General features: G+C 37.6%; 7 protein-coding genes across 19 annotated transcripts; 6 read left to right on the top strand and 1 right to left on the bottom strand.

The window, feature by feature from the left end:
- Positions 1-3,311: 3,311 nt before the first annotated feature.
- LOC129267291 (hemicentin-2-like) lies at positions 3,312-16,722 on the bottom strand. The gene is made up of 7 exons (XM_064103513.1): positions 16,605-16,722; positions 16,297-16,311; positions 11,292-11,440; positions 10,222-10,333; positions 9,409-9,690; positions 8,491-8,793; positions 3,312-4,293 (listed from the first exon to the last, which is right to left on the bottom strand). The coding sequence occupies exons 1-7, from the start codon at positions 16,651-16,653 to the stop codon at positions 4,208-4,210; spliced, it is 996 nt and encodes a 331-aa protein (XP_063959583.1). The 5' UTR covers positions 16,654-16,722; the 3' UTR covers positions 3,312-4,207.
- Positions 16,723-22,186: 5,464 nt separating this feature from the next.
- On the top strand, positions 22,187-31,285 carry LOC129266840 (homeobox protein Hmx-like). The gene is made up of 3 exons (XM_054904627.2): positions 22,187-23,843; positions 27,993-28,189; positions 29,435-31,285. Exons 1-3 carry the CDS (start codon positions 23,153-23,155, stop codon positions 29,630-29,632), a joined length of 1,086 nt encoding a protein of 361 aa, XP_054760602.2. The 5' UTR covers positions 22,187-23,152; the 3' UTR covers positions 29,633-31,285.
- A 21,956-nt stretch (positions 31,286-53,241) lies between these two features.
- On the top strand, positions 53,242-70,219 carry LOC129266365 (histone-lysine N-methyltransferase PRDM9-like). Of its 3 annotated transcripts, none has more exons than XM_064103509.1 (6): positions 53,242-54,181; positions 59,679-59,930; positions 60,959-61,117; positions 62,375-62,628; positions 63,712-63,952; positions 64,509-70,219. In XM_064103509.1, exons 2-6 carry the CDS (start codon positions 59,711-59,713, stop codon positions 65,762-65,764), a joined length of 2,130 nt encoding a protein of 709 aa, XP_063959579.1. In that variant the 5' UTR covers positions 53,242-54,181; positions 59,679-59,710; the 3' UTR covers positions 65,765-70,219. The 3 variants fall into 3 exon arrangements, with proteins under 3 accessions (XP_063959579.1, XP_063959578.1, XP_063959577.1); XM_064103508.1 differs by lacking the exon at positions 53,242-54,181 and adding an exon at positions 58,209-58,368; XM_064103507.1 differs by lacking the exon at positions 53,242-54,181 and having other exon boundaries at positions 58,743-59,930.
- A 1,515-nt stretch (positions 70,220-71,734) lies between these two features.
- On the top strand, positions 71,735-96,753 carry LOC129266361 (oocyte zinc finger protein XlCOF6-like). 9 transcript variants are annotated; one of them, XM_064103502.1, is made up of 7 exons: positions 79,539-79,593; positions 81,093-81,152; positions 84,322-84,553; positions 85,776-85,928; positions 89,700-89,953; positions 90,435-90,675; positions 92,086-96,753. In XM_064103502.1, exons 3-7 carry the CDS (start codon positions 84,334-84,336, stop codon positions 93,336-93,338), a joined length of 2,121 nt encoding a protein of 706 aa, XP_063959572.1. In that variant the 5' UTR covers positions 79,539-79,593; positions 81,093-81,152; positions 84,322-84,333; the 3' UTR covers positions 93,339-96,753. The 9 variants fall into 9 exon arrangements, with proteins under 9 accessions (XP_063959571.1, XP_063959570.1, XP_063959569.1 ...); XM_064103503.1 differs by lacking the exon at positions 79,539-79,593 and adding an exon at positions 79,921-79,974; XM_064103498.1 differs by lacking the exon at positions 79,539-79,593 and adding an exon at positions 79,947-79,974 and having other exon boundaries at positions 89,697-89,953.
- A 970-nt stretch (positions 96,754-97,723) lies between these two features.
- LOC129266362 (zinc finger protein ZFP2-like) lies at positions 97,724-116,591 on the top strand. Of its 3 annotated transcripts, none has more exons than XM_064103496.1 (6): positions 97,724-98,032; positions 106,300-106,530; positions 108,549-108,707; positions 108,964-109,310; positions 112,322-112,562; positions 112,972-116,591. In XM_064103496.1, the coding sequence occupies exons 2-6, from the start codon at positions 106,311-106,313 to the stop codon at positions 114,231-114,233; spliced, it is 2,229 nt and encodes a 742-aa protein (XP_063959566.1). In that variant the 5' UTR covers positions 97,724-98,032; positions 106,300-106,310; the 3' UTR covers positions 114,234-116,591. The 3 variants fall into 3 exon arrangements, with proteins under 3 accessions (XP_063959566.1, XP_054760183.2, XP_063959567.1); XM_054904208.2 differs by having other exon boundaries at positions 97,950-98,045; XM_064103497.1 differs by having other exon boundaries at positions 97,952-98,041.
- Positions 116,592-118,514: 1,923 nt separating this feature from the next.
- LOC135155045 (zinc finger protein 676-like) lies at positions 118,515-128,681 on the top strand. The gene is made up of 6 exons (XM_064103495.1): positions 118,515-118,597; positions 122,478-122,723; positions 123,255-123,464; positions 124,576-124,913; positions 125,567-125,807; positions 126,244-128,681. Exons 2-6 carry the CDS (start codon positions 122,486-122,488, stop codon positions 127,530-127,532), a joined length of 2,316 nt encoding a protein of 771 aa, XP_063959565.1. The 5' UTR covers positions 118,515-118,597; positions 122,478-122,485; the 3' UTR covers positions 127,533-128,681.
- Positions 128,682-132,898: 4,217 nt separating this feature from the next.
- LOC129266369 (zinc finger protein 93-like) lies at positions 132,899-142,166 on the top strand. Its single transcript, XM_064103494.1, has 6 exons — positions 132,899-133,130; positions 135,357-135,628; positions 136,265-136,537; positions 137,624-137,928; positions 138,959-139,199; positions 139,557-142,166. Exons 2-6 carry the CDS (start codon positions 135,388-135,390, stop codon positions 140,849-140,851), a joined length of 2,355 nt encoding a protein of 784 aa, XP_063959564.1. The 5' UTR covers positions 132,899-133,130; positions 135,357-135,387; the 3' UTR covers positions 140,852-142,166.
- Positions 142,167-144,179: the final 2,013 nt, after the last annotated feature.

The following is a 144,179-nucleotide window of genomic DNA, read 5'->3' as shown; positions in this document are numbered from 1 at the left end:
TCATCCAAAGGGATCGCTTTTTCTTCACTTTGTTTCTTTCTTCAGGAGTTTTGTAAATTAATTACAGCATGCTACAAGATCTCCCAGTAACACAAATTGTCAAAGAAAATGTTCATTATTAATATTCACTTCAAACATGGACAATTCTACCATCCAAAAGCAGTTGTTCCTAAAACGCTAGTGATCAGCGTTATGAATCTTTTTGGGGTGTATTTTCACCTTAAATTTGTAACTCATTTAATGGGTAGTCCAGGCAGAAAATAATATCTGAATATCTAAATGTTCTATGAGCAAACTGCTAGAAAAAATGAAATATATATATATGTATATATATATTTATATATAATTCAGTTTTTTACTTTAAAGTAAGGCAAAATTTCATGAAAACAGTTACTAGCATGATGCCGTGAATGTACAGTAGGTGATGATAACATGTCCTCACTGTCTTTGCATGATATCATAATTATTCGATATCATATAAATATTTTCATAAATATTTTGACAAAAAATGTCTACTACATACAGTATATGTTACTTCCAAACTCTCCAATAATTATCTGTCATAGCAAGGAGATTCTATGACTGGAGTTCCAACAGTCTACAAATTTATTCAAGCAGCTGTTCATTTCTAAAGAAGCACAAAAGAAAGAACGGCAATAAGGACCCTTTTGATGTCCAGCTTCGAAGCCGCCAGTTTCATTGAAGAAATCCGAGGGGTAAAATTTTACGAATATTAATTTGTATCCATTTTCCATCTTTTATATTAATAACCAAACTGAAATTTGAATGCATGACAAAACATCAATAACCAAGCACTATTACGACGAGATATTTGCCCAGATTATATAAATTAACCTTTAATTAGTGAAAAAAGAAAGAATTTGACCTTTACTGAAAACAGATTTTAACACTTTTCCGATCGTTTGCAGCGAATTAAAATTTCAAATGTGGTCGGTGGAATATTGTTGTTCATTACTGTATATGCCAGATGAGTGCCCGCACATGCCCAGTCGAGCAAATTTGAGTCATATTTCAGGACATATTGCATAGTTTATTTCCGCATGCTTTCAAATTATGTACTACACATATAACCAGACCAAGATGCGGCGAAAAAGTAATTATCATCACAAAAGCATATGTCCCTTTCTGTATGACCTATAGCTGCAGAGTCATGCGGGAATCATTTGTCTACACAATTGCAAGAGATGTTGAGCAAAGTGCATGCCTGACATACTTTCTGCTGGCGGCTTCGAAGCTTGTTCAAAAGGATTTTGTTTGCTGTTGCTCCATCTCATTTAAACCTCCTTGGTCATAGTAAATCAGTAACCAGTCCTCTTTTTTATTGTTCAAGGGAAGAACTTAATAAATGTATATAAAATACAAAATAATAATTGAGGAGATGACATCATCAACTTGCTCATTGCATGTTCATGAGGACATGCTTAGAACTGATTCACTGAGATATTGCAAAACTGTCATAAGAATGTCATAACTCTGTTATTCCTCATCGAATTTTGATGAAATTTTCAGTGCATCATTTGACTTATGTTACTAGATCTCTTCAAATCACATTTTTCATAGCCTGGATAACCCTGTTTTTCTATTTTATTAAGAATTGGGAAAAGTGAATATGTTATAAAATTTCAGTGTAGAAATCTATGAAGAAATTGAATATTTGTTTGACGAATCTATACTTCTCAGGAGATCTGAATTTAATCAATTTTTCTCCCGAGTGATTTAATAATATATGATAATTCAATTCTCATTGAAATGATACTTCACTTGTTATGACCATAGAGCTATTATAGCTTGACCCGAGAAAGCTAGGACTTTATTGGATGTTGATAATTGATATTAATAGTTATGGTATTTTGGTACAATCGTGATACTTACATTGTTTGTAAAGCTGGCATGGATCCACCCCCCCCCCCCCCGCACACACACACACATTTAAGTTTTGTTGTTGTGTGACTTTCAGATTGCGATAGAGGTGCATCATTGCTTCTTCTTATTTATTGAAGACGAAACGTAATTGATTTCTCTTGTTTTTATTCAGTTTTTATTTCTTTTTATTTTATTTTTGGGGGGAGGAGGTGGTTAAAGGGTCAATATTTTTCAGAAATTCAGAAGAAATCCATTACCACCTCACTCATGTGATGTGTGTTCCAATGATACACAGAAATACTTACAGGCATTTGACATTTATAAAATGTTTGAATGAATTCTATTACGCCTATGGAAAATATTGACATAAAGTGAAGGAAATTCAATCGATAGAACCAGGATTATGTATAATTAATTTGTATATTGTTATAGAGATGAAAAGTGATGTTTGAATTATAAGCCTGTACAGTTCGGGAAATAAATACCAGACCACCTTGACACCTTCCTTCTAAGCTCTCATACGGTATGGTCTAATAATTATTTCCCAAGCTGTATATTAATTGAACAGTGACGAGGGGATAGAGAGTAGAGGGGCTGAGGAAAGGGGGAAATAGAGAGGGGTAGAAGGGGGAGATCAGAGAGGGAAAGGGCAGGGACAGAGAGAAGGGGAGCAAGGGAAAAAGAGACTAACAGAGATTGGGAGAGACAGAAACATATTGATTGGGTATGGGGGAGGTAGAGACAGGTATAGATGGGGAAGAGAGAGAGAGGAATTACAAAGAGACGGAGTGTGAGAGAAGAGAGTGATGAAGGAAGCAAGAAGATGGGTAAATAAGGGAAGTAATTATCGGCTTGCTGGTGAAATGAGAGTGTGTGAGATAAAAATGGATGCAAAATGAAAAATGGTCAAAATCAGAGTTACAATTGGAAAGTGAACGATGAAGCATATATGTCTTTAGTTCTCTCCCTTTTGTCTGTCTATCTCGCTTCCTCTCCCCCTTTTGCAGGGGCCTCGGCACCCCCACTGTTTTCAACAAACTTGTACAATAACGTATACGTATTTAAAAAAAGGACCCATCAATTATATTCATGTTCAGCTCCCCTTCCCCCCAAGTCTCAAAATCTTTCAGCTGCTCTTCTTTTATTCATCTCTCCTCCATCATCCCTCACCTTCCTTTCTTTGATATATATTATATCTTCTCGACATCTCTTCCCCATAATGAATCCTTTTCCATCCCTTTTCGAACTCTGAATAGCGCCCTCTATTTTTTCTTCCCGATATTTTTTCTTCATCTTTTGTAAATTTTTGGAAACAACGAAAGGGGAGGAGGTCTGGATGAAAGCGACAAAACGGGACGCCAATGATATGAAATGTTGGACAAAATAGAGTGTGACGTCAATAAATGAATTAGGCCAATAATAACATTTTACAACAAATACTCGCTATTTTATTGATACCTTCATGTAGGCCCATATTCATGGTTAAAAATGGTTACAAATATTTTGGCTGTTCATATAATGCGAACGAAATCTCTAACAATTCAGTTGGGAGCACAACTATACTGTATTCAAACTTAATCATGAAGTGGAATAAAGCGCTAAAAGCGAAAAATATGCATAAAGATCAATGTGACAAAAAAAAAATAAGTCTAGCTAAAATTAATAACTAAGATCATGATATGGGACATTGTGGGAGGGGCGCTATGTTTATATTGTTAAGTTAAAATGTATTTGATGTGTGTCATTCAATTCCAATTTCCACTTTGGGCAGACCACTCCCGCGACCCGCACATACATGCACATAAAGCCATAACATCCATGCTCTTGTCGAAAATAATGTATCTGTAAAATTTGTTTTAAAAGGTTTTTCTGCACCCTTGCAAAATTATAATTATATGCCTTTATTTCAAAACTTGAATATCACTTCAACAATTCTTTATTTTTTTCAACGTATTTTTTTTCACAGATTTTCAGTGATTTTTGTCCATAATTTTTTCACATTTTTTTTTCAGGAATTCATACTGTTCATGATTTTTCCTCCAGGAATGCATACTGTTATCAAACATCCAGTTTGCTTAAAAGATATTTAATAAATATTTTCAATGAATTAAAAATCTTGATTTTTTCAAGCAAATGTTACAATGGATCATTCTTCTAATATCCTAAAAAAGCAACAAATAAACAAACAAAATACTAAAACAATACAGCAATATCATTTTGTCAAAATGTCACAACGGGAAAAAAAAAATTCTTATCCTCCGACGATTCTAACAAAGCTCTTGACCCACCCATCCCTTCCCCAAGTGAATTTAATTTTCTTCCTTTAAAGGGCTGATGCATTCCGGATGATAGTGAAGACTGTTAGCACGATGATTAGCCAAATATTAGCGACGGTCGAGAGAGGGGCACCTGCAAAGGATAAAAGAGGGGAAGCGTTGATATAGCCACAATAACACGTTTAAAGAGAGCTGCATTTAATCATCCTACAATTATCTAATTGCTCGAGCTTCACTTACAGTTTCTTGCATTTTGTTTTATTGTTTTATTCCATGATTATATTCTCTCCATACACCCCCCCCCCCGGAAAAGGAAAAAAGAGTTATGAACATTTCTATAATTTTGTTAAATTTTATATCAAAATCTGTCACAATTTTAGATTTTATTGTAAAAATGCCAATATTTTCACTAGATCGCCACTTAGAAATTTTCCCACAGAGCCTACGTCTTATGCTAATGTGCCCTTCAAACATTTTGGCTCGTTACACCCCGCCCCCCCCCCCCCGAAAAAAAATGCTATAAAGATATCAAATTAAATTTGTATACCTAGATATTGGAAGAGATAAGGCTTTTAATAGTATCCCGTAATTAGTAACCAACTGGAATAAAATTATTGGAAATGGTTTTTTGACTGATTTGAGTAGGTATGGGTGTCAACATTTACCAAAAAAAAGTTAGGAGGAATACGGGTTGGGGAAAGTTTTTTTTTTTCAAGGTCAAAGGTCAATGACCTTTTCGTACATACTGTATAATGGTATCTCCCAGATAAAATATTACAGGTTGGTGATCATGGTGTTATAATGCACAGATTCTTACAAGAAGATCAACTAAAATCAAATTAATTACCCAGAATGCACATTAAACAATAAAATTCAAGGTCAAAGCCTTTCAAAGCTCAATGACCTTTTTTTACATTGTATTCCATATACGGTATAATGGTATCTCTCAGATGAAAAGGTGCAGGTTGGTGATCTTGGTGTCAAAATGCAGAGGTTCTTACAGGAAGATCAAATAAAATAGAATTAAGTACCCAGAATGCACATTAAAATATAAAATTCAAGGTAAATGCCTTTCAAAGGTCAATGACCTTTTTTACATTATGTATCATACTATATAATAGTATCTCTGAGATGAAACGGAACAGGTTGGTGATCGTTGTATCAAAATTCCCAGACTCTTACAGGAAGGTCAAATAAGATAAAGTTAATCACCTAGAATGCATACTAATCCATAACGTTCAAGGTCAAAGGTCAGTGACCTTTTTACATAGGCTATATATCGTATAAAGGTATCTCTAAGATAAAACGCTGCATGTTGGTGATTTTGATGTCAAAAAGCAATTTTTGCAAGAAGATAAAAAAGACTCAAAATAATCATACAGAATAATCCAATATCCAAAGTCAAAGGTCAAAAGTTGATAAATATTTATATGTCCATGCATGATTCCCCCCAAAAAGAAATTAATCCATTATATTCACATTTTATTTGTGAATAATAGAAAGAAAGATAACTATTTGTAATGAAAACTTGGAAGTCTAATAATTTCACTCTGAAATAAGGATGAAAAATGGCCATGGAAAATATATTTAGGAGTTAAAGGTCAATCAACTATGTCAATAACGTCAGGGAATTTAAGTAAATAGGTCGATATAACGTGATTGTGGCATGTAGGTATAGTGGTTCTGATGGGAAAAAGACTGACCTGCGTGGAAAAAGAACACAAATTTAATAGTTGAATCCTTGACCAATAATGATGTCAAAATACAAGTTCGAGGTAAAATTGAATCAAGATTCATCAAATAGCACTTTTTCTTATAATATACTGTAATGCATTGACAAAAGTGTAAAAAAAAATCACGTGTGATATAATTTGAAATGGTGACAGTGGTGAAGTTACCTAAAGTAGCAGCATTGAGATATGCATTTTATAAATCTAAATCAAGGTACTATTTTCTCTGTAGCAATAGGTCACTAACCTCAAATGCTACAATCAATACTATAACACTATAACTTAATCTGTAAATGGAAAGGATAGGCCTAACTCTTATGGCAAGCATCATCCGCAAACATTTGTATATAGCCAGGGACAATGACGAAGAATTAAAATAAGGCAATCATTAGATCATTAGAGCTGCAGCTTTTGTCATAGATGAAGTTAAGTGTCTCAACTTCAGCAAAGAGTAATTGAACTCTTGAAAACCTGACATTTTCAAGACTTTGATCTGGCCCATTCAATGAAAGCCTTACGTTCTGTCAAGGGATATCAGACCAGGATCTATATTATTACTGATAATTGCACAGCTTGATTCTCAAGAACTGGAAGTGGTGCTGTAGTTTTGTTAGGTCGATGGTGTGTACTTGTAAGCTATTATCTCCTTTTGAATTTCATTGTTATATGCCTAATTTGTGCATGATAACAATCAGTTGTTCTGGACCAAAAACATGATCCTTGTACAAACTGATACCTAGTAGAAATAGCATCATGGGTGACGTACGACAGAGAGCAGATATGAAGTTTTGTCTTGCAGCATTAGCATCACAAGAGATTCTGACAGCTCACAATGAACTGATGAAAGGTAATTAATAATAATACGGGAATTCACTTTTGTTGAAGTTGATATATATGTAATTTACTACATGTATGACAGAAGCTGCAGCTCTAATGATGGCCTTCATTTAATCATAATCATCATCATCCCTCTGCTGTTTGGAAATGCTCTCAGATGATGCTAGCTGTGACATGAGAGTTAGACCTGTCCTATCCATTTTCAGAAGATTAAGCTTATAGTTTATAATATTTATTATAACATTGAGGTGAGTGGCCTATCGCTGGAGAGAAAAGACACGACAACCTTGATTTAGATATAATGATGCATTAAATGCTGCTACTTAAGATAAAAATCATTTCAAATTATATACTTGATTTCATTTATTTTTTCAGTGCTTTTGGCAATGCATCGCAGTATATGAAAAAGTGTTATTTGGTTATCAACTTTTTTTACTTAATTTCCACTGATATTTTGGAAAGGGCTCATTGACCTCTGACCCCCTAAATACATTCTCCATGGCCTTCATTATTTCAGACCGAAATTATGAAACCTCCATGTTTTCACTACAAATTAGCCATGGTTATTTACATTATTCAGATATAAAATATGAACACAAAAGATATTGTTTTTGGTTATTTTTATGTCATATAGATTATATATTTCCTCTGATCTAGGATTTAAAGGGTGAAAGTTTATTCTTTATACTTATTTTAGTGTTGTTTAATCTTCTTGTACAAGTCTTTGGATTTTGGCACCAAGATCACCAACCTGCGGTGTTTTATCTCAAAGATACCATTATTATTATCTAATGTTAAAATGGACATTGACCTTTGTCCTTGAATTTTATGGGTGAATGTGCATTCTCGATGCTTAATTTTATTCTATCTTCCTGTAAGAATATGCGTGTTTTGACACCAAGAACACCAACCTGCACCGTTTTCTCTTAGAGATACAATTATATAATATGGTATATATAGTATAAAAGGTCATTGACCTTTGGCCTTAAATTTTATGCGTGAATGTGCATTCTAGGTACTTAATTTTATTATATTTGATCTTCTGGTAAGAATCTGTGCATTTTGACACCATGATCACCACCTGTGCTTTTTCATCTCAGGGATACCATTATACAGTATGGTATATAATGCAAATAGGTCATTGACCTTTGAAAAGCTTTGACCTTGAATTTTATTGGTGAATGTGCATTCTAGGTACTTAAGTTTATTTTATTTGATCTTCTTGTAAGAATCTGTACATTTTGACACCATGATCACCAGCATGTACCTTATCATCTCAGAGATACCATTATACGGTATGGTATATAATGTAAAAAGGTCATTGACCTTTTGAAAGGCTTTGACCTTGAATTTTATAGGTGAATGTGCATTCTAGGTCATTAATTTTATTCTATTTGATATTCTAGTAAGAATTTGTGCATTTCGACACCAGTATCACCAACCTGCGCCTTTCCATCTCAGAGATACCATTATACAGTATGTACGAAAAGGTCATTGACCTTTGACCTTGAAAAAAAAAGCACTTTCCCCAACCCGTATTCCTCCTAACTTTTTTTTGGTAAATGTTGACACCCATACCTACTCAAATCAGTCAAAAAACCATTTCCAATAATTTTATTCCAGATAGGCTTTTTTGGGGTCTAATTTAGGGATACTATATAAGTGAGAAATTTAGATCAGTTTCATTTGAGTGTGATTTCAAGAAGCCCTCTCTGATGAGCCGGGCTGTTATTTCTTTGGCATATAAAAAGTGAATCATATACCTCCAACATCAATTGGCTTCATTTTCCTTGTGCCATCGGACAGAAGAGCGGTGCAGTAGTACCACCCCGCATCTTCCGGGGTGTAATCCCTGATCAGGAGGGTGCTGTTCTCCAATACTTGGACATGCGAATCCTCGTCACCCGACGGCATCAAGTCCGGCATGTCGTCATCACCATCCTCACCATAAGACCACGTGACTTGGTGAATGGGCGTGGCAGGGGCGCCTTCCACGATGCACGTGACGAAGAAATTGTAGTTATCGTCCTGGTACGTCGTGAAAGTTATGATGTCACGTTTTGCAGCTGTTGCACACAAAATAAAACCATTACAAACATAGAAACAAAATATTATTTATAGACCTACTTGCGCATAATGAAAAATCGAAAGTTATCTCTTCAATAAAGGTATGTTGTAAATTCTTGCGGCTACGAATGTGATATTAAATTGAAATCAGTATGCATACAGGGGTTTGAATCTAATGACTTTTCTCGTGCTGATGAAGTTAAAACTAACTTAATATGCAGGCATGCAGCTGCATACAATGAGCCTGGACAAAATGATTAAATTTGACATTTATAAAACCAGTAACGTGGCATTATTTACAAATCACTTTACTAAATCACATGATTGAATATTGTAACATTTGGTACATAATAAATTTGTCATTGATCTACAGCAATGCATAAACCCAAAAATTTCTTTAGAAGAACATAGTAACGTCTAACCATGGACCTACTACTCAGAGTAGTAGGTCCATGGTTAGACAAATCACATAAATGGGGCTGTGGTTATTAACAAGGAAAGGCGACTAAGCAACCATGGCAAGAATAAATGACAAATACGTCTGCACGTGAAAAGGTTCCAAAAAGGGCATATGATAAAGTTTTCCTATTTTATGCCTAAATCCGTGAACTAACCTAAACTGACCCGAGCCGTCTTATTCCTGACAAGCCCATCGTGTCTTGCAGTACAGGTATAATGGCCAACGTCCTCATCCTCAAAGTCCCGTACGATCAGGGAATTGTTCGATAACACCTGGACGTGGTCATCGTCGTCCCCGCCGACGAGATTGCTCGAGGTCGTCTCCCCTGATCGTCGGAACGACCACGTCACTGGGACGGTTGTTGATTGATTGACGAGGCACGTCAGGAGAAGGTGGCCGTTGCCGAGGGGGATTCGAGAGATCCGGAGAGCTGGAGCTGAAAGATTGATTGGTGGAAATCATATTGAAAGACATCCATATTGATGGAACGATAGATCGTAATAATCAAAGAAATTATAGATGACAATTAAACCAATTAATATTTTAAAGTTTGTTCATCGTTTTATGTAGGCCTATAATATAGGCAATGTCATTAAGAATTTGTTCGAATCTGTCGAATGACTTCTATGATTATGTAGTTTGATTTACAAAATAAAATATTAAAGTCATTTGTATAATTCGTCGATGAATTGAGGGGTTTATTATACTAATTCATGAATTCTGAATATTTTCAAGTTGAATGTCCAATTGTGGTAATTGGTTACTTGATTGATTGATTGATTGATTGATTGATGATTGATGATTGATGATTGATGGATTGATGGATTGATGGATTGATTGATTGATTGATTGATTGATTGATTGATTGATTGATTGATTGATTGATTGATTTATTGATTGATTGATTGATTGATTGATTGATTGACTAGGTCTTGTAGAGATTGCATAATTATTTCTTTCTCTTCACCTTGTTTTAGTCTCGCAGTATAGTTGCGACCAGACGCTGGGTGTGTACAGAAATAAAAGCCGTAGTACGGGCCTTCGCTTGTCCGAATGATAAGCGTCCTATTTGGCAAAACCTTTGATGCAAAATGGAAAAAGAAGGAAAGTCGGATGATTTTAGTTTTATGAGCTTCGACTATTCTCTGGACCGACACCACCATGGTCAACTACTTGGTTGCTTAATGCAGGGTCGTCACATTCTTACTGACTCTGTCTGACTGTCTCGTTGGATCTCAATATTGTTTTCTAACCCTTGTCCCACAATCGGGTCTTCCTCTTCTTCAATGCTCTTGACGGTGACACGACATTTGCACTTGCGACAAATTATTGCTCTAATTAAGGTGTATAGGGTTGGGGCTGGTGTGCAATAGGGTTTTGTGTTAGGTTTCGGTTTGGGGTATAGGGAATAGTGTTAAACCATGGACCTATACTACATGGTTAAACCCAGGGTTGAAGTTGGTCCATTCTTAAAAACCAAGGTTTTTCAAATTTGAGTAGTGACAGTATTAAAAGCTTGCTGGGCGATTCCGGGGAGATAGGGTGAGGGCCCCATCGAATATTGTAAAGAAGCCTGTATGAGAGAGGTTTGTCCCGCCCCCCCCCCCCCCCCCAAAAAAAAAAAAAAAAAAAAAAAAAAAAATGTAAATGAATAAATAAATTTACAACATTATTCAGTAATCATAGATATCACTAACAAAATGTTCAATAAACAATCCCTTTGAAGAATCATGTTATAGCCCGGAACAACTATATGGGGGTTATAAGGGGGCACTGGGGGTCCAATCACCCGCAAATATACATTCCGGCACATTTGATTAGGACAATTTATCTGTCCTTTTAGGATATAATTCGATGAATCCCTATGAACTTGTATTTTCTTCCCTCTTGGCCTGCTGGGGGGGGGGGGTATCTTGTCTGAGTGCATGTTCAGTAGAAAACGCAACCCATTTTAGTAAAGTATTTCTATTGTAGTTGCCTGCCCCTTATTTTATGATATCTCGGAAACACCCCATGATATAATTGTGGCCCCTATACCTCCAAGTGACTAAAATCATCTCCACCAGTGATATTCATCAGACTCCCTGTCCTGTTTGTTGACCATTGGACCAGAGCCTCGAAAGCGCCATCTACCGAGCAAGTCAGGACAATGTCACCCTCAGAGGTTGCCGATACATCGATGACAACTGAAAAGTTATAAAATATCAACATCATTATCAATTATTGATTTTATATTACCTTTAGAAAATACGATTGCATGAGTACCGCACTTTCTTGTGCGAATGCCTCCTGTAGAAATCGAGAAAAAAAAAGAAATTACAAACGAATTTATTGGGGGGAAGTTTTATTCAGACAAACTCAAATACAAAACAAGGAAATTCAACGTTATTTCTAAATTGAAGATCATTTTGGTCCAGCATTCACGAAATGACAAAAATTTGAAGGGGCGGAAGTCTGGTATTTTGGATAAAACATATTTTTATGATCTCTAACAATTGACAAGAGATGAGAGCAATATAAACCAACAAACCAGAATTTCATCATATGACTTGTAAACAGATGTGTGATTTTATATTACGGAGTAAGCGGAAATAGACATAAAGGTAAGTCGCTTTAGAAAACGTGAATATTACATTCCAAAGGTTTACTAAATTGATATGTAGAACACTAGCGGATCCAGGGGGCACAGCTGGCCCGTGCCCCCCCCCCCCCCCTTGAGAGGCACAATCAAAATTTGTAACGTACACGAGTGTGCGCCCCCCCCCTCCCCTTTGAAAGCGAGGACGTTTTTTATTTGCTTGTCATTTTTTTTTCGTGAACGGAATAACCTTGAATTTTGGGTGAAATTTTTTTTCTTGGCTTGTGAAATTTTCCTTGGGAAAATATACCCCCTCCCCTGGAAAATCCTAGATCCGTCCTGATCATTCCGGCAGCATGAGTGGCACAAGTGTTCTTGCTTTTTCTCACTCCCGAATATGCGAATAGGCGCCGCGGCGCAACGCCACCGCGTAAACAATAAGTTCACAAAAAAATGGTGAAAAGTCAAATTGTGTATCATACACAAGAGTACAAACGATGTGTATAACAGAGGTGTGTAAAAGAATAGACGGTACACAGAACAAGGATTATAAACCAAGAACGAAACTATGGCAACATGGAAAATAAAGAATAGCAGTTTTTTCTGTGTAAACATAAAGCTCAATGCTATTTTCTTTAAATTGCCACAACCGCATTATTCGAATCGAAATCATTCTCTCGACGTGGGAAGGTTTTACTTTAAACTTTATAGTACTATTTATTTTATTCATTTATTTATTTATATCTGATATTTTGACAGGGTAGCCCATTCACCAATAAGTAGTGGTCTTCCATGGGGCCCTGAATAACAATAAAACATATTTACAAAATGCATAACGTAGAATGTTACGGCATTAAAATTCACATTAGGATTTGAATGTAAAACGAAACATTAACAAACTTAGCAGCAAACAAAACGCAGACGGACACTCGTTTGACGTATAATCAAATATCAATAAATCAAATTAACTAAGAACGACATCTTGAAAATACTGATGATATACACCAAATCATCAAGGTCATGCTAACACAAAATACGCACAACAGTGGATGTTCCGCAAGTTATTTATAAATTACAAGTTCTTTTAAAAATTCTCTTACATGAAATGACAGAAGGAGCTGTTCTAATTGAATTATCAAGCTTATTCCATTCAAATATTGAAGAAACAATTGGACTACACTTCTAACAATCAGTGCGAAACTTGGGCACGCGTAAATATCCACTGTCTCTCTGTCTGGTATGATGTTCATGTACATCAATTAGATTGGCTAAGTTTACCTGAAGGTAAGAAGGTGCTAAATTATGAACACATTTATATATCATCAAAACGCGACTGAGTTCAAATCGTTTGTCTAGTGTCATCCATTTAAGTCTTGCGAACAAATCAGCCGACGGTGCATGTGTCGTATGTCTTGTTCAATATTATTCTTGCAGCCCTCTTCTGAATTTTTTGCAGCTTAATTGTATGGGATTGAAATCTATTCGACCATACAGCAGAATAGTAATCAAATCTTGGCAACACTAAACTGTTATAAAGCCACTTTAAGGACTGCGCAGGCAAAGAACTTTTCGCTCTCTTTATTATGCCAATACTTTTCTGAGTAAGTTTACATACATTTTCAATTTGTTTTGACCATTTCAGTTCTTCATCTATCAAAACTCCTAAGCATTTGGTGAATTGAACTCTATTTATCAAATCACCGTTTAACGAAATCGTGAAAGAATCTATTTTCCTGAGATTAGCACGAGAACCTATTATCATGACACAAGTTTTTTTCAGTGTTGAGGACGAGCTGATTATCTTTAATCCATGCCATGACCTTGTTTAATGCAACAGTTAATTTTTCTTCCAAAACTGTCGCATCATTCGCACGGACGGTAAGTGTCGTGTCGTCAGCGTACATATCTATGATACCTTCATGAAAACATTCAGTTAAACTATTAACATATATGGAAAATAAAAGGGGACCTAGAATTGACCCTTGTGGCACGCCTAATTTGACGATTGAAGGGTGCGATTTGGCTCCTTTGACTTGTGTCACTTGTTGTCGATCAAATAAATATGATTTGAACCAAGTGATAGTCCTATTACTACAACCAATGCAAGCTAATTTCTTTAAAAGCAGCTCATGGTCCACGGTATCAAAGGCCTTCCGAAGATCTATGAACGCAACTCCAGAAATTAAATTGTTATCAATGTTTAACGACTACTGATTTACAAGTTTTGCAAGGGCAGTAGTTGTTGAATGCATAGGCCGAAAACCAGATTGATTTGGGTGTAATAAATCATTCACGTCCAAGAATTCACTGAGCTGTTGGTGAACAGCCCTTTCTAAAATTTTACTCACGATTGGTAATATATATAGAAATGGGGCAGTAGTTATTCAACGAAGACATATCAGCAGATTTAAATATTGGTACTACCCGAGCCTTTTTCCATTCACGAGGAACAACTCCAGTAGAAAGGGATTTGTTAATAATATCACAAAGGGACTCTGCGATAACATTTTTTGTCATTTTTAAAAGTTTGCAGCTGACATGATCTTCCCCAGTTGATTATCTATACAGATTATCAATCTGTTTCAAAACAAAATCTCTAGTAATCAACTTTAGCTCAAATTGAGAGTGAATTGAACCATGGACATTTGTATCATCTTCTACTTGAACTCTCTGTTGAGACGTATTCCTTTGCAGGTCCTTAGAAATATTAGTAGCATTTGAAATGAAAAATTCATAAAATGCTTCAGCAATATTTGCATTGCCCGATACATCTGTTCCATTTACGTTTATGATGTTGGGAGAATAGGTAATGACTTGGGCACAAGTTCTCTCAAACATCTCCACATTTTCTTACTATTGTTATGATTTTGTGAAAATCTGGTTTGCATTATATTCTTTTTTACTTTTTCTCATGAGATGAATAACTTTATTTTTCAGGAATTTGTATGTGTCCCAAATATCATTATTTTTGTTAGCTTTACCTCTTTTTAGAACCTTATCACGTTCCTTCATTAGCTTGACGAGTGACGACTATCTTAATAATGTTATCTTTTATATCATTTATTTTTCGTTTCTGACTATCGTTTATTGTTATTTTAAATGAAAACTGTTGATTAGCGGGTATTACATTAAACAGTTTTACCAGATACATTAATCTCTACATCATTTCATCATTGTGGCAGCGTCGCGAATCTTTTATTTTATGGGGAAATCGCGTATGACTTTGGTGAAGAAAAAAAAACACAGAAAAAACTAAAGATTAAAAATCATACACTTTTCAATTGTCATTTTCAACGATATTTTCAAATTGCAGGATGTCATAAACGGTAAATATACACTGTGGTGTTAAAACTGACACAATGCAGTTGGTGTTAATAGAGGACCACACCCTGAGGTGTTAAAATTACACCCTAGAGATTGGACATAACACCAAAGAGTGTAAATATAACAACCATGGTGTTATAATAACACCTAAAGGCGTTAAACTAACACTGTCAATTTAACACCGGTGTAAAATAGCTGGTGTGGTCCTCTATGTACACCGGTTAACACCACAGTTTTTGCTCTGTATATGTATATACGAACAATTTATGTAAATGATGGACCTGATGATTTCAACAGTTTAAAGAGATTTATGACTTATACAAAATGACTAAATACTGCTATTCCAAACTAATTTAAGGATATGTTAAGATTTATCACAAGCAAAACAGTGTAAAAATGGTCAGATGATTTAAATGTAGATCTAAGTATTTTGACATAGTGGCAAAATAGATTTTTTTTCTATATTAATTGGGTTATTTTGGATTTAAAAATGTTTTTCGGAATAACAATATTCTTCGTCGCATATCAACAAATTAATATTTGTAACACTGAACCACAAACTTTTATTTATTACGTGTATGTCCTATAAATCGTTTCTGAGTTTGGGATAGATATAAGCAATTGTTTAAATTTTCTTAATACACTCTTAAAATAGTTGGGCAAAAAATGCCCAACTTTTAAGCAACCCTGGGCAACATACTGTTCACACAACTATTGGTTAAAATATGCCTAAATTTGGGTAATAAAAATAATTGGGTAATAAATTTTCTCAATTGGATAATAATTGCCCAAAATATATATATTTTTTTAAACCAACATACATTACCCAACACAGTGGATAGTATATGTTGCCTAGAATTTTAAGTGTGCATAATTAAGTTGTCCTGAATTATCAAATATTAGTATGCTTTTGTTTTCCAAGTTCTAACATCTATCAAATACAATTATTTTATTTCCGAAGTACTTCATTTTCGAACTTTATTCATAAATACATGTATAGTTGAAAGTTGTTGAAAATTTCAAAAGGTTTATTGCATTCAAAATGGCAAGAAGATGTCACATTATAAGGGCCGGAACAAATTGAAACCATGGACCTATTACGAAATAGGTCCATGTTGAAACCAAACGAAACTTACTCACCTTGAGCTGTGCAAACTGAAACAGGATCACGTGAGAAAAAGGGGAAAGAAAAAAAAAGAATGAATATGATAAAGATTATCAAAACAAATCCTTTCAATTATGGGGTAATTGGCCCAGAGATAATTCTTAATTGATACAGTATAATTCACCAGATAGCGTGATAAACAATTTCTCGAAGTTTGAGTTAAAAAGATCTAATAGGCCTATTTTTCTAATGTCTCTACCCCCACCCCCTTGAAAATGATGTAAACTTTTTTTAATTTCTAAAGAAATTTTGTAATATTTCAACAAATGAAAAATAGACTTACCATGCACACAGAAAGCAATAAGAAACATTCGAATAATACCACAATCCATCTTGAAAATCAAAATGACACGATCATACAGTTTTCAATTAAACATTCACTTCGCTTTCAGTTTGTGAAATGTCACACCTAACAATACATAAAGTCAAAACCAATTCCAGTACAGCACTGCAACTCGGAGTAAAGAATTCTTGGCTGAGGACGGGCGAATTCGAGACATCAATAACCGGTGGACACAACCAGGGGCGTAACGAGCCAACAGATTTTGAGGGGACTAGATATGGTGAATGGGGCAAAATTTCTACAAAGTTTCGAGAGAGCGAATTGTGCAAGCAAAAATTTTGACATTTTTATTTCAAAAATCAAATTTTGTGATAGATTTTGACATAATATTCAGAAAATAATACCATATTTTACAGTTCTCCCTTTCCTTTTCTTTTCTCTTTCTTTTTTTTCTTGGTCGTTAATCTTTTTTTCTTGGGAGGGGGAGCAAGCGCCCCCAATGCCCCACCCAATCTGTACGCCACTGGGACACAATCTATTAAAGTTTCGTCGGAAATCTCTTTTAAGGGTTACTGACACCATCAGCGTACCTGAAAAGGGGGCAGAGGGCAAAGGATCCCAAAACAACCTTTTTATTCATTTTTTTTAGTTGTCAAAAAAACTTTGGTTAGGAAAGCGCTGCCTGAAATGACGGCGACCTTTGATATATTATTATTGTTGAGGGGGGGGGGGGCTTGTCAGATACTCCACTGGTTAACACTCTTGGGGTGGATACCAGGAAAATCAGTAGAAATGTCATACTCCTTTTTAAAACGGGGGTACATGCCCCGTATACCCCGTCTGGTTCCCCTCGTGGAGAAGTGTCTAAGAGTGAACAAAGATGTTGTTTTTTAACACCCCATTTGATGTCATGGATGTGGGAGGAAAATAATAGACCACTCAATTGCATTTTATTTCGCTATTCCAGACCAGTAATAGTAGAGAAGAAAATATGTATCTTATCAAAACAAAAGCGATCACACCAATGAAGGTCATGGAAACTATATAACGGGAAGAAAAATACAAAGAACTGCATTCAAAAGAAATATATTGTACAAATATAATTTATGAATCTTTTAGCAATGGTGATCATCCCCCCCCCTAACTTCTGTTACTCGCTATTATTTTGGTGTCATTTTCTCAAATGTGAGGATAATGGCTTGATAATAATTATTTTAACAAAAACTCGTTTTTTCATTATCTTTCTTCTTCTTCTCCTTCTTTTTTCTCTTCTTCTTCTTCATCGTTCTTTTCTTCATCTTCTTCTTCTTCATCATCATCTTTTTCTTCATCTTCTTTTACTTCTCATTCTTTTTCTCTTCTTCTTCTTCTTCTTGACGATGTCGAGAATCTGAGGCCGATATGCAAACCGTCACACCAATGAAATCGACTCAACCAACCGATAGTAATGTCATCGGAAATAACGGAATAGAATTCGCAGATCTGAGGCCAGTTTTGATGGGTGTGACTGTCCACCCTGGAGATATGAAAACACACACCCCGAGGGTGAGGGTGCATTGTGCCGTTTATTGTTCAAAGTACATGGTAATTGATTCTCATTCTATTGTTCATTGGAGCGAGGATGACAGTTTGATTGTGTTATCAAAGGGGCGTGGTCATACAATGACGACCAGCATCCCATTGCATTATCACAAACCACCATGGTTCGTGGGGTGGGATCTCAGCGCGAAAGGACGAGCGAAGCGAGCTATTTCAGACACAGTAGACCTAGTCTGCTATGCAGACTCCTTGAATCAAGCGTGAAACACACACTGCAGATGTGGGTCTACATTTGTAGACTAGTCATTAAGTTGCCCACTTTTCTAATTTGTGAACTACAAACAAACCTTTTCAAATTCAATTTTATTTCCAGCAGAAAAAAATGATACAAAATCATTACATACATGTATAAGTAAAAATTAATATACTAGTATACGTAATAAAGAAAAGTACAAAAATATCTATTTGTCAGGGAGACAATTTAGAAGACATAATTGCCTGTTGATTACTGCGTATTGAAGGAAGGGGGGGGGGGGGTCTCAGTCCTAAGACTATTCACCAAATTATTTTGTATTTTTATATATATTATTATTAGAATAATGGCGATTTTACCTACCGAGTCCCTTAAAAGAGTAGACAGAGTGTCGAACGTACGTAATTATTGATTGAAGACTTTTTAGATATTGCGCATTGCATCAAAATTTGTTGCCGGCATGGGCGGAAATCTCTCCTTGAAGATAGGGGGGACACAATTGAGTTTTCCGTTTTTATGTTCTACAGAGTTACTAACACAAACACACACACACCATCACACACACACATATATATATTTATATATATATATATATATATATATATATATATATATATAGGCCTATAAATACATATTTCGAAGAGGGGAGGTATTCCTGACTAAAGATGAAAGGCCTCAATAAATAATGCGAGCGCGAAGCACGAGCCCACATATGTTGTTATTTCCTAAATTGTGACCTGGACATTGAACAGTCTAAACGTGTTTTTGTAATCATGAACTAGATTCGAACCTACCTAAACCATTAATGCGAGCGCGAAGCGCGAGCCGAAAGTTTTTGATTTTCCAACCTAAAAACTGGACATTCGTAACACTTTTTCAAATTATAAACAGGATAGGAAGTACCTAAAACATGAACATTCGTAACACTTTTTCAAATCATGAACAGAATAGGAATTTAACTAAATAATAGATGCGAGCAGAAAGTTTTTGATTTTCCAACCTAAATACTGGACATTCATAGCACTTTAAAAAGAATATGAACAAGATAGGAATCTAAACAATTAATGCGAGCGTGAAGCGCGAGCTAAAAGTTTTTGATTTTCCAACCTAAAAACTGGAAAGTCTTAGCACTTAATAATGAACGGAATAGGAATCTAAACAATGAATGCGAGCGCGAAGCGCGAGCTGAAAGTTTTTTATTTTCCAACCTAACAACTGGACATTCATAGCGCCTTAAAAAAAATATGAACAGGATAGGAATCTAATCAATTAATGCGAGCGCGAAGCGCGAGCTGAAAGTTTTTTATTTTCCATCCTAAATACTAGACATTCTTAGTACTTTAAATAAAGAATTATGAACAGGAAACAATTAATGCGAGCGCGAAGCAAGAGGTGAAAGTTTTTGATTTTCCAACCTAAATTGGACATTCTTAGTACTTTAAAAAAATTGTGAACAGGATAGGAATCTAAACAATTAATGCGAAAACTGGATCTTTCAAGCACTTTTGGAATAAAGAACAAGCAGTTTATTTTAATAAACAATACGAGCGCAAAGCGCGAGCTAATTTTTTTAAAGATTTAAACCTACAAATTATGATAAAGATCGATATCTTCCTAAATAAATGATTTGATTTTATATATTTCGATCTAAAAAGTGAAAGAAAAAATTTAAGCACGTTTTGAAATAAAGAGATGGCTGTGTATTAATGCAAAGTGCGAGCGAATTTTTTTATTTTTATACAATGACCTGAAAGTTTTCTCTTTTGATTATTCCCCTCCTCTTCCATCATTTAATTTTCTTCCTCGTCCTATCTTCTTCTTATTTTTCTCCTCACCTTCCTATTTTGCGCCGCCAATAGGAGGCTGGCCGCCGCTTCGCCCCTTTGATCTGATGACCCCTTCCACGTACGGCAGGATTTTTGTGTAAAAATGGAATATAAAAGTCTCGTTAATAGAGTATTTAAATACAAAAAAAAAACATAGTTAAATTCACTGCGAAGGATTAATCATAACTCATGAAAACTATTCTTTTTACTGAGTACGCGAACAATGAAAATATTCTTATATATATTCCAAGTAAATTTGGAATAAAGGGAAAATGAATTGGTTGAACAAAGGTATGTTTTACAGGGTATGGAACATTCTCGTCTACCATCTATACACTACATTTACTTATAAGTATCCAGGGGCGATTTTCTTTTTTCGTCATTTTTATTAGTTATGAAATTGACAATGGGCATCGATGCCAATGTCATCACTCTTTGGCTGGCATATAGGGCTAGATGCGAGTTCGAGAATAGTCGGGCCGGTATGCCTTTTCTTTTCCTATCCAAGTTCTTAACAAAAACTATCTGTTTATATTTATTTCGAAATTCGAGGATACATGTGTATAATTTCAATTTGGACTTATGTATTTTTTTCCATAATAAAAGACCACAAATAGTAGGGGGACATTTGATATTATGTCCCCCCCTTTCCAAAATGGTATAGGGGGACGCGTCCCCCCTTGGATTTCCGCCCATGGTTGCCGGTATTGTTGTTGTGGGGGGGGGGGCATTATGCACCAGCTGCTCTCGAGGTATGTTGGTAATAGGACCATGAAAGGACGCGGGAGAAGGGACGGAGTGGCGGGGGGCGGGCTCGTGGGATTTTAGCTGCACAAACAACTTGGAAATGAACAGAAAAACAGACCTTTTCAAAACCAGTTCGCCCTGGCCAAAACGTTATTTTGAATAAATATAATTAAATAAATAGAATCGATATGTCATAACTTATTTTGCCGGGACTGTGCCTTAGTAAGGTATGGTACCCGGGTGGGGGGAGGGGGGGGGGGCTGATGAGATTTCGCATCACAAACAACTTGGAAATGAAAATAAAACCAGTCCCCCTTTAAAAATTAGGTCCATCCCGGCAATACGTCATAGCTTTCTTATTTTACATCCAATTTTGAAACTGCGCAGTGAGTATTCGAAAATTCAATCGTCCTCGCGATGAGCGGCATTTTTCGTTTGATTTGGTCGTTATGTCAAATCGATACTGGCCAATCGCTTTTCCAAAATGATACAACAGTTATTGTCTTGTTAACTATTGTTCATATGAGATAACGAGCTCGTCGCCTGAGTCTCTATTCTCTTTCCATTTTTCAATCCGCAGCAAGTCAACCATTTGCGACACATTTCGATCGACAAAAAGGACCTGCTATTATGGGTCCACAGATAATGATAGCATGGGACCATTGTGTTTAGGTCCACGGCCCGGTCTAATGATAGTGCAGTGAACTCAAGGTCCAGGCCTATTCTTGAAAGTTCGTGGACCGGAAAAAAATCGGAGTGGGGTGCTTTAATTAGTTGAGCCCCCGTAATGAGAAGAGAATGCGTGACGTTCCAATAGTTCGATTTTTATTTTGCATTTTCGTCAACAAAATAATGACGTGGTTCGCCACTTGTGTATTTTCATTGGGATTTTAGGGGTGTTTGTTTGGTCAAAATATATGCGGTCGTTAACTTGATCATAGCAAGGAGCTTCTTGTTTGAAGCTCCTTGGCGGGCTCCTTGGTCATCGATATAAGCCCAATTATGAACTTTATATTGTTTCATATTTCTGGAAATGTGACTAACACAATACCTTAATGTTTTGTATCAGTGAATTGTGTACAATTGATCTTTTTATTTCAGGGCCCCTATGAAAATAAAACTAAAATAAAAGAAATAACAATAAAACAATAGATTACCCAACACCCATCACATCCTCCTCTCTTTGCTCTAGCTCTTTTCGTGATCTCGTCATTTTCAGAAGAAGGGGACAGAGTGACGAAGATGGCAGAAACATTATTATTGTCCATTTCAAATTGTATTTCAATATATTTCAGTGAATCTTAGACCGAGAGATCGAGATGGAGAGAGAGAGAGAGAGAGAGAGTGGGTGGGATGGAGTGTGGGAGAGAGTGGGAGAAAACGTGATGGGAGCAGGAAAAAAACGAGAAAGGAAGAGGAGTCAGATGAGAGAGCGTGATAATATTTTGGGAAATCCCTCTGATTAGATCACCATCATCTTCATCCTGACCATTCACCATCACTCTCCCCCCATCCCCTCGTCAGATTGAACAGATTTACGGGATAACGACCCTAACGACCTGACCAAATCCACATTTCGGGATAACGTTACGTAATCACCGTTACTCGGGGATTAGGCAGAGACCGCCTTGCTGACCATGCGTGCAATACTCGCACTTTCTCCCCGGAACTTGACAGATTTCGTTTCTGGTGTAAAAAGACGGCATCACTCCCAACCCATCACTAGTTTTGGAAGAACTATATAACTTTGTAATACCGTGAAGGGTTATATCCCAACTTGTGTTATTTCTCTATCATCTATATGCCAGTATATCGTTTGTTGTCGGGATTCGATATTTACTTACTGACCAAGTAAGAGTACTGGATGAATCATCTCAGATGTCATCATATTTCAACTCGAGACTTCGAAGTTTCAGAGATGGTAACCACAGTTCAGTAAATTCGTTATACTAGTAGACAACACAAAGAACTTGTGGTTCTATAATTAACTCATTTTACTTTTCTTACTTTGTCATGCCAATAAAGTGTGATATTTAATCTGGTATTTATTGGTATTCATCGTATTGGTATTTATCAACATCATTTTTTGCTCACTGTATTCAACAGTAGATGCCAAACAGGCAATATACAGAATAATTAGTACGAAATTCATTCATTGGGATTTGGTTATATTGGTAATCATAATGCCGGGCCAGACAGACTGTGTGAAAAATATCGAGAACCTACGAAATGAGAGAACTCCAGGATTTATAGCACAAAACTCCGAGTTGGTAAGCCCGGGTGTAACCGCGTCACACAAAAGGCGAAAGACAGAGGGTGATGCCGAACTGACCAGCGGAATGATGGGCCGCAACATGACGAAGATTAGTCAACCTTTGGAGAAACCACCTGGTAACCATGGCAACGGGAAGGCATCTTCCAATGCCGCATTCTCTATAGAGAAGATACTGTCACCGGCTTGCCATTCCACTGATGCAGTTCATGTCTCTGCTGGGCCGACGGAACCGGCCGAAATAACCACACCGACCGGTCGACCATCTCTTACTCCTCGAGCTCAAGCTCCGGGAGGGAATAAACGAATGAGGAACAATTCAGATAACACAGACGGAGCCGATGAGTCGAGTGCCGATCTTATGCCCGCTGATAAGTGGTACGACACTTTACTCTGGCAACAACACCAACAACTTTACCAGCAACGTCTTGCAGCGGCTTCTTCGTTATATCATCCGCAACACTTTCCGACCCATCATCCAGTACCAGAGAACGGCATCCACCCATCCTTCGGCCCGGCGATGCCCGGGAGGATGCACCCCTTCAACTGCCTATGTGCAGGACAGATGATGAATGATCAACCATATTTCTTGTTAACGCCCGGTAAGTCACTTTTATATATTGTTGGAATTCTGGATGATGATGTACTTGATATATTATTTGTTACAATTGCATAATCAGGTGCCTGGAAACAATTTTCAAAGAGGGATGATAGTTTGTCATGAAAAGAGCAAAAAACAAACAAAGTTTTCATTCCCAAATATGGAGGTGAATTTTCTCCAAATAAAATTGACAAGCCAAAAAAAGAAAGAAAGACAGAACGAAAAATGTAAATTTTGTCAAACCCATCCCCAAAAGTGAAATGTGACTCTGCTGTGTATACCAAACGAATTTCCAGTAAGGGGGTTCTGCGCCCCCCCCCCCCCCCCCGACCTTTATTTTATTTTTTGTCTTTTGGGGGGCTTCAGTATCCTCAATTTTTAAGACCATTAACATAATATTGCCCAAGACAAACAGATTGAGTTAATACATAAACAAATATCCATCAACATTTCGTCTATGAATCTAAGTACTCTAACAACCATTTGGTCCAACATTGGTCCAATCATCACTTTGTCTAATTACCAGTTTGTCTAGATAACCATTTCGAGTCTCGTAACCAGTTGGTATAATGCCCACATTACATTCATTCATTTCGCCCAATTAACACTTAGTCCATTAGACCAAATGGTATATGAACTAAATGGCAATTGGTCTAACTAAAATTAATTTTCAATTGCCGTTACTTTTTAGTTTCTTTGATTAATCACCTGTTTATCTACCAATTTATTCACTAATGTATTTTTCTCATTTATTCATCAAGTAGTTTCGTCCGTAGTTAGATCATAATATTTTTCTTTTTTATCATCTTTCATTGATCCATTTTCCGGAGCTTTTTAATGCTCTAAGTTGAAATTAAACTTAGAATGTTGCCCTGTCTCGTTTCATTTAATGTCATATACAGCGTTTAACCAAGGAGATATCTCCTTGGTTTAACGTACGAATTATATAGGTCCTAAATACAAATAGGCAAGCAACATTCTAAATCAGTAATATCGAAAAAAATGATAAATTGAAGAAATGAAATGTATTAAAATAGTTGAAAGCCAACTGAAAAAAAAAGATAGATTAGCAAAGAATTTTTTTAAGGGCTGCATATATGGCTACTGGTCGGCCTATAATTTGAAATGTTCGCTGGGTCCTGAGGAATAATAAGCTGAGAAGCAAAACTTTAGAATGCATTATAATCATAATTAAAGAGAAATTCCAGTATTTGCAGTAAACACTGATTTCATGAGAAAATCTGTAAAACAAGGCTTAATTGTCAGTATATCATCGAGGATCTAGATCTGGTACAGTTACATTAACCGAACTTTGTGAAATCTTGAAATCTACGCTGAAAAATGTTCACGCTGAAGATCACCAACACAGATAAGCGCATGTGGGGCAGTGTATTATTATTGCTTTGAGCGTCGGGCACGACGCCCTACCCGAATCCTGTGCTTATTTGCTGATTTCTCAGCAATTACACAATTTCTTCCAGAATCCTTTGGCACATATGTTTTATTTATACAAACAGACACTTTGGTGGTCATTTTATTGGATTCTGTACGAACTCATTTTGATATCGTTACCAAAACTGGCATTTACCTTTAAGTTCCGATTTCGATTATAATTTCAATTTATGGAGTTTAAAGGGAAATGAAACATTTGGAACATGTAGGCTTGTGTCGAAACAGAAAAATCAAAGAATAAGAACAAAGGAAGTTTGAGAAAAATCGGACAAATAATGAGAAAGTTATGAGCATTTGAATATTGCAATCACTAATGCCATGGAGATCCTCCTATTGGCAATGCAACAAGGATGTGTGATGTCACGTCTGAACAACTTTCCATTTGATGGACTATAAAATACCCCCAAAATGTCTCTTTATGCTTTTTCTTATGGTGATACAAACTCTTTATCCATGATGTATTATACTATTATTTGAAAATCTGTATTGCATGCCCTCCTATTGGAAGAACACATGATCTATTGATAAATGTGATAAAAGAGACAGTTTAAGTGAAATATATACTAAAGTAATGGGGAGAGTTGTTCACAAGTGACATAACAGTAACACATCTTTATCGCATTGCCAATATAAGGATTTTCATAGCATTAGTGATCGCAATATTCAAGTGCTCATAACCTTCTCATTATTTGTCAGATTTTTCTCAAACTTTCGTTGATCTGTTTCTTTTATTTATCTGTTTTCACACAAGCTATCTTGTTCCAAATGTTTCATTCTTCATTAAATTTCAGTTATTACACAGAAAGCAATGTGATCTTATTCTATGAAGTACAGCATACACCCTCCACAATATTCAAATTAATGAATTCCCAGTACAGGGGGTGACGCCCCCGCCCCTCCTTTTTATAACCGTTGAACTATGACTCTCATTTTCTTTACTTCCGGGTGCTGTTTTATCGTCATCAATAATTGACAGTTTTCCATTTCCCCTCTTTTTCTTCGCGCTTCTTCGTCCGACCCTGGATCTCTTGTAATTCCTTGACATTGAATCAATATTCCCTAAACGTCAAATTGGATTATCCGCCGATAATCCCTTAATCTGTCATTGTTAACTAGTTAAAACTTTCTGGTCGAGCAAGCATAACGGTCTCACCGTCCTGCGCCCGCTGTATGCCCCCAAGACGGGGGCCCTTATCCCGTAATCGGGTGCCCTTTACAAAGAATTCATTGATTATCAACAATGCTGGGGTTGCCAAAGCGATTAACAGTCTTATGAGAATATCAAGAGTGTTTGGAGAAAACGACAGCTCGCATGCACTTCAATAAAATTCACTCGACTCATCAATTATCTTTATTTTATTCGGGTGAAGGAGGTGGATGTGAAATCGATTGTATTTATTTATAACAGTATATCCTAATCTTGTTAGTTTTATTTGTTTGAAGCCATTGACCTTTTGGCTCTGCAGTTATTTCTTCCGATCATTTGTCCCGATTTTTGGTATTGGAGAGGTTTTATTTTATTTCTACAACTCAATGGTTTTACCTTCGGATGGGTAAGGGAGTGTAAGTGAGAGAGAGGGGAGAGAGAGAGAGAGAGAGAGAGAGGGGGGGGGGGAGAGAGTGAGAGGAGGGAAGGGAGTGAGGGGAGAGAGAATATGGTATTAGCCCCTTCATTTACATCGTGTCTTTCTTTTTTATTTCTTTTTTTTTTTTGTTCAAGTGACTGTGGGGGGGGGGGGAGTGCCTGGGTAGATAAGATAAATTAAAGAGAGAAAGAAAAATAACAAGGAAAAAATATTGAAAGATACAAGGATTGATAGAAAGGAAGAAACATGGTGAAAATATAAGTATAGCTTTCATTGATAAAGGGTTCTATACATAAAAAAAAATTGGTTCGCGCCCATCCGCCACCGTCTTCACAAAATTGTTTTCTTTTTCATATTTTATTTTTTTCAGCTTTATGAACTATTAATATATGCACAGTTTATACCCGATTTTTGGTATTGGAGAGGTTTTATTTTATATCTACAACTCAATGGTTTTACCTTCGGATGGGAAGGGAGTGTAAGTGAGAGAGAGGGAGAGAGAGAGAGTGAGAGAGGAGGGAGGGGAGTGAGGGGGGAGAATAGGGTATTAGCCCCTTCATTTACATCGTGTCTTTCTTTTTTATTTCTTTTTTATTTCTTTTTTTTTTTGTTCAAGTGACTGTGGGGGGGGGGGTGCCTGGGTAGATAAGATAAATTAAAGAGAGAAAGAAAAAAAACAAGGAAAAAATATTGAAAGATACAAGGATTGATAGAAAGGAAGAAACATGGTGAAAATATAAGTATAGCTTTCATTGATAAAGGGACCTATACATTAAACAAAATTGGTTCGCGCCCATCCGTCACCGTCTTCACAAAATTGTTTTCTTTTTCATATTTTATTTTTTTCAGCTTTATGAACTATTAATATATGCACACTTTATACTTCTATATTATTCGATTAAAATAGCATACTCGCTTGGTTCTTTATTCATGATTCATTTCTGATTTAAGTCAATTTGCCAAACGCCAATCGGGTTGTGTGTTTGTCACGAATCAAATTATTAATAATTTTTACAAAATATGGGCAGTAAGTATAAGATGAATAATAATGTTTCTAAATATACCAATAACTATTTAATTTAAATCATTTCCCCCCCTCTGACCTCTTCCAGCGGGCTACAGCATACCCTCCCCATTCGAGCCCGACCACCACTACTCGTCGTTGCGCTATTGTCGACGTCGTAAGGCCCGCACCGTGTTCACTGATTACCAGATTCGGGGCCTGGAAGAGCGCTTCGTCCACCAACAATATCTATCTACCCATGAGCGAGTTGAACTGGCCAATGTTCTATTTCTTACAGAGGCACAGGTAACTTTTTTTCTTAAATCTCACACTCAGACGCCGTCACGCCCCCCTAGCTCGCTTTCCGGGGATGGGGGCACCCCAACAGCGATTATGCTCAAGCACATGCAAGAGGTGAGGGCGTGCATGCCGCCCCCTTGTCAAATGGTATCGTATGTGCCCCGCCCCCATTATGTTATTTGTTTCCTTTTGGGGGTTATTTTTTTTGTGTGTGTTTTAACTGAATATACATTCCCATGGAAAGATGATTTTCGCATAAAACAGCCTTTTTAAAAAAATGAGGATTGTAATGTCGGATAATATACCAGACAATTTGTCAGCAAATTCCCTATTGCTGACTGAAATAACGAATGTCCTTTCTGCGGTTTTTGGCGTGTACATGGAGGGATAATCAAAGGGTAAATTATATTTTCGTCTATTGCCAACTCGTCTTTAATTTAATGCCATGATCCGTTCATCAATATTTCGTCTAACAACCATTTGGTCTACTCATCACTTCGTCCAATCACTAGTTCGTCTATGACCATTTCGTCTAATCATGCACCATTTGGTCTCATACCCATTTCCCTTTCATTCATTTCGCCCAATTATTCACTAAATCCAATTAGACCAAATGTTATGTGGACGAAAATGGCTATTGGACCAACTGTTATTAGACGAAATGGTGAGTGGACGACATGGCAATTAGACCATCTGGATAGTGGACGGACACATGATAGACCATATGATTTGAGACGAGTTGGTAATGAGACGAAATAAACCCATCAAATTTTGCCACCATGTTGAAAAGATCACCTTGGTGACGTATCCAATTATCCTGAGAACTCTTTTATCATTTAATGCCCCTCTTGATCACATAATGCGACCAACACATGGGCGAAGATTAGATAACCGTTACCTGCTCGTTCATCTTTTTATGTCGCCACCTGTTTCTGTACACACCTTATTCTTTATGCCATTCTATATCCTCAAATTGCGAGTGAAAAAAAAAGAAATCGCTGATTGGCGTCTATAGGCCCATCAGGGAACTTGCTTTCTAAAAAAGAAGAAATAGCGGAAATTATTTTTACAGATGTGGAAGCATGAAAAGATGTCCATCATGCAGATAAGTGTTGCACAAAGCGCTACATGTCGTACCGTAGAAATAACCAGCACCCCCTCCCGCATATAGTCAGCAGGTACAGACACTTGGATTGGATTTCGCGATTCGCATGGTGCATAATGCAGTGTCTGAATTATCTATCTATCTAGGTGAAGACTTGGTTCCAGAACAGGAGGATGAAGGAGAAGAAGCTAACCCGAGACTCCCTGCATGACGGCGATGCAGACGACGATCAATGTGATGATGACGAGGACGCCAAACTTGCATTTGAAGAGGGCGATGATGTCAGTGACGATTCAGACAACGATGGCGATCCGTCCAAGAGTGGGGATACCACTAACAAATGATAGAGGACTTTGATTTGGGGAGGGAAGACAATGGATGAGTTTCAGGGGTAGTTTGAGGGTAGAGAGGGGGAGCAATCATGAGACGAATAGTCTGTGATTTTTCACTAACTTTCGTTATAAGCTACGGAAATCCTTGCATCTGATTGGTTCAGAGTAAGATAACCGACAATGGATTACATTCTAAGTGTAAAACAAAAATCTGAGTATTTTTGTACAGGTATAGGCCTTATGACTTGGGCCCCATCTTGCATAGATTTGCGATTGATCCGATCAACTGCAACTATGGAAAGCCTGCAACATCAACATCTAAAGTGCATGTTTGTTCAAAATATTTTCTAGAAACTTATGTGTGCTTCTCCTTGTTCGCAAACTAAATTGTGCGAATTTCCTGTAGAAAAAATTATGACATTGATGGATTTCCATATATAGTTCAGGTTGACTGGATCAATCTTATCCAGGTGCGGATCTAGAGTTGAAATTTTTGGGGTGCTACAGGATCCAAGATTTAAAAAAAGGGGTGGCATATTTTACCCGTTGGAAATTTGACAAGCAAAAAAAAAATAAAAATAAAAAGTTGTATATTTAAGGTCTATTCGTCTCTCTCTCTTTTGTTTAAATCATACAGGGGGCTAGCGCACCTTCAGCCCCCTCTGCCCCCTCCCCCCGGATCCGCGCCTGTTATCTCTTCGTAAGACTGGACCCTGGTGACTTATTCCTCCCTGTTCCCTATTCATGTATAGTAAAGAAAACACCCCCACTTACTCCCTTACTCTCCATTCAATTATTCCCCTTTTCTAGTTGTTGTCTACTTTCTCCCCCGCTTTCTCCTCACTTGCATCACTTGGAAGATTATAGGTGGTGGGGCTCCATGCAGTTACGCCGCGCGGTACGGTAAACGTGTAAATAAAAAAAACTAAGTTTTCAAACGTTTAGATCGATCAGTATGATGTGCGTCATTCCAGCCTTCTATAAAACATGACCAAACTACCTCTTGGTATATATTCATCCATCCTATCGAGACATAAAATACGAGTAAGAAGTTTGCAAATGCCTTGCCATGTTTCTATAATCCTGTTGTATCAGTGCGACGCGGCACTAGTCGATAACTTCGATATTAAAGCTATAATCATTAATTACTAATTAGTAACGAAACCTTCAAACTACTACAACAGAATAGGGATTGCAAATAGCAGTGTTTTTCACTTTCTTCATTCGATTTGAAAATCAAAATCAATCTGCTTTTGTTCAAATTCTAGTACTACTATTGCCTCAAAAGCTCTTCCGCTCTCAGGCAATAATGCATCGCTTTGGAAAATAAGCTGATAAGCTAGGATCAGTGGGATCAGGGCAAACTTTTCAATGGCAATAAGGACATGTTTCAAATATATATTAAGTTTTTATAGAACTTTGCCATGTACAAGAATCTTCACTCATGTTTGAATCACAGTGCAAAGGGCAAACTTTAGTCGTAATTAAATTGAATAAAAACACGAAGTTGGAAATATCATGGGTGTAAACTTGAAACGATCATAGAGTTTCGACTTCTTTGACAAAGAATTTTTGTGAGTTTCTTGTTTCTCAGTTTGACCTATTGCATTATCATGTTCAAGAACGTGTTCAAAGTGAAAATGATAAATAAATTTTGAAAAATGTACTCGTCTTCTTATTTACTCTGTACGGGAGATGTGGGAGTGGGTGGTACTGAATCAGTCCCCCCACTTTTTTTTTGCAAACTTGTACAAAAACGTGAAAATTACAAATTGTTCACCCCTTCACTTTAAAAATCGTTCCGCGGTCCGTGTTGTGTTTCTTGAACAAGCTGTTAATATTGCTTCACAATTGATCCCTTGATGATCCAGAAATTTTGATTGTTTAGAAGAGAAAGGAGCGCTGAAGATCGAAGATCGAGAGGATTCAGATTTGGGGAAGATATGAAAGTGAGAGGAGGGGGGCGAGAGGGAGGGAGGAGAGAATCAGGGGAAAGAGAGAGGGGAGATGAAAGTGGAGCGGGAGAAAAGAGAAAAGGAAAGAAAGAAGGAAAGAGAGAGAGAGAGAAAGAAGGAAGGAAGGGAACGAGTTTTTTCCTCTTTGTGCAAAATAACCCCCTAAACAAGTTTTCGCGGGCTTTATTTACACAATTTGGCCCCCTATACAAGTTGTCGCCATATGACATCGGGGAAAACTAAGCTTGTGGAAAAAAAATTCCCTATACACGTTTGACTAGTCTTTAAAATAAGCTGTGGAAAAAACATACCCTAAATACGTTTGACCCCGCGATTAACCATTGACCATATTCTTTCAAAACCACCCTTTTTCTTGAAAATCTGTGTTTTTTATACCATGAAAACTAATACAAACCTTTAAACGCGTTTTTTTTTTTTTTTTTTTTTTTTTTTTGGGGGGGGGGTCACGCATGTGTACAGCAATATATTTGACTGTCCTCCCCCGGGCATCCCCCACCCCTAGTACTCATTTGGAAGAGGTAGACCAATTATTTAAGGATTCTTTCGTATTTTAGCTAGACCTAACATTTTCAGGTATATCACCTTTTCTATATAATGGACCTATATTTATAGAAAATGTAATTTTATTTCTCTATTTATTGTCAAATTAAACTTTGTACTACTCATATTTTGTTATATTGATTGATTACAGCCCGGGGGGGGGCACTCAGTATATAATGCATAGTGGGTATGTGCCGCGGAGGGGACCCCCATTTTTACACTCAAATTTCCGTTCCAAAGCATAGCATTTTTGTCTTATTGAGAAAAAGAACAAAGAAATCCGCTCCAATTAAAGCATAGCATTTTCTTCTTATCGAGAAAAAAGAAGAAAGAAATCCGCTCCAGAGCTTCGCATATATTTCGTTACGCCGTTCCGGTCGCATTGATACGCTACAAGGAGCTGCAATTTTGGTAAAAAGCGGCCGCAGAGCTCTGTCCGACCATCGCCTCTGCGCGAGCGCACCCGGCGAAGGCCGCGCTAGCTGCATCACGCACTGTACATGCCCGTTCCATAGGGATGCATACGCACTCACACGCTGGCGACCGTTCCAAGGACCCCCGTTTTCACAAACATTTGTAGCTCCAAAGCCCGTTCCGAGGACCCTCCTTTTTAGTTTTTACAATAAGCCCGCTCCAAGGCCCCCGTTTTTTGTCTCGCCCGCGGCACACCCCTACCACTTTTTGGGTCGAGTACCCCCCCCCCCCCGGGATTACAGCATTGGAGGTATGTCTCCCTCCATGGTTACAGATGTCAATGACATCATATTCACTGGAAGAAATTAAACAGTTGAACGTGTTTAAAATTGATAAGAGTGATTGCCGTTCAGATAACAATGACCATGAGCCCATGGCCGTACACAGCAGGGGGGCAGGGGGCAATAGCACCAGCCCCCAGTAATTTTGAAAAAAACTTCATTTTATTACTTAAAAATTTTCACAAAGTTCATCAAAAGTATGCACCAAATCCTTCAATTTCACTTGACTAAATGCGAATACGCCCAATGACAAGCTGGGTCGCTTTGCTCCCTCGCTTTCGATTTTTTTTCCGGAAAAGTTTGTGCATGCGATGCCCCCCCCCCCCTGCGAAAAAAAAATCTGCGTACGGTCATACATAAGCCAATAGAGATGGCGCTATTTAAGATCTTCGACACTCCGCAATTCAGTCTCATGCAGAGATGGGAGTTGGTCTGTGCTTGCTATTTAAAGTTTAATTATTTTACAATAGCTCCAGTAGAATCTTTGTACACAATATGCCTGACTCAAGTATTTATATATGCACATAAGGAGGTCTACTGTATATATAGTTGAGTTTTGTTTGTAGTGTCTATACAGCGCCATATTTGTGTGACACTTTTATACTATTATAACTGGGTGAAACTTAAAGGGATGGTCCGGGCTGAAAATATATATATCTTAATACATAGAGTAGACTTCAATGAGCAAAATGCCGAAAATTTCATCAAAATCGGATAACAAGTAATAAAGTTATTGAAGTTTAAAGTTTAGCAATATTTTGTGAAAACAGTCGTCATGAATATTCATTAGGTGGGCTGATGATGTCACATCTCCACTTTCCGTTTTCTTATGTTATTACATAAAATCATATTTTTTTCATTATTTCATACTTGTGTAAATAATATGTCTCCCTTATAATGAAATAAGTTGCAACAATAAATTCTAATGCACTAAATCAGTTATCAAACCATTTTTTTCTAGTTTTTGGAGGAAAAATTTGAATAAACCTGATATCAATAAAATACAAAAGAACAAGTGGGGATGTGATATCATCAGCCCACCTAATGAATATTCATGACGACTGTTTTCACAAAATATTGCTAAACTTTAAAAGTCAATAACTTTGTTATTTGTTATCCGATTTTGATGAAATTTTCGGCATTTTGCTCAGTGAATTCTACTCTATTTATTAAGTTATAAATACTTTCAGCCCGGACCATTCCTTTAAAGACGCATTTTATCATAATCACAAACAAACGAATATAACACCATGTAGATCACAGCCCCCTCCCATCCTTCCTAAAATGGTCCAAAATCTTAATGGCGCTATCATTTTACATCAAAATCATATTATGAACATCTAAATGTATTTATATCTGCACATAAGGAGGCCTACTGTACACTGCAAAAACTCCGGTGTTGATTCAACCACCGGGAGTTAATAGCTCTATGATTCAACTCTAGCCCGGAATCTATATATGGCCACACCAGAGAAGTATTGAAACATCAAAACCAGTTTGGAATCAAACCGATGCTGTTTTAATACTAATTGGTGTTGTATAAAATCTTTCTGGTGTTAGACCAAAACAAAACTGGTGTTGTTTAACACTTCTCTGGTGTGGACATATATAGATTCCGGGCTGGTGTTAAATCAACACCAGAGTTTTTGCAGTGTATATTTGTTTGTAGTGTGCATACAGCGCCATATTTGTGCTGCGTTGTTTCTTTGTGACACCTTTACACTATTAACTGAGTGAAACCTAAAGACGCATTTTATCATAATCATAACAAACGAATAGAACACCGCGATGAAACCCCTCCCTCTCCCTCCCTCCCTGAAGGCGCTATCATTTTGCATCAATATCATATCAACATCTAATCTAAACGTATTACAGTCGCTAGCACGCCGATCGACAGGATATAGCCCTATGTCTGTATATTATACTCGGCCTCTACTGTATTGACCTAGCTGTGATCGAAAATATATTTCAGGGGACACGGAAAGAGAAGGAGAGCTTCAACCCCTTCCCCACTTAAAAAAAAAAGGGGAAGAAAAACTTATTACCAGCAGGGGAGCGTTTCATGAAAGGACACGTCGGCAGTTTTATCCGAACATAAATATGTCCAAATTCTGTTTTAACTGTGCTTTTCAGTATAATCAATGAAAGTTGTCGGCTATACTGAGTGAGACAGTTGGTAAATTTAATGTTTAATCTCCACTTTCCGTTTTCTTATGTTATTACATAAAATCATATTTTTTTCATTATTTCATACTTGTGTAAATAATATGTCTCCCTTATAATGAAATAAGTTGCAACAATAAATTCTAATGCACTAAATCAGTTATCAAACCATTTTTTTCTAGTTTTTGGAGGAAAAATTTGAATAAACCTGATATCAATAAAATACAAAAGAACAAGTGGGGATGTGATATCATCAGCCCACCTAATGAATATTCATGACGACTGTTTTCACAAAATATTGCTAAACTTTAAAAGTCAATAACTTTGTTATTTGTTATCCGATTTTGATGAAATTTTCGGCATTTTGCTCAGTGAATTCTACTCTATTTATTAAGTTATAAATACTTTCAGCCCGGACCATTCCTTTAAAGACGCATTTTATCATAATCACAAACAAACGAATATAACACCATGTAGATCACAGCCCCCTCCCATCCTTCCTAAAATGGTCCAAAATCTTAATGGCGCTATCATTTTACATCAAAATCATATTATGAACATCTAAATGTATTTATATCTGCACATAAGGAGGCCTACTGTACACTGCAAAAACTCCGGTGTTGATTCAACCACCGGGAGTTAATAGCTCTATGATTCAACTCTAGCCCGGAATCTATATATGGCCACACCAGAGAAGTATTGAAACATCAAAACCAGTTTGGAATCAAACCGATGCTGTTTTAATACTAATTGGTGTTGTATAAAATCTTTCTGGTGTTAGACCAAAACAAAACTGGTGTTGTTTAACACTTCTCTGGTGTGGACATATATAGATTCCGGGCTGGTGTTAAATCAACACCAGAGTTTTTGCAGTGTATATTTGTTTGTAGTGTGCATACAGCGCCATATTTGTGCTGCGTTGTTTCTTTGTGACACCTTTACACTATTAACTGAGTGAAACCTAAAGACGCATTTTATCATAATCATAACAAACGAATAGAACACCGCGATGAAACCCCTCCCTCTCCCTCCCTCCCTGAAGGCGCTATCATTTTGCATCAATATCATATCAACATCTAATCTAAACGTATTACAGTCGCTAGCACGCCGATCGACAGGATATAGCCCTATGTCTGTATATTATACTCGGCCTCTACTGTATTGACCTAGCTGTGATCGAAAATATATTTCAGGGGACACGGAAAGAGAAGGAGAGCTTCAACCCCTTACCCACTTAAAAAAAAAAGGGGAAGAAAAACTTATTACCAGCAGGGGAGCGTTTCATGAAAGGACACGTCGGCAGTTTTATCCGGACATAAATATGTCAAAATTCTGTTTTAACTGTGCTTTTCAGTATAATCAATGAAAGTTGTCGGCTATACTGAGTGAGACAGTTGGTAAATTTAATGTTGATGAAACGCAGCATGATTTTATTTTTATTTTATTTTTTTGCATGGCGCCCCGCCCCCTCTTTCAAAACTGTCCTGGGGCTATAGCGGACTTTTATTATGTTAAGATATCTATCATGCTATTATTGCTATATCATTTGCACAGCCTACATGATTGTGGGCACTAATGAAGGATTCTGGGCTGTTCTCGTACCCCCCTAAAAATTTACAGAAGTTGGATTTTTTTTTTTTTTTTTTTTTTACGGCGGCACTATTGAGTTACATGCACGTGAAAGAGGAGCTTTGGGCAGAATGTTTAAGAAAGGTGGAAGAAAAAAGAAAGGGCGAAATAATCCTAATAAGAGGTCTTATATAGTTAATCAGGAAGGCCTAACAATTTATTGTAATCACTGGAAGGATATGATTTTGTGTACGACTTTGAGTAATGGATATTCTGTCTTGCCACATACAACTATATAATTGAAACTGATAGTGTGGAGCATACGGGTTTTCCCCTTGGACCGATGAACAGACATAGCCCTACAAGCATCGTTGGATTAAAGTAAAGTCAAAGGACAAGTCCACCCCAACAAAAAGTTGATTTGAATATTAATAAAGAATTAAAAACCAAACAAGCATAAATCTGAAAATTTCATCAAAATCGGATGTTAAATAAAAATTAAAGTTTCGCTTAATTTCACAAAACAGTTATATATCCACATCCAGGTCAGTATGCAAATGAGGAGACTGATGACGTCATCCACTCACAATTTCTTTTTTATTTTATCATAGGAAATATGAATTTTTCTTATTTTCTCCTCTTTGTCAAGTAAAACAACGATTAATTCCTTCCTGAACATGTAGAATTAGCATTGTTTAATACTATCTGCATGGTTCAGTCAAGTTGGTCCTTATTGTCAAATCTGTAAGCAAAAGAAAAACTCTATAGGCCTAATTCAAACAATAAACAGCAAAATAAGTAGTGAGTGGGGACATCATCGACTGTCTAATGTGTATAATTATGTCACTTATAGTTGCATATCCATGATATCACTGTTCTGTGAAAAATAAGCGAAACTTTAAAATGTCATAGCTTTCTTATTTTACACCCAATTTTTATGAAATTTTCAGTGTTATGCTAGTTTAATTTTTCTGTATTTATTCATTCTAAAGTTTTTCTGGGGTAGATTTGACCTTCAAGTAAAGTAGAGTATAACCCGAAACTTATTAGGCCCCCCCCCCCCTAACTAAGAAAATGACCTTATACCTGACTTTACGCAGGCCAAATGACCTTATACCTGCCTTTACGCAGGCCGTCGATCGCGCCACCTTATACAAATAACATGATGGGCCCGGGAGCTATTTTAAAACAGGATTTGATGGTTTGTTATTACAAGCAAACCAAAAAAGAACTAAGTTTCCACTCCAAAGTGAATGGGATTTGGGATTTTTCATTTTTGATGACAATGGCAAGCAAAAAAAAAGATGATATATAAAAACTTAATTTGAAGAAACATTTTGTGCGAAAAACAAACAAAGTCAAAGCAAAAACGCTTCACCCCCAGAGAAGTTGGGGGAGCGTGCTTCGGCACCCCTGCTTCCAAAGACCATGGGCACCGCCAATTTTTTTTTTTTTAATGAAATCATTTTATTTTCCAGTACTAGATCCGTATTATATATCGAATTTAGATGTTACTCCAACCCCACGGCCACATTTGCATCAATTTTCGTCTCGGCGGAGATACCATATAAATCACGACCTTTAGAGCTTCACCGGATCTGGATATTTTTTCGGAAGAGAATAATCAATAAGGTATTGATTTTCATGTTTTGTACTGAATAAAAAGAAAATTACTATATATGTGTATACCTAAGTAAACTATAACAAAATTAGAATGTGTGTTTGCCATGATGAATGTATCGCACGAGCGGCAAAACCCGTCCCAGAGTCCCAGGATTTAATACCTCGGCTCGGACCGTTACCGTACCGACTACCGGTACCGTGTCTTTCGGGGACTCCATTCTCGGCTCAGCCGCCTCAGGCTCAGCTCAGCTCTGGCCCTAACCCAGGTCCTGACCTGGCTGCCAGGGAGCTCCGGGCCGGAGCCCAGGCCATGGGCCTGTTTCATGACGAGAAGAGCGATACCTAGGAACTTCCTAGGACCATTCTTCCGAGATAAAAAGATTGGTGACAAATCAGCGCTTTCCGTTTCACGAAGGCAATTTTGTCTTCCATGCTATAGTGCCAAGTCCCAAGTCCGCGACATGACATTCAATCTATTGACTATTGTCATTGTCATTGTCATTGATAGTATCAGAAAAATATTTAGTGTTCATCGTTACCTGAATTCCTTTTAATTCGGAATGACGACTTTTCATAAAATCATATAAGCTAGCTCAAATAATATTTTATTTATTACTGATTGTAGAATTGATGTATGGAGATAATGGAGCTTACTTTATGTCATAACCTTGTTCATTGAATGAGTGACTTTATGAGGTAAATTAGAAAATAAAGATTCACAAACAAACTGGATAAAATCGAAATTTTCATTTTTCCCTGTCCTTTAGACAGTTTTAGAGACACCTTTCATTGATATTTCAACGAAAGAGACCCTGGCTTGACTTATATTTGGGCTTGACCTTGTCCGACATAAGAATCTAATTATCTAAGTAATTTCGACATTGTATTACTACTACTTCAATATTCTGAATTATAGAATACTTTATTTATAATGATAATTTTGCAAATTATGCATTAAATGTTATATGTTGAGGTAAAAATAGGATTTGAATGGAGTAAATAAATTCAATGTGTCTGATTGTATGAGTCTAATAATAGTCCAGGAAAAATAAGGTTTGACCGCAAACAAATTGCAATATAATTTTTTTCAACGCAATGCATTTCCATGAAGTCCCCAAAATGACATACTAAAAGTCCAGAAAAATCCATTTAGTGGAAAGATGTCTAATTTGCATAAATCCAAAATGGCGGCTACCGTAAGAATATTTGATGATTATTGATAGTAATACAAACATTGTTCTGATCATAGCACTTTCAAAAATTATGATAAAAGCATGAAACTTTCACCAGTGTTATATATTATATTAGGCTTCATTCTAAAATCAGAATGCAAGTCAAATTTGACCTCCGCTGACCTCTAGAGGTCAATGAACTTAAGGTCAATGACCTCTAAATATCAGAAAATTAATGTTTTGCATCATTAGTACATAAAAAATATGGTTATAATGAAAACAAAATGATTCAAGATTGACTTTCAAGGTATCTTGATATCTTAGGAAGAATTTGGTGGGTTATAAGTCTTGACCTTTGACCCTGGAGAGCTGGAAAAGGTCAATGACCTTAACATTTTAGAATGTTGACACATATCATCTCTAATTTATGAAAAGGTGTCTAGTGTAAAAATTGCAATACAATTAATTTGAGCACGATGCATTTCCATGAACACTGATGAAGTCACCAAAATGACATACTAAAAGTCCAGAAAAATCCATGTAGTGGAAAGACGTCTAATTTGCATAAATCCAAAATGGCGACCATCATGAAAACTTTTCATGATTATTAGTACAATCACTGGTCTGATCAAAGCACTTATAAAAAATATTATTGAAGCATTGAACTTTCATCATTGTTATATCTTACCATAATATTATGCTTCATTTCAAAATTAGGATGCAAGTCCGATTAGACCTCCGCTGATCTATAGAGGTCAAATACATTAAGGTCAATGACCTCAAAATATAAAAAAAAATGATGTTTTGCATCATTAGCTAATGATAAAAATAGTAATAATAAAAACAAAATTATTTGATATTGACTTCCGAGGTGTCCTGATATTTTAGAAAGAATTTGGTGGGTTATAAACTTTGACCTTTGAACACTGGAGAGCTAGAAAGTGTCAATGACCTTAACATTTTGGAATATTGATGCTAAGCATCACTGTTTTATGATAAACAGGCCTCAGGGTGTAAAAATTGTAATACTATTTATTTCAACACAGGGCATCTCCATGAAGTCTCTAAGTTGACATACCAAAAGTCCAGAAAAATCCAAGTGGTGGAAAAGCGTCTAATTTGCATCAAAAGTGATCCAAAATGATTAATCGTAGTAGTACAAACACTGGTCTGATCATAACACCAAGAATATGATTAGAGCATTAAACTTTCATCACTGTTATATTCTATCATAGGTTTCATTTTAAAAATCGGATGCAATTCAGATTTGACCTGTGCTGAACTCTAGAGACAATGACCTGAACGATTATTGACGTCGGAATATCATAAAAAATTATGTTTTGCATTATGATAATTCGTTTTACACATTGTTAGATTGTGAGAATAGTTACTAGTAATTTTAACTTGTCAGGTCCCTTGATACATGAGGAAATTGGCGAGTATTAAAAGTTGTGACCTTTAACCCTAAAACTTTCAAACGTCATTGTACTTAGAATAATAAACATAACTAGTTTACTATCCAGCGTCTGCTGAATAGAACAACCCAGTACAAGCTACACCAAAGTGGATATCTTCCATGGGACCAGTCCAATGGAGACTTCACCTGGATCAGGGCTCGACACTAGCGCCGGTCCGACGGTCCCAGACCGGTAAAAATCACTGTCGGACCAGTAGATTTTCAGAAATAGCAAGATTTACTGGTCCGACATGACCAGTAAAAAATATCATTGTCGGGCCAGTAATTTTTCCAAAAATAGCAAGATTTATGGGTCCGACATAAACAGTAATAAAAACTATTGTTGGGCCAGTAACTTTTTTCAGAAATGGTCAAATTCGCTAGTCCAACATAAACATGAAAAATATTCCATGACTCAAATTGCGAACCATTTTCCTCCCGTTAAATTCTGGCATTCACACACAGAACACACACAGAATGAATCGCATGCAATTTTTGATAGGGTAACATACAGTGTACACGTGGCTAGCCAGCCACACAGCCCACATGGTAAATTTCCTACTGGCTGCACGAACGAAGCTTGGCTAACCTCTGGCAGAAATCTCTCACAGAACTGTCAAAATTCACATTTCACACTAATGAAAAGCTCTTATAATGTCCATATTTCCTAAAAATTTGCCAAAATTGGGGTAACTCTGTCATTTGTAAGCAGTAAAAGGAGAAATTTTCACTTCTGTTTTAGTTCAAAGAGATCGGGTTTCGAGTGATATCGTCTGAATACATGATAGCCCCACATATGCATTTGTGTGTGTGTTGATACACTTGGTTTCTTTCGTAGCTAGTACTAGTATTTTTTAATTGAGCCAAAAAGAAACTGATAATTTATTTATGATGATAGTTTTAGCTTTCTTCCTTTGTTTTCTTTCAATCTTTCTTTCCTTCTTTCTTTTCAATCTTTCTTTGTTTCTTCCCTCTCTTCTTTTACTGTCTTTCTTTTTTAATTTTCCCTTTTTCTTTGTCTTTTGTTCTTTCATTCTTTCTGTCCTGTTAATATTTTTCTCTATTTCTAATGCTCTTTCTTTTTCTTTCTTTTTTGATTTCCTTCTTTCTTTAATTCTTGAGTCCATCCATCCTATATTTATCTCTTCTTTCTTTCTTCATTTCCTTCCTTCTTTTCCCCTTTCTTTCCTTCATTCTTTCTTACTTTCTTTCTTTCCTCATTCCATCCATCCTTTCTTTACTCTTTCTTGTTTTTATTCCTTCTTTCAGCCCTTTCTCTCTTTCATTCCTTCCTTTCTTCTTTGTCTTTTGTTCTTTCTTTTTCCCATTTGTTCAATCTATCCTTTTACCTTTTCTTTCTTCCTTTTATTTACTGCTTGCTTCCTTTCCTTTCTTTCTTTGAAGTTTGGTCTTTCTTTTTTGTTCTTCCTTTCATTTATTCTTTTACATTTTTTTTTTTTTTTATATTGCTTGCTTGTTTCCTTCCTTCTTTATTCCTTCCCAACATTCCTTTTATCTTCTATCATTTTCCCTTTTCTTGATTTCTTCCTTCTTTCAATCCTTTTTTTCTGTTTTCCTTCTTTCCATCTCTCCTTTTACCCTTTCTTTCTTTTTTTATTCCTTCTTTCCTTCTTTCTTTCATTACTTTGTCTTTTGTTCTTTCTTTCTATATTGCTTGCTTCATTTCTTTCCTTCTTTCGTTCATTCTTATTTTCTTTTGTTCTTTCTTTCCTTCCTTTCCTTCTTTCGTTTTTTTTTTCCTTCCTTCACATTTTTTCTTTACTTTTTTCTTCCTTCGTTTCTTTTATTCTTTCTTTTTTCCTTCTTTCCATCTCTCCTTTTACCCTTTCTTTCTTGTTTTATTGCTTCTTTCCTTCTTTCTTTTTCTTTTTTCATTACTTTCTGTCTTTTGTTTTTTCTTTCTTTATTGCTTGCATCATTTCTTTCCTTCTTTTTTTTTCTTTCTTTCTTTCTTTCTTCCTTTTTTTCTTTCGTTCTTTCTTTCTTATTTTTGTTCTTTCCTTCCTTTCCTTCTTTCTTTCTTTAGTTCTTTCTTTTTTTCCTTCCTTCACATCTATCCTTTCTTTACCTTTGCTTTTTTCTTCCTTCCTTCCTTTCTTTTATTCTTTCTTCCTTTCTTTCTTTTTGTCTTTCATTCATTCATTCCTTCATTTTTTTTTTTTTTGGGGGGGGGGGTAACAAGAAAGGACAGCAAAATAAACTCACGCCTTTTTTTAATGTTTTCTTTATTTTTTGGGACCAGTAGATTTTAGGTTCGGACCAGTAAAAAATTGAAAAACTGGGTATCTACTGGTCCGACATGAATAGGTTGGACCAGTAGAAAAAAAGGGTTAGTGTGGAGCCCTGCCTGGATATTGAAATTGAAGGAACAAAGAAGGAAAAGACAGCACGCTTCGGTGACACCCCTCTGAGTAAATGAAACATTTTGATCTGCCGCCCAGATGTTCATTTCATCATCTCGTCATGTCTACATCTCTTATGAAAAAGGATAAGATGACAATATCTTAGATCTCGTCATGTCTACATCCTGTGTGAGAGATGATCAGATGGCAAGACCTTGGATCTCGCCATTTTTTACTTTGTGTGGGAGAGATGATCAGATCTTAGAAATTGTCATCTTATCCTTTTTCCTCAGAGATGTAGACATGACGAGATCCCAGATCTTGCCATCTGATCATCTCTCTTACAAGATGTAGACATGACGAGATCTGAGATTTTGCCATCTGATCATCTCTTCTAAAAGATCTACACATGACGAGATCAGAGATCTTGTCATCTGATCATCTCTCCTACAGGATGTAGACAAGACGAGATCCAAGATCTTGTCGTCTGATCATCTCTCCCACAGGATGTAGACATAACGAGATCCGAGATTTCGTCATCTTATCTTTTTTCCTTAAGATATGTAGACAGGACGAGATGATTGTATGAACACATTAAGCTTCCAAACTTAAGAATGGCTTGTCAGCCTGTTTAACAATGTGCTACACAGTCCCATCTCCCAGAAATTTTGAGGAAGGCTAAAGTAATTCCTCAAACCTGGGAAAGATCCAAATGTGCCTAAAAACTACAGGCCAATCGCCCTGTTCTGACATCTCTACAAGCTACTTGAGCATCTCATTATTCTCATCCTAAACAAAAAGATGTTCCCATTATAGAACAACATATCATATTCATAACCAGGCTGGTTTTTAACTTTGGAAATAATATACAGGCTAGGTTATCAACCAGACTCAGTTCACTGAGGACTTCCGACTTAATACGGTAACTAACTAACGGGTGAAGAAAATTTTGTTGAATTAGCAGCTGCATCTGATACTGTGGTCTACTCGTACAACTATACAAATCATTGATGATATTCATTTGACCAAACTCATCAAACTTGTACTAGAAAACAGACATCTCTTTATGGATCTCAACAGGAAGACCAGTAGGTAAAGAATTCAAAAGAATTGACTCTCTCAGGGTCGTGTTCTTGCTTGAGTCCAGTCTTCAAACCCAAAGACCAAGGTTAGCTTGTTTCATCCCCATAATCATCAGGCTTTGAGGAAACTCAAAACAACCTATGGTTTGAATTCCATTCCAGCACTGCAACCATGCAATATATCTTGGTGTCACCCTTGATCAGTTACATTAAGAGTGAAGGGGGAAAGTGAGGATCCATAATAATAACCTTCTCCGGAACTGACAAACCCCCTCCACCAATACTCTGCTACAAGAATATGCATGTGCTGTCTTGGACACGTCTACCTCTAAAGACAACACTAACCTTGTGGGACTATCACAAACTATCTGAAGCCCGAAAATGTGAAGAGTCTGTATGTCCTGTCAGGTATTGCCCATCTGATATATGCAAATCAGTAGCTATATACCACAGAGCTCTCAGCGAAGATATAGCGTTTATCAAATCTATGATTCCAAACTAGTTGAAAAAGGCTAAAATCTAGGAAACATTTTAAATTCTGTCCAACCTCTGACAGTCACCATTATGACTAAGTGCAAGTTATGGGAAGAGAAGTGCAGTACCAACCAGCATCGTGGTAAGCTGCATCTCCCTTCTAAAGAGCAAATACACCAGGTTACAATCTAGCCAAAAAGGAAAACTTGCAAGTCTCTCGGGACGTATACATAAATGATAATTGCAAAAAATTAATTGAGGCATTTCACATATCATTTCAAAACCTTCCAATGCTCTAACCTCAGTCAGGAATGTACTAGCCAAAAAAGACCTGGGGCCCATTTCATAAAGAGTTACAACTGTTGTAACGTTGCCATTATGACAACTACCATGGTATCCTTGATTTTGATTGGCTGCTGAACCCTAATGCCATGGTAGTTGCCATAATGGCAAAGTTACTCTTTATGAAACGTGCCCCTAGAGTTACAACTATACAGATGATATAGTTTTGTTATTTTTAACAGATCATTTGGGTAAAGATTGCAGATCTCAACATTTGACTGCTGAGAAAAGTGACAGGTCAATTACCTTAAAACATCAATTTATCATATCAACCAGTGATACCGAGTACCAATACTTTTACATTTTAAGGTCAAATTTGTTTAGAGATCCTCAAATTTCAAACATAATTTGATATAACATAATTAGGCTAATCAAGAACTCTGGATGCAAAATATCAAAATTTTTAAGTCATTGGCCTTAAGGTTATTGTCCTCAAGAGGTCAGGAGAGGTCAAATCTAAATTGCATTGGAATTTTTAAATGAAGCCTACGGTAAGATATAACACTTGTGAAAGTTAAATGCTTTTATCGTTATTTTTTAAAGTGCTATGATCAGACCAGTGTTTTTACTTTTATTTGTAAAAATGAAAAATTCTCACGATGGCCTCCATTTTTTATTTATGCAAACTTGATATCTTTCCACTACATGGATTTTTCTGGACTTTTAGTATGTCATTTTGGAATCTTCATGGAAATGCATTGTGCTGAAATAAATTGTATTGCATTTTTTTCACGAGAGGCCTGTTTATCATAAGTATGCTAAATATCAATATTGTGATATGTTAAGTTTACTGACCTTTGCCAGTGATCCAGGGTCAAAGGTCAACATTTATGATACACAAAATTCTTTCTAGAATATCAGGTTACCTTGAAAGTCAATATTTAATAATAATTTTGTTTGCGTTATTACTATATTTATCATGAGCTAATGATGCAAAACATCAATTTTCTGATATTTGAGGTCGTTGACCTTAAGGTCATTGACCTCTAGAGGTCAGCAGAGGCCAAATCTGACTTGCATACTAATTTTGATACGAAGCCTATGGTAAGATATAACACTGGTGAAAGGTAAATGCTTTAAAAATATTTTTAAGTGCGATGATCAGACAAGTGTTTGTACTACTCTAAGTAATCATTACTGAAAATTCTTACGATGGCCGCCATTTGGGATTTATGCAAATAGGACGTCTTTCCACTACATGGATTTTAGAAACACTTTTAGTATGAAATTTTGGGGACTTTAAGGAAATGCATTGTGGTAAAAAAAATTGTTTTAATTTGTTTGTGGTTGACCCCCTAAATAAGTAATTTTCCTGGACTATAAAGCCAACAAATTTTTCACAAATTGGAAATGAAATGTGGTTGCGTTAATTTTGATACACACATGATATAGCCAGAGGGCGTGACTTTGACAGCCCCCTGAGAGGGGTAGGTGCCACTGATAGAGAAAAGCCTAATCTTAACTAGGTGTTTAAAAAGCGTAGATAAATGCATACAATTTTAACTACTGTACGGTATACACTAGATACGTTATACATATTAGTCTACGAACATGCATACAAAACGCGACATTTGTGAAATTTGAGTAGTCAACTTTGATACCTTATAAATTTGTTAAAAAGAATGACACAAATTTGAAATTGCATCCATATAATAATAATATATCAATAAAGTTTCCTAGAACATTTCAAGGTAATTGCTCTATTTTTCTTAGATTTATGTAAAATCATGTATTTTCAAAATTTTCAATTTTTGGGAAAAAATGACAAAAATGCAGTTTTCTACTAAAAAATCTCAGCCAAATTATCTATTTATCCCCTATAAATAGTACCAAATTATAGAAAATTTATTTCTCTTTCATATGACACTAATTTTGTGGCAATTAGATGTTCATATCAAATTCTATGTACGAAAATTCAAATTTTCTGAAAATTTGGCGGCCATTTTGGATTTATGCAAATTAGACGTCTTTCCACTACTGGGATTTTTCTGGACTTTTAGTATGTTATTTTGGGGACTTCAGGGAAATGCATTGTGGTAAAAAAAATTCTATTGCAATTTGTTTGCGGTTGACCCCCAAAATCAGTTATTTTTCCTGGACTATAAGGAAAGTATGAGAAGCTGTGTGTGAAGAATCTAATTTATTCATTTTATTTTTCAGATAAATGCAAGATTAATTTGAGTGTTTATAGTATAAACATACCTTTGCATGACGAGTAACCGAAGACAAGCAAAACTTAAAAATTGCTGCAAACATGTCCAAGTGGGTAAAGAAGTGCTTTGCAATAATAAAACATAGAAAAATGTGTGAAATCAATCCGCACTGGAAAAAAATACTATTTACAGAAACAATGCTAACAGTAACAATGACAACAATCATAAACGTTGGTCATATTTAAAGTTAATAACTTTATGGAAATTTATATAAGAATGTAAACAAAATATATGTTCAACATTTCAAAGTTAAAGGAGAATGAAACCCTTGGCCTTGAAACCAGCTGAATCCATATCAAAGAGAAAAATCAAAGAAACATATTGTTGAAAGTTTGAGGAAGATTGAATGAATAATAAGAAAGTTATGAGCATTTGAATATTGAGATCACTAATGCCATGTAGATCTTCCCATTGGCAATGCGACCAAGATCTGTGATGTCACACACGTACAACTCCCTCATTACTTTAGTACTTATTTCACTTATATTCTCACTTTTATAGAGTCTATCACAAGGTGAGGTGTTCTCTTTATAATTATGAGAGGACAAGTACAGAGGTTTCACAACATTATATCATTGATGAATCGATTGTCATATGATTAGAATGAGCAAAAAGAGTTGTTTTGGGGTATGTTTTCAGTGTCCAAAAGGGGAGAGTTGTTCATCTGTGACATCATAGATCTTGGTCGCATTGCCAATGGGAGGATCTCCATAGCATTAGTGATCTCGACATTCAAATGCTCATAACTGTTCTATTGCTAGTCCTATTTACTCAAACTTTTGTTGATCTTATTCTTTGATTTTTCTGCTTTCACAAAAGCTAACTTGCTCCAAGAGTTTCATTTTCCTTTAAGGAGTCGCCGAGACTACATTATTGCTTTAGCATGACATAGGGGCCGACTTTCCATTATCTTCTATTGGTACAATGAACTCATCTTCATTTGTAATGATTGTGATGGATTCGTAAGCTATAGGCCTAATCTATATCTTATCAATTAGCTATTTTGTTACTGCAGATTTTTTTTTTCTTCATTCATGATCTCAAGCCTTTTAGCACAAATCTAGTGCTTAATTTTCATTGATTAAAATAAATCTCAGCCCCCCCCCCCAAAAAAAAGAAAATAATTGTAATGAAAATGAAATAAAAATAAATAAATGATTTAGCATGTAACATCGTATTTTTGTATCATGGTTTTTTTTTTTGGGGGGGGGGCTGAACGTTATAAACATGTTTTTTACCATACATAATTTTTTTTAAAAATTTGTTTTGATGTTGTTTATCTAATGAGGGGTCAGAGAGATTGCCACCCATATCGATATTTCAAGTTTAATTGAAAAAAAACTGGAAAAGGGGTGGGGAAAAGACAGGAAGGTACAGAATAAAAGAAAACATATTTAAAAAATTTGTTTGGGCCTATATTACTCCAGAGAATTAAAATGACATCCGTTTTGGGTCGTCTTGCCGTGCAAGACGACCTGATAAAATTGATGACAACTAGCCCCCATATAAGAAATAACTTGGCACCATCCCCGGGCGCCATCCCAGATAAAATGCATCAGAGTGCACTCGAATGACCCCCCCCCCAAAAAAAAAAAAAAAAAAATGAAGGTCTATGGTGACACAGAATCCTGACATCGAGGCACAAACTGGACCCTCAAAAAAACGAAAAAGTTAGACCTCCATGTCGCATTCGTTCTCATTATCGATCAGCCATTTTGTTTCAATTTTGAGAGATGGAGAACGGGCGAGACAAAACTTTTCCTTTATTTGAGGGTCCAGTTTGTGCCTCGTCAGGATTTTTATTGAAAATTTATGGACCTAGTTCATGAATCATAGACATGAGGGCAATTAAGCATGAATGATAGCATTGCACATGTCTTACGTCACATGATCATCGCCATAAGTCATGGTATTTAATAAAAACTGAAGAAATTGAAGAATCCTGGAGGCGCTGAAAGACTTGTGAAAGTTTTCACACATTTTGTGGAAAGCCTTCGATCTCATTTGTGCGTGTTCTTATATCTGCCCCTAGACATCCCCCTCTAGTGATATGATGACTTAGACGGCTATTTATTATAAGCCAACCACTTACGTACCCCTTCCCCTACTACTTGTATGTCGCATCGATCTAGCGGAGAGCAGTTTATTATCATGTTTGAATGTTTCGTTTTGTGTATAATTATTGAAAAGCTATTCTCAAAGCCATCACTGCTGCTATATCAAAGCACGTAAAAGAGGCAAGACTGCCAGAGGCATTCCACTTGTCAAATGTTGGTAGGCCTGATCAGATGCAGTGAGAAGAAGCATAGGCAGGGAAAAGTGCATTGCCCATGCAGAAAGCCTTGTAGGGCTGCAAATTTATGATGTTTCATTGTCAATGTTTTTAAGTAGGGGAAAGAGGGTATAAGTATGGAGGAGGCAGACGAGGATTACTTTTGGAATTTTTTAGAGGTTTTATCGTTAATGCCAGCACTTTCTTTTTTTTTCCTTGCCAGTTTTAATAAGGCTGTGCATTTTTCCGCAATATCGAAGACTGTTTCAACCTGTCCAGGAGCTATTTCATATTCTGTGTCTTACTGGGGCCCGTTTCTCAACACATGGACAAGTTAGTCATATCTTTATCCACCAACCACGGAGTTAGTTCCAATCTTACTAAACCTGTTTCTCGAAAGGCTTCCTAACTAGAATACCTTGATATCGATACTATCGGTAGAATCGGTAAAATAGCATAATTTTCAAAAAGAAAAATTATGACAAAATTGCAAATATTGTGATGAATTGGGAAATAAATCTTTTCAAAATAATAGCACAGGTGAATTATGCATCATACATACTTAGACCATGAAGACTGGAGCATTCAATTACAGAGAAAATTAAATTATGAATCATTAATTTCATGACTAAAAAATCACTTGTGGACGTTGAGATGGGTATCCCCGGGATATCCAATTTTGATAGTTTACGAAAGTAAACCATAACGGTTTTCTTTGTAAAATGATGATAATTATACGGTCTTTTACGATTCCAAACGTCATCAAAATGTAGTTCAATGAAACATTTTTAATCATTGATACCGAAACATACGATATTTGACAAATTGTATGCATGAATTAGAGATAGAATTTATCCAACTGTCTGAAAGGGGTCTGAAAACAACAAATATGAGTTCAGTTATGGATGGCCTGACGTGGTAGAATCTTTATCGATTAAATCATTTTACTATTTCAAAATGAATGGTTTTGTGGCGTCTTACCAACAGTTTTTATAGTTTCATTGTATTACAATTATCATTGAATGCATTAACCCACTTGTTTTGTGATGTAATTTCAACCTCTATGATTGATTACGTAAGATTGCAAAATTTCTAGGCACTTTTGCATGTCACAGTCTACCCACGTGATGCCACTACGTCATTAAGAAAGAAGTTATGACAGGTTCGGAGGTGTCATAAATATTTAGTGAGGTTGTTGTACCCGATCTTGGTAAAGAGGGCTTCGTGAAACGGTTAGCGGACAAGTAGCTCACTATCTCTGATTTAGTCAAGAAGTTAGACTTATGACGGTGTTGAGAAACGGGCCCCTGGTGTCATGGACGTTTTTCTGTTCATCTACTTGAGTGCATTACATCGACAATATATGCAATCTTTATCTTCGTTGTGTATGGTCCTCGAGTTGAATATGATTGGAAAGGTATTCTTAGAATCTCATTGATGTTTTGTTATCTATTTCCTTTTTAGAATCAAAATCATGGCACAGAAGGATTGTTCAAACTCACAATCAAGGAAAAGCTACCCCAAAGAAAATGAAGGGGGTCACGCTGTTAGAAAGGTTTGGGAAGCAAAGGATTCAGACACCTTATTACACCAAAGCTAGTTTTGTTCGATGGACATGGAAGTATTCAAGGATGGAATTTGAATGTCAATCTTCTGGCAAGACGCAGAAGCGTCAAAGCATGCCAATACAGGGGCTGTCGGTAGGTGAGCTGGATTATCATTCCAGGCCACCTGCGGCATCGGCTTCACCAGGAGGGGAGCTGGGTAATTGTTCTTGCCCCTGACTGTACCTGGAGAATGCCAGGATCAGGGGCTAGAGAAGACCGGGAAGAAGTCTCGAAAAAGGGAGTATCCTGGCAGTATGGTCATCTCCAGGGAATCGCAAGTGGAGGAAATGCCCTACATGTAGGTGGGCTTTTTTCCAGCGCTGAAGATGTCCCAGTCATGGATGGTAAAAGGGTAGTAAGCGGAGTTGCTTGATTCCAGGCTGTGGGCAAGCAGTGGGGAAGCTAAAGTGGCATGTTTATTTGCACTTGCCACAGTGCTTCCAAGAGTTCCCAACTGATGAGTACCCTCGTCCTTTCCTCAGTGATGTGCAGGTTGAATGTCTGGAGGAAATAGCAAAGTGCTTGACTGGCACTAGGTCTCTGGACACTCTCTGCCAATATGTGGATCAGGAGCGAACGAGACTGACCGGAGAAGTCACTCCAAGGGGGCAGGTGGATATTGTCGCCTTAGCTAGAAATAGGGGTTGGGGGTGTCTGATACCTATAAGCCTACGGCCACTGAGTTCCGGAGCAGCGGAGCCCTCATTCAGTGGAGGATACTTGGCTTCCTCTTTGGAAGACTCAGTCCCAGGGACCAAGCACGTGTGCTAGAGTTGGGTCACGAACCTGGGGCACAAGAGCTCCCTGCAGTAGCCAGTAAACCAGAGGAGGAACCAGAGGCTATGGAGGAGCCTATCACTAGGGTTTGCATTCACTTGGTTTAAGAGTAGACTTCTGAAGTTATCAATGACACAATGGTCTTAACTCTTTTGGTCTATCAATTACCAGTTTGATATTCATTTCACAAAAGTGGATAATACAGTTGGTTCCTAATACTCGTATTGTTCTGGAGAATGGTCTCGAAGGATGGGTCTGCCCATGAGTCTTGGATCTGGTGTATTGGAACACAGATCAGGGATCCCTGCATCCAGCATATCTTTGGAGAACAAAACATCAATTATTTCTAAGAATACCTCTAAACAGAAGCTATGAATTATGTCCAAATGGTGTTGGATGTATGCACACCAAGACTAATACCCACTTTTTAAGCCTATTTATCCTTTAGTGTAATTCCCAAATTATCTGATCGTCTGATTTGTGTATTTTCGGTTCGAATGTCGGCGTGTCAGAGAAGAGAGTGAAATTACAGAGGAGGCAGATGAAGATTACTTTTGTCTGAGATTTGTTTGAGGTTTTAACATTAACATCTTCACCATCTTTTGTTCTGTCAGGCTGTGCATTGAACACTCTCTCTATATTCCAGGAGCTGTTTCATATTTCTGTCTTCTGACTGGTGCGATGGTTGTGTTTCTGTGAATCTACATAAGTGCATTTCATCTCCATTATGCAATCTTTTTCTTGGATGGTCCTCAAGTTCAGTTCAATTCATTTATTTCCAATTAAAAATCTTATTATGATAATTCATAAGAATACATAACAATCTAGCAAATGTAAGCCTCATTTAATTTCTTTCTTTTTAAATCTTTTACATAAATATACATAAATAATGAGTTTACCTTTAAACAAGGAAATAGGGAAGTTATAAAAACCCCAATGTTGAGTTTATAAAGATATTTCCCCTTTAAAAGTAATTTGACGAAAATTTAATTGACATAGTAAGAATTTAGAGACTTATTTGGCCACAATTATCACCAAACAAGAAAGTAAAAAAACAAAAAACAAGATGAAACAAAAAAAGGGGGAAGCAAACAAAAGAAATTGAATACAATCAATTGACGTTTAATACCATCAGAGAGGTATTCCTATACTAGGCCTGTATTCTGAAGTCAGGTTTAACTTAACCATGGTCTAACTCTGTGCTAAGATTATGGGAAGCCAAATGTTTCAAAATTTGTTTACAGTAAATGCTTCTCATGTTTACTGTGCTCTTTACTAATTCTTTAATGGTGAAAGCAATTGTCATACTTATCCTTCCCAGGCAGTTAGTAATGTTTTGGGAGTCAAGTGAGCTGATACATTGAACCTTTACTTGTTAGAGATTTATGTAACAACTGGCCTTCCATAGTTAAACCACAACTTAAATTAAATCCGACTTCAGAATACTGGCCCTAGAATCTAATCAATGTTTTGGTCTTTGTTTCCTTTTCAGATCGAAATCATGGCACTAAGATATCGTCAGTCAGAATCAGTAAGGGGCCTTGTACATAATGATTTTATTTACCCAGCTCATGGAAGAGTCATCTAATCAATGTTTTGGTCTTTGTTTCCTTTTCAGATCGAAATCATGGCACTAAGATATCGTCAGTCAGAATCAGTAAGGGGCCTTGTACATAATGATTTTATTTACCCAGCTCATGGAAGAGTCATCTAATCAATGTTTTGGTCTTTGTTTCCTTTTCAGATCGAAATCATGGCACTAAGATATCGTCAGTCAGAATCAGTAAGGGGCCTTGTACATAATGATTTTATTTACCCAGCTCATGGAAGAGTCATAGAAGCCACATATTTAGGCAACCTAGTACACCCCTACTACTTGGTTACGACTGATTACGAAGTTTCGAGGAGTGAGTTTGAAGTTATTGTCGAAGGGCAGTATGAAATCGCATTCGAGCAGAGTGATTGGAGGTGGATTACGTGCCTTCAATATTATATCCTCCGTTCGACGTTTCTTAAACATGAGTGGATAATGGAGCACATTCCAAATGTCGACAGAACTCGTAATGTGCCGGAGTACGGTGCGCAGAGATGGCACCGCCCAATAGTCAGGGATCTGCAGCATTGGCACCCTGATGATGAGATACCTGCACCTAGGAGATCCAAATACAAGACCAAGAGTAGGCAGAATTAAGATTCCCATCAGCCCAAGAATTTTTACGGTGCAGAGGCCATCTTCCCTCCCCCCCCCCCCACCAGCCCAAGAAGTCATGTGGTGCAGAGGTCATCCATCCCCCCCCCCAAAAAAAAAAAAAAAAAAAAATCTCCCACTGTATTCTCGAGGATACTAGGATTAGGGTCCCTCCCCACAGATCATAAGAGTGTTAACATCTGTAAGTGGTCTTCAGGGATTCTTTGCTAGATCATCAGATGGAAACTCCCATGGACTTGGAGAATGGGGTACCTATCTCACACCAAACAACTAGGGGAAGCACAGGGGAGTTGGCAACCATCCATGGCTGTACGCAGCAATCTTGTTTTTTTATTTAACTGAAAATTTTATCAAAGTCCACCCTGCACGATTTCACTTAAGAAAATGCAAAAGCCCCCCCCCCATGATAAGCTCAGTCACTTCTCTCCCTCGCTTTCGAGTTTCTTTTAAAATTTTGACCATTTTGGTACCCCCCTTGAAAATGTTTTGCCTTCGACCATATATCTACAGGGTCTTGGCCTAGTAATATGGAGCTTTGTGATTGATCATATGGCTATTATCTCTAATTGATCATACATAATAATCATTGCAGTCAATCATAGAAATCAACCTCCAAGATCAATTACTGAGCATTACGTTACTGGGATCAGTTAATAGTCCTATAGGAAATCGATGGAAAGCACTTAGATAAGGAGCATTGGACCTCGCTGGCAGGGTAAATGGTTGGGTAACTGTTATCGCCGATTAACCTCATCAGAAGATGAAGCCATCGCCAGAGGAAATGGATGGAAGGCACTTCGTGACCAAGCGTTTGACCTCTTTGGTAGGGTGAATGGCTGGTAACTGTTCTTGCCTATTAACCTCATCAGCAGAGGAACCCAATGCAAGAAGAAATGGATGAAAGGCACTTGGTGAGCAAGCATTGTTGGACCTCCTTGATAGGGTGAATGGCTGGGTAACTGTTCTCGCCTATTAACCTCATCAGTAGAGGAGCCCTACGCCAGAAGAAATGGATGAAAGGCACTTGGTGAGCAAGCGTTGTTGGACCTCCTTGATAGGGTGAATGGCCGGGTAACTGTTCTCGCCTATTAACCTCATCAGTAGAGGAGCCCAACGCCAGAAGAAATGGATGAAAAGCACTCGTGAGCAAGCGTTGTTGGACCTCCTTGATAGGGTGAATGGCCGGGCAACTGTTCTCGCCAATTAACCTCATCAGTAGAGGAACCCAACGCCAGAGGAAATGGATGAAAAGCACTTGGTGAGCAAACGTTGTTGGACCTCCTTGATAGGGTGAATGGCCGGGTAATTATTCTCGCCTATTAACCTCATCAATAGAGGAACCCAACGCCAGAAGAAATGGATGAAAGGCACTTGGTGAGCAAGCGTTGTTGGACCTCCTTGATAGGGTGAATGGCCGGGTAACTGTTCTCGCCTATTAACCTCATCAGTAGAGGAACCCAACGCCAGAAGAAATGGATGAAAAGCACTTGGTGAGCAAACGTTGTTGGACCTCCTTGATGGGGTGAATGGCCGGGTAACTATTCTTGCCTATTAACCTCATCAATAGAGGAACCCAACGCCAGAAAAAATGGATGAAAGGCACTTGGTGAGCAAGCGTTGTTGGACCTCCTTGATAGGGTGAATGGCCGGGTAACTGTTCTCGCCTATTAACCTCATCAGTAGAGGAACCCAACGCCAGAAGAAATGGATGAAAGGCACTTGGTGAGCAAGCGTTGTTGGACCTCCTTGATAGGGTGAATGGCCGGGTAACTGTTCTCGCCTATTAACCTCATCAGTAGAGGAACCCAACGCCAGAAGAAATGGATGAAAGGCACTTGGTGGGCAAGCGTTGGACCTCTTTGGTATGGTGATAGGGCAGAGTAACCTTTCTCGCCCATCATCCTCTGCAGGGGAACACCCCGGACCTTGTGACGACAGGCCAGTTCAGTTAGAAGTGGGGCAGGGTGAGAGTTTCCCGCCTGTCTTCTGGCAAGATGCAGAATCGTCAAAGCCTTACAGTACCAGGGTTGTTAGGAGATGGAGCTGGGTGATAGTTCCTGTTCCCCTGCTGTATCAGGAGGATGCCATTACCAGGGTCTCTTCCCATAGATTACATTTGTCGGTGGTCTTGAGGGATTCTGACCAAGATCATTAGGCAGAAAACTTCCATTGAGGTGTATGTAGAAGAGGGAGTACCTACCTCGGACCCAACTTCTGGGGAAGCACTGGGGAGTTGACAATCAACCCCTTGACCAAACTTCCCTTAAGCAGGGTTCTAGAGATAATTCTTGGGCCTTTGCCCTGTAAATGAAACTTTAGCTATTGATCCTGAGGTTAATTTCTGTGATTAATCATACACAATAATCAATACAAGCTATTATAGAAATCATCCCCAGGATCAACTCATAAGCTTCATGCTTTCTTTTTACGGTCCCTTTCCCCACGGATTGTAAGACCTTTTACATCTGTGTGGGATGTTGGGCAATTTTTCAGCCTAGGGCGGTGTCGTCACACCGCGTTTGGCCAAGCCTGGAAGATGGGTTCCTAACCTTTGTAACCTTGACACCAGTGCTGGAACAAAAATGAATTTCAATACTGGATATAATTCAGGTCTGATAGCGACACATGTGTTCCTTTTATGGTCCCTTTCCCCACGGATTGTTTGAGCTTTTACATCTGTGTGGGATGTTGGGCAATTTTTCAGCCTAGGGCGGTGTCATCACACCGCCTTTGGCCAAACCTGTCAGATGGGTTCCTAACATGTGGAACCTTGACACCAGTGCTGGATCTAAAAATGAATTTCGATACTGGTTATCATTCAGGTCAGATAGCGACACATGTGTTCCTTTTATGGTCCCTTTCCCCACGGATTGTAAGACCTTTTACATCTGTGTGGGATGTTGGGCAATTTTTCAGCCTAGGGCGGTGTCGTCACACCGCGTTTGGCCAAGCCTGGAAGATGGGTTCCTAACCTTTGTAACCTTGACACCAGTGCTGGAACAAAAATGAATTTCAATACTGGATATAATTCAGGTCAGATAGCGACACATGTGTTCCTTTTATGGTCCCTTTCCCCACGGATTGTTTGAGCTTTTACATCTGTGTGGGATGTTGGGCAATTTTTCAGCCGAGCGCGGTGTCATCACACCGCCTTTGGCCAAACCTGTCAGATGGGTTCCTAACATGTGGAACCTTGACACCAGTGCTGGATCTAAAAATGAATTTCGATACTGGTTATCATTCAGGTCAGATGGCGACACATGTGTCCCCTTTTTTTGGTAAATTTCCCCACGGATTGTTTGACCTTTTACATCTGTGTTGGATGTTGGGCAATTTAATTTTTCCTTAGAGTATTAAAGGGTCTTTTAAGAATATCAAGGAACTATGACCAACTTTAAATTTGTTTCTGGCACAATATCTAAAATTTGTGTTTTGAGTTTGGTATCCACAGGGTGCCCAATTTTTATTTCCAATTTATTGATATTTTCATTGATTCGTTTTGAAATTGGACAGACTCTCTTGGTCTTTTGAGTCTTTTTTAATTTACTGACAGGCTTTTAGTTTGTTGGTGATGGATTTTACAAAATAATTTTGTTAAGGCTGTTTTCAGGTTTCTTTCATACATAAAAAAAGAGAAATGAGCAACCATTTTGGGTTCTATTCGTCTCACATTTCCTGAAATAAGCGCTGCTTGTCTATTGATTAACTTTAGAAGGGTAAGGAATGATCTTCAGATTGGGAATGGTCTTAGGATTTAGATTGAAGGGACATTATTTCATGCACCTGATTTTTGGTCCCTATATAGTATATGTCCAATTATGGTTATTGCAGATTTTTTTTCAGGGGATCTTTGGAACCTTTTTTTTTCCAAGAACTTTCTGTTCCTGGGTAGTTTCGTTCTTAATTGGTGCATCTGTGGGCTGGTTTTCCTAGTAAGAGTGCCTGTTGTTTTTTTTTTTTGGGGGGGGAGGGGGGGGGGAGGGGTATGCTCAGAGGTCCCCCCGGTCTAAAAGAATAGAGTGGAGGCAGTGTAGTGGGGTAGTATAATCCCAGCTACAAGTTAATGCCATCATCCACCGTCCTATGCTCCCCACAACATTATGGAAAGGACCATGGTCGTATCAGGGGAGCCGTATTCCTGCAGTAGCTCTACTGGTGAGTTGTCCTTTAAAACTCGTATATGAAATGCTTACATCATTTGTAAGAATCGCCTTGTCCCTTTATTCAACAATATACAAATAATGCACGTAAGTGCGTGCATGCAGGGCCAAATAATGAATGATGTGAGATTAGAGCCAATGGATATACCGCACCAATATCCAATTGGCGAGTCGAGAACAGAGTTCATTATTTAGGTCCTCTATGCTCAAGAATGCGTGCATTGTTTGTTTTTATACAACCCCCTCCCCATGTTAATGAGTTGCCCGGAATGCTATATTTGATCTAAATTCTAGTTAGTTCCAGACCTCGCACTATCCTGCACTCTGACGTCAGAGTGCAGGACAGTGCATTTGGTATGACGTCAGAGTGCAGGATAGTGCATTTTGGATGCCATAGTGCAATTCGCAAAATATCATGTGATCCGATTCGGATCAATCAGATAATAGAACATTCTTGGAGGTTGTATAAAACTTGCTTTTCATTCACTAGGAAGTCTTCCTGAAACAACAAGACAAGTTTTCTCCAACCAAAGTTTTCTCACCAAGGTCAGAATCACACTTGTATTGTGTGTGGATGGATAATATGAAAACAAACATAGTGGAAAGGGGTCATTTTTCTTAAGGAATCTCTTGCGCAAGGGGCGGAGCTAGCTGAGAGCGGCTATATGGCTGGCCATATGTCACCAGTAACGATTTCGCAAAAGGAACAACGATGTTACGTTGACACTTCAGGCAATAACTGTTCTCAGATGGTGCACAGGGACCTGTTTCCAACTTGACTCATCATCAGTTCTATTAAAGGGTTCCATGACATTTGCTCTTGCGACAGTTGCTCTGCTGCAAATTTCACACATTAAGAGAATGACCAACTTCAACCCTGGATTTACATGTAACACTAAACTCTATCCTAACCCTAAGCCCATAAACATAAAACCCTTTTGCAATCTTAAACAAAATAAAGCCTGGAGCAATTTTTTCAAGAGCAAATGTCGTGTCACCCTATTATGAGCCACCATTTACACATGAACAATGATGTTTTTTAGGATTAGCTCATGGCGATATATAATAAACCTTTCAACACCATGAACACATTCAAACATGATTGTCATGCCATTCATGGTGCAAATAAGTTATCTTTATAAAAAAAAGTTCAGGCCACTCATTGATGTATTTTTTAGTTTTGTTCTTGGGTTAAGATTTATTTCCACTGTCTGAATGAAATCACACAATATCTTGTGCTTTTGGTTATGACTTACATAAAGTGTTTCAATTAAATCACTTATTTTCTTGTTCTTTTGTTATCAGCGTCATCCAATGACAATAGAGCTCCATGAACCATGGACGGTAATTACCCAACCGGTTTCTACTGCCCAGAAAGAAACCAACAAGAAAGACATTCTCAGCAACATCAGCAACATGTTGCTCCCTACCCCATGGATCTACCATACCACCCAACCTCACAACATCAACCTGAGTTTGCAGTGGATCAACCTCTCCGAGCATTCCCTGCTCCACACACTGGCCCTGGACTTTCAATGTTGAGCTCAATATATCATGGTAACAAGTACTTCATTTAGTTTTTCTTTGTAACTTTATGACTTTTTTTTTTTTAATACTGAAATTGCTCCCTTATTAAAAAGCAATCCTCATGACACTTTTATTTATTCTCCACACATATAGCAGAAATAGTGTTTTGCTAATAAATAGTGGTTCTTTGAATTGCTTGTTTTTATGAAGTAAATTTATGAAGAAAACTACTAAATTTATCTTCTGCCCATCATTATAAGTGCATTCTGCATGGAAATTGATTTTCATAATTATAAAATATCAGAGAGAGAATGCTATCAATTTTGAGGTTGGCGCCATACAATGATTCTAATGATTCTTAACTTAAAGGACAAGTCCACCCCAACAAAAAGTTTGTTTGAATAAAAAGAGAAAAATCCAACAAGCACATCACTGAAAATTTCATCAGAATCGATGTAAAATAAAAAGTTATGACTTTTAAAGTTTTGCTTAATTTCACAAAACAGTTATATGCACATCCTGGTCGGTATGCAAATGAGGAGACTATGACATCATCCACTCACTATTTCTTTTGTTTTTTATTACATGAAATATAAAATACTCTAATTTTCTCCTCATTGTCAAGTGATACAACGATTAATTCCTCCCTGAACACGTGGAATTAGCATTGTTTAATACCATACAGTTCAGTTAAGTTGATCCTTATTGTCAAATCTATAAAAAATGAAATATTGTATAATTCAAACAATAAAATACAAAAGAAATAGTGAGTGATGGACATCATCGACTGACTCCCTAGTTGTACATATCACTGTTTTGTGAAAAATAAGCGAAACTTTTAAATGTCATAACTTTCTTATTTTACATCCGATTTTGATGAATTTTTCTGCACTATGCTAATTTGATTTTTCTCTATTTATTCAAATCAACATTTTACTGGGGTGGACTTGACCTTTAACTTATAAACGAAAAGTGTGTCTGATATCTCATCAAATGAATCTAAACAATATATTTTTTTTATTAGTATTTGCATATTTGATAATTCTCTCTTTGAACAGATTCAACTGCAGTGCCCCCAAATGCAGGTACTGGTGCTATTCACGAAGTTAATAATCAGCTGCCACCCAGAGGTCAAAAGGTCAAATCAACAACTCAATCAGCAACTTATGCCCCACTTCTTACATCTCCTAGATCTCTTGTGGAAAACACAACACAAGGTAAAGACTTTTAAGGGTAACTTTGTCAAGGAAGTAGAAATAAAGGAATAATAAAAACGTACCAGCTACCATTGCAATCATAGTTAGATGGGCATAACATTTAGGTCAGACGCAAATAACCAGAGCTTTATAGATTAATGGTTGTTCATGTTTGACTACCCACATTTTAAAAAATCCATGGGTGGTATTCTGAAAATTGTCTTAACTTTTCTCTTAACTTTTCTTGTAAGTCAGCAAGATAACAGCGCGCTAAAATTCTCTTAAATTAGTATTCTGAAAATTGTCTTATCTCTGTAAGGGCGTCCCCTATTTTATCTCTGACACGCCCAATATTCTGTCATCAACCAATTATTAAGCTTGTTATATGCTTAGGTCAACCAATAGAAGCGTCTCTTCTGAAAAATAATGAAGCGCATTGTTGTTATGAGGCGTAATTTCCTTGCGCCTCCGACGCTTATGCTTGTGCGCTTCTGTGCTAAAAATACACGTGGCTCTTTTCAAAGATTATTTTCTCTCGAAAGATTCATCGTCTCGAACACCAATTTTTAATTTCTGAAAAGTCTACCAATCCGTCGTTATAATTTCTTTGGAATGTCTCCTTTTGTAAAATATGATGTTCTTGCGGGATGCAGCAAGAAATAATTTTTGCGGACGGTCAAATATCGCATGCAACAATAAGTTACAATAGCCCCCCACCTCTTGTAAATTTCATTGTATTTTCCAAGGAAGTTAAGAGAACGCAAAGATAAGAGAATTTTCAGAATACCTTGTAACTCGAGATTTTATCTTGCGCACAGACATAATGTGCGCTGATTATATATTTACGCATCATTATATCTCTGACATCATACGCGCTCAGTGAAAGTTACAAGAAAAGTTAAGACAATTTTCGGAATACGGATTTTATTGTAACTCTTAAGATACAAGAATATTTCTCTTAAGACAATTTTCAGAATACGGCCCCATGTCTCTAGAATGTACCTCATGATAAGAATTTTATTGGCAGGCACAGTCTTTGTCATCACAAGCACTATCTCTAAGGCTTGTGATTGTGTGTAATGGCACCAAATTGACGTCTAAGTTGTCAATCAGGAACCGGGATACGCAGGAAACCAAAAGAAAGCTGTTAAACTGCTCGATGTTTCAGAGACAAGATATTTCATCAGATAACATAAGTTTGTTGGCAATTGGATGTTGACTTCTGACATATTTGAGAAGCTTTGGAAAGCCTTCAATTTTCATATCTTTTCTAAACAGATGAAACACCCAATCCACCAACTGCTGCTTCCAAACAAGTCCAGTCAAAGAAGCAGAGAAAGGCAGATGGGCCAAGAATTGTATCGTTGTCAACCCCAGAACTACCGCAGAGTCTTGCTTTTAAATGTTCACCTGAAGGTGTGGTTGAGGGCGTCCTTGCCAAGGGGAGGATAGAGAAGGGTTCTGAGTTTGGACCGTACACAGGATCGTTGATGAGTGAGGAGCAAGGTTTGATGAAGGAATCAACATGGGAGGTGAGTAAGAAGAGCTTTGGTTCATGAAGAGCTATGTAATGTGCTCTTTCGTGGAGAAGAAGAGTGTTTGCAAAGTTTTTCCGACTCTTGTCTGGTACAAACCATTTTGAACCTGTTAGAACTTGTTTAAACCAGCTTTGCACCATTTCTCAGCCGTTTTACAGGATTTAACATGATATCAGAGCATTGTGTCTTTTGGCAAGGTATGAATCCACTCACTACCCAGGTCCTCCAAGCAAAAACAGATGCCAAAAGTCCTCACCACAAAAGTAGTTTCCAAAAAGACAATAACAAGCAAAAATAATTGAGTAGAGGGAGTGGGGGGGGGGGGAGGCAAGTCCCCATTTCCCCTCCCCCTGGATCTGCCCCTTTGATGATAAAAAAATAATATAGGTTTTGTATTACACATGTGTATCCACCTTATTAGGTGCTCAAGGCACTCCCATATTATCCCGGCTAAGCTAGTCTACCAATTCGGGTAGCTTTTCACACATTTTTTAGGAATTACTTCCTGCCAGTACCAATTTACCTCACCTGGGTTGAGTGCAGCACAATGTGGGTAAATTTCTTACTGAAGGAAAAAAACGCCATGGCTGGGAATCGAACACACATCCCTCAGATTGAAAGATGAGAGTTTAACCTCTAGATCACAAATATCAAATACATAGTGTATTTATACGTAACATTTTGGTTTTCAGAACATTTGGTGGATGAGTACCCATTGGTTGCAAAAGTGTATGGCATATATTCCCCAAGAAACCTGACATCAGTCTTACCCTGAAGCCTCTTTTAATATCTGGCTGGCCTGAAATGATATTTATTAACACTTACCAACTTTATCTTCTGGTTGAGCATGACTGTCCTGATAAGGAGCACAAGTGTTTAAGGAGTTTTGTCTTGCCAAGTACCGGTACTCATTTACTATACTGGGGTAAAAAGTTGCAAATTTACCCGAAACCAACTAGAAGCAGTTTGAGCCCGCACTCAATTTGGAATTGCCATGCAGCCAGATGAACTACAAAGTAAGAAATCCACCAATAAAAGGTTATGTTTTTTATTGTTTCTTTCATTTTGATTTACTAGGTTTGCGTTTCTGGTCAAGTATTCTTCTACCTCGATGGACGCAAAACATGGATGTCTCACGCAAGATGTGCACAGAGTGAAGAAGAACAGAACATGGAAGCCTATCAATTCTATGGTGAAATCTACTTTAGAAACACTAAGGTCATTGAACCAGGAAGTGAACTCAAGGTCTTCTACAACGCAGAATACGCCAAGCGTGTTGGAATCCATACTAAATTGAATGAACTCCGGTTCAACAAGGGTACGTTGAAATACATAAATTCTTTAAAACCTGTTCTGACTTTAAATATATGTGGGTATGCCGCTGTTTCATGTTTTAATAACAAATGCACCATTTCTATAACAACATTACTATCAGCCAAACTGAATGATTTCAGTAGATTTAAACAGTTATTGCAGATTTGTTGGTACAACAGGTTTTATGAAACAGGCACCAGATAACTTCCTTGATTCCTCAGTGAATCGCAAATCTGTTTTTATTTTCTATGAATTTTATGTTCAATTAATGCGCTCGTGCAAAAGGAGTAATGCCAACAAGCTAAGTTGATGAAGCCATTGAGCGATCTCATCACAAAAAAAAATAACAATGGACCAAATTTTGAGCCTTGAGGAACTTTTTTTTATTGATTGTACATTGTAGTCAATGCAATCAATCATAGAAAAATGTTCTAAGATCATTGCTAAGCTTTGTTTAATGGGCCTCAGAACAATTAAGAATAGGAAGCATTAAATAGGAGCATGTTTGTTAAGATATGTCAAGATTCCTTTAAAATTCATACCTTTTATTCTTGTTTCAGATGCACAGAAATTTGAATGCAGCTTATGCAAAGATCTGTTCACATCTGCTAAACTAGTCCTTAGACACACACGATATGAACACTCCAGGGTACCAAGGGAAGAACTGTTTCCCATAGTGATTTGGAAAAGGAGAAAGCAGAAACGGTCTGAACCTCAGACATGCACATCTCAAAAAGATTCAACGATAAATAATGTTAGCAAAGCGGGAGATGCTGAATTCAGTTGTGGAACGTGTGAGAAGTATTTTTCAAATGTTGGCAAGCTCAGGGAGCACGAGTCATTTCATAAATTCAACGAGGGTCACGTGTGTACCATTTGTGACAAGAAGGAAACCAATTTCTGGACGCTTGCGAAACACATGAAGACGCACGAACCAGAGGGGATGAAGTTTAAGTGCAAGGAATGTAATCAAATCTACAACAGGAAGTCTGCACTGCGACAGCACCTGAGTGAGTTCCATGGTCATCGGTGTCGCATCTGTTTGGCCAAGCTGACGCCTTGTGAGAAACATAAGAAAACACAGCAAGCTTCAACCAAGAATGGACCACATGCAGGAAAGACATTGGTGGTGTCTTCAGCCCCTGAAGAACCCAAGGATATGCTTGGCAAAACCACCAATTACTACGAACGTCCTTTTAAGTGTCGATATTGTTCAAATCGGTACAGTACCCGTAATAGTGTGAAGGCGCACGAGAGAGAGCAGCACACAGGCGATCTCTTCTTCAAGTGCCCTCATTGTGAAAAGGTCTTTGGTCGAGAGTACCGGCTTATAGATCATCTGCGAACCCATGAGGAGAATCGTATGTATCGCTGCACTCTCTGTCCTAGAACCTTCGCATCGGAGAGCGCCCTCAACAACCACCAAGGTGAACATAATGGATTGAAACCTTTCAAATGTGAAATCTGTGGCCGTGGATTCCGGCTGAAGAGTGTATATCATGCTCATAAGCGGCGTATGCATCAGGAGAACCCTCTGCGTTTCTTCTGCTCTGTCTGCAACAAAGGATTTACAAACAAGGGGAATTTCACGATACATGAACGTCGTCATAAAGGCATCCGACCATTTGTCTGCTTAGAATGTGGGAAAAGTTTCACAGCAAAGCATTGTCTGAACACTCACATGAAGGCAATGCATACAGAGGAGAAAGCCTTTTCTTGTAACATCTGTGGAAAGACTTTCTCGTTAAATCAGAACTATACGTATCACATGTTCAAACATAAAGAACAGGGAGATGTAAGCAGTACGAAAACATAGATACATAAAAGCATCAAATATTAAAGAAATAGATATATTAAAGCAGCTATGATTTTAGGGCATTTTGCTAAATTTTCTTAAAAACAATTTGACAACTGAACATTGTACCATTCATATCAGTCTAGCAAATAAGTTAGGCAGATCAGGTGGGTGTTTCATAAAGCTGTTCGTAAGATACGAATGACTTTACGCACGACTGGTGATCCTTTCTTGTGATAAATGATATCCCTGTATAATTGATATATGACCCAATAACATGTTCCAGTCGTGCGTAAAGTTGTGCGTAACTTTACAAACAGCTTTATGAAACACCCCCCTGGTATTGATCACTTGTATATATGCAGCAGTATAGTGAAATCTTTGCCTCAACCATTGCCAAATCTGAATGTATCATGCATATTTTAACTCTGAAATTTTCAAATGATTGGGAATGCAATTGTTTCGTAACTCTTGAATAGATTTTATTGCACAGTATGATAAAGGCCATGTCTGTTATTTGTATCTAGAGTAAAGAAAAGCAGTGCAGTGGAAGATCTGTAAATGAAGTCAAGTGAAATTATAATCAATAATGAATGGGATAGTTCATATTTTTAGAGCACCTTTTCCACAAGATACAAAGTAATTTGAGATGGCATCCCAGGAGGGTGTTTCACAAAGATTTAAGTATGACTTAAATCGCACTTAAATGCCGACACATATCTGAAAGGCAACACGTTTATTGATCAATATTAAGAAGTAGTGCGCATCCTCTTTTGCATGAACTGACCAATGCGGTTATGCTTTTTATAATGCACGCAACTAGGCATTTAAGGGCGACTATTACTTAAATCTTTGTGAAACATCCCCCTGGTCAGCATAGGAGATAGACTATACAAATTACCAGGCGGTGATATGGGGTGATAGGATATTAGAAAAGGTACGTCTTTAAAAGATTTGTTTGAATTAATCCAATATTGGTGATGATTCAAGAAGAGGATGGAGCTTATTCCACAGCCTGGTGGGTGTTTCATAAAGCTGGTCGTAAGTTAAGAGCGACTTTAAGAACAACTGGTGATCCTTTCTTACGCGCTTAACCATCGCCAATGATAATACCATTTACCACTAGAAAGGATCACCAGTCGTTCTTAAAATTGCTCTTAACTTACGAACAGCTTTATGAAACACCCACCTGGGGCCTGTATTACAAAGAGTTGCGATTGATCTGATCAATCGCAACTATGGAAAGTCAACATATAAAATGTATGTTTGTTCAACAAAAAATCTAGATATGAATGTATATACATAATTCATTGATTTCTTGACAATTTGGTGTGTTCTTCTTTGTTAAACATAGGACATTTTGCAAATTTCCTGTAGAAAAAATTATGACACTGATGGATTTCCATAGAGTTACAATTGATCGGATCAATCGTAACTCATTGTAAGATGGGGGCCCAGGATGCAGTAGAGTAGAAAGCTGAATGATTATCAATTGCAAATAGAACAAGCATGGCTGCACCCATACCTAATGGTACAATATCAATAATGTTACGGGCCAATAAATTCAAGTAAGAATTTTCAAGATCTTTAAGGTGACACGACATTTGCTCCTGTGTCAATTTCTCTGGGAATAATTTTGTCTAAGATTAGGGATAGGGTTACCATCTAGGTTTTATGTTAGGTGTAGGGTAGGGTATAGTGTTAAACCCAGAGCCAAAGTTGGTTATTCGATTATTTTGTGGGATTTAGAGCAATTGTCGCCAGAGCAAATGTGGAACCGTCTTTAATAAACCTGAATTTTGTAAGCGTTTCTTAGTATATAATGTGCATTGGTATTAATTTTACCATGTTATGGTAGATCAAGTTTCGGTTTATTTACACAAAGTATAATAACCAGTTGGTCCAATAGCCATTTAGTCCATATACCATTTCGTCTAATTAAACTTAAGTGTTAATTGTGCAAAATGAATGAAAAGAAAATGGGTATTGGACCAACTGGTTATTAGACGTAATGTTAATAGACGAACTGGTGATTAGACAAAGTGATGATTGGACCAAATGGTTGTTAGACAAAATGTTGATGGACGGAATGGCATTAGATCAAATGAAGGTAGACCATGTGATGAGTGGACGAATTGGCAATTTACCACAGAGTTAAGCAAGCTTAGGGTCATTTTATATTATTATTGCTTGGAAAAAGAACGGACGTCTGGCTGGAATTGATTTTTCAGAAATAACACTTTTTTCTACCAGAATCACTTGGCTTATTTTTTTTTTCATACATAAAAACACTTTCGATGTCATTTCATTGGGGCAATTCCATAGGTTGATGGACATGAGCTTAAAAATTCAAATTCAATATATAGCCCATCTGAACTGTACATTTTAATTGTGTTTGCCTTACTTATAATTATTGCTGGTTCTTTAATTGATGTTGAGGGCTTGAGGCAAGAAATGGAATGCATTTGTTTTACATTTTTTGATTTACACAGCCCAAGCCAGATCTCGTACAGTTTAGTGAATACATTACCAATATACTGACCAATAAGTAAAAGAGAGGAGGAAACTTATTCAGAATGTTACCTTTAAACATAAATTGGTGTCTGAAATCCTACTCGTATTATTACAGAAACAGAAACATGAATCTTACACACATTGAATTTTTAGTGACATTTATGTTGTTGACCATACATGGACAAATTGTAACGTGAGTAACCGTAATGTGAGTAACCACTTTATCTGCACCCCTAGTAAAAACCATGTGTTTTTTTTTTTTTATTATATACAAAGTTTGTCTCCCTAATATACTTCTTTGAAATGGATATAATCAACTTTCATAAAAGCCTTTTCACTTATGTCGACTTTTCATTTTATGCATGTCCAAATCATGTAACATGAGCAACCGACACATTTCAAAGATTTGCCAGGAGCATAATTAAATTGCTTAAGTTTTGTTTTTATACAAACGATAGTCAGACTGCATACTTTGTCGTGATAAAGAGATGTTTAGTTCCTATCAATAATAATGGAGTTACAGCTCCAAGTATGAGTCAAGGTGTCTCCAAATGTAACGTGGGTAACCGTGGTATAGCCCATTAGATGTTCAAGCTCATTATCAGATAAGTACCACAATTGACATTTTTGTTGATCTTTTCCTGTTTTGTACCTTACCTGCCTTCTTGCCTTATACCTCGGTCACATTTGCTCTACGGCGAGTCGAAAACAGCCGTTTTATTCAAAGCACCTATATGTAGCTGGTACAAAAAATGTTAAAACGGCTGTTTTCGACTCGCCGTGCGGCCGCCGTAGAGCAAATGTGACCGAAGTATTACTTCCCCATATAAACCAAAGTTTGAGTGCAAAGGTTATGATAGCTGCTCATCCCTTGATTAAAATGTCATTTCATTGTATTATCCATTTCTGCATCTTGAATTGCCATCTCATGCCATGTTATTTTATATTCACTATTGAATTGTACAGTGATCATCCTGTGATGTATATCAGTGGCACATTTGCTCTTGCGACAATTACTCCAGGCTTAATTTTGTCTGAGATGCAGGGTTAGGGTTTTATGTTAGGTTTAGGGTATGGTAGGGTATAGTGTTAAACCTAGGGTTTAAGTTTTAAGTTGGCCATTCCATATTAGTGCGTGGAATTTAGAGAGGAGCAATTGTCGCAGGAGCAAATTACATGGAATCTACATAATCTATTTAAAATCATGTTTCATAGTATAGGACAAGAAAAAAAATCTTATGCCTAAATGTGCGTATTACTAGTAATTGTTGCAAAGGCATGCTTGTAAAACTTAAGCCATGTTCAGACTGATTTTTGTATACAAGTAACATGTTATGATTGTGCCCCTCCCCTCTGCAACCAGGACCAGTATCAATTGAATGTTTGATGTGTCATAAACATTCTTCTTGTGATGTCAACATTTACAGGTTTATTTGGTGTTGTGTTTACACTACAAGGTATATATGGTGTGGTCTTATCTGCCAGAGCACTGCCTGGGGAGCATTTCATCAACATTATTGTCGGACAAGTTGTTAGATTTGACATCTTTCTTTGATTTTGATTGGCTGAGAAGCACTGTTACTATGGTATCTGTAGGATAAAACAGGACTTGTCGGATAAAACGTCTGACATGTCCTTTCATGAAACGCTCCCCTGGTGTTGCGTTTAACACCTAAGGTTTTACAGTGTATCAGTCATTTTGATCAGAAGCATAATTTTCTACTTCTGACAAAGTAAATTAATTTTTCACTGGAAATGTCAGTTACCACAGACGCCTCAAATGCAAACTATTTATTAAAAGTCATTTGTTGTGTCAACACCCAAGAGCATCAAAATTTGATTACTTGAAGGGGAAGAACATTTCTATGGACATCTTTGATCTTTCAGGCTTGTTGTTGTGAATGATCATAAAAGCGTACAAATTTGATCGGTGTACTATATAATAAACCAATACAAACAGGATATCCCTCTCTTGTTATTTTCACTTTTCAGATTGCTTTTATTTACTTGTATGTATTGCTTGTGAATGATAGATTTGATTCACCCTGTAACTTAATGATTGTATTCAGGGTTTGAATTTGATAACAGTTACGTGGAGTGAAATAGTTATGAAATGCCTCTTCTGTTTGAATAATAGCCTAAATCTAATCATTATTTCAGACCAGAGTATCTAAGACAGATTTCTGTGGCCTAAAGATATTTGATTTGGGCAGGGTCACATGAACGAGTTGTAGGTGATGATGATAACAGTAAGAATAATGATATGGTAATGATGATGATGGTTGTGGTGGTGACGAAAATAACTAGAATAATTAGAATTTGAAGAAAAAAATATACATATTTATTGAACAGCTCGTATATGGACACCTTCCTCCTTTTTCGGGCCTACATGAGTTCTGATGGATCATGACCCTGGCAAAAGTTTCACCATTAACCAGTGATACACAGGAAAAGTGCTGCACGTTTGAAATTTTATACAAAGCTATTTACTATATGAACCTCAGGGGTTTAACAGTTTAAACAAGTATGCTTGATTTATTGAGAATCAAATATTAAAAATTAAACTTTGTTGTTTGAGATTTTAAACATTCAACTGTTTAACCAACTATTAATCATATAGTAAACAATGTAAAAAAAATAAAATAAAAGTGTTTTTACTGTATATATCAAAAGAAATAAAAATGGCACCTTTCTACCTATTTATTCGATTTTCGAGATCAGGACCCTTATCATTAAGAATATGACATGCATTATAACAATTACACTTTTCCATCGATCAGCTTTTTTCATTAAACCATATTAGAGGAGTGTTTGCCCGGAGTGTTTGTTAAATTACCCTTCTGTGTGTGTATAATCTTGATTAACCCTTTCCCCAGTGGCGAAACGAGCAAAAAGTTTTGAGGGGGCAGATATGGCACATTGGACAAACATTTTTAAAAGTTGCAAGTGATTGAGCAAAAATTGTGACATCTTTTATTACAAAAATCAAATTTTGTAATAGATTTTGGATTAATTTTCAGAAAATAATATCATAGTTTACTCTTCTCTCTTTACATCTTTTTGGTTTTCTTGGTCGAGAAATGGGGGGAGGAACCGCCCCCTACCAGCTAGGGGTGGATGCATGTTAACATTTTTGTCAAGCCCCCCCTCCCCCCCCCAAAAAAAAAAAAAGAGTCCGAAGCTTTTGGTCTAACGTTAGTTTGGGCCTTGTGCCGGCCGTCTAGATTATTTCATTTTTTGTTTGAACTATCACAATGACAGTATAATGAATGGGATCGGACTTAGGCTAGCCAACTCTCCTTGATTGAACTTTAAGTTAATTTTTCAGGGTTTACTGTCGAAAGAACACCATTCTAATCGGTATGATACACTAAATATCTAGCTTTATTAATTGCCATGTATTTTTAAACAGTTAGGGCGTACTTTTCATGTTGTTTTGTGGTTTTATGATGTGCGTTTTGATTTTGTTCGTGTGCTTGAATGACTGCGGCCTGCGGGACCCACTCGCACAACATGCGAGGCATATCTGGCTGAGACTGACTGACTGCACTGTGATTGCGATTGTCAGTGTGTGTGTGACGCGCCTGAGGTCAAGGCTGAGCTGAGCAGAGCTAAGTGAGTGTGACTGCACTGTGAAGCTCGAAAGTGGCCTGGAACGCGAACGAATCGAATCGCAGGCTATAAAGTGGAACCAAGTTGGGAGTGGAACTAAAACTTAAAAGCAGTCAAGTAGTGCCACCGCGCCGCTCCATCGCTATCTGGCGGCAGAGCCAGAGTTCGGAGCTCATCATTCATCAATTTAATTTTGGACCCGACGGCCGACCTATTTCGGGGAAGTTTCTTTTTAATACCCCAGCCACACCACGGCCGGGCCAGGCCAGGGGCCCGTTGCATTTCCAAACAACGCTGTCAATCTTGACTAAATCGGAGATAGTGAGCTACAGCCTGCATGTTATAACAGTTACTTGTAATTGTCCGCTAACCATTTCACGAAGCCCTTTGCCTAGATTAACAACAACCTGACTAAATATTATGTGTATGACACCTCCAAACCTGTCATAACATCCTTTCTTAATGACATACATAGTGCCTATAGTACATGTAGTGGCATTACGGGGTAAGAAGTAATGTCTAATGACATGCAAATGTGCCTCGAAATTTGAAAATTATGATTTTACGTAATTAGTCAATAGAACTGAAGTTGAAATTACATTGCAAAACAATGGGATAGATCATTCAATACTAATTGTAATGGACAGAAATTATAAAACCTGTTTGGTAAAATGCCACAAAGCTTAACCCTTTCTAGACCGGTGTATTTTGGGAGATCATATGGCCAGGTTGATATCTCGGCCGTTGATCACGCCGAAAGTTGGCACTCAGCTGCAGGTTGTCTTGGACATAATCTACAAAATTGTATTGTACTTTATTTCATACAAATCACTAATAAGTGATTATGCTAATTTATGCATATTAGTATCCAAAATCATACTTTTTCCTCTAACTCCCTAACCTAAATAAAGCTCCGAATGTTCAAATTTTTGGTATATAAACTCTGTGGTGTTGTAGACTAATTTCTGTGAAAAAAATCGCAATATCGGATCAATTTCTTATGTATTATATTGTTTTTTGCAATTTCTATTTCTTTTTTTTTTTTTTACCTTTTGTTTTCATTGTTTTTTATGAACTTTGTTGGGGACTCTTGAGATCATAAACAGCATTTAGACCACCAAAACTAAAAATAATACATTTGTGAATTTTGGCTGAAGACACAATTTGCATTGACTTTGTACACGAAATCACATTTTTGAGCAATTTTTGGTCTAGCGTGCACTTACAAAATGTTGCCTAGGTTCAGAACTTTATACCCGGGCGTCGCAAAATTGGTCTCAAAAGTTGCGCGAAATTTGAAAGTAAAAAGTCAGCGAGCGGCGCGGTTAAAAAATTTCTCGAGGCGAAAATATTGCGCAAATCGTTTAGGGGGGGGGGGGCTTCTGAAGCCCCACAGGCCTAGATAGGGTCAAGGCATTCATTTTGAAATAGAAAAATAATTGAATTGATAAAGATTCTGCCACGTCAGGTCATCCATAACTAGACTCGTATTCGTTGTTTTCAGATTCTCTCTTATTTATGCATAGAATTTGTCAAATTGTATGATTTGGTGTCTAAAGATGTAAACAATTTATGTTACATAAATCGGAGACTATCTTACATGTGGGAGATCAGAGATTATTCCTGTTGTAATGTGAAAATGGCTACCCCCATTGGGTTGCATCAGGCTATTTAAATTTGCTGTAGTTTGGTGAACAATGGCTATTGTTCAAAGTGTATTCAGGTATGCATTTAAGCATCCCTGGATATACTTGGCTGGGTTGATCTCTTGACCAATCAAGAGTCAGTTGGGGGTAGCAATAATGTACCCCCCAATAGCTGTAGGAGGTTTTCTTTTGAAGCTAGCTAGAGCACAAATTGGCGGGAAGAGGGCAGAAGAGATTGAGCTTTTGAAGAAGAAGGTTGTCTTCCCGTGTTAGTTTCAGTCAAAGTACAACTCAACATAACAATACTGTAATTACCAGAGTGCATTAAACCAGAGATACTGAGAGGTGTGGGCGCGAGGCTGTCTTTCATGGATTAAAATACCTTTACCACTGCAAACCAGTCTGAAATTGGCTTTCTTTCATTGGTGTCAGAAGTGGGATTGATGCTTTGTCCACCAAGTTCATCAAAGGATCTACGCAATACCAAGACTGTTGCGATGGGGTATTAAGATCAGGAGCTAATGTGGAATCAACGGATAAAAACTTTAGGACTTTGTGTAGCGAAAGTGAAGAGACAGCCTCGGTTCACTGGAAACTAACGGCGGGTTTGAACTTTGAGTATTCTGAATTATATAACTCTGTTGTGACAATTAAGCTAATCTTTCAGTTGTATCAATACCTATTACTTTCAAACTGTGCCTTTAATTTGTATTAGTGCCTTACTTTCACTATGAATGCTACGTCAGGACAAACCCTTGACACAGATATGATGACTCAATTCTTTCGTCGATCAATGGGACTGCAAGGAATCTCGCAGAGCCACCTATCAAAGTTTAAGGGGCATCCTGAACGTGTGGGTGAGCTTTCACTTCCAGAATGGCTTGAAGAGTTTGAGGAAGTCACAGCTCAATTCAATTTGTCAAACATCGAGAAGGCCAGATTACTTCTTGATCATCTCGAAGGCTCAGCACGAGAGGAAGTTATGTGCTTACAGGATGAAAAACGACATGATTTCGACGAAGTTGTGACTGCCCTTAAACTGTGTTTTGGATATCAAGAGACAACCCAAACTCTTAGCAGTGAATTTCACAATCGCAAGCAATACGATGGAGAATCTCTTTGCGACTTTAGTAGATCACTTTTGCGAACCTATTGCAGGATGGTGAAATCTGCAGAAAAGGAAGATCGAGCTGCCCTTACACAGTTGAAGGATCATGCGTTGTGTGACCAATTTGTTAATGGAGCACGCGATGCCTCTGTTAGGCGTGAACTTCGACGTATCCAGCTTGACCATGGAAAATCTGGTTTCAGTGCAGTGCGTAGTGAAGCTCTACGGTTGTTTCAAGAAGCACCAATGTCCTTTGTAAAACCTAGAGCTAGAGAGGTGGAGTCAGAGTTTGTCCATACAGCAACAACCACAGCAAAGTCTGAACAAAGCACCCTTAAGGAGATACTAGAACAACAGAAGGCAATTTTGTCTGAAGTTGAAAGACTAAAGACAGATGTGACATCACTAAATGAAACAGTGCGCAGATTAAAAACTGGTAAGAAGAGATCATTGAACAATGACGCATGTTACAAGTGCCATAAAATGGGACATTACATAAGGAATTGTCCGCAAATGTCTGCTGGGACAACAGTCATTGAAGATTCGGGAAACTAACTAGCTCCATTGTTGAGGGCGAAACGGTGGGGTTCAGGAACCAAAAGCCCATGGCCAGTGACCACTTCATGTGTGCCAACACAGGGACTGAAAGCCCGGGAAAAGGGACAGATGGAAAGGCTAAGGAGAAGGGCACCAATTTGAATATCAAGGACCTTTTGGTGTCATCCAGCCCCACAGTAATAGCCAATGTTGCTGGTGTTAATGTTGGATGCATCTTAGACACTGGGTCAGAAGTGTCAATCATCCCTTCTGATGTGTTCCATTCTCAGTTCACAACAGCAATTGGGTGCCCTGAAAAGCTAGAAACCTTAGTAAAAATCACTGGAATCTCGGGAACTGAAGTGCCAGTTGAAGGGTATGTACGTGCCCGAGTGTGCATCGATGATCATGAAGCTGTGGTTGGATTTCTGATTGGACAGAAGATGTCAACTTATGGCAAACGACAAGAGTTTCCAATACTTATTGGCAGCAATGGATTAAGACCACTTTTAGGTGAGGAAATGGATGACCTTGAGTTAACGAAGGCTTGTCTAAATCTTGCGAGTGAGACGAAACAGATAAGGACACAGCATGTTGTGAGTGGGTCACAACAGGTGGTGATTGCACCAAGGACAGTCCGACATATGCAGTGTCATTTGGATCGTTCCCAGGTCGAGAACAAGGGAGACAAGTCAGATGATGTGTGGCTTGTGAAACAAGCTAACTCGGAAGCATCAATACCTTTCCTTGAAGTGATAGAAGGTTGCATCTCTGGGGATCACACAGTGGATATTCTTGTTGCTAATGTTGGAGAAGTTGAAGTAACCATACCACCTCACTCGAATTTGGCATCTGCGTCTTTGATGGAATCACGCAAAGAAGTATGTGTAAAGTTGGTAGAGAGCTCAATCGAAGTGGACATTCATGAGATTATAACCTCTACTGCTAATGATAACGTGGCTTGTGACGCCGTTGAGCATGAAGAGGTGATACGGGAACAGATATCAACTAACCAGTACAGATGAGTATCTGAATTCAGATTCAAAGATGGAGGCGTAGCAAGATTGCCAGCTGGCATAAGCTTGGAAGGAATGCCATATGAGGAAGCCAGCCAAATAGCAGTACTCCTTTCACAGAACATTGGTGCCTTCTCAAACGGGGAATTTGATCTAGGGTACTGTGATCTCATCCCTCATGAGATCAAAACGATTGCTGACAAATCCATACGCATGCCTTATAGGAGGATTTCTCCTGGGGAAACCGAAGAAGTTCGAAAGTTGCTGCAAGACATGCTAGATAGAAAAATCATCAAACGCTCATCAAGTCCCTATGCCAGTCCTGTAGTACTGGTGAGAAAGAAGTCGGGGGCCATTCGTCTTTGCATAGACTATCGCCAGCTTAATGCAATAACTGTAAAGGATTCCTTTCCCTTGCCTCGGATAGATGAGTCCTTGGAAGCAATGGAAGGTGCAAAGTACTTCACATCACTTGATCTCTCTCATGGTTATTATCAAGTGGCCATGCATCCTGATTCAATCCCCCTAACTGCTTTTCGGGTGCCCTGGGGGCTTTTCGAATTTGGAAGGATGCCTCAAGGCCTCTGTAACAGTCCCTGCACCTTTCAACGCATAATGGAACTGATATTTGGAGACCTGAACTTTAGACAGCTTATCTTGTATCTTGACGACATTCTTGTCTTCTCGAAAACACTTGAGGAGCACTTGGCAACATTGGAGGAAGTGTTCGACAGACTCAATAAACATGGCCTCAAATTGAGGGGAGAGAAATGCCAGTTCTTTCAGAAAGAATTAACACACCTGGGACACATCGTCAGTGACAAGGGAGTAATGGTGGATCCAAGGAAGGTAGAACGTGTCGCAAATTGGCCAACTCCCAAGACTTCATCTGAACTCCGATCGTTCTTAGGACTTGCGTCTTATTATCGGAGATTTGTTCCCGAGTTTGCTAAAATTGCTGCCCCTCTCCATTCTCTGATTGGAGCCAAGACATCCTCAAAAGCGGGAAAGAGACACTCGAGCAGCAAATGTCAAGATGATATGAAGTTTGAGTGGACTGAGGAGGCTGATGATTCATTTCAAGTGATGAAGGACAAACTAACGACAACCCCTATCCTTGCTTATCCACGATTTGGTCAAGAATTCACCTTAGAGGTGGATGCTTCTTCAAAGGGCCTCGGAGCCTGCCTATCGCAGACTGGAGAGGATGGTCAACGGCATCCAATAGCATTTGCTAGTCGTAGTCTACGGGGAGCAGAAGTGAGGTATCCAGATTTTTCTAGCTTCAAAATTGAACTCTTGGCCCTTAAGTGGGCAGTAGCTGAAAAATTCAAAGGTTATCTGATGGGATCCAGATGCATTGTGCTCACCGATAACAACCCCCTTGCTCACCTACAGACAGCACAACTTGGCGCTACGGAGCAGAGATGGGCTGCGCAGCTTGCCCCCTTCAACCTCGAGATCAGGTACAGACCAGGGAGACTAAATCGCTGTGCAGATGCACTGAGTAGGTATCCTGGAAAGAATGAGGAAGAGGTCAAGGGTATCATTGGTGAGGTAACTGTTAGCACTATCCTCCCGGAAGAAGTAGTTGACAAAGATGGGGAACAGGACTTATCTCCCAAACCAGTCCCATGTGTGTTTCCTTCGTACTCACCGCAGCAGTTAGCATCTATGCAACAAGAAGATGACACACTATCTGTTCTTTGCAAGAGTTGGCAATCAGGATGGAAACCTGGAGACATTCTGAACACAGAAAATTCAGAAGTGAAATCCTGGTTCAAGGAATATACTCACATAGTGGAGGAGAATGGTATACTGTATCGTCGATCCCCACAGGCTAATGAGACATCAACCAAGCAATTTCTCACTCCAAAGAAGTTGAGGAAACGGATGCTGGAGATGGCTCATGACGAATGGGGTCACCAAGGAGTAGATAGGACTATCGGAGTGTTACGCAACCGATGCTTCTGGCCTGGACTATATCAAGATGTGAAAGAACATGTACGAAAGTGCTTTGCGTGTATCAAATCGAAAGCACCAACTCCTACAATCCGCACCCCAAGACGTCATCTTCTCGCATTCAAACCAATGGAGCTTGTGGCCATTGATTTCTTGAAACTTGACAAAGGGAAGGGTGGCTATGAAGATGTATTGATAGTCACAGACGCATTTACGAAGTATGCACAGGCTATACCATGTAAGGATCAGACAGCAATTACTGTTGCCAAGGCTCTTCAGACCCACTGGTTTGCACACTATGGTGTTCCCCTGAGGATCCATTCCGATCAGGGGAGAAACTTTGAGAGTGCTATCATACGTGAATTGTGCCAGTTGTATGGAATCACTAAATCAAGAACGACCCCGTATCACCCTCAAGGGAACGGTCAGACTGAGAGGTTCAATCGAACTCTCTGTGCAATGATCCGATCCCTTCCCTCATCAGAGCGACGACAGTGGCCAGATGTTATAGGCCATCTAGTGTCACTTAACAACTACACTCCACATAAAGTGACACGTTTTTCACCCTTTCATCTGTTGTATGGCAGAGAGCCATACACACCTCTTGATCAACTACTAGGAAATATGCATGGAGACTGGAATGAAGAGTATGTCAAGGAGCAATCCATATCTCTTCAACAGGCGCATGAGGCTGCTAAGAGTAATATTTCTTCAACACTCCAGACTGAGAAGCTAAGACATGATGCACTGCCAATGAGTGACCCCTTGAAAGTTGGCACTAGAGTCCTCCTAAAAAAGTGTGCATTCACCGGAAGGCATAAACTGGCCGATAAATTTGACAACAACCCCTATGTCATTACCAAGGTAAACATGTCAGATGACGTGTATGAAATCCGCCCATTGTTGGGTGGTCGCATGATGAGAGTGAATCGAAAACTCCTCGTCAAGGACCCCAGGGATGATGGAATGCCTTGCGGATTTGAGGACTCTTCCCTTCAGCATGAAAAGTGCGAAGACCCAATAACGGTCCAAGCCAAAGATGCTGGTAATGAGGAACAACTCCCATTGATCTTTGTTTGGGATTCAACACACCCAGGTGACCAGTCAGTCGTACAGTCACCAGATGCACATGCATGTGATGGTCCTCGGCGTTCGAGCCGAATAAATAAAGGGATCCATAGTAACCTGAATCATCTCCCTCGTTCTGTGCTAAAGTCGTAAGAGGAAGTCGTCTCCCCCATAAGGGGGGAACAACAAGAAGCTCATTTTTTTTTTTTTTGACCGGTTATCGTCAAAAGTTATTATTTTGGTTGACAACAAACAAATGTTTCTATTTATTTTGATATTTGTGATTCGCTACATGTATTTTGATTTTTCTATTGCCTTATCTACCAGGTTACTACCAGTTATTGTCATAATTACCATAATTGACTGCAAACAGATGTTATCATACATGTATGTATATTTTTTAATATTTTGTCATTTTGTGATTGGCGGTTTGAATTATTTATTGCTTAATTAATGTATTGCCAGGCAATTTCATTAATTGGGGGGAAATTTGTTGTAATGTGAAAATGGCTACCCCCATTGGGTTGCATCAGGCTATTTAAATTTGCTGTAGTTTGGTGAACAATGGCTATTGTTCAAAGTGTATTCAGGTATGCATTTAAGCATCCCTGGATATACTTGGCTGGGTTGATCTCTTGACCAATCAAGAGTCAGTTGGGGGTAGCAATAATGTACCCCCCAATAGCTGTAGGAGGTTTTCTTTTGAAGCTAGCTAGAGCACAAATTGGCGGGAAGAGGGCAGAAGAGATTGAGCTTTTGAAGAAGAAGGTTGTCTTCCCGTGTTAGTTTCAGTCAAAGTACAACTCAACATAACAATACTGTAATTACCAGAGTGCATTAAACCAGAGATACTGAGAGGTGTGGGCGCGAGGCTGTCTTTCATGGATTAAAATACCTTTACCACTGCAAACCAGTCTGAAATTGGCTTTCTTTCATTCCCAATATCACAGAATTTTGTAAAGAATTTTGGTATTAAAAAAGGAAAGCTCTAGACAGTCTCCAGTTTGGGAGACTAGTTTTCTTTGTTTTAATACATTTATTACAAAAGGATTAATTTGGCGGAAAATGGGAATGTGAAAAGCAGATTCCTCATGAAAAAATTATCCCTTTTCACCATCTATTTTAAAGACACCTATTTTCATTTACATATTAAAGGACAAGTCCAACCCAAAGAAAAGTTGATTTGAATTAAAAGAGAAAAATCCAATGACCACAGCACTGAAAATTTCATCAATATTGGATGTAAAATAAGAAAGTTGTGACATTTTAAAGTTTTGCTTAACTTCACAAAGCAGTTGTTATGCACACCCTGGTCGGTATGCAAATGAGGTGATTGATGACGTCATCCACTCAATATTTTTTTTGTATTTTATTATATAAATATTCTAATTTTGTCCTCATTGTCAGGTGAAACAAAGATAAATTCCTCACTGAACGTGTGGAATTAGCATTACTTTAGGTACTATATGGTTCAGCCTATTTAACCCTTGTTGTCAAATCTGTAAAAAATGAAATATTGCATAATTCAAATAATAAAAAACAAAAGAATTAGTGAGTGAGGGACATCATCTCGACTGTCTCATTTGCATGTCATTGAGTTGTGCATATAACTATTTTGTAAAAAAATAAGCGAAACTTTGAAATGTCATAACTTTCTTATTTTACATCCGATTTTGATGAAATTTTCAACATCATGGTAGTTTGATTTTTCTCTATTTATTCAAATCAACATTTTTCTGGGATGGACCTGACCTTTATTAAAGGATTTTTTGTTGTCGTCCATACACAAAACAATGGGCTGACTTCAGTGAGACAAAATTTTTGGGGGGAATGTTATATATTTGTTGATGTTGTTTCATTTATCCTCTTGCAAATATGCACATCAGGTCTCCAGTTGTAACTCGAGGTTGCTCTTACAAGTCAGAGTCCATTTAAAGTCTAGACAGGTATAATCATTATAAAGAGTTTTGTTGTGACATTCTTTTCCATTTCTGCAATGCAAGACAGCAGTTCCATCTTTTTTTCATCTTACAGATGGTCATTTTCAAACGTGAGTGACACGACAATCGGAGAGGGTTAAGGGCTCATATCTTTAAACTTAAAGGTTATGAATCCATCATGACTACTATATTATATACAATGTAGGACTGGCATGGGCCACTTCCAGTTTGATTTGAATTCTACAATTTGTTTAGAAGATATGATTGAAAAATGATGCGTGAGTGACACGACAAATTTTGGACATGGGTTTCTGACCATTATCACTTATGATTGGATTCGTGCCCAAGTAGCTGTCCAGGAGTACTGTGAGTACCCATACATGTATGTAAATAGTGTACCTATCTAGTACATATAGTCAGAATCAATCAAACCTTCTCTATGGAAAATGGTGCCCTCCTATATACCGTGAGTGACACGACATCCAAAACGTGAGTGACACGACAAGTGCAAAAATACAACATTTATCTCAACAACGAAAGTATTTTTGGCATGATGTACAAGAGTGAAATCCCATCAACCAAAAACAAGCTTAATTACATAACAACTGCCTTCTTCAAAGTTGATAATGTGTCATCCTAATGATTTATTCTTGGATTATGGTCATATTTGCCCATCAACTCACATTCCCTATACCATACCGCATTATTGTCACACTCGGGCTTCTACCACTCTCCTCTTTAGAGGAGGAGGCACTTGGAGGAGGTGTTATGTGGTCTTGGCATTGACATCAACTCAAACATTATTTTTGTGGCCTGATTTCATTCAAAACTTTTAACTCTTTCTCCCTATCTGTATATGACAGTTTACAGGTTTACAATTCAGCATCCACAACTGATGGAATAATTTTTCCTTGTAAGAAAGGTATTTTCAATAGTCACTCGCATCATCTGGCATGGTCTGGTAGCCAATGATGTCATGTATGACTCCTTTTTCTTGAAATATTGGATTACAAATTATCCTCCTTAAATATTTAGGCATTGTCCTAATAGGACTTGGCAGCTTCAATTTTTTTTTTTTGTACACTACAGTACCAAACCACAGTTACTTGGCTGCACACTTCAGATGGACTATTAGCAAATCCTTGAGAAACTTTAATAGGGATCAAGTTCAACTCATCAAGCATTGGTTTTCTCCTGAACACTGCTTGTATGTGGACCCCTCCAAAGGCACTGTACCAAAATTCAGAGCTATGATTTTCAGCAGGAATCTTGCAAGCTGCTTTTCATTGCTAATTATCATATTTGATAATAAACCAAACCATGGGTAATACATGGAAAGCCACGAGGTGAAAGATGCATAGTCAGTACCTGATTCTTGCAAAAAGCCACAGTACAGTCTGTTGGTATTATCTACAACTACAATTCATTAGCCTTTCCTTTGATGAGCCCTTGGATGTTACACTGAAATTCAATTCAGCATCCCAAACCATCAAATACTCCCCCTATACCTCCATATGGCATAGCTTTTTCCTGAGGTCCAGCTCAGTTCTAACCAGGGTACCCCCCAAGAAAAATTGATCTACGTGAAAACACGGCAACTCACCAAAGTTGCTCAAATACAAATTCGGTCTTGGTTGGGACTTGTTGGGACCTACATATACATAATTTACTCTATCAATTTGTTGTGTGTAATGCAAATCTGCTCTGAACCCACATCGGCCCACTCACGGTAGTTTGCTGTGCAGACCCTAGTTCATCACTAGTGGTACGAATGGTGGCCAAAAAAAGAATGATTTTGAACCAGGCATGTAGCTACTTCAAGCAATATCCAAAATGCTCTTTTAAATCTCAGTATATTCTCACCTGAGATGTTCTTGCAAAAAATTGGTTTATTTCATGTCCTTGAATACAAGCTTTGTGGCAAAAAAGATTAATTTTAATTAATCAGAAGGGAAAGATTTTTTTCTGATTTTGAAAGAATGTTTGGTGTTCACGGAGATCTCTTCATACATTTTCTACCATTATAATATTTTATCTATTTCTGCAAATTTCGAAATAAGATCCCTGACCTTGCTAGCTTTAAACCTTCCTTTAATTAGTAAGACAAAGAAATAACATTCCTAAAAAGATAGGTGAACGCTCTGCTCATTTCTGTAAATGGAGACAGAATGTTCAAGTCATACCTGACTAACTTGAACCATCACCAAATCTTTATGCACTGTAAATATGTTCATTACTATGTATAGTGGGTTTTCTCTTGATATATTCATAATTTTGTGTTGATTGATTATGTTAGTATTTTCTTTTATCTCAATACATCATTAAAATATGAATTAGGATCTGGGTCTTCACACAAATGGAAAGTTGTCAGGATTTTTAAAACTGAGGAAACCTTGGAGAGGAAAGAAAATAGATGAACTAAACGTCAAATTCAATATTTCCATTGATAGGGGTGAAGATGAGAAAATGGAAAAAAATATTAGCCTTACATAGGCCTAAATGATGTCAGGATCAACATTTTGACTCCATCCCTGAATTCATCTCGTAAAATGCTTTAAAAATTATTCGATGTCCTTTTTTATACACAATATGAGACCGTGAGTGACACGACATTTCGTGAGCGACACGACATTGTGAGTGACACGACACAACTTTAGCAGTTAATTTTAGTTTAACCTTAACACTTTGGACCAAGTTACTTTATATACAATAAGGTAAGGGAAAACTGTATTTGCTCCTGTACTGGGGTGAATTAATTTTCAGAATACACAGCTCTAGAAAACTTTTTGTCTTTAAAACGTGAGTGACACGACAACCAGTTTTGAAAACTTTAAAGATCTACTTTTTTCAGAAAAAGACTTCAGATAATTTTTTGTTGTTGTTTAGGAGTTAGATAAAATACAGAGCTTGTATCTTGCCAACAAATATGCTTCTAGTACAAATTTTATATTGTGATAGGCAATATGTTAATTTTAATGCAAAAATCAGCATTTTGTAACATTAAATTTCCCTTGCAGTAAATTCACTGTATTTCAAGACACAACAAATAATTTTGTGTAACTGAAATGGAAAAAAATACTTTGACATGTCTAGTTTCAAAAACCATTGAAGCCTACTGATTTCTAGCAGGTTTTAATTTTCACCCCCATGTCCACTTATGTTTGAAAATGACCAGATAGCTTGAACCATGGACGGTAATTACCCACCAGATTTCTACTGCCCAGAAAGGAACCAACAAGAAAGACATTCCCAGCAACATCAGCAACATGTTACTCCCTACCCCATGGATCTACCATACCACCCAACCTCACAACATCAGCCTGAGTTTGCCGTAGATCAACCTCTCCGAGCATTCCCTGCTCCACACACTGGCCCTGGACTTTCAATGCTGAGCTCAATATACCATGGTAACAAGTACTTCATTAATATTTTCTTTGTGTTTTTCATTTTTCTGTTGATAGAATAAACCCATCATTAAAAAAGTAATGATGTTTATGATTATCCAGGGCACTTTCATTCATATTCAACACAAACCACATTTTAGCAGAAATAGTGTATGCTACTCAGGGCTCCACACTAACCCTTTTTTCTACTGGTCCAACCTGTTCATGTCAGACCAGTAGATACCCAGTTTTTCCATTTTTACCGGTCCAAACCTAAAATTTACTTGTCTGCCAAAATAAAGACTTGTTTATTTTGCTGTCTTTTATTGCTTTTATTACAACCCCCCCCCCAAAAAAAAACAAACTTACTAACAAACAGTACACACATACACACAACATAATTCATGGGAACCATTTCTCAATTTTGGAATGCCATTTTTATTATTTATTAAGGAGGAGAAAATATCATTTATATTGATAGTTTGATATATTTAACTGGTCATGTCAGACCATTAAATCTGGCTATTTCTGAAAAGTTACTGGCCCGACAGCAATATTTACTGGTCTGGGACCGTCGGACCAGTGCCATTGAACAATGGTGTTTTAAATTGTACATGTACATTTTCATTTATGAAGAAAATTGCCAAACAATAGAATATTAAATCAATCTATCTTAAGAGTAAGAAAGTTTAATCATTAATTCAAATTTTTCAAGTGATGCTGCTAAATAAACCAAAAAGAAACTACCCATGTTTTATCATCTTCCCATAGCATTCTGCATTGGAGTTGGTTTTATCTGTAGAATATCAGAGGGAGTGAATGTTACTAATTTTGAGGGTAACTCAATACGCCTACAGTGAATGCTTCTTATTAAGTTATAAAATGAAAAAATGTTTTTAACTTCACATCACAGGAATCTAATCAATGTATTTTTGGATAAGTATTGGGATAAGTCTTGGTCTAGTGGTTCTGACTCTCGCCTTTCGAACAGAGGGTCGTGGGTTCGAATCCTAGCCAGGGCGTGTTTTCCTTTAGCAAAAAGTTTATCCACATTGTGCTGCACTTAACCCAGGTGAGGTGAATGGGTAACCGGCAGGATTATATACTTGAATGCACTGAGCGCCGATGATGGTAGCTCAAGCTAAAGCCTTGTTAATAACAGCAGCGCTTTGTATCCTCAGGCAAAAAGGACTTTATAAATCCGGCTATTGTTATTATTATATTTGATTTTTCTCTCTGTGAACAGATTCAAATACAGTGCCTCCGAATGCAAGAACTGGTAGCATGCAGGAAGTTCATAATGAGCTGCCAGCCAGAGGTCAAAAGGTCAAATCAACAACTCAATCAGCAATGTATGCCCCACTTCTTGCTAGAGCTCTTCAAGGAAACACAACACAAGGTAAAAACTTGCAGAGGAAGTTAAAGGTAAAGCCCTCCCCAGAGAAATGTTGATTTGAATAAATGAATAGATAAAAATCACACAAGCATGACACTGAAAATTTCATCAAAATCAGATGTAAAATAAGAAAGTTATGACAATTTAGAGTTTCGCTTAGTTTTCACAAAACAGTTATATGCACGATCGGTGACGGTGAGGGAGGGAGTCAATGATGTCCATCACTCACTATTTCTTTTGCTCTTTATTGTTTGAATTATACAATATTTCAATTTTTCTTTTATTTCACTGAACCATAAAATGTTAAAACAATGGAAATACAACATGTTTAGAGAGGAACAAAACTTTGTTTCACAGAACAATGAGGAGAAAATTAGAATATTTCATATAATAAAATACAAAAGAAATAGTGAGTGGTTGACATCATTATTCCCCTCATTTGCATACCAACCGGGATGTGCATATCACTATTTTGTGAAATTAAGAGAAAATTTAAAATGTCATAACTTTCTTATTTACATCCGATATTGATGAAATTTTCAGTGTTATGCTTGTTTGATTTTTTTTCTTTTTATTCAAATCAACTTTTATTAGGGGTTGACTTGTCCTTTAAGTAATTTTGTCAAGAATTCAACAATATGTATTGATTAGGAATGATATAAAATCAAACATTTGAACCTGTCAGGATCAAACCTTGGTTTTTGGTTTACCTAAAGATTTGGTCACCAATCACCCCAAATCACTTAAACAACCTCACATACCCCAAGGATCCTTTTTTTAAAGTGAAGAGAGCTATGATGTAAGTCAAAGTACACATAAGTAGTTGCACTGCACAACAATAATTCCGGTTTAAAGTTGTATATTACATGTACTACTATATCATTTTGTTTCCAAATCAGATTTCTCTTAATGAAAATTTCAGCAATCATTGCAACATAATTTCACATAAAATGATATTGACTTTCAAATGATTTAACAAATTTTAAGTTTGATTTTATCTGTTTGAGTTTTGGAATGGGACAAAAATTTATTAAAGGGATGGTCCGGGCTGAAAATATTTATATCTTAATACATAGAGTAGAATTCACTGAGCAAAATGCCGAAAATTTCATCAAAATCGAGTAACAAATAATAAAGTTATTGAAGTTTAAAGTTTAGCAATATTTTGTGAAAACAGTCGTCATGAATATTCATTAGGTGGGCTGATGATGTCACATCTCCACTTTCCGTTTTCTTATGTTATTACATAAAATCATATTTTTTTCATTATTTCATACTTGTGTGAATAATATGTCTCCCTTATAATGAAATAAGTTGCAGCAATAAATATCTAATGCACTAATTCAGATGTCAATCCAATTTTTGTAGTTCTTGGAGGAAAAAATTTGAATAAACCTATTTTCATATAATAAAATACAAAAGAACAAGTGGAGATGTGACATCATCAGTCCACCTAATGAATATTCATGATGACTGTTTTCACAAAATATTGCTAAACTTTAAAATTCAATAACTTTGTTATTTGTTATCCGATTTTGATGAAATTTTCGGCATTTTGCTTAGTGAATTCTACTCTATTCATTTAACTGTAAATTCTTTCAGCCTGGATCATCCCTTTAAGGGATGGCATCAAGATATGATAATTTGTCCGGACAATATTAAGGGTTAAATTAAAGGACTTCCCTGATTGATCATGGATGCAGTCCATATGATTTCAATGAAAATGGCGACAAGTTGACTGAAATAACAGATATCCAATGACCTTCAAGACCGATGACGTAGAATGACGGATGTCGATAATTATCAAAGATCTACGAAGAATGGTGTCACCGAAGTCTAGGTGCTTTCGACCTGTCGCATAACGTCGATAAGAACTTAAGAAGAACTCAAGGTTGAATACTCAGGAATGTAATATCATCTTGGTTCAGGGCTGACAATAACTGAAGGCTTCTATTGATATAGCCCCAGAAAAGAATGGCTGTCCATGGGTAACAGCTCCCTGACCAGAGGACCCTTGAAAATTGAACAATTCCCATTATCCAAAATAGCAAATCCTTATTTTCAGCATTTCAAATATTACTTTCATTAATCATTTGATCAATACATGTCTTTCTTATTATTCAATAAGCATCAACAAAATATCTAGATAGTGTTAATTCATCAGCAAAATGTATCAATCCTAAACAGTTGGCATATATTCACTTCTGAAAAATATTGAAATGCAAGCATTCCATCACTGCAATATAATTTCGATAATTGTTAAAAACTCTCAGCATAATATGCCTAAGTTACTGACAGAAGAATTGAAGAATCTAATATTTCTCCTTTTTTAGCGGAAATATACATGTACTGATGATAATATCAAATAGACTCACCACCATTGTGGGTAGGAAAATTCCTCCAAAATCAATCAAAACTGAGGGTCATTTCTTCCTTGCTCCTCAGAACACAATCTCTCAAAGAGTAACAAAATGAAAGTGATCTTACTCTCTGTGCACAGCAATTAGGTGCACTGTACAATCAATAGACCTCAGGCGGGTCTTGGAATGTTAAGAGATTAATCCACCTGTTACTAGAACCTGGAACCTACAATAAAATAGCCCTTCCTATTCAATTAAATTTAAGTAATTTATGTAATTGAATACATAGGATTTTATTATCCAACGCAATTACCAATACTGCCATCACAAGGCCAAAGTAGGTGGTTTCAAACCGCCTCGATCACAAGAATCCCCGTTAAATTACGAGAACTTTTTTAGGCTGAAAAATACCCATTAATTATTCCTGCATTCACACCGCCCTGAAACATACCCTTCGGGATAAGTTCCTGAAGTTACGAGCATGCGCAGTATGGTCTGATAAGCAGCAAGGCGCGAAATTCAAAATCACTAGCCCAGCAGCAACCCATGCACGGCGCCGCACCCAACGACACGCTGGGCTAAAAGTTCCCGTAATTTGCTTTCAGACCGCCAAAATACCCACGACCTTGGAAAAATCCCCGCGAAAGTTCTCGTAATTTCGCCAAGTACCTACTATTTATCGGGTATTTTCTTTCGGGGATATTACGCGTAGTTTGCTTTCAGACTGCCAAAATACCTGGTATTTTCTGATCGGGGTAAATTTCCCGATCAGAGAATACCTGGAACTGGCGAACTTCGAGGCGGTCTGAAACCACCTAGTGAGTACTAGTAGTTTATCATTACTTTTTTACATTTTGATTTTCTTCTCTATCTAAACAATACTTTCAGAATTACACCATTAATCATTTTTTCTGTGTAACATAAACAAATTCAGAATTTGGCTTTAGTGCTAAAATAAAAATGAATTGCTTGTGACGAAACTATTTTTGTTTGTTTGGTTGATCATTTTGTGCAAAATTATTTGTCTATTTTAACAACCTTTTACACTTCTGTTTGTTTTTATTTTTTCTTAAATTAAGAAATTGTATTTGCAAATAATTTTTAGTTTTTGCTTCAACAAAACAGAAAATTGAACACCTCTGATTTGCTTCTTTCTTTTTTTTTCATTTTTGCTTTGACAAAATCAGAAAATTGAAGATTGCCCTCTATGTTAATTTTTGTGCAAGCTAGCGAGGGTAGCTCAAATTATAGCCAGTCAAAAAGGGGAAAGAGAAGAAGAAAGAACAAAAGAGAAGAACAGGAACATGAGAAGCAGAAGAGAAAATGAGGAAAAGAATTAACAAGTACCAAAAAAAGCCTCCAGTAAATTTCAACATCACTCATGTTTTTCACTCTTCTTCTCCTAACAAAGCAGTTGAAACACCCAATCCACCACCAGCTCCTTCTAAGAAAGTCAAGTTGAAGAAGCAGAGTAAGGCAGAAGGGCCACAAGTGGAATCGTCATCAACCCCAGAACTACCGCAGAGTCTCACTTTTAAATGTTCACCTGAAGGTTGGGTTGAGGGCGTCCTTGCCAAGGGGAGGCTAGAGAAGGGTTCTGAGTTTGGACCGTACACAGGATCGTTGATGAGTGAAGAGCAAGGTTTAATGAAGGAATCAACATGGGAGGTGAGTAAGTAGAGCCTTGGCTCCTTAAGAGATAAATGTCAGTTTTTATGGAGAGAATAGTGCTAATTGGGCATATCCAGGACTTGCCAACACAGCTGGAAGGAGGAAGAGGGCAGTGCTATACAACAAATTACCCAAAACAGTGTCCGAGTGGTCTTGGACAGCTGACAAGACAGATGAAAGTCTGCGGTTTGATCCCCGGCCACGGGACGTGTGCCCGTGAGCAAGACATTTATTCACCAGTGCTCTTTTATCCTATATTCAAATAAATAGGAATGCTATATGCATTCTTGGTAAGCCTGCACTGAATTTGCAATCGCCACACAGCCAGTTATACCAATAACTACCAAATACTGCCAATAAAACCACAAAGACCCTTTGTGTGTTCATAATTTTTATTCTTTGTGTCCATTATTTGTATTTTCACAGTAATATGATTTAAAATCATATCTTTATTGCTGCTCTCCTTTTACTTTACAAGGTTTGCGTTTCTGGTCAAGTATTCTTCTACCTCGATGGACATAACACCTGGATGTCTCAAGTGAGATGTGCACAGAGTGAAGAAGAACAGAACATAGAAGCCTATCAATTCTATGGTGAAATCTACTTCAAAAGCACAAGGGTTATTGAAGCCGGAAGTGAACTCAAAGTCTTCTACAGCCCAGAGTATGCCAAGCGTGTCGGAGTGGATACTAAATTGAATGAACTCCGATTTAACAAGGGTAAGTTGAAGTACATTTGCAGGGATACCACTTTTCGGACTAAAGTGTGAATTCAGATTTTCCAACATATATTTGGCCGCAGAAAATGCCTTTATCAGGGGTGTGAGAGTTCAGATTTTTATCTGATTTCAGATTTTTTTGTTTTGATTTTCAGCTTAATTTCAGCTTATTTTTGGCCTTCCTCTGTACAAAAAGTATGGGAGCTCTTTCTATTTCAGACTTTTTCAACACTCTTCAGCTTTTTTCAGATCTTTTTATTTGTGACCACTCACACCCCTGCTTTATACATAGGAAAATTGTCTTTGGGCGTTTCCATCCGTGTTATACTGGACATTTCGACAACAATATCAAGTCTCTTAGCTGAATGCTTGAGCAATTAATTTTTTTTTTTCAATGATAAAGTTACAGTGTATAGTCATGAGCAAAACTGATAATAAAGAAAAATGAACATATGGATGAATTAAGGGTGAAAATGTTGTGTGTCATATGGGACTCAGAAATGTCCCGTACGACGCACAATATTTTCATCCCTAATTCCCCCATGGACAATATATTTTTGTTGGATGCCATGTTTTTACGTGACTATTCGGTAGTACTTTATTATTACCACAAAACAAATTGAAGTTCCTCCTGACAGCAGGTTGAAAAGTGTTGTGAAAATGGCTGATTTTTATAGCATGGAATCGCCCCTTTCTAGATTATTTTCAGACTTTTGTATCCAACCTTTAATCTGATAGTTACCTTGACTCCTTAGAGTAATGCAAATCAGGGTCCCGTCTTACAAAGAGTTGCGATTGATCCAATCAAGCACAAATATGGAAAGCCAGCAAAAAAAATGCATGTTTGTTTTAAAAATTTCTAGATACATGTATGATGTATATTCATACATCAACGATTCTTGATAATTTAGTGTGCTCTTCTTTGTAAACAGATTTAAACAGATTTATTACAGGCTATTCCTTAATTTATATTACGGGTACTATGTATTTTATTTCACTAGTGTCAACTGGGCTCTGAGATTAAAAATGTTGTTTTCTTTGCCAGATGTCAGGAGAGCACCATTTTATGTTCAATTTATTTGCTTTTCCAAAATGAATACTGTAATTAAAATTGTTGAAGCCAAATGGCAATCATCTTGAGAATGATAAAGGACCAAATACTGAGCCTTGAGTAACTATACTTTTTTTTCATATCTATGTGATTTATTAAGTTCCAAACCCACTCTGAGGAGTGCTTACAGCAAAATGATAGAAAGAAGAGAGAGTGAGAAAAAAAAATTAAGGACACTTCAGAATATGAATTAAGAAGCATTAAATAAGGACATGTTCGGGTAACATTGAATTATGTCAAGATTACTTTTAAGATCACACCTTAAAGATGATGATTCCTTTCTACTCATTTATGTTTCAGATGCACAGAAATTTCAATGCAACTTATGCAAGGATTCGTTCACATCAGCCAAACTAGTCCTTAGACACATGCGATATGAACACTCCCGTGTACCAAGAGTAGAACTGTTCCCTGTAGTAATTTGGAAAAAGAGGAAGCACAAGCCATCTGAACCTCGGATCAAATTCCGAAAAGATTCAACAGTCAATAATGCTAGCAAGGAGGGAGATGCTGACTTCAGTTGTGGAACTTGTGAGAAGTCTTTTTCAAATATCGTCAAGCTCAGGGAGCACGAGTCATTTCACAAAATTAACGAGGGTCACGTGTGTACCGTTTGTGACAAGAAGGAAACAAATTTCTGGACGCTTGCGAAACACATGAAGACGCACGAAAGGGAGGGGGTGAAGTTCAAGTGCAAAGAATGTCATAAAAGTTACAACAGGAAGTATGAATTGCAGCTGCACATGAGTGACGCCCATGGTCATTATTGTCGCATCTGTTTGGACAAGCTGACACCTTGTGAGAAACATAAGAAAACACAGCAAGCTTCAACCAAGAATGGACCACACACAGAAAAGACAATAGTAGTGTCTTCGACCCCTGAAGAACCCAAGGATATGCTTGGTAAAACTCCCAATTACTATGAACGTCGTTTCAAGTGTCGGTATTGTCCAAATCGTTTCCAGAACCGCTATTGTGTCAAGCAACATGAGAAGGAGCACCACACTGGCGATCACTTCTTCAAGTGCCCTCATTGTGAAAAGGTTTTTGCTCGGGAGCACCGGCTTATAGATCACATGCGATACCATGAGGAGAATCGTATGTATCGCTGCACTCTCTGTCCCAGAACCTTTGCGTCGGAGAGCGCCCTCAACAATCACCAAGGTGAACACAATGGATTGAAACCATTCAAGTGTGAAATCTGTGGCCGTGGATTCCGACAAAAGGGTGTTTATCGCGCTCACAAGCGCCGTATGCATCAGGAGAACCCTTTGCGTTTCTTTTGCTCCGTATGCAACAAAGGATTTTCAAACAAAGGAAATTTCAACATTCACGAACGTCGCCATAAGGGCATCCGCCCATTTGCCTGCTTAGAATGTGGGAAAAGTTTCACAGCAAAGCATTGTCTCAACACTCACATAAAGGCAGTGCATACAGAGGAGAAAGCGTTTTCTTGTAACATTTGTGGAAAGACCTTTTCATTAAATCAGAACTATACATATCACATGATGCAACATAAAGAACGGGGGGATGTAAGCAGTGCAAAAAAATAGATACATATAGGCCCCAATTCTGAAATCCAGGGACCCATCTTACAACGATATGATTGATCCAATCAACCTCAACTAGTTTTTTTTGTACCGGAAATTTGCACAATGTAATTTTTAAGCAAAGAGAAGCCTACTGAATATTCAAGAAAACAATGGATGTATGAATATACGATGCCTTAAACGATACAGAATTTCATTGCCGATCCGATGTGCGGATATTTTTCTTCCCTGTATCTGTAAATACCGATACCATCCGATATACAGAACTAAAGTTACAGATACGGTAATGCAAACATTTGTCAGCATGGCCGCTATAGCTACACTATTAATGCATGACATGTATTGTAAACAGCCTCCCACTCAGTCCGAACAGCCCGAATTCAAGGTAAAAAGTTTAAAAACCTCAACAAAAGTACAAAAGCCAAAATTTACCTTGTTTTTTCTGAGGCAGTTGTATCAACTTGTTTTTTATCATTGTTACTTTGAGAGGCTAGTTATTAAGACAGGAAAAATGTGTATGGTGAGGTAGAGGTACGGTACCGGTACGGAACATGGAAGTGCCATGACATGTTTGGAACAGTGTATGAAAGCTTTAGGTCCGAAAATGGCGTGTACATTAGTGCCAATTTGGAAATGACAATATTTTTAGGGGGGGGGGAATCTAAAATGTGAACGAATGATTAAAATATATTGAAATATTTTCTGGTCAGTAAATAAATATTACTATTATTTATCTGTATCTTTCATCAACTAAAAAAAAATCTTTAATCTTATTTTTATCCAATCTGCAATCATCTCATTCATCTGTAAATTGACACACTCGAAATAGTCTGCTTACTTCAGTCGGTCTATTTCAAGTTTTAGCGTGCATCTTCAGAAAAGTTTGGAGACAATCGCAAATTTAATAGAAGTTTACAGGAAATTTAACTTCATGTAGTACCAAAACTATAGCCATACTATCATTATTCATCAAATAAGGTCCACATATTCTTATATTGATTGAAGAAAAACAGAGAAAATTCAGAAAAACTTGTTCACGGCCAGCCACAGCACGATACACTTTACGGTTACGCATTGGCCATTCATAAAAAAGAATGCAGATACTGATGTTTTGCCAATGCGGCCAAATATCGGCCCGATACAATTATCGGTTAAGGCCTAGAATATACATCATATCTACAAAATATTACAACAAACGTGCATTTTAGGTGTTGACGTTGCTGGCTGTCCATAGATGTGGTTGATTGGATCAATCGTATAAAGTATAAACTCTTTGTAAGACGGGCCCAGTTTAACTTAGACCATGGTCTCGGTCTGTGCCAAAATTATTGGAATCCAAAACTGTCAGAAATTTTGTTTACAGTGTATATTTCCTATGTTTACTGTAGTCATTCCTCATTTGATGGTGATGGCCACTGTGTTATTCATCACTCCCAAACAGGTATGAGTGATTTGGGCATCAGATGAGCCAACAAATTGAACCTCCACTGTTAAAGGGGAATGAAGCCTTTGGAACAAGTAGGCGTGTGTCAAAACAGAAAAATCAAAGAATGAGAACAAAGAAAGTTTGAGAAAAATCGGACAAATAATGATAAAGTTATGAGCATTTGAATATTGCAATTACTAATGCTATGGAGATCCTCCTATTGGCAATGCAACAAGGATGTGTGATGTCACATGTGAACAACTTTCCCTTTGATGGACTATAAAATACCCTCAAAATGTCTCTTTTTGCTCTTTCTTATTGTGATTCAAACTCCTTATCCATGATGTATTCTTTGAAAATCTGTATTACATACCCTCCTCTAGAAAGAACACATGATCTACTGATAGATGTGATAAAAGAGGCAATTTAAGTGAAATATATACTAAAGTAATGGGGAGAGTTGTTCACAAGTGACATCACACATCTTTGTCGCCTTGTCAATTTGAGGATCTCCATAGCATTAGTGATCGCAATATTCAAATGCTCATAACTTTCTCATTATTTGTACGATTTTTCTCAAACTTTCGTTGATCTGTTTCTTTGATTTTTCTGTTTTCACAAAAGCTATCTTGTTCCAAAGGTTTCATTCTCCTTTAAAGATGTTTGTCACAATTTCAACTTTAGAATAGATTATACAATTAACCAGAGTTCATAATACAGACCTATGGAAGTAAGGTTGCCATGTATAAGGACTGCTTAATTTTTTTAAATTCAATTATTGTCATATTTAAGGTGGCTTTATGAGGCACATTTTACCCAAGCTATTGCTAGTACTTGGTGCTGTATATAGAGATCATGAACAGGATGATTACAAGTTGCAAATAGAACAAATGTGGCTGTGCCGATACCTACTGCTAAAATATGAAGTGCTCAATGAATGAAGTTAAGCAGGAATTTTTCAATCTCTAATGACCCTCAATTTTGCATACATTTTCTCTCTATATCACTATTTATTGTAACCATATCATGGTAGATCTAGATCTAGATTTTCTTTTTTGCTCATAAATCTATTATTTATCTATGTGAAATTATGAAATCTAAGCTATAGAAATTGCTGCACTGAAGATCACCAAAACAAATAAAATGTGTAGTGCCATTTTCAGTATTGCTTAGAAAAAAAGTGCAACATCTGCCTTGAAGAGCATGCTTGTTTTGTTGAATACTGAGTAATGACACATTTACTACCAGAATTTATTCATACATACAAACATTTGGATGTCATTCAATTCAGTGGATTGTGATCAAACTCATGCTCAAATAGTTACCGCAAAGGGCATTTGTATTGATCTTTTCCTGTTAGACTGTCCCCCACATAAACGAACGTTAAAGTGCAAATGTTATAATCTCTGCTCAACCCTCAATTTACATGTCTAGGCATTGTATTTTTTAACATTTGTACATCTTCAATTTTCAACTCATGCCATGTTATTTTATATTCCCTTTTTACAGTGATGTATATATCATCTACATAATCTATTTATATTCATTGTTCATAATAAAGAACAAGAAAAATTAGGGTTTGAATGAAATTGATAACAGTTGAACCAGGTTACTTGTAAAATAATCAAGAAATACCCTTACTGCCACCCCTCCGTCTAGAGAGGGGGTAACTGAGGTGACATGACATTTCCTCCGGCGACAATTGCTCCGGGCTTTAGCATTAGGGTTGGGGTCGCAATAGGGTGTTTGTTAGATTTAGGATAGGATAAAGTGTTAAATCCTTGGTTGAAGTTGGTCAGTCCATTCATGTGGGGAATTTGCATCGGAGCAATTTTCGCCAGAGCAAATGTCATGGAACCAAAAATTTCGCTTTTTTATTATGGAATATTAGTTCACTTGAATGGTAGACTCTTGTCCATGAGAATTATGTAGATTTGAATGTCAGAATTTTGTTTTTTGTAGTATAAAGAAAGCAAATTTTGTTACAGATCATTTATTTTTGTGAAAATTTGCATATTTTCTCATGTCCTTGGAGCTTCGACAAGAGATGATGAGCCAGGAGAAAAGGAGGAACGTGAAAGCAGGCCAGGGCTCGACATTAGCAGTGGCTCGGGGCAACCAAAAATGAGAGTAGGGCCACCAAAATTCTGCAAAAGCCCACACTTGGTGGTCCAGTTGGGCAACCAAAGTTTTGATATTTACTATTGTTTTAAGGCCACCAAATTTGCCTTGCGGGCCACCAAGAATGTGAAATTGATAATTTTGGTGGACCATTTCGGCCACCAAGAAAAAATGTTTGTGTGGAGCCTTGCCTTAAAGGAATGAAAGAGTGAAAGAATAAAGTGAGATAGAAAGATATGGCGATTATAGAAAGAGGTTGAAGAGAGGGAGTTCAGAGAGGAGAGTGGGAGATGAGAGAGAGATGAGGACAAAGATCAAAGGAAGAGAGGCTGATAAATATGTAGAACAAGAGAAAGATAGAGAAAGGGGTTGGGAAGAAAAGAGCAGTAGTACTAAAAATTTGTTATAGTAGTAGTAGCTGTAGTAATTATAGTAGATGATACAGTTGCCAAACGCCTATAACTCCAAGCATTATTTCAGACCAGGATAAAAAAAAACAATTAAAATCTCAGTTGAACAGATTACTTTGGCCCCAGAGATATGACTTGCGAAGAGTCACCTGAAGAAGTTAACAGTGATAATATGATGGTGATAGTGGTGTCATGATGGTGATGATGATGATGATGTTGATGATGATTGTGGTGATGATGATGATGAAAAATAACTTAATTAAGTTGAAGAAATACCCATATATTTATTGAACAACTCGTATATAAATATACAAACACCCTACAATTTTTCAGGCTTACTTCAGTTCTCATGGATTGGTACCCTGGCAAAAGTTTGACCATTATTGCACATAATCAACTTTCACCTGATTCATTTAATTTTTTTTAATGGATTTTCAGCGCGAGATTATATGACTTACAGGGACTTACATAATGTGTGCATATGGGACATAGGCTTGAGTTGATAGTTAATTATTTTATTCCATTTCGCCATTGATCAGCTTCTTGTGTGTGTTTTGTAAATTTTCAAAGGCCAATTGAATCGAGATATCAAAAGAAAAGCAGCAAAACAAAACAAAAATCATTATTTTGTTTTTTCTTTGTACCATTACAAAGACCATGCTTGGGAAATGACTTCGCCAACGAACGACTTCGCTCCTGATTTTTAGAGTTAATTTTTCAGGATTAACTGTCGAAAGAACGTAAGTTGAGTAGGTACGATGCACTTAATATATACTTGTATTGATTCTTATAAAGTTTGTTAGGGCATGAACATGTAATAAGTTACTTTTCATATTATTTTGAAGTTTCTTTTGTTGTGCGTTTTTGCTTGTGAGTGACTGTGTGTCGTTCATGGACTGCGAGCTGCGTCGCCTGTGCTGTGCATCCGCGAAATGACGAGTGACTGAGGCTGTGTGACTGCATGCCAGACGTGCGCTGCACGGTGCAGTGTGAAAAGTTGTTGGACTGAGATCTTCAAAAATTCTGTGCTTCTGCCCATTTTTCTGGTCCCATTTCATGCATACTCTCCTTCTTGGGGGGGGGGGGGAACGAAGATCGCTTGATGGCTTTTTCTTTGTTTTGCCTCTTTCTTTTCCTCAAAATTTAAGAATAAACATCTCTCTCGTCTCAGCTCATTTCATTCAACATGATATTGATAAATTAATTTTGTTTCCATTGCCATTGGCATTGCTTCATTTCTCTTTAATTTCTCAAACCCTTTCTCTACCTTTTTTCCTCCCTCGTCTATAGACTATACTAGTATAGATCTCAGACTGGTGTCTTTCTTGCCAGCAAAATAAAACTATAGATCTAGATCTACATGAAATTGAAGAAGAATTCAGCCAAAGTACGGTAGGCCTAGGCCCTATGTGAATTCTTTTTTTTTCTTTCAAATTGATCGCATTTATACCTTTATAATTATACCACAACTACTGGAAAAATACAATTGTTCCTGGGTCCTGTAGTCATTAAACTTATGTGCTTTCATACCTGCTTCTTTTGCTTTTCAAGTTTCAACTCATTGCTAGACAACCATATTTTGGGGCAAGCAGGTAAAAAAGACAGACATTTGTGCTGTATGATGGGAGATGGGTGTCCGGACACTTTAAAATAACATTTGGAAGCCTTTTTTTTGTTGGATTACACTAAAATAAAATTTTAACTTTTTATTCTAGAAACTGATGAAACTTTGCTTGTTAATTTTTTAACAAATGGCTGTTAAAAATTGATTGTCCGGACACACAACAACTGGGTATTCATATTGTATGTACATTAAAAAAAAGTACAAGTCTTCTACAATATTCAATAAAACTTCATGTCATATCCCTGCACCCTTCATTTGAAATATGCTCATGTCACCAGTCAGACTGCAGGTCCCAAGAAAGTGGCTTCTTTCATCCAAGTGATATTCATGACTTGAGATGTTTTGCATATTTAATGAGCTTGATGCGGACCAAAACACATCTTTTCATTCGGTCATTGCTGCTCTAATTGTGCATCGAATTTCATGAATTTGGTACCATTGTAAAGAAGAAGAATCATTCTTTTAGGTCATGTGTTTGGATTTATTCAAAGATTTTGTAATATAGGTTAAAATTTTGATCTAAAATATGCTACAAAATAAATATTTTCACCTGACAAAAGCTGCTATTTTCACACTTTATTTTTGTTTGAGCCCAAATGATTTTTATATCATGATAAAGCTGAATATGTATGCTTTGAAATGATATAGGTTTCAAAATAAGAATTGGTTTAATCGGGTCAAGATCACACTTTTCATTTGCCAAGTACATAAAGCAGCTTGAAAACAAGAATACTGCACTCTGATTGGTCAAAAAGACCACACAATGGCAAATTCCAACGGTTCCAGTGCCTGGGTTTGTGGGAAGGTCACACTTCCCATGTGGTAATCTCCTCAAATACCCCGCGCCAGGCGCGCCTGTTGTTCTGTGAACCTTATCCAGCCAATCAGAACTCTGGATTTCATGCAAGTACAAAATTTCTGAAATCTCGTCTTGTACCTTGGTGGGAAAAGTGTGATCTTGACCCGATTAAAAGGTGCCGCATATCAAGAGTGGCATTGTGAGAAAGTACAGAAGTTCAGCTCTATGGTGATATAGATATCATTGAGGCTCAAAATAAAAAGTTTTGCACAATTTGCAAAAGAAAACAGAGGAAGAAAATTCAGTTTTGAAGCACATTTTCAGGCCAGAAATTTACTTATTTAACAAAATATTGTATACAAAATAAATGACCAATATGAAAGAGTAACTTTTACTCTATCTGATGGTGCAATAATATTTCATTTAACTTGAGGTTAAAACATAAATTCTTAGAGAAAGAAAATCTCACAAATCACGAGATTTTGCAAGGAGGAGGATTCAGCCACGAGATGATTTGGATGAATCTGGCCTTTTTGCTCATTAGCATAGGGACCTGCGGTCTGACTGTCACTAGGTTTCTTAATCATACAACATGAAGTATTTCATGTGAGTCCAAGAAATATCTTCCTGGGTTTTTTTTTTTCAAATTTCAATAAATTGCAGAGGAAACTTCTGATTTTCGCACTCCATAAGTAAATCAAGTTAATCTTAGAAATATCAATTGAATTGAGCAGATGAAGTTACTAGAGATTTGATGAAATACCCTTCTGAAAGCTAGAGTTTCAACATAATATGAGGGAAGGAATATCTTCTTCTCTGTTTTGCAATTTTTATGTTTGTGGCTAAATCATTTGCATTCAAATCTGATTCTACCAAGGGAAGTATATAATACTTTTTGTCTCCAAGAATTATCTTTTTTTTAAACTCCTGCGTGAAAAGAATGATTTTGATTTGCTCCATCACATCTTTTTGTGCAATCACAAATTAAAATTGAATTTTCAAAAAGCAATTAGATTTGAGCTGATAAAGGTACTAGAGACGACAGAGATGTGTGATTCAAATTTGATGTAACATCAAAAGTTTTGTGTGGAGGGGGTATCTGTGTCTAAATGTTAATTAATGGGATCTATGTCTCAACTTCAATCTTCTATCCCGCTCCTGCTCGACAATGGCATTTGCTGATTCAAGCCATTCCTCTCATCTACTCAAGCCTGTGTCACCTCTCCAGCTCAACCAGCCTTCTGTTCAAGCTTTTCATCCTGCCTACTACTCAGGCTTTCTACTCTGGTTTACAGTCCTTTTAAGGACTGCACTCAATTCCAAGAGATACTCTAGTTCCTAACCTTCACTTTCTGGCCTCTCCATTTCATCTTTACCTCTATCCACTTTTATCTCAGTCCTTTCCAGGGCCCCGTCTTACAAAGAGTTACGATTTATCCAATCAATCGTAACTCCATAGAAATCCATCAGTGTCATAAATTTTTCTACAAGAAATTTGCACAGTGTCCTCTGTAAACAAAGAGAAGCACAGTGGATTTTTAAGAAAACAAGTAATGCATGGATATACATGTATATCACAGCTAGAAAATATTTTGAACAAACATGCATATATATATCACAAGGCTCCACATTAACTTTTTTGGTGGTGGCCCGTTCGGGCCACCAAAACCATCAAATAATTTTTTTTGGTGGCCCGATATTAAAGTTTGGTGGCCCGAAAAAAATATAAAGAAACACATTAAAAATTACTAAAACAAACTTCTGAAATATTAATTCTGCAGCCAATACCACTAAGTTACTTTCACTTTATCATCTTGTATGTAAACCTTGTTTGCTGTTATTTTACTTTGCTAATTGGCTTGTGGTAAAATATAAATTGTTTCTATCGTTGTAAAAATGAAATGATTGAAAGAGAATAAATGAATTTTATTGTTCGCAGGTTGTGTTGACTTTTTTTTTAAATCTCCGTATAGACACACTCATGGTAAAGTAAATAAATAGTGCATAGCAAACTCAGATAGATGTACAAAACAATGGTTTTTCATTTCTTCCTCTTTTAATCCTAAAACCTAGATTATATGCAGGCCCCAAATCCAGTTTATTTCTGTTTTCTCTTTGCAGCATATTATAGCAGGAGAAAATCACAGGAAAATATGCTGCAAAATTAGAACAATGCATAAAAGGGGGAAACAAATAAAAATAATTTTCAAAAAGTATATTACAAAAAGAAAACAAAAATGATAAAAGAAATAAGTGAAATAAAACAAAAAGAAAATGAAGAAAGAAAAAACAAAGAACAGGGAAAAAAAGAAAAGAAAAAATTTAGAGAGAAAAAAAAGAAAAAGTGAAAGAAAAATGAATAAAACAAAATTAATATAAACATGGGGAAAAGGGGAAAATTAAGGAGCCATTACGAATATTTTTAACAGCTGTGGCAACAGTCTATTCTGACTGGAATATAATTAAAAGCCAAGCAAATAATTTTCACTTACCTTCTGAGAATGGCACATTTCTATTTTTATATCCTTTAGTTTGTGTTATTTCAGTAGAAACATATTTTTTAATCAGGCATATTCAATGGGAAGGGGTATAAATGGTTTAACCACTGTAAAAATATGAAAGAAAACAAAATAAGAAGAAAACGACAAAAGTTATATCTGGAAAAAAAGTGTGAGAAAAGTCCTTCCCTATATTTGCCAAAATGTTGGAAAAATTCACATTTCATATCAATGAAATGCCTTCCCAAAGTATTTACTTTCTCAAGAGTGGTTTAAGAAGTCATTTATAAACAAGAAAGAAAGAAATTGTCTGTTTATTTTTGGCTAGAAAAGACACAGCTTCGAAAGAAACCAAGTATCAACATACATACAAATGCACAGTGGGACTATGATGTACTTGCCTATGGGCATTTTCACCACAGATGGACACAGAGGCAAAAAAATCAAGTTGATATTCATGTCAAATGCTTTATGTTTTTTAATAAAACAAGACCTGAAGTTTCCGAGACAAAAAAATTTCAGACTCTGGCAGCCATTTTTTATTTCAAAATGGCTGCCAAAGTATGGATACAAATTAGTGTTGAAAATAGTATATTGATACATATTTTGTTTTCACAGATTTTTAAAGAACAGGTTTGATCATGATGTTTTCGCCTGTGATTTAGCTTGCTATTATAACACTTTTTAAAATCCCACAGAAAGGAACACCAGTAATTCATTCATCTGATAAAAAAACATTGATGAAGTATGTGATATGGTATGTAATGTCAGTTACCGAAAACATGAATTTTTTTTTCTAATTTCCTGGAAAAGAGGATATATTAAATGAAACTTCTCTAGGTAACACCCCTCCCTTCTACACCAAAATTATTAAAAGATTACCAATTAACAATGAAGCCATAGGGTACCATTAAATATATGTAATGTCAGTTACCAAGTGGAAAATGTAATGTCAGTTACCGAGATGTAATGTCAGTTACCATGATAAAACGTTGGTTACCAATATTGAAATGCAAATATGTGGTCAATTTTATGGTGAAGAAATATTGTATACTTGTTATTTAAGTCTTTCACTTTAAAAGTCACACCAGAAGGAGCTTGCTATTGACTTTTAAAAGGTATAGTTCACAAGGAATACTATATGAAATTATGAAGGAAGTTGCATTCCCATCAGGCAAAAAGAAATTACTATGAAATTGTTTTGTACATGCACTTACCAAGTACCTAATTGTATCAGACAATTTTTTGTTTGGTTTTCGGGGGGGGGGGGGGGGGGTAGGGGGTACTTTTCCCAACCTATTGCCTAAATCTGCAACATTTTTTAAGCTTAACATTGTGATGAAGGGGATTTCCAGGGTCCCTTTTTTAGTTTCTAGGATTCTTTTGAGCATTGCCTCGCTAAAAGTAAATTCCTGGTTTTTATACCTGTTAGTAGTGTGGATGTGTGATACAATTTTGTTTTTGGTTTACAAGTATAGGTGAAAAGTGAAATTTGACAGTTCTGATCAATGTTGCATGGATCTACTAAAACTGTGTTTTTTTTTCTAATTTACAAATAGTTCAGTTTCAGTTTAGAAGCTGGAGTTTATTTTTTGTTGACAGCTTAAAAAAGAAATTAGCAAAGAAAATGATTTTAAAAACAAATTATGAAGAGAATTGAAATCCGACAGATATGAACAAGCATCGCTTGCACTGACCAGAATAGAAATCAATAAAACTACATGGCTGCATGAGATTCAGGGGAGGGGTACATGTAGCCTAGGGGAGGAGACCCTTATTCATTTTGCCTTTTTTGAGGGGAGGGGGAGGTTGGAGAAGGAAAAGGTTTAAAAAGTCAATATAAAACTGATGAATATATTATGGGTGTATAGTCAGAAAAATATGTGTACAGTCAATGCAATATTAAATTACTATAGGAAAACATGTAGCTGCTATGACCCCCCTCCTCCCGAGGAAGTAAAACATACATTTCTTATCTTTTGATAATTAAAAATGTGAAGTATTATGAAACTTTTATGATTTTAAAAAGCCTTACATATAAGTACCAAGAAAATTATGCCTTTGAAAATCATATAGCACTGGTAAATGTTAATGTGTATTGTCAGTTACCGACAAGTAATGATAAAAATCTTCAAATCAAAGAAAGGAATTAAGAAAAAGAAAAAGTTTTTTCATTGAAATGTTCCTAGAAACTCGGGTATACTTCCACATCAAGCTCACTTTCATGTGAAGCTCTGCACAGAAGATACAATGCAATGATTCCACACATTTGACTTCCATGTGTTATCTCTATGGCAAATTAAGTGTAATGTCAGTTACCGTAATGTCAGTTACCAGCATGGTTGTGGAAAAATTATCATAGCCCCCAAAAGACAAAAACGAATTGTTTAATATTTTGACACATCTTAACCTAGTAACAGAGGTATATTTACATATTCAAATTATTACTCTATCTACTCAGGGACATGAGATATTTCAATTTTAATGAACACCCTGAAATTGCATGTCCTTTTGCGTAATGTCAGTTACCGACACATTTTTGCTTGCTGATGCGTAAAAAAATGTGGTTACATAGGAAAACTTAGTATCAGGTTATACAGCAAGGTTCACTTTATTAACTCTATCAAAAGCAAACTCCCATCATTTGTTGTTTTAGAGATACACACAATGAAAGGTGTGAAAACATTGTGCCGTGTAATGTCAGTTACCGTGAAAATGCCCCTATGTGTTTTTATGTGTATTAATTCATTTGGAAATCGGTCTTTTGTAGTCAAAGGAGAGGTCATAATTCCTCTTCTCAATGCTTGCAAATAATCAGGGTACACCAAATTTTCGTAATATAGACTGTAGAATGTCATTTCATTTGTGTAAAATGTGACTTTGACTCAGATTTTCAAAGTTCTGTGGAAGATTTCTTAGCATAGCAGCAACATTTTTTATCGCAGCTCCTGGAGTATGAATAGGCTGAGTTAGATCTAGAGCACAGCTGTATGCAGTGGCTTCATGCAAAGCTCACGCCAGCCGGCCGGCGCGGCTGGCTGGATAATAGCTACTCTATGCTATAGCTGTAGGCCTAATATGCAAACTTTGTGTGTGTGTATTTGTGTGTAGATCAACAAAAAGGGCGCATGACGAACTGGGTTGCAATTTGAACTGTAGAAAGTTGATAAATGCGTGCAAAATCGGGAGAAAAATTGCGCTACTTTGAAAATTATTGGTTGCCCGATTCGGGCCACCAAAACTTAACATTTTATCAATAATGGTTGCCCGAGGTGAATTTCTGGTGGCCCCGGGCCACCGGGCCACCGCTAATGTCGAGCCTTGTATATCATAGCTAGAAAATATTTTGAACAACCATACATGTTGACATGATTGCTTGCCGTCCATAGTTACGATTGATCGGATCAATCGCATCTCTTTGTAAGACAGGGCCCAGGACTTTACACATGGTGTACTGTAAACTTCCGCGATTGTAATGAAGAATATTAACAAAAGAACCAGATGTGAGGATGAAATAAATGAGCGCATCTGAATAGGAAAGAAATGAAGATGACCAGAGAAGTGGGACAGTGACTGAAAGTATCTATTGCAACTGAAGTGAAGAATATACCAAACTGAACTGAACAGATGTTGAACATAGAGATGAAGCTAATTCTAGAGGATTCTCCTTTCAACCAACACACATATTGTACATGTAGATCTCTAGATACTTAGATTTGCTCCTATTTTTGTTATGGTATTTGATTTCATCAAATTTTATGGAAAAATTGAGAGGGAAATTCCAGCTTCCAGTTGCTAGGTGTCCATTACCTGATATAGGATTGTTGTCTAGGCACATGTGATCACAGGCAAAGATACTGCAATTTGAGGAATTGACACTTCAGCGAATTTGTGGATGTCAGTGACTTGGGTGTACACAAATTCTTTTCTAGCATTTCGTGGTTTCTTTATGCAATAAATGCCCAATTGAATTTTGAATTTTTATTGTCTATAAAAACTGTGATTCACTGAGCTGCTTTTTTGATAAGCGGTTTTTAATCTGTAGGCCTATGTAGTAAATGTTCATCTCTTTCATCCCACACACAGCTTCTTGAACCATGGACGGTAATTACCCACCGGGTTTCTACTGCCCAGAAAGAAACCAACAAGAAAGACATTCCCAACAACATCAGCAACATGTTACTCCCTACCCCATGGATCTACCATACCACCCAACCTCACAACATCAGCCTGAGTTTGCCGTAGATCAACCTCTCCGAGCATTCCCTGCTCCACACACTGGCCCTGGACTTTCAATGCTGAGTTCAATTTACCATGGTGATTATGCTCAACTCTTGACTGTATCTGACATGAATTCATATTTATTTTTTATTTTTTTAACAAGACCACACATTGGTATTCATAATGCATATAGCATTTTTCATTTATTTGATGTATGATAAAACAGCAATGTAGATAAAATGCCTTGCTCAAGGGCATAGGTGCCGATCCGACAATCGAATCCCCGATCCTCGGATCTCCAACCCAGCACCTTAGACCACTCGGCCACGGCACAGTATATTTAAAAAGATAATAGATTGGTATCTCCAGAAAAAAAGCTACATGTAGTGCGCTATAATCTCAGTTATGATCGTTTCACGCCACAAATTTCCAGTTGTACCATGTAAATCGCTGATTGGTTGGTTGGTTGAGTTTAGTGTGGAGGTGGCGCTATCCATCGATATCCGATGATTTCCACCAGGCTAAGCGAGGGGGATTCCACCTTCCCCTGTACAGCTCTCGTATTTGATTTTGCTATTAATTGCACTGTGTGTGAGATATAGATTCACCGAGGAAAGACGTTGTGGAGTATTAAAATCTTTTTGAGTATTTTGTTTAATTTATAAACATCGTTTGTTAGTGTGACGAGATAATAATGCACGTAAGTCTGGAGTACAGACTAGAAAAAGGATATATCGCTATGTGAACAACGGACTTGTGAATCGGAATCGTCATGTGTATATTTGTAATAAAATAAACTGTGCTTTAAACGATTTGACACGGTGTGGCTTGTTTTCCAGTTCATGAGTGTCTGAATGGAGAACAGGATTCAGGAGGTTTACGTAGGAGTTTGTCCAGGACAGGTAATTAATAGTAAGAGCTTGTCCGGACCAGCAAATGTAACAGTTAGATTTAACAGTTAGTACTCATGCTTTTGTTTTCCTTTCATGGATGTGGGTGTCAGTTAATTGGTTTATTAATGTGTCTTTCGAAAGCATTGATAAGCGCTCCTTACTCCATATCTTCGGTTTATTGAAAAACCCGAGTAAAAAATATAGAACAGAAGAAGAAAGAAAATGGTATCTACATGAAATTCCCGATAGAATTTCTATTATGACAGATCATGCATTGGTAAATACTGTAGAGTGACAGTTAATACTCAAATGGTTTACTATATACATGTATGGTTGTTTTGTATTGTAAAAAAAGACATGCAAAATACAAACAAAAATTACATCAGGTATACAGTGTAATTACAGAATGAAATGGTTTACTATATATGGTTGTTTTGTATTGTATTGTATTCATTTTCCATTAAAAAAAACATGCAAAATACAAAACAAAAGGTACATCAGGTACATTTACAGAATGAAATGAAAAGTGGATACATATGAATGGTTGGATTGCCCACTCCGAACATAATAGGCCTAAATGATAAAACAATTTGTATCTTAAACTTCTTCAACAAGCAGAAAAGAACTACATAAAACGAAATATTAAGTGATGAAAACGGGACATGAAACAAAAATGGTTAATACTGAATATGGTAAGACGACCTTGAGTAAGAAGAATGAACTATTGAAGTTAACAATTTTAGACAAAATTATGCATGATGACTTTTTTTAACATACATGCACATCTTGAAATCATATTTCACCTTAATAGAATGGATGGGGGGGGGGGCTGTTGTCTTAAAGTATACATGTACATGTAAGTTAGTAACTTTGCCAGACAATAGTAATTACTGTACTCATGGCCCGTCACTCGTACTGGAGCATAGGCCATTGACGACAGCATGCCAGTGTCCTCGGTCCCGGGCTGCATTCACTACGGTTTGCCATCCCATTCCAAGCTCTTTGATGTTGGCATCAAGATCCCTTCTCCAGTTCCTGGGCCTGCCCCTGAGGATTCCAGGATAGGGCCTGTTTGTTACAGAATTGTTACAGAAACATTGGTAACTACTGTACTATGGCCAATAAACTGAAGGATGCCATGGCAGTTAGCATACTATACCAAAGGGCAGCAAAGCCTTGATGATCTATTTTACTCTCTTCCCTTTGGTTTCTTGTGAAAAGATTCGACTCCAGTGCTTCCAAACCCAAACACTGTGCATCCAGCTCACCATCAACTGCCGGCCACTATCAGAGATCAGAGGGTCAAGTCAACAACCCAGGCAGCAAGCTACGCACCACTCCTCACAACTCATCCTCCACACTGTGAAAACATCACACAAGGTACAAAGAATTTGTGTGTTTTGAAATGCATGTGAGCAAGTTGTTCCCTTATTGTGATGTCATGAATGAGCATAAATCCTGAGGGATTAATTAGCCACAGTGTACTCATAACCATGGATTGATAAAAATCCTGAAGTAATCCTTATTATCATATCAATCAATTTGTTAAAGGAAAAAGTTTCCTTCATAATTGTAAAAATGCATAATTTTGCATGAGGATCCGCTCACCAAGATGCCTTGTGCTTTCTTTTACCAGGCCAGCCACCCATTCCACCAGCTCTGTCCAAACGACTTCCAGCAAAGGAACAGATAAAGGACAGTGAAATCCCGTCATCTCAACAGAACACTCATCCTCCTGCTCCGAACAGCTCCAACACGTCCAACAACGAGCCTTCCATCCTGGTAGCACTCAACCTCAAGAAGAACAGAAAGATATCCTCAACTCCAGAACTTCCTCAGGGTCTGTCGTATAAGTGGTCGGTAGATGGCAAGGTTGAAGGTGTCCTGGCCAAAGGGACTGTGGAGAAGGGGTCTGAGTTTGGCCCTTACACAGGATCTCTGATGAATGAAGAGCAGGGTTTAGCCAAAGATTCTACATGGGAGGTAATTCAGCAATGCTCAGTCATAATGTTTGTGCTTAGATGATAATTCATTGTGATAGTTGATACAGGCCAAATCTGGGTCCTGAAACACAAAGGTTAGTGATTAATCATACGCTTGATTTTTACGATTGATTGTACATTGTAGTCAATGGAATCAATCGTAGAAATATGTTCTACGATCATTGCTAAGCTTTGTGTTACGGGCCCCAGGTTGCTGAACTAAACCAACAAAAATATATAATAAAGCACTATTGCTTTCAGAAAATGATAATGACCACATCATTAATAGCTCAACATTGAGTGACTTTAATCACATCACCAGCCTTGCGTCAAGTCAAGTGTTGTGGCTGGTGTTTGCTTTCCCCAATACTCACTAACACCATTCAATATTGTACTTGAAATCACCCTGTGTGCAGTCTATCACACAAAGAGACGAGATGAAATAATCATTCATTGCCCTGCCAAATCTTGAGTGAAGACTTATCAGTAAATATCCATGTTTTCAATCATGTTTCAATATATGTGCAATCAAATTGTTTTGATCAATAAACACGTTCTGTGAGAAAAAAAAGAGACCAGAAGGCTTTTAGGAGCATCAATTTCTTTGGTAATACCTTGTTCCTTCTGTTTTGCGATCTGTTACAATTGGCCTTCCATAGCTTATCACGAATAATGTTGAGCTGTCCAAACACGGTTTACAATCACAATGATTGCCACGGCTGATCTCAAGATGTGATAAGATCTAACACGATCACTCTGATTACTCAAAGACCATGGCCCGTATTCTGTAGTCGGGTTTAACTTAAACCATGGTCTAACTCTGTGCTAAAATTATGGGAAGCCAAATGTGTCAAAATTTTTATTAAGTTGTGTGGTTCTTTTGTTTACTGTGCTCTTTCCTTATTTATCGATGGTGAAGACAATCATTTATAAGCCTGAGTCGAATCGATTTTAAAATCGGTGTTCGATCGATGTCATCGAGCGGCGAGCGCTGGTACAGATTTTGCAAAATCGGTGCATTGAAGAAAAAAAAATATGTTGGCCGGCCGATTCATTTGGTTCACACGATCAATCATCAAAATAGAGTAATGTCCAACTTTACTATCATGATGCCTATTCACCATTAATTTGAAGTTTATTTTGATCATAGTTCGAGTCTCACTCGTCTGCTCGTGCCGAGATAATTTATGCATGATGAATTCATGAATGGAAGTCATCGATCGTGCAGCGTATGCGCAGTACGGTACTGTGCTTTTATATTAATCAAACCAGAAAATAGCCGGAAAATTGATGTGATTAACGTAAAATAAACCTTGCTATCATCAACAATATTAATATCATGACCATAGAACATTATTTAATCGTAATATTTAACAATAATTTGCATATGATAATCATTAATATGAATTTAGAGCTTGATGTGAAACGTTAAATCGTTTCAATTTTCAATGACGGAGATCACATGACGATCGACTTGAGTGAGTGCACTTGTCTAAAAAAAAATTATCACGTCAGGATTGATTCTCGAAAATTGTCAACATGCAGAAACTCTTTTGAAGATCGTAATATCACCATGTAATAACATTTTACATGACAAAACAGAAAATTGCGTTTGATATTTTTTTTCATCAATTTGAAGCTAGTTTGTGCCCAACTTTGGGCTCTGATTTAATGAATGGAAAATATGTCCTACGTCAACGAACGCGCATGCACATTGTGCTTCTTTTTCTCGGAGCTAGCTCCGGAGACGTCCAGGCCAGAGTGGAATAAAAATAATGCCAGTATAATACTATTAATGAACATGACATACTTTGCTTACATCGTCAATATTTTTAGTATGGCCATAAAATCTTATTAAATCATAATTATTTAACATCCAAAAATAATTTATATGAATTTAGAGCTCGATCCGAGACATTCATATTTATTTCGATCGCATGCTCTTGTCTTGTGTCTAAAATATAAAAAAGTGGATTATCATATCAGGATTAATTCTCGAACATCGTCATAACTCATATTCCACAATCTTTCCTCAAAATCGTTATATCAGCATTGAATACCAATTCAAATGACCATCCAGAAAAAATTACGTATTTATTCCCATCAATTTGGAGCTCATTTTGGATCCAACTACACAATATCAGGCAAGTTACAGTGCTCCCGCTGGTTGCACTTGTTTGCTGGCGCTGGCATCAAGCACGCCTGTCGTTTCGGGAGAGTGAGTGTACGGGGCTGCGGGCGGGGTTGGTGTGTGCGAGTCTGGACCGCGAATGCTAGTTGACCGAAAATCGTTCGGATCGACTCTGCGTGATTCATGTCTTTGATATTGTTTCATTTTAAACTTATATGTTGTCATCTGCAAATATCATTGTTGATGATATTTTGGGAAGAATTCTGCATTGGTCCCCGGCTTTTTTTGTGTTTTGTGATCATGGAAAATACAATCAAACTTTGCTCTGTCATCTGCTTGTGCAACGCTCACCCGACCAGCACATACCGTCAGTGCATGCAATGCGTGCATAGCGCATCGACGCGACTGCCGGAGCAAAATAGAATTGACTTGATTTTCCCCGCCGCGCCTTTAAAATTCGATGCATCGATGTTCTATCGAATTAAAGCTGTCGAACACCGATTTTCAAAATAATCGATATGACTCGGGCTTGATTATTCATTTATACTTCCTACACAATTATGAATGATATGAGAGCTAAATGAGCTGAAATATTATATCTCTACTGTTAGTGATTTATGTAACAATTGGCTGTCGATACTTAAACCACAACTTTAGACCTAAGTTTTAGTTAAACCCGACTTTAGAATATGGGTTCATTCTTGACCCAAATTGTGACAATGGGAACTTGGCATTAACGTTATAGACTATACAACATTGATGGAAATAACACGTTACACATAATCTACTGCCTCCTGGAGTTGAGTGGCAAAATGTCGTTGACTGATTATTATAAGACATACCCTGTCCCCATTTCTCCTTGCATTTCAAAATATTTTTAGATCTGCATCTCTGGACAAGTATTCTTCTACCTCGATGGACGTAAAACCTGGATGTCTCATGTAAGATGTGCACAGAGTGAAGAAGAACAGAACATGGAAGCCTATCAATTCTATGGTGAAATCTACTTTAGAAACACAAGGGTCATTGAACCAGGAAGTGAACTCAAGGTCTTCTACAACGCAGAATACGCCAAGCGTGTTGGAATCCATACTAAATTGAATGAACTCACTTTCAACCAGGGTGAGTCTTATGCATTTACTCTCAACAACCTAAAGCTATCTTGAGTGAATATCTTGTTAAATGAATTGTATGATAATAACACACAACATTAAAAAACAACCTAATCTTGTGGATCATATGTACATCCATACAAGATAAGATGATTAAAATCTTGTTCATTTCTGTGCATGAATATTGTTAATTCAACGACCATATTTTTTTCGTAGTCTATACTATTGCATGTCACAGAGGAAACTGATTAAGTAAAACAAAAATGTGTTACAGGCAGGCTTGTAAAAGAAGTCCTCTTTCCTAAAAAAAAGAAGAAAGATATAGGTCCTAAGTTAGACCCTTGAGAGACTCCATTCCAGAGGTATCTTGAAGGTGAAATTCATGATAAAAAGGTTTGTAATTTCTCTTTAAATTTCAGATACACAAAAGTTCCAGTGTACCTTGTGTGAGGACCAGTTCTCATCTGCTAAACTGATCCTAAGACATATGCGATGTGAACACTCCCAGGATAGATTGGAAGAACTCTACCCAGTGCTCATGTGGAAGAGGAAAAAGAGTAAGAAACCATTGGAGACTGATATCCCGACCCAAGAAAATTTGACAGTAGAGACCCAAGTGAACAAAGAGGGAGAACTTGTATTTCAGTGTGGAACATGTGAGAAGTCTTTCTCTTGCCTTGGTAAACTAAAGGAGCATGAGTCTTTTCATAAATTCAGTAAGGGTCATACTTGTCCGATATGTGACAAGAAAGAGATCAATTCTCGGACCCTCGCAAAGCACATGAAGACGCATGAACCCCTTGTGCTCAAATGCAATGAATGCAATCGCACGTATAAAACAAAAGCGGGGCTACGCAAGCATCGAAATGAATTTCATGGTCATCAATGCAAAGTCTGTTTTGAGACGTTCCCGTATAAAGCAGCTTTCAAGAAGCATGAACAAACGCACAAGGCTTCCTCCAAGAATGGACCAAAAACAGGAAAGATGCTGATAGATGCTGCAATGCCTGAAGAACCCAAGGATATGCTTGGTAAAACCACCAACTACTACCTTCGGCCATTCAAGTGTCGCTATTGTCCAAAGAGATACAGCTTACGCAGTAGTGTCAGGACTCATGAAAAGGAGCAGCACACTGGCGATGTTGTTTTCAAGTGTCCTCATTGTCCAAAGATTTTTGGTAGCGAGTATCGGCTGATAGATCATCTTCGTAGCCATGAAGAGAATCGTATGTATCGTTGCACGCTCTGTCCTAAGACCTTTGGATCGGAGAGTGCCCTCAACAATCATCAGGGAGAACACAACGGACTGAAACCATTTTCATGCGACATCTGCGGCAGAGGTTTCAGAATCAAGAAAGCCGTCCAAGATCACAAGCGACGTATCCATCGGACGCAGAAGTTGCGCTTCTTCTGTTCAGTCTGTAATAAGGGATTTGCTGATAAAGGGAACTTCACAAAACATGAGCGTCGCCACAAAGGTGTTCGACCCTATGTTTGCTTGCAGTGCGGTAAAGGTTTCACAGCAAAGCATGTTCTCAATACTCATATAAAAGCAATGCATACAGAGAAAAAGGATTTTTTGTGCAATATTTGTGGGAAAACGTTCTCTTTGAATCAGAACTATACTTACCATATGTTTAGACATAAAGAACAAGGAGATATTAGTAGCAAACAGACATGAAGAGTTTTGAAAATTTGACAGAGCTCTTAACAGTAACAGAATTCTATAAATGGGCATAGAAATTTTTAGTGCTGCACAGTCACTTGTCCATTGAAAAAAAATGTTTACACTTTTCCCAGTCTTGTTGGCGTACATAAAATATAAACTGCTGCACCTCATTGATTGATCATAATTGATTCATGGACCTATGAGAAAAGGACATTCATGGATTACTGCTGTACTTTGGCAAAAGGAAGCAAGTTACAAAAGTATCATTTGTTGTAAATGAGCAATGTGGGTTTGTCATTTACAGAGGTGTCAATGCAATTTAACAGCATATTTTCTTCAATATCTTTCCATTAAATGATAATTTCTTCCCAAATTTTGTCTGAACATGCAATACACAAAGGGTGTTTCAGAAACAACAATAACTCAAACTTGACTGATGTGTCACTTGCTTCCTTTTTCCAAAGTCGGGCAGATGAGTTAATGAAAGTCACTAATGTGAAATCATCGTCATCTGAATAACATCAATTCTAATCACCCGTAATGGTTTGGCTATATTTTACAATGTAAAATGTGACAGTTAAACTTTTGCCATCCTTCGCCTATTTTTTATGTGCCATGTGTAAAAGTTCATTACTTATTAGCATCTTGCAGAACAAATATAAAAGAAACTTTAGTGATATATCCAGTCATTCCATTTCACAGATACATGTATGTATATGGAGCATGCTGATAAGACAAGAAAGAATTGCTGATGTGGTCTTCCTTTTACCATGTTTGTTTATATAAAACAAGGTAAAAAAAAATTGCAATTTCAAAGTAATTTGTTTCATTGTTTTTGTATGTTTCATTGTGTAACTACTAACCAGACCAATTATATGTTGCAAATGTAAGTTATATACAATCAGTTACAAATGTCATTTGTTATAAATACTTTTTATTGATCAATGTTAAGTATAGCAAATCAATTTATTTCTTTTGTTGCAAGATGCATGAAGATATTAGAAAAGAGAGTTATTTGCAATCAACTACAAAATGAAATTGCAATTTTATTATTTGATGAATCAATATTTTTTGTAGCAAATCAATTCATATTTTCTGTTGCAAAAAGCAGACATGCAATGAGCCACAAATTTACAATCGTTTGTAAGATTTGTATTAGAATTTACTTGCAATTAATTGCAAGTATCTTGCAATGCCTCTTAGGGCCCTTTTCATGAAGGCCTCATATTTCCAGCTCGACACCATTTCTATGCTATGGGAAGCCAAACGAGAAAATAGGCTGATTAGACAAAATGCAGACGCGTGGAATTTGCACAAGGAATGCTTATGTCTGTTGAATCCGTTTACAGACGATAATAGTCCAGCTTGGTTTTCTATAAATAAAGATAGATTTTTGGTGCTTTCATCATGAAATGGGCATTTGATCCCTTTTATAAGGTATGAATTGAAATTTTTTTTTCTTTCAACTCAGTTTTCAATGACAAGCACTCATTCATATTGTACATCTCATTTTTAAATTTTTATTCCTGTCTGATTAATTTATTTCACATGAAATGTGTATTGTTTTTGTTTTGTTGGTTAGTGAAATGGAGCTGATGATAGTTTCAATAATTTTATGTAGAAAATTGTGTTATAATATTGGTTAAAAGCCTTCTTTTTCTTGTATTTAAAGTTTAGAGTGGCTTGGGCGGAAATCCCAGGGGGACATATCCCCCCTACCCAAAATAGTAGGGGGACACAATATCAAATGTCCCTCCTACTATTTTTGGGTCTTTTATGATGGAAAGAAATACATCATTCAAAATGTAAATAAAACATGTATTTTTTTGGGGGGTGGAGATGACCTGACATTTATGGTGATAACCTTCTTTTTGGGGAGAGGGGGAGGGGCTTGTCAAATTTTCCAGCCCCTGTTCCCCCCCCCCCCCTACCTTTGGGGAGAGATTTCCGCCCTTGTAGAGTGGTGAAATTCACAGGGAGTGGTACATGTACATTTTTAATAAATGAAATTTTCCATTTTGACTGCCATTAACAAATCTGAAATAAAGGAGAAATACATCTTATGTACTACTTTTTGGAGGGTGGGAACCTTAGGATAACGGGGATCATAACTGAAACTCTCAAATCTTGTTGTCAAACAGAATAAGCAGATGGGCTATTCACACCGAATATATATTTTACTCTTGAAACTCTTGGAATGGTCTCTTGCATTTACATATGTGCACAGACAGTATGTACATGAAAAATTTAAAAAGTCATGTTATGTATTATTTTAGAATGTTTTAAGTATGTTTCTTATATTGTTTCTACATATGTGAGAAAAATCTATAAAAAATTATTTCGTTAAGAATAAATATAACAATGCATTACAATTTGTACAGTTTTGTGAGACATGGATTAGATTAGACAAAGAGAACAGTGTATGTGGATATACAAGTATACTACCATCCTCAAGGATGAACATGTGTGTGTGTGTGGGTGGGTGGGTTTTATGTGTGTGAGAGAGAGAGATAGGAGAGAGATTAACTTTAACAGAGAGGAGGGCTCAGTGGGGGAGAACAAAATAATAAAGAGAGGAGAAGGCAATTACCTAGCAGTTTTTCTACCTTTGAGTTCTCAACACTAAGTGTCTACCGAGGAGACTACTAGGGCGTGAAACAGGCCCAAAACGAACAACAACAAGGCAGACTGGATTGGGAAGAAATGAGAAAAAATGGATTAAAAAGCATCTCTACATGAATCTGATTATGATTTTTTAAAGAAAAATGGACAACCAAATTATATTAATGCCTAAGTTTGAGTAAATCCAAAAGTACAAGTCGGTTTCCCAATTATTTTTTAGATGATGTATGCCCAAAAACATTTATGATTTGGAGGATATGAATGTATCTATATTGATTGGATGAATTTTGCAACGGCAAATTTTGAGATAAGTGCTCAAACTGCTTTTTGATGGGGGGGGGGGGTAGAACAATAAAATATCACAGAAATTAAGGGTCCTTATAGATATATAAAACTACAGTAACACTTCCCCTAACTGCCAGGGATCATCACCCAGCATCATGTACTTAGTTTTTTAAGTTTAATTGCAATCAAATTCAATGAAAATGCTACCACTTTGATAATCCTGGAATTTTCACAGGGTTTTGGGGTCTCTCAAGATCGGATCGGGCAAAGATCGGAAAATCCTACAGGAGAAGTCCTTCATTTCCGTACCTGATGTGATGTGATCAGTGGCGTAGACAGGTTCGTACACCTGGGGGGGATGACTGGGCTGCCAACGCTAGTGAGGGCGCGAAGCGCCCGAGCGAGGGAGCGAAGCGACCGAGCGGGGGGAGGGGGGTGTCCCCCCTCCCACGGTAGGGAGCTTTTGCAATTTTGAACTTGAAATCGTGCAATCTGATGCATACTTAATGAGGTAAAATAACACACACAAGCGCGCACGCACACACACACACACACACACACGGGTGCGCGCACCACACACATACTACGCCTTGAATGGACAGACATACATCGACAAGATCTACACACCGTGGCATACGAATACAGAATGGACTGACACATAGTATTGCATATTGAACCACACTACGTATTTATTTATCTCTGTGAATTTTGCTGTTACACCTCGTCAGAAAAAAAACCAATGTCAACTGTGTACACGCAGGTATAGTCTTTGTTGTCTTGATATGGGTATGTGGTTATGAATGAAAACAGCCTCTGTGGCCATTTGTGAATAGAACACATAAACAACAAACAAATAACAATATGTCTGTTCATTATAAAGCATAATGAATACGTACATACTATGCTTTTTTTTTACCTCAAAGAAACAGGCATAGTATCCATAGATGGATATTGGCTGGCGGCTCATTAACATACAGATACAAAAAACATAAACAGTATCACTATGATCCATGGAGTAACAATACTGCTTTGTAAGTTTGTGAAGAAATCGGAACCATAACGGCTAATAACAATAAACACAATTACAATAATGATGAGGAATATTATTATCATCATCATAATTATTATTATTATTAATATTATAATTGTTATCATTATTATTATTACTATTATTATCATCATTATGACTTATTAAGTAACCAAATATCATTCCCCAAAACCTGGGGGGGGGATGATTGTACATGCCATCCCCCCCACCTTGTGAGGTGGGGGGGATGCATCCCCCTCATCCCCCCCGTTGTCTACGCCCCTGGATGTGATGATGATGATAAATCAACACAAATGTCCCCGTTAATTAATTGGGGTCAAAATTTTCATTTTTTATTTGTGTCATACAACAATAAACGGCCTGCGGTACGGTCGGTCGATGGAGCACAAATTTGTCTTCGAAAGAACGTCTTATTTTCTTGGTATGTTGAATCCGCTATTTCTACACATTATCTATATTGTTATTTGAATCATTGGTGACGAATGTAAGATGCACTATGTGGCTATTTTCTCATTTTATTCGACAAATTTGAAGGGCAAACATGACCTATCTGTCTGGCATTGGCAAAATGGTGTGTTGCCTTGCCACGGACGTCCGCGCCCAGGCCTAGGCGAGGCGGAGCCCGCAGAGTCTGCACTCCTTCCTGATGCCCGACTCGGCTCCAGACCTATATTCGCGCGGTGGCTAGCTCGCGATCGCGGGGCCCGCCTACTGACACCCCAAAAATTTTAATTCTGACCCCCCTAGCCAGGGTGACCAGATTTCACAAAACGAAAATTGAAATACGGGACAAAGCACGATGCACGAGCGGATCGACCGGGCCGAGCCACTTTAATAATAATAAAAAAATCATCAAAGACTTAAAGTTAGACAGGGCTACACAGTTACACTTACACAATGTTAGAAGAGAAAAGGAAAGCGAACGAAAGAATGAAGTAGAGAAAGAAGAGAGGAAAGAAAAGAGATTAATGGAGAGGAAAGAGAGACAAAATGAAGGGGGAAATGAAGTAAAGAAAAGGAAGGGAAAGGGAAAGCGAACGAAAGAATGAAGGAGAGAAAGAAGAGGAAAGAAAAGAGATTAATGGAGAGGAAAGAGAGACAAAATGAAGGGGGAAATGAAGTAAAGAAAAAGAAGGAAAAATTAAAGAATAAAAGATTGGATGAAAGAAAGAAAAAAGGTTTCTATCATTCTGTGAAATGAATTTTTTTTTAAGGAAAAGGTAAGAAAAATAAAGGAAGGGAAGATGAATGAATGTGTGACTGTGAAAGAAGAAATAAAGGAGAGAAAGGAAAAAAAGAAAGTAAGAAAAAAGGAGGAAGAAAGAAATACTGAAGTTAAGGAAAGGAAAAATTTTCCTATTTTCCTTCATTCTTTGAAATAAACAAAAAAAGGAAAAGATGAAAAAGCAGGAAGGTAAAAAGGAAGGAAGGGAAAGAATAAGAAGGGGAAAAAAATAAAGAATGAAAGAAAGGGAGGGAGGAGAGAATGAACAAAGAAAGAAAATAATGGAAGGAGAGAAAGAACAAAAAGAAAAAGGAGAGGGGAGAAGGAAGCAAAGAAAAGTTTAAGGAAAGAAATAAAAAAGAATATTTCAGGCATGAAAATTCTCCGCGTTTCCGCGGATTTCCGCGTTTTTTGTTTGCTGAATTTCCATTTTTTTTACTCCTAAAATCCGCGTTTTAATTTCCGATTTTTAGCGCTAAAATGTTTTAGCATATCTTACGTGTTATATGACGTTCGGCCTTTACAACGATTGCGCAGGAATCTCTTATCTAGCACATCTCAACTCTACACGTGTATTTGCGGTGTGTTTTACGTTTCTGTGCATGCAGTGCAGCGGTGGTGTGCTTGCAATCGCTGGGGGCAACCCGGCGCGCCGGGCATGCAGCGACCGGGCGCGCATATCATATCGGACCGGTGGAAGACCGATAAAGAAGCTGAATGTGCTCGCAGAGATTTGTGACGTGACATGGAATTTTCATGACGCATTTATAATTCGCGAATATTAATTTGCTGGAAATCCAAGAATTTTGTTTTTTCTTGTTGTTGTAATAACAAATCAAGAAAAATGGCATTTTGTGGGGGACTAACTTGTGACCGCACAGATGTTGTGGATAGACTTTCAAAAGATGTTCATGAAATTGACCGTGGACTTGCTAATATGTGGCGATGGAGTTGGTTAGAGGTGGAGGTGAGAGGACCCGACAATTCTTCGTACAACCTGCTTGAAGTGATCAGGAAACTTGATAAACCAGGGAAGTGCTCTTGCTATTTTTTAGTATTTTTTAATTGAATTTTGGACAAACACTGACAAAAAATCCATATAAATACTTCATTACAATCATTCAACTCAAACAGGTTTTTGGATTTGTAAAATGGATAAAACCCAGGAGCTTCAAGGGGCGTTGCCCCCTGGACCCCCACCGGGGCGTTGCCCCTGGACCCCACCAGGGGCCCTAAGGCGGGCCCCTGGACCCCACCCGTTAGCAGCGAGCGGCAAGCCGCTCGCCCGGTGGGCTTGTCAACGAAATTTCCAAAACCCTTTCAGCTTTTTTTTTCATACCCAATTTTCATGCCTGATATTTAAAAAAGAAGGAAAGTAAGAGAAAGAAGGAAGGAAAGAAAAATAAACAGAGAGAAAGTACCGGTATGAGAATAGAAAGCTAAGAAAGATTGGAAATAAAGATAGATGGATAAAAAAAGGCAAGCAGGAAGGGGAGGAGGATGAAGAAAGAATGATAGAAAAGAAAGAAAACGAAGAAAGACAGAGGAAAAGAGTTCAAACTTCAAGCAAACAAATAAAAATCCAATTATCTAACAAAAGTCTTAATGATGTTTTTTTTTTTGGGGGGGGGTCGATATATTTCAAAAATTGTCAGAAAACTAAAATGTTTTAGAAATGAATAAAATTTCAAAGTGAAACATTGTGAAACTTAAAAATTAGATGAAACATCGCAGCATCACACATCTCTCATCCCATTACAAGTTCGCACCGATCACAACAAGACTTAAAACGAAAGCTGAAACAACTAGATCTAGTTATGAAAACTCAATAACTTGTTCCTCCGATTACATCATGAAATCAGTAATCCCGCAGTTTTTGTGATTATTTTGGTGGAAACACTAAAAAATGCAAGATTCTTCATATTGTTATTATGGATGAAGAGCTCAATTTTCACCAACATGTCTCAGCAGCTGTTTAGAAAGCTAACCAAATACTTGGAATAATTAATACACAGGACCTTTTCTCAAATAACCCCTGAAATATTACCAATATTGTTTGTATCTCTGGTTTGACCTCATCTGGAATATGGGAACATTTTATGGCATGTGAGATTCAAAATGGATGCAGACAAAGTAGAGAAGGTGCAAAGGAGAGCTACTCGCATGATTCCTGGTCTCAAGAGCTTACCATATGAGCAACGTCTAGAGAGACTAAACCTTCACTCACTGTTTTATAGAAGATGAAGAGGAGATATGATTACTGTAATACAAACTGTTAAATGGAAAGTTTGGGATCTCGAGTGACACATTCTTTACACTAGCAATCAATTCAGCAACTAGAGGTCACAAGTTCAAGCTTTTCACAGGACGATCTCGGCTGGAACTTAGGAGTAAATTTTATAGTCAAAGAGCAATTTCTGACTGGAACAAACTGCCTACAGAAGTAGTGGAAGCTAAATCAGTGGAAATGTTTAAACATCTGTTGGATAAATTTTGGTGGGGGAAAGATTTAAAACCTCCATTTCTCAACGCACTGTCTAGATAATCATCAATTACCGGAAGTAAAGATCGGAAAACCTACAGGAGAAGTCCTTCATTTCCGTACCTGATGTGATGTGATGTGATCATCATTCATCATCATCACTACCATTACCATCTTCATTATCATTTAATCAACAACAACACTCAGTTTGAACATGGACCTACTAGCAAATGGTCTGAATGTGTCAGTCAGATGACATTGCAATCAAGGTATTTATCTCTATTTTGGCTTGATCAATTTTTGAGATTTATGTAGCTAATAAATGTATGCCTAAATATACTCATACATGTGCCATGTATGTTATTTGTAGCTCGCCAGAAGAAGATTGATGTTTGTCCCAGCAGTCAGCACCAGCCTCATTTCAAGGTTTGCAATGTGCTGACGTAAAATATAACCTTTCGGAACTCCACCAACCAGCACTCAGCACCACATTTGAAACTATCCATGGAGTGTCTCTGAGAAAATGTGTGTCATTAAATGATTATTCTGTCTTGTTTCAATATTTTTCTTTATTGGTTGCTCCTAAAACATCAGTTTGAGTCATGGAACCCAACTATCCCCCTGGCTACTATTGCTCTGAACGAGACCAACATCAAAGTAGGCATCAACAGCAGCAGCAGCAATCACAACAACACCGGCAACATTGTGCACCCTATCCCATGGAACTACCTTTATCATACCACACACCTTCACAACACCAGCTTGACTTTGCGCTAGAACACCCAATGCGAGCATTCCCTGTACATCCGCGTCCTCCGACATTGCGCTCAAGTTATCAAGGTAAATGTATAACCCATATCTGCCAAGATCAATTTAAATGTATTTATCTGTGTTTTGTTTTTGGCTGGAGGCCAATAGTTTCACTTTATCAAGACATATTGATCAGGGGTATTTTCAGAAAGGTTTTAGGTCAATACTGTGGCCCTTGTTAGAAATTTGCATTAACAATATGAATTGCTGATAGTAAACTTATTATAGGTAATGTGCATTTGTTATCATAACAAGTCTTGATGAAACAGATCCCTGATGTACTACCGGTAATTTGGTGCATAATATACTTTTATAAAACATTGTCAATAAGATATTCTAGGCTGAAATGCGGTCATGCTGAAGAGGCTGAAGACATTTTACTTGGAATGTACCACCTTACTGGCAGAATGTCTTGCATACTGCACTAATTACTAGCAGAATCATGTGGTAAATGAGATGTTAACATACAAACACCCAAGTGGTCATTTTGTTGGATTCTGTTGAAAAATAATTTTGTAATCCTTACCAAATCTTGAATTTAATGCCCATCTTTATCAAAAGATTCTGCCCCTGTGCCTGCAAGTTCAAGTACAGTTCACCAGGCCAGTCAGTCAGTTCCGTTCCAGCTTGGAGATGATGGGATCAAATCCTCTGGCTTTTCTTCAGGCTACGTCGCATCCGTCACCCCTCCAGAAGCTGTTGTTGAAAGTGAAATCTTGCCATTGACAACTCAGGAACATGCTCCAGCAGGCAACACAACCCAATTGCCAGGTAAAATAATCAGAACTAATATCGCAACTTGTCCATAACAACCACTTCAATCGACAGGGAAAGCTGTCTTTGTATGTTGCAGAACTGTGTATAGATTGGTGCATGCTCAGACATGTCGGGGAAAACAGAATTTCAGGCATTCCATTTGAAGTCCCATTACAACAGGGACTCAGTTTTAAGGAGAGTGAGAGTGATCACTCGCTACCGCTCTCCTTAATCCATTTTTGGTAGAGCGATTTATCACTCGCCTCAGCAATTGCTTAACAAGAGTGTCAGTCAATGATCAAACTGTTCCAGCCATCCTTGAAAACTTCATTCGCTGTCAAGGTTTTGTAAATAACACACAATTATATTGTAAGCAATTAAACACACTTGCAAGAATGACATTGAAAAGTTCAATGAGATAAATATTGCATAGATCAGATCTGTATCTGATTGTTTGTCTCCTTTGGTTGTGGGTTGTAACTTTATTTAGTGTACATTCCTCCATCCATTTTGAAATGGGACAAGAGAGCTCCCCTTGTATGTCAAAGAAGAGCTTTTTGTAGTGCTCACCTAATGCTCCCCTTAAAAGTTTTAGGAGAGCTTTTTATTGCTCCCCTCATAATTATAAAACTGAGTCCCTGATTACAATCCTGGGCCCCATCGCATTAAAATTACTATCATATTAACTATGCCAACCAATGGTATCTTTTATGAAATCATTGATTTTGATTAGCTGACATTGAATAGCATTACTATGGTATACAACTATGCAATAATGTTTGAGGATGTGGCTAAAACCATTCACATAGAAGGAAAGATCTCCTCTCTCTCGAGACCTACGGCCCGAGGAAAAGCAATTTCGGGTCTTACGTACACTTACATGTATGAAATGTTGCATAATTTTGGAACCACAACCCGGGGGGTGCAAATTTGGTCTCAAATGTTTCACAAGATTTGAAAGAAAAAAAAATTCATGGTATGGTGCCAGCCTTTCGTGTTACAGATTTATTGCATAAAATAATGTCGAGTGGTGGCTGAATCAGCCCCCAGCCTTTTTGGGGTTCAAACTTATTTCAGGGATGTGATTAGTATTAAAGTATTGAATTTCATTTGTATTATTCTTCAGGTAAGCCTGATATTGCTTCACACACTCCTAAGCATACTCCGAGTAAAGAACACCAAACACAGTATCAACCACCCACACATCCACCCAAGGCCAGACCTTCAGCTCCAAGCTTGTCTCCTGCCGACCCTCCGGTCTTGGTCGCACTCAATCTGAAAAAGAGTAGGGCGCCCTCATCGAGTTCGGATCTTCCTCGGGGTCTATCGCTCCGCAAGACATCGCAGGGTAAAGTGGAAGGTGTGGTTGCCATGGAGAGGATTGAGCAAGGGGTGGAGTTTGGACCTTATAGAGGAACGTTGCTGGAAGAGGATGTTGGTGGGATGAAAGATACAACTTGGGAGGTAGGTTGTACAATAGATGAAGGGTGGACAGACTAACTTTGTAGGCTGCAGAGCTCATATTAGGAATGCAAAGGGGCAAGGCCATTTTTTAATAGGACACTTAAAGGGAAGGCGGTGCTGACTTGAGGAGCATCTAAGGCTCTTTAAAAAGGGCATCAATAATGAATGTATATGTACTTTTTCAATGGGACACATGCACTGGATTACCACAGGTCATTAAGGCCTCGGGAAAAAGGGACTCGTATTTTGGCCTTAAGTGTACAAATATTTGGAAGGGCATGGGAGACCCTTACCTTGTGTGGCCTTGGGTTAATTTGCCCCCACTGTATTGTAGTAACACCTCGGGAACAGTCTTGTGAATTTAGAACAGTAGGGACTTTAATATGAATAAATCTTTATTTCAAGCAAAATTAACCCTGATAGCCCCATGGGGAGAGGGGGCATGGCTATATTTACTCAACATTGTTTTGTTAATGAGTTCACTGAACAAGCCTATAACATGATATCCATTATTCTAGTCATGAAATAATCTTTAATTCAGTGGTGAGATCACACACATAATGACACATTTCCCAGATTCTGAAGTCACCTAGAAAAGTGCTAGTGATTAACTTGTTCTAAAATCAAGCATTCTAAATTTCTCGTTTGTCCAGGTCTTTCTCTCGGGTAAAGTGTGTTTCTACGTTGATGGAAGCAAGACCTGGATGTCTCTCGTAAGATGTGCAATTTACAAGGAGGAACAGAACCTGGAAGCTTATCAAATCTACGGGGAAATCTTCTACAGAAGTACAAAGGTCATTGAACCTGGTGGCGAACTTAAAGTATTCTACAGTGAGGACTACATGAATCGTGTAGGATTTCCCAACAGATTGAGTGATCTTCACTTTGATAAAGGTAATTATGATAAAGTAGTTTCCTTTTTTATTTCCTGCGGTTTTTTTTTACGTACTATCAGAAAATGTACAAGTGTAATTGATTGTTCTAATATGTTCATTTATCTGAATTCCTGAAATGTATATGAAATGCATATTTTTGGGAACAATTATCAATATAGTGCCCTTGAGAAAAAGAGTGTGGCTTATGATCAGTGATATGACTTATTATTCTAATATTAACATATATATTTACCAAGTTATAAACCACACTCAATGTTGACTTTCAATATGTCTGTCAGCAGGTTTTTATTCAAACTGACAGAATATTGAATTCTTTTCTTGTGGTATTTGGATAAAGAAAAGTAGGACCTAAGACTTGACCTTGAGGAACTCCACAGTCCAAAGCTACAATGCCATATTCAATTGCAGTTTTGATATTTTACATTTTGTTTTAGATGCTGAGAAGTTTCATTGCAGCCAGTGTGAACATCTATTTGCATCCCCTAAAGTGATCCTGAGACATATCAAATGTGAACACACCCATAGCAGCAAACCCGGAAGTCAATCTAATGAAATGATTCCTATGCTCTCATGGAGAAAGAAAAGGAAATCAAATAATTCTACAAAGACAGAGATTACCACCAAACTGCATTCCACTACCAAGAGTGAAAGCAACCAGGATGAGCAAGTGTTTACGTGTGAAACATGTGGGAAGGTTTTTCCTACCCGAGGTAGACTTATGGCCCATAAGTTGTTTCACGAGTACAACCAAGAACACGCATGCCCTGTTTGTGGCAAAGGACAGGGAAATACACAGGCCTTGGCAAGACATTTGACGACTCATGAGCCCAAATTATACAAATGTAAGAAATGCGCCCGACAGTTCAAAGCAGAAACTTCACTCGATAAGCACATGAGAGAGGCCCATGGTTTTAGATGTCAGTTTTGCCTTGAGTTGTTCACGAGAAAGAGTAAATGTTTGGAACACGAGCAGACACACCAAGCTTTTAAATCAGGGCAACCTGAATCAAATGAGACATCGCCAGATGAGACAGAACCATCACAAGCAGCAACCCAAGAAGCAAAGGACATGCTTGGTAAAACAACCACCTACTACCAGAAGAAACGCCCATACAAGTGCCGTTTCTGTCCAAAGAGATATACCTCCTGTTTCAGCGCCAGGGACCATGAAAAGGAGAACCACACCAATGAAGGAACGTACAAGTGCATACATTGTCCTAAGGTTTTTACCAGCGAGCATCGACTGAAGAACCACCTGATTAGCCATGAGCAAAAGGGATTCTATCAATGCACGCTATGTCCAAAAAGCTTTGGCTCCGAAAAAGCTCTGAACAACCACCAAGGTGAACACACAGGACTAAAGCCGTTCAAGTGTGAGATCTGCAGCCGTGGATTTCGAGTGAAAAGTCACTTCCACGCGCACAAGCGACGCATGCATCAGGAACGGCCTCTACGATTTTTCTGCTCGGTCTGCAACAAAGGGTTTGCCGATAAAGGAAACCTTGTAAAGCATGAGCGAAGGCACAAGGGCATTAGGCCATTTGTGTGCCTTGAATGCGGGAAAGGTTTCACAGCAAGGACTTCACTAGACACACACATGCAAATAATCCACACCAAAGAAAAGAGGTTCTGTTGTGAAGTTTGTGGCAAGAAATTTTCTCTCAATAATCACTATACCCATCACATGATCAAGCATAAAATGCAGGGGGATGCAGATGCGTAACATTAATTAATATTTCTGGAAGGCATTGTCCTGCATATCAAACGGGTATTCATTGCAAGCTCTCCTGAATTCAAAATGAGTGAACAATATTTTCCATATTTCATTTTGGTTTATTTCCATAGACTTCTGTAGTAAACATAGATGGTGACATTGCAATATTCTTATAAGTTCTAATGTAGTACATGATGTAACAATAACGTTTCAGTATTGTTGAGTTTATAGAAATGATCCTGGGGTGTTTGACAAAGGGATTTGGAATGACTTTCACTTCTGTCATAATTAAATTCTAAGTTGCATACGGTAAGAAGGAGGCGCGATAGCTCAGTCGGTAGAGCGGGGATTTCGGATTCCGGTGACCCGGGTTCGATTCCCAAGTGGTGCGCTAGTGCCCTTTGGTAAGGCATTTATCCTCATTACCAGGCCCCTCGGAGAGGACCTTAAGCTGTCGGTCCCCTGGTTGCTTGCTCACAGGCTTTCGTGCTTTCTTAGCAGTCAGGTAAAAAACCTCGATATAACATAACATAACATATAGTATTTTGTTAAAGAATAGCTCAAATTATCAAGCTTCGAAAATAGGCTTTCTTGGGCCTCTGACCGGCCTCAAAACCATGACGTCAATAGAAGCATTGTGATTCCATAGGCTTGTACACAGAAAACCAGAGTGATTTTTCCTGCTTTTAAGATTACACATTTTATTTCTTTACTTGTATCACATAGAGCCATCATTAGTATCTTTACCTGGAAGCTTGAATTGATGAAATCTACTGCTTTGGACAAGAAACTTTTTCGCTATATTTTATTTCCCTTTTAATTATTTTGGCACAGCTTTAAAATTCTATCTCTCATGGACCTGGCCACGACGGATTATCTATTGTTACTGGGGGTGCTGTGACAATGCTCAGCACCTCCAGTAACAATAGAATGATCCTCCGTGGCAAGGTCCATGCTATCTGCATTCAGATTATGTGTAACAACTTTTCCGGACATAGCAATTGAGGCCCAATAAGTGCCAAACAAATAAATTATCACAAAAACCTAGTGAGGAATTGTAGGATTCCATCCATTTGACCATTGAGTAAATTGCCAGTGACGTTTTCTGCAAATTTGAAAAAAAAATCATTACAGTTCAGTTTGGTTTATTTTCATATCTCACAAAATATAAAGCAATATATCTTCCAATAAGAAAGAACGGAACATTAATGATAATAGAGTACATTACAATAATTCAATATTATAAAGCAATTGTAATATTTGAAGAAAAAATCCAGATTAAAGACAGATATATCAAGATGAGATACTATGAAAAGCAGAGCTTGTAACTTATATAGTTTCCCTATGAATGATTTCTTTTGATATCAATGTTATTTCAAAATTGAATTCTTAATCTGAAAAGCAGAAAAATCACTGTTTTTCTGTGTGCAAACATATGGAATCACAACACTTCTATCACTACATTACGTCATGGTTATGAGGAGGATGAAAAGCGCCTGAAAGCCTTTTTTCAAACCCTGTTAATTTCAGGGTTTTTTAATCAAAGAAAAATACTCGACTGTCAAGTGGTGAATATGCGTGAGACTTTAATATAACTTGTATGTTTCACATTGTCAATTTCACTTAAAAGCTCCAGTCTGAGTCTTTAAAAGAATGCAGTATGACAAAATGCTATTTTATTGTCTGGTCAGTCAAGATAAAGAACTGGCCTTTCTTTTCAATACATCCATATTACTGTTAAAAATCTACAATTTTTATTTATACCTTATAGTTGCTATACTAAAATATAATCACTTCGCTGACAAATTTTCCCAAATTATATGTAATAATTGATATCATTCATAGAACATCTGCTGTGTATAGTTGATCATGTGAGGCGATATATATTGCATTCCATGTCATAGAAAAATATTTAATATTCTGTTTGTGAGTATGATTGTGGTATTCTTCAAAAATTGAATTACCTCTATATATTATGTTGTATGGTAGCCTAAAAAGCAAAATGTTTGGATTTTTTCCATGTTGTGAATAAGGTGACATTAATTTGCCAAATGTAGGGTTTTGTAATGTAGAAAGAATTATACATATTTGGCATGAAGTATTCAGTCTTATACAGTATGTATATGGCTATTCTTATTACCCCCCCTTCAATGTTTTGTATGATTAATTTGTAACCTGAAAAGCCGGTGTTGTGGTATTGCACAATTATTTGTGATTGGTTGTCTACACGGTTCTGAATTAACGCATCATAAGAACCCCAAATTACTCATAAAGTGATTTTAAACAAATCCAATACAGATGTGTATCAAGCCAAAATTCATCTATAGATGGTTATTCATTTTTGTCTCGCCTGCATAACAGAGCGAGACTCTAGGCGCCGCTTTTCCAATGACGACGGCAGCATCGTCAACATTGAAATCTTAACCAAGGTGAAGTTTTTTTAATGTCATCATAACTTAGAAAGCATATAGACCTAGATTATGAAACTTGGACATAAGGGTAATCAAGTATTACTGAAAATCTTGCCTGAGTTTCAGGCCACATGACCTAAGTTCAAAGGTCACTTAGGGTCAACGAACTTTGACCATTTTGGGGGTATTTATGGAATTGTCATCATAACTTTGAACATTTATGAAACTAGTTTACAAAATTAACTTAGACATGAGAGCAATTAAGTATCCCTGAACATCCTGTGCAAGTTTCAGGTCACATGATCAAAGACAAAGGTCATTTAGGGTCAACAAACTTTGATAATGTTTGGTGTATTTGTGGAATTGTCATAACTTTAAAAGTTTATGGATCTATTTCATGAAACTTGGACATAAGAGTAACCATGTATCCTGTAATATCCTGTGTGCGTTTCAGGTCACATGACCAAGATCAAGGGTCATTAAAGGCCAATGAACTTTGGCCATGTTGGGGGTATTTGTTGAATTGGCATCATAACTTGGAAAGTTTATGGATCACACATATATTTCATGAAACATAGACAAGTAGGTCTATGTTTTGCACACGTCTTAGGTCACATGCCGTTGGGTCAGTGGACATAGTATTTTATTATCATATGAGTGTTTTCTTTTGTGAATAATTAAATAATGGTTTTCAAAGTCAGCACTGTTTCTATATTGAATCGCGTAATGCAGGCGAGAATGCCAGTGCCAGAGGCGTTCCACTTGTTTAAGATACCGGTAATATCAAATGGCTTTACAGTGCAATTTAGCTATGCAACTTTGTAGATTATATAAGATCATTTCATTTTCTACCATCATACAATATTTGCCACGATCAAGTGATCTCACACATGGCCAATTATCTAAAGGGGCAATCTTGCCATCCCCCCCCCCCCAACCTGGAACACACAAGTGGAATATACCCCAGTTTTATTTGGATGAAACAGATAAAATAGTCAATTTACAAGTGTTATTAAAATATATTTATTATATCTATGCCAGAAATAAAAATATCAATTTGTCTTTGTCCTATGTACATTATGTGTAATGTGTTTCACTTTGCAGAAGTAGTAGTATAGCAGTAGTAGTAGTAGTAGTAGTAGTAGTAGTAGTAGTAGTAGTAGTAGTAGTAGTATAGTAGTAGTAGTGTTGTAGTAGTAGTAGTAGTAGTAGTAGTAGTAGTAGTATAGTAGTAGTAGTATAGTAGTAGTAGTAGTAGTAGTGTTGTAGTAGTAGTAGTAGTAGTAGTAGTAGTAGCAGCAGCAGCAGTAGTAGTAGTAGTAGTAGTAGTAGTATAGTAGTAGTAGTAGTAGTGTAGTAGTAGTAGTAGTAGTAGTAGTAGTAGTAGCAGCAGCAGCAGCAGTAGTAGTAGTAGTAGTAGTGTAGTAGTAGTAGTAGTAGTAGTAGCAGCAGTAGGAGGAGTAGTAATAGTAGTAGTAGTAGCAGCAGTAGGAGAAGTAATAGTAGTAGCAGCAGCAGTAGTAGTATGCAGTTGTACTAGTAGTAGCAGCAGTAGTAGTAGTAGTACTAGTAGTAGCAGCAGTAGGAGTAGTAATAGTAGTAGTAGTAGTAGTAGCAGCAGCAGTAGTAGTAGTAGTAGTAGTAGTAGTGTTATGTAGTTGTAGTAGTAGTAGTAGTAGTAGTAGTAGTAGTAGTAGTAGTAGTAGTAGTAGTAGTAGTAGTAGCAGCAGTAGGAGGAGTAGTAATAGTAGTAGCAGCAGTAGGAGTAGTAATAGTAGTAGTAGTAGTAGTAGTAGTAGCAGCAGCAGTAGTAGTAGTAGTAGTGTTATGTAGTTGTAGTAGTAGTAGTAGTAGTAGTAGCAGCAGTAGGAGAGTAGTAATAGTAGTAGTAGTAGCAGCAGTAGGAGTAGTAATAGTAGTAGCAGCAGCAGTAGTAGTATGCAGTTGTACTAGTAGTAGCAGCAGTAGTAGTAGTAGTACTAGTAGTAGCAGCAGTAGGAGTAGTAATAGTAGTAGTAGTAGCAGCAGCAGTAGTAGTAGTAGTAGTGTTATGTAGTTGTGGTAGTAGTAGTAGTAGTAGTAGCAGCAGTAGGAGGAGTAGTAATAGTAGCAGCAGTAGGAGTAGTAATAGTAGTAGCAGCAGCAGTAGTAGTATGCAGTTGTACTAGTAGTAGCAGCAGTAGTAGTAGTAGTACTAGTAGTAGCAGCAGTAGGAGTAGTAATAGTAGTAGTAGTAGCAGCAGCAGTAGTAGTAGTAGTAGTGTTATGTAGTTGTGGTAGTAGTAGTAGTAGTAGTAGCAGCAGTAGGAGGAGTAGTAATAGTAGCAGCAGTAGGAGTAGTAATAGTAGTAGCAGCAGCAGTAGTAGTATGCAGTTGTACTAGTAGTAGCAGAAGTAGTAGTAGTAGTACTAGTAGTAGCAGCAGTAGGAGTAGTAGTAGTAGTAGTAGACTAGTAGTAGTAGTAGTAGTTTAAAATCATGTAGGTCGCACATAAAGCCATGATACCGTGAGCAATAAAAGGTTTGGAGAATTATGGGAGAAGGGAGAGGGAATAAGGAGTGGAAGAAGAGGAAGAGGGGAAGAAAATTAAAGAAGTAGAAAAGTGATCGAGAGAGCTGCATGAGTTGGGTCGGAGAAAAAGTGGAGCTAGTGGGATGGGGGAAGGTGAGAGGCGCAGAGATAGAAGTTTTTAAGACGATATCTTTTTCATTCTCTGTTGGGGTAGGTACATGGTAAAACTAGGGAATGTTCTGTTTTCTCCCAAACAACTTTGGAGGCGCGATAGCTCAGTCGGTAGAGCGGCCGGGGGTTTCGGATTCCGGTGACCCGGGTTCGATTCCCAAGTGGTGCGCTAGTGCCCTTTGGTAAGGCATTTATCCTCATTACCAGGTCCCTCGGAGAGGACCTTAAGCCGTTGGTCCCCTGGTTGCTTGCTCACAGGCATTCGTACTTTCTTAGCAGTCAGGTAAAACAACCTCGGTATATTGTTATGAATATTATTTGAGGTACGTAAGAAATGAACCTCAGCTCAGGCCGCTCTGATCCGCTAGTTTTTATATATTTTTTTTTTTGCGTCTTCGAGAATACCATATGGAATCAAGGTCATATATCACGTCACGGTCACTTTTTACGGTAACCTGAAGATCCGGCGTTATAAATCCGTATTTTTTGCGTGAATCAATCATTCTGAACGAGGTATACCTCTTTATATGTTTTATATGTTTTATATATTTGATTTTCTAGCGCCGTATTTTCTACCTAATAGAGTAAAAATGCCCTCAGAACTGAGAATTATAGAGATCAAGACTGCGGTTCTGCGCGTTTGTTGCTCGCATTCCCGTGTGAAGCTACGCCACAGTCCAGATCAGACTCACAGTCACGGACGTGTGGCTCACGCCCTGGCTCGGCTGGTACACCGCCTGGGCAGTCGTGGCCGTGGATGCGCTGGTATGGTGGGACGGGGGCTGCCGGCTGGGCCGGGCGTATTTGCCTGACTGTCTCGTCTTGAGATCGGGACTGGCCTGGTAGCTGGTCATGTCATGGTCCACACCGGCAGGGGCGGATCTAGACCAAAAGCTTCGGTCTCTGTTATGTTGGTTGTTCAGCTGAACTCCGTTGGCTTCACTCACCAAATACAGAGACCGAAGTTCTAGTGCGTGCGATCTGTACAGGGGACTCCATGGCCATATGTTTATGTACTTAACTTCTTAAAGGAGAATGAAACCCTTGAAACTAGCTGAATCCATATCAAAGAGAAAAATCAAAGAAACATATTGTTGAAAGTTTGAGGAAGATTGAATGAATAATAAGAAAGTTATGAGCATTTGAATATTGAGATCACTAGTGCCATGTAGATCCTCCCATCGGCAATGCGGCGCGACCAAGATCTGTGATATCACACACGTACAACTCCCTCATTACTTTAGTACTTATTTCACTTATATTCTCACTTTTATAGAGTCTATCACAAGGCCAGGTTAGGTGTTTTCTTTATGAGATGACAAGTACAGAGGTTTCACAACATTATATCATTGATGAATCGTTTGTCATATGATTAGAATGAGCATAATTCCATAAAGAGATGTTTTGGGGTATATTTTCAGTGTCCGAATGGGAGAGTTGTACGTGTGTGACATCACAGATCGTGGTCGCATTGCCAACGGGATGATCTCCATAGCATTCGTGATCTCGACATTCAAATGCTCAACTCTTTTATTGCTAGTCCTATTTTACTCAAAGTTTTGTTGATCTTATTCATAGATTTTTCTGCTTTCACAAAAGCTAACTTGCTCCAAGAGTTTCATTCTCCTTTAAGATCGGATAAAACGGGGAAGTGAATTTGCGCGACAGCCGAGGTAAGTCACTGTTTTTGTTCCTTTTAACTTGATTTTTCTCCGTTTTTGGGCAATTAATGCCAAGAGGGAATATTAATTTGCATTTTGGTCGCGTTAATTTTCAAAATTTTTATTCATTAAAGACAAAAATTGAAGAGCCCCGACGGGGGGATTTCGCATTGCAAGTCCCCTAATGGTGGCTGCACGCTAGCGAGCCGTCTGTGTACGAGGAGAATAAAAAAAAAAATGTTAAAAAACTCCTCGAAACAGACGGCTGCCAGCTGTCTAGGGCGGATCCAGCTTTTTATAAAGGGGGGGGGTTGGGGTGGTATGCGAGGGAGCGTACAGCGTAGCGACCGAGTCCAAGCGAGCGAGGGGGGAGGGTGTGGGAGGGGGGTGTCCCCCCTCCCACAGTAGGGAAAATTTTTGAAAATCTGTGTGTGAAAATGGCGTTTTCTTGCATCTAAAACACCATTCTTTTTGGTATAGGCCTAGAGGTCGTTGCCAAATTAACCCCCATGAAAATTTGTAAAATTAAGTTGCATTTTCCTGCAATGCAATGTAAGGCCAGTTAACAACACAGATACAAAGAATTGGGGACCTTGGAATAAGCACTGTTAGCCTATTACTTTTATTATGAACAGCTTGTCACTGATAACCCCCCCCCCCTCCCCCAAAAAGAAATAATAATAATAATAATAATAATAATAAATGAAATAAATACATAGAAATAGAATAAAATAACATTACAAGTTAAAAAAAAAAGATAAGATTTAAAAAAATGGTCCCCGGATTTTTTTTTTTTAAATGTAAGCGCGTTTGTCCGTCCCTGTTACATACATTCAGTCATTGTGAGTGTTTGATAATACTCCCCCACTTCTGATGAAAGTATTTGCATAGGAATGGTAAGCCATACGTAGTCTTCTGTAAGATTTTACTATAATGGATGGAAATTATGTGCTTTTATTTTCCCTCTGTTTCCAGCCCATTATAGTGATTTGACCCAGCATACGAATGCGCCAGCCAATCATGTTCATGTTACCATATTTTCACTTCATCATAAATAATAATAATATTTCATTTTCAGGTCTTGCACGCTACATGTAGCCCTAATAGCCATGGAAGGAAACTTTCCACCTGGTTTCCACCTTCCTGAGAGGGAGCAACAAGAAACTGGGCAACAGCAACCACAGCCACAACAACCATCGCAACAGCAACATGTTGCCCACTATCCTTTTGATTTGCCAATACCATACCACACACCGTCACAACACCAGGCTGATTATATGGAGGACCAGCCAACCAGGGTATTCCCCTTGCCACACCCAGTCACACAGATGTTCACACCAGTCTATCATGGTAAGATTGTAAAAAAAAAGATTGGGGGTGAGGTGCTGTGGACACCTACCCATTCCCTTCAGTTCACTTCCTTTATCTTCAAATTCCTATTATCCCCACCTTTTTCCCTTCATTCCAGTTTTAAACTCAGCTTATTTTGTAATGTTTGGCTGTTGTTTTTTGTATTGGCTGTTTGCCTTAAAATCTTAAATTGGTTCCTGGTTTAAAGTGGGGTGTTTAAGGGGGGGGGGTGCAGAGAAGGGGTGCCTAATTGTTGAGATTTCTGTTGCCCCTCTTGAAATGACATTGACAGCTGAATTAAGAACTGGTGACCGTCTGGTGATAAAACCAAGGAAAATTATATTTTGATTAAGAGGAAAACTTCTATAAAGTATGTTTATTTACCCTCAAAATCATTTCAAATGCCTCTTTTTCTTGACCCTATCTTCTAATTTATGCATTTAATTTGGCGGTAAATCTTTAAATAAAGCCCCAGTCAAAATGGCTAAAGTTTGATCTATACATGAACACTCCTTTTAGGACTCTCATCAAATGAACATTATGATGAAAATATAAAAAATTGTAGTCTCCCCAAAAAGTCAAGTTCCTCTTTTTTTTTTCTTGATATTTTTGTTCAAACGATTTCCTTTGTAATAGATTCTGGGCCTGCGCATTCATCTGCAAAGCATTTGCATCATACCCTTCCTCAACGACCAATCGCATACGGAGGTCACAGGGCCAAGTATCCAGGTCTTCAAGAGAATTTCACGCCACCCCTCACAACCCAAGAACCAGATGTAGAAACAACCAACTTACCAACCACAAGTCTCGGATCAGCCTCCACTAATCGTGACATTTCTCCGGATGCTGCCATTCCACTGACTGCAACTCATGAATCATCATCAGAGAGCAACATTCCACCTACTACAGGTAAAGGTTACGATGAATCGACAATCCTTTTTTTTAACCTGTCATAATAATGAATTAGTCCCTGATTTCTCAAAGTGACAATAGGACGTAGGATTTTTTTTCTGTTTGCTTCTGCAGGGATACCATTTTCACACTAAATTATGAATTCAGACTTTATCAACTTAAATAGAAAACACATTTTTTAGTATATGGAATGGCATATTGCATATGATCTTCAATTCTGTGTGACTGGGGAGAAGGGGAGGGGGGCTCTGATTAGCCTTTCAAATTGGGAATTGGCACTTGCATTGTTAAATGATAGATGTCCAAAATTGTGCAGTCATTTTGCAGAAATTACCAAATTATAACAAATTAACTCAATTCTTCTCAAAGTCATGTACTGCACCATGCATGGGACTTCACTTGACCCAAACTGTCAAGCCAGTAGTATCTGCGTGTTACCTCTTATTTGCCCTGTTTTTAGTGTGAGTACAGTTGAAGAAGAACCATTCAGTTGACCAAGATTCTGTGATACTCTTTCTGAATATCAAATAATCTGATAGCTTACATTGAATATTTCTGTGTTTGGTAGCCTTTTGATGAGGCCTTGTGACTTGGATATATTCTTTGTCAAGTAGTGGCTGAAACGATACATGAATAAATGAATGAATCAATCAATCAATCGTCAAGTAGTGCCTGAAATGAGAATAGCAGTCAAAGAAGAGAGCGGATGAAACCTGTGTGTGCGGGAGATCTTGGAACCTAGCTTTCACTATTTGCTATGAATTATTCATGAGCATGCCAATGCGCACTATCATTGCTGATGTCATTGGACTGGGTATATTCACTTTTGTGTTACGGGGTCATACGAGGTTCATCAATGCAAACAATAGGATGCTACCCTTTGGGTATTGAATTCAAGCCGGAGATAGTGGCCAAAGATATTAAAATCAGTTTCCTAGAGGCCCAGTGGATTCTTGTTCACCCAGGTTTGAATGATAAGTCTTTTCATACTAGTCGCTTGGTTTCTGATATACGCTTCATTTCAGAAATGGGGCCGTGTCTAAAGGCTATGTTTCCCATAATTTTCATTTATCCTTGACACAGACGCTGCTTCAGGTTCTAAACAAGTGCAGTCCCAGGGAGATAAAGATGAGGAAAAGGAGGCCAGGCCAACACCACGATCTCCAAGCAGTTCTACCAAGGAACCACAGCTGCTGGCAGCTCTCAAACTGAAAAAAGTTAGCTCTGTTATGGAGATACCACCATCCCTCGAGCTAAGGGTGCCATCACAGGACAAAGTGGATGGAGTATTCGCCAAGGAAACGATAGAGAAGGGGACAGAATTTGGACCCTACGTAGGAATCTTGATGAATGAGGAACAGGGTTTTGCAAGGGAAACAACTTGGGAGGTAAACATTTGTTTTTGTGTAGAGCCTACTCAGTGGGATATAATAATAATAATATACAGTTCTTGATTTTTGAAGGTTTCCATGGTGGAGAGAATATTGAAAGGTTTTACGGTAAACACCATGTATGTAGTCCTGAAAAGGACTGTTAATTATTCTTTCTTGAATATATGTTAGCTCTGAAAAGACTTTTCAGAGCTAACATATATTCAAGAAAGAATAACAAACAGTCCTTTTCAGGACTACATACATGGTGTTTACCGTAAAACCTTTCAATATACAGTTCTTGTATAGCGCATATCTCATTATGGATAATGTCTCTATGCGCTTCCAAAGGACTTGGATATTATTACCCCAGCTGTAGCTTGGCAGCCGTAATTACTAAGATTACAGCGCACACGCATTTCAAGGAATAAATTTCTGCCAGGTACCCATTCACCTCACCTGGCTTGAGTGCAGCACAATGTGGATGAATTTCTTGCTGAAAAAATTACGCCATGGCTGGGATTCGAACCCACGACCCTCTGTTTCAAAGTCAGAAGACTAATCCACTGGGCCACAACGCTCCACCATATAGGTGTGGTGGGGGGGGGGTGGCTCCCAGTCCTCCCCCAACCCCGCCCCTTCCCATCTCATCTGATGATAGTGTGATCATATGGGCATAGAAATACTGTTATATCCTGGATATACAAGAAGTAGTTTGAATCATGATGACATTTACTTTTCCAGGGGCTGTGGGGCTGACCATGCAAAAATCACAATCAGATGGTCATTTTTAGTTTTTTTTTACACAGTTTGGGAACGAAGCAGGTGGCCGATGCCCCCCCCCCCCCCAAAAAAAAAGGATAGTATGTCAATTTTATGTTCCAAGTAAATCACATTAGTAAATCTTGTGATTTTATACTGATCTGCTTCTTGAAACAGAAACTGACAAGTATCTATTGTTTGTAAAACTGTAGCTATTATTTGTAATTGATTACAATTTACAAATATGTTTACTGCAACACCCTCATAATTTTTATCTGAATTACAGCTTTGTATCACAGGGAAAGTTTTCTTCTACATCGATGGGCAGAAGACTTGGATGTCTCATCTGAGGTTTGCACATAGCGATGAGGAGCAAAACATAGAGGCGTATCAGTACTGCGGCGATATCTACTTTCGAAGCACAAAGGTCATTGACCCAGGAAGTGAACTGAGAGTGTTCTATAGCAAGGATTATGGGAAGTGTGTTGGTATTGAGATGGCACTGGAAGATCTGAAGTTTCATGAAGGTAATTGGACACTTTGATTTAGATATAGATTATAAAGATTTATTTGACTTGTATAAATAATGATAAATATAAAGGGTCCAATGCAACCCTTCAAAATGTGGTATAGTGCCTTTTCCTTGATGTTACAACATGCATCACACTTTGCTTTCTAGATATACATGTTGGACACTCTGCAATAAAAACAGTCAAAGTTCATTAACAAAACAAATGGGCCTTCATGAGTTGAAATGGTCCACAATGTGGTATTTGATAGGAACATGTGTGTACCTAGCATTGAGCCTTGCTGGACACCAAAATAATGATGAATAAAATCAGCTAGAGATTGTAAAATTGAATGTTTTTCCATTTTTTTTTCAGATTCACAAAAGTTCCAATGTAGCCTGTGTGAGGACATGTTCACATCCCCCAAATTAATCCTGAGACATATCAGATGTGAACACAACCATGGCAAACCGGAAGAGATGGTTCCAGTAGTTACTTGGAAGAAAAGGAAGAAAAGGAAATCTGTGGCGATTGAAGTCAGCTCCAAAAAGCAACTAGGAAGTCAGCTGAAAGTGAATGATCAGGACAAATCCAAATTTAAGTGTAAAACTTGTCAGGAGACCTTCCCTTCTTTCGCCAGACTAAAGGCACATGAGCTATTCCACGAGAAAGAGGAGGCGTCTACAGAAATTGAGGAAGATTCTACAGAACCTTTCAAAGAACACACAAATAAAATGTTTGAATGCAGTGAGTGCAATAAAGTTTACAAATGTGTGCGTTCGGTCACTAGGCACAAGAGGAGGGTTCATGGGCATCGCTGTGAATACTGCGGGGAAAGATTCCCGAACAAGAAAGATTGTGTAAAACATGAGCAGACACACCAAGCATTTAAATCATCTGGTGCAACAGAGACTATGTCTTCTGGAATGACCAATGCCCGTCCAGCAAATAGCGGGGAACCCCCTGGCATTCAACCCTCAGAACCGGCACCTGATGAGCCAAAGGATATGCTTGGTAGATCTTCTAGTTATTACAAACATCCTTATAAATGTCGCTTTTGCACGAAGAGATATGCTAAAAGGTTAGCAGCTGAGTACCATGAAAAAGAGGTTCACATGGGCGAGGGGGATTTCAAATGCAGCTATTGTACCAAGGTATTCAGCACCATCAGTCGTCTCAATAGTCACCTCGCTGCACATAAGTATGTGAACATGTATCCGTGCACAGAGTGTCCAAAGAGTTTTGCTTCAGAGAGCGCCCTTAACAACCATCAAGGAGAACACACAGGACTCAAACCATTCAAATGTGACATCTGTGACCGAGGATTCAGAACTAGGAAGTTGACTCTTAGCCACAAGAGACGCGTGCACAGTGAGCGCCCGAAGCGCTTCATCTGCACCTTCTGTGAGAAAGGTTTTGCCGATAAGTGGGACTTGAAGGTCCATGAAAGGCGTCACAAGGGTATCAGGCAACATGTTTGCCTAGATTGTGGGAAGGGTTTCACGTCCGTTACCTCTCTGGCTGCGCACAATCAAGCCATGCATATTAAGACCAAACCTTTCTCCTGTGGAATCTGTGGTAAAAGCTTTGCATTGAATCATCGGTACAACTATCACATGGCTAGGCATAGACTGGAGGGAGAGGATCAGCCACAGACAATCAGCTCTTAAATAATCTCTTATTACTATTAGCATTAATCTGGAATTCGGGTCATGGCTTCTATGTAATACTGTATTAAACATGTACAATTTTTGTGTCAACGTGCACCTCACCTGACAGCCATGGTGTTTGTATTCCAAAAGCTCTCTCTTGAATGCTGTTACTCAAGCATTTCTCTTGCTTATTTAGTTGCCGCTGCATTTTTTCATTCATCATCTTATTATGCTTATATATTTCTAAATTTAGTTATTGCCCAGTGGATTAGTCTTCGGACTTTGAAACAGAGGGTCGTGGGTTCGAATCCCAGCCATGGCGTAATTTCCTTCGGCAAGAAATTTATCCACATTGTGTTGCACTCGACCCAGGTGAGGTGAATGGGTACCCGGTAGGATTTATTCCTTGAATGCTTTAGCGCCTATAAGGCCGCTCAGCTACAGCCGGGGTAATAATAATATACCAAGTATATTTCAGCGCCTTGAGCACATAATCAATGTGGATTTGGCGCTTTATAAATACTCTATATTATTATTATTATTATTATTATTGCTCCTCTGTTATAACTCAGTCACTTTGCAATGTATTTTATTGTCATATTACGATTATGTTTATGCATTGTAAATTTAATTTGATTTTACAGTAAATGCACAAACTCCTTGAAAAAAAATGGTGGGATTGATGGCCTTGAATAGGAGTTAATTTTTTTTTAAAGAAAGGGGCAAAGAACTTTATATGGTCTATGTATTAAAACTAATATAATTATTGCCAAACGTTTTTCCTTTTTTAAGATTGTTCTTTGGGCCTGATGTTGCCATCATTAAATGATGAAAATATGGCCCATGACTGCTATGTAAAAAAACATAATTAAATAAAAAAAACAAGGTTTTACATCAAGCTAATTAGAATATGAATTAACACTTCTTAAATTTGTCCATTTTGGGAGCTAAAGGGAATGTGTTGGCGGAAGTAAATTCCACAGCCGAGCCGTCCTTGGAATATATGAAGATTGATGAAGAGAAGTATTTGACATTGGGACAGTGACTCTGTAGGGGTGGGCAGCTGCAGTAGAGCGAGTCAAATGGACATTGGGGGCCATTCCACACAACTCAAGGGATAGTTTCAGGAAGAAGTGACGGTAGAAGGTACAGAGAGATGCAACATTTCTCCAGTGCTTGAGTGGATAAAGCCCATTTTTAGAAGGGTCTTCAAGTCTCAGGAGGCGGAGTGTTTGGATTGTAAACAGATGAAAATCATTTCATAATTGCTTTATGGCAGTGCAATTTGTAACTTTATGTCAGAAATAAATATTTTGGTATGTCTTCGTCCTTACATGACATGCTTGGCATTTTCTGAATCACAGTAATTAAGTTATAGAGAGGGCAAAGACATTGAAAGGTGAAACTGGACACTTTTGTGAATCGCTTAATTTTAAAATGAGGAATGGTGCCCAATAGCAATTGGTATAAACCATAAGGGGGGGTGATAGAGGAGTTGAGGGAGGGGCAAGGGGATAGTTCCTCTTCCCCTTTCCTGTAAATCCTGATAAGATATATTTACATTTAATTTGTTAGTAATAGTATACAATTTAGTCAATATTTCAAAATGTGTCCTTCACCCAGTTTTCTTATTCCCCCATGATGTTATATAGACCTGGGGCCCATTTCATAAAACTTGTTAGTACAGTAGCAAATTTGCAACAACAGTTTAAAGCTACTGAAATCTGCCAATTTGATTGGCTGATAGTGAATTTTATATAGAAATGGTGCATTTGGTATACCAAGTCTTTATGAAACGGAACCCTGATGACAATTGTTTCAATTGGTCTGCTCTAAATTCCACACACTAATCAAATTACCAACTTCAACCCTGGGTTTAACACTATACCCTATTGCAAACCTAACCCTAACTGGTAAATTTCTTGTCACCAATGACAATATTGGACGCCCTTCTCTAGTTTTTCAGATTTAGTACCCAATCTTTCCCTTGTAGTGTCTTTTGGAGAGGGGTATTAAGATGAGATTGGCTTTGTGCAAAGGTATAGGCTGGGGAAAGGGGGGGGGGTAGAGATAGTGAGAGAGGAAGAAGAGGCCTACTGATTAGAAGAAGACTAATATAAAGATATCTAGAAGGTGAGGGTGCTTGAAACAAGGATGGAAGGAGATGTAGAAAGATGAGAGATTTAAGCCCCCCGCACACCTTACGACTGGTCTGCGACTCTATTTGGGAATAAAACATAAAATTTGATGCGAATATTGACACATGGAACATCTTACTGTTTAAAGTTCTAAATCACCGTATGAATATTTATTTTCAAATCTTTGACCATGTTGCCATCTTTATTTGATTAAAGGCAAAAGGAATAAGTAGTAACAACATCATAGCAATTGTAGACCTACGACTGGCTGATCTGAAACTTATTTGGAATTTACCTAAAAATAAAGGCTTAATAATACAAAATTGTTATATAAGTATTCTTACAGTTTAATTTGCACCAAAAATAAAAGTATAATTTTTATTCACATTTTCATAAAACAAGCAAAATGTTGACCAGTCGTAAGGTGTACGGAGGCCTTTAAAGGGAGAGGGGTGTGGATAGAGCATGGCAAAGGAGATTGGCTTTCGGCAGAGGGATTGAGTGGGGAAAGCAGGGGTCGCGGAAGTGGGGGGCTTCACCCCCCCCCCCCCACTTTTTTCCAAAACCGTGTACAAAAACGTGAAAAAGACCATATGATTGTGATTTTTTGCATGGCCAGCCCCCCACTTTGAAAAATGTTCCGCGACCCCTGGGAAGTGGGTGATAGAGAGAGAGGAAGAAGAATAAAAGGCTAAATAGAGAGTGAGACAGCCAGAAATAAGGATGGGATGGGGAATAGAAAGATGAGAGATTAAAAGGAGACGGGGTGGAAGGAATAGTGGAAAGGAGATTGGCTTTTGGCAAAGGGATAGAGTGGGAAAAATTGGGGGGTAGAGTGATCGAGAGAGTGAGGAAGAAGAAGCAGATAAGTCGAGAGTGAGTGAACTGGAAATAGGGATGGGAGTGAGCAAAGAAAGATGAGAGATCGAGATTTAAAGAAATAGGGAGAGAAGTTTGGACTCTGGGGGGAACACTGCATAACTTTTTTTCTATTTTCCCCCCTTTTAACCACTAAGTAATTTAGAGGGTCAGTCAATAGCCTTATAGCTGCCAATAATGGCACCGTCCGAACCTACCAAGGAAATACTTAAAATAAGTAATCTCATGCAGAAAATGCTATATCCATGCACCCCCTGCTCCCCTAGCTACATTTTTTTTTAAGCTGTTCATGACACCTGTATTGTTTAAATTTCTAAATCATAATTGTT

This window comes from Lytechinus pictus, chromosome 8 (assembly GCF_037042905.1).
Source record: "Lytechinus pictus isolate F3 Inbred chromosome 8, Lp3.0, whole genome shotgun sequence".
In the NCBI taxonomy this organism is placed as follows: Eukaryota; Metazoa; Echinodermata; class Echinoidea; order Temnopleuroida; family Toxopneustidae; genus Lytechinus; species Lytechinus pictus.
The sequence above is the reverse complement of the archived record's forward strand: the minus strand, read 5'-3'. Positions and strand labels throughout refer to the sequence as shown.

Coding starts and splice junctions, on each gene's coding strand:
- LOC129267291 (XM_064103513.1), bottom strand. CDS start 16,653: ATGGATTGTGGTATTATTCGAATGTTTCTTATTGCTTTCTGTGTGCAT. Junction 10,334..11,291: donor ATGATTTTAGTCACTTGGAG/GTATAGGGGCCA, acceptor TTTGCATCAAAG/GTTTTGCCAAATAGGACGCT. Junction 9,691..10,221: donor TACTGCGAGACTAAAACAAG/GTGAAGAGAAAG, acceptor TCAATCTTTCAG/CTCCAGCTCTCCGGATCTCT.
- LOC129266840 (XM_054904627.2), top strand. CDS start 23,153: ATGCCGGGCCAGACAGACTGTGTGAAAAATATCGAGAACCTACGAAAT. Junction 23,844..27,992: donor ATATTTCTTGTTAACGCCCG/GTAAGTCACTTT, acceptor GACCTCTTCCAG/CGGGCTACAGCATACCCTCC. Junction 28,190..29,434: donor TATTTCTTACAGAGGCACAG/GTAACTTTTTTT, acceptor CTATCTATCTAG/GTGAAGACTTGGTTCCAGAA.
- LOC129266365 (XM_064103509.1), top strand. CDS start 59,711: ATGGACGGTAATTACCCAACCGGTTTCTACTGCCCAGAAAGAAACCAA. Junction 59,931..60,958: donor GTTGAGCTCAATATATCATG/GTAACAAGTACT, acceptor CTCTTTGAACAG/ATTCAACTGCAGTGCCCCCA. Junction 63,953..64,508: donor TGAACTCCGGTTCAACAAGG/GTACGTTGAAAT, acceptor TTCTTGTTTCAG/ATGCACAGAAATTTGAATGC.
- LOC129266361 (XM_064103499.1), top strand. CDS start 84,334: ATGGACGGTAATTACCCACCAGATTTCTACTGCCCAGAAAGGAACCAA. Junction 84,554..85,775: donor GCTGAGCTCAATATACCATG/GTAACAAGTACT, acceptor CTCTGTGAACAG/ATTCAAATACAGTGCCTCCG. Junction 85,929..89,696: donor TCAAGGAAACACAACACAAG/GTAAAAACTTGC, acceptor CTCCTAACAAAG/CAGTTGAAACACCCAATCCA.
- LOC129266362 (XM_064103496.1), top strand. CDS start 106,311: ATGGACGGTAATTACCCACCGGGTTTCTACTGCCCAGAAAGAAACCAA. Junction 106,531..108,548: donor GCTGAGTTCAATTTACCATG/GTGATTATGCTC, acceptor TCTTGTGAAAAG/ATTCGACTCCAGTGCTTCCA. Junction 108,708..108,963: donor CTGTGAAAACATCACACAAG/GTACAAAGAATT, acceptor TTCTTTTACCAG/GCCAGCCACCCATTCCACCA.
- LOC135155045 (XM_064103495.1), top strand. CDS start 122,486: ATGGAACCCAACTATCCCCCTGGCTACTATTGCTCTGAACGAGACCAA. Junction 122,724..123,254: donor ATTGCGCTCAAGTTATCAAG/GTAAATGTATAA, acceptor CTTTATCAAAAG/ATTCTGCCCCTGTGCCTGCA. Junction 123,465..124,575: donor CAACACAACCCAATTGCCAG/GTAAAATAATCA, acceptor ATTATTCTTCAG/GTAAGCCTGATATTGCTTCA.
- LOC129266369 (XM_064103494.1), top strand. CDS start 135,388: ATGGAAGGAAACTTTCCACCTGGTTTCCACCTTCCTGAGAGGGAGCAA. Junction 136,538..137,623: donor CAACATTCCACCTACTACAG/GTAAAGGTTACG, acceptor TCCTTGACACAG/ACGCTGCTTCAGGTTCTAAA. Junction 137,929..138,958: donor CAAGGGAAACAACTTGGGAG/GTAAACATTTGT, acceptor TCTGAATTACAG/CTTTGTATCACAGGGAAAGT.